The 106,109-nt window shown below is 38.8% G+C and overlaps 1 protein-coding gene across 1 annotated transcript; it reads left to right on the forward strand.

The window, feature by feature from the left end:
- The first annotated feature begins 12,515 nt into the window (after positions 1-12,515).
- Positions 12,516-87,117, forward strand: DPY19L3 (dpy-19 like C-mannosyltransferase 3). Its single transcript, XM_029204933.1, is given in 22 exon segments — positions 12,516-12,669; positions 14,438-14,579; positions 16,826-16,959; positions 37,469-37,559; positions 41,649-41,710; positions 41,712-41,738; positions 42,664-42,691; positions 43,985-44,106; positions 44,860-45,005; positions 46,458-46,581; positions 47,133-47,267; positions 56,938-57,069; positions 58,441-58,542; positions 60,994-61,067; positions 61,231-61,389; positions 65,060-65,182; positions 65,777-65,888; positions 66,511-66,567; positions 70,512-70,594; positions 77,886-78,018; positions 80,387-80,545; positions 82,033-87,117. Coding segments are annotated over 21 exon segments (2,268 nt in total). The 5' UTR covers positions 12,516-12,669; positions 14,438-14,476; the 3' UTR covers positions 82,195-87,117.
- The last annotated feature ends 18,992 nt before the right edge of the window (positions 87,118-106,109 follow it).

Here is a 106,109-nt window from a genome sequence, read left to right on the forward strand (position 1 = left end):
TTGAGGCAAGCCTTAAGTTAACCCTCCCCACTAAGAACAATTGAATATGATGAAGACTAAATATGCAATTTTAATTATAGAATAGATATTAAAATAATCAGCAGGAATTCCCTTTATAGGAATAACATTTACTGGTACTAGATCTTTTGCCATGTAAAGCTCAGTATTTGTTTTCCCCTCTGAACACTTACAATTCTAAGATTTGACAGTGAAAATAGTTTTTAAAACACTTACTGGATAAGGCAAAGGTGGGGAGGGGGAAGATGATGCATTCTGATCATTATAAATAATACTTTTTCAGGGCTCTATCATTTTCTCTCTTTCTCTAATAATCCAGAATATGGTTGGTATCCCCAGTATTCTAACAGTACCATGCCTATATTCCACTTGACCTGTAGACTTCAAGTTCTGTGTCCAGCCAGTGCAGTGTAGTGACACTGACTGAAGCCTTTATTCTAGATCTTTCATCTATTTGAGGTAGCTATCAGTGGCTTTGTTATTATTTTCTTTGTCTTTTCTCACAAAGCAAATGGTGGGCACCTATGTTTACATTGTATCTTCCTGCAGTGTACTTGGCTTGACAAAGACAAGCAGGCTTCTCTTTTGAGACGACTTATATTTTTAGTTTTCATAGACACTTATTTAATCTTTTTTTATTGTACAGCAAGGTGCTCTAAGTAATATTCTATAAAATATATTTAATAGAGATTTGAGTTTGATATTCATGGACATGAATACATGTATTTTTTTAAGAAATAAGTATTGTGTAACACTATGGCATTGCTTCTATAGCCAAAGTCTAAAAATTTCTGGAACACTGACATGTAAAGACTACAGTTAATTCTGACACTGTATCTTATTAAAATAGGATGATTTGCATTTTGTAAAATTATCCTGCACATCAAGCTGCATGCCTTAACGCCTAAAACTCTAGGATTATTTTCATGGTAGAACAGTTTATCTGTTCAACAAACAGTGAAGCAAGGTCTTAGCGCTACTTTAACTACCTTTGGAAATACTGTACAATGTTAGAATAATTTATTTTGCTTTACAGAAGTTTGTCATGTATTGACTTTAATATTGTATTTTGGTAATAAATTTTTTGTTAAAAACACTTGCCTCTAAGTTTTATTAACAAAAAGCTATATCCATTCTTATTTTGGAAATGTTGATTTAATCACTTAGAAATTTGGATTTAAATAATGAAGAACTTCCCCAGGCTTAAACTAAGGCTTATGATTACCCTTTGGTAACATGTTAAACTATTGATGACTAGCATTAAACTGTGTTACACAAAGGTAATTGAAAAAGCATTTAGATCGTTTTAATCTTTTAAAAAATTCAATCTAGGAACTCTCCTGGTGGCGCAGTGGTTACAAATCCACCTGCCAATGCAGGGGACATGGGTTCAACCCCTGGTCCGGGAAGATCCCACGTGCCTCAAAGCAACTAAGCCCACGTGCCACAACTACTGAACCTGCACTCTAGAGCCAACGAGCCACAACTACTGAGCCCGCGCCTAGAGCCTGTGCTCCACAGCAAGAGAAGCCACTGCAATGAGAAGCCCACAAACCACAACGAAGAGTAGCCCCCGCTCACTGCAACTGGAGAAAGCCCACGCACAGCAATGAAGACCCAATGCAGTCAAAAATGAATAAAAATTTTTTTTAAAAAATTCAATCTAATTTTGTAGTTTTTCTCCTTGCTACACAGTTCTTCACTTTATCTTCCAAATCACATCCTTATACGCTTTAAATTCTGATGTATTCAAACTGCTAAAGTAGCTCTCTTAACGGCAGTTAGCATTTTGCACTTGCATTGATCCGTTGCATTGGCAAGTGAAGCTAACATCATCTGACTGTATCATTGGTCTAGTTACACATCTGTGCCCTAGAATCCTGGGCTACCTTGGCTGCAAGTGTCTGAGGCCAAATATTTCTCCCCAAAAGCTTTAATCCCTTGTCCTGTCTCCCCAGGGGCAACATAATTATGTCCTATCTTTCAAGAGCCAAATCCCAACACCGTCACTAACCTCTGGACAGTTGTAGAAATCTCGGCATGAAAGATCCAGAACATGTGCAGTTTGGTAGCCACCAGCCACATGCGGCTGTTTAGCACTTGCAATACGACTAGGATGCTAAGTGTATAATATACAACAGTTCTGAAGACATCATTTTTTTTAAAAAGTATCGCATTAATGTTTTTTATATTGGTTACTTGTTGAAATGATATTTGAGATATTTTGGGTTAAATAATATTAAAATTAATTTCACCTGTTTTTCTATGTAGCTACTATAAAATTTTAAATTGCATATGTGGCTCACATCGTATTTCTGTTGGACAGTGGTGGTATAGAAGAAGGATTAGTAAACTGACAGCCCTTGTTTCAAATCTGGCCTGCCATCCATTTTTGTAAATAGTTTTATTGGAACACAGCCACACCCAGTCATTTACATACTGTATATGGCTATTTTTGAGGTACAACAGCAGCACTGAGAAGTTGTTACAAAGACTGTACGCACCACAAAGCCCAAATTATTTACTATCTGTTTAATAGTAAATCGTTTGATAGAGTTTGCTGACCTGTGACCTAGAACAATGGTATGATCTGTGCTTTAAAGCTCCCAGGAAAAAAAAGCTTCTTATAAAGAAAGCCTTATATGGCATTATTTTATAAATATATTATTTCGTCTCCTGTTCTTCTACAGCCCTACCCATAATTTATGATTTAACCTATTTCATCATCTCCACTAAAGCCAAACACAATTTGTTTAAAATAACAACATAATAAATAATGCCGCTTTTAAAAAGTATTGTTTTCCTCCTGACAACCTTATGGTGCTGATGGTACCCTCTCTGCTTCACCCTTTCTGTGATGTGGTCATGCCACCGGCATATCTAACTGCGGTTGGGAGGTAACCGTGGCAGCTAATCCACTCAACTGTGGTGACCATTGACTTGCATAAACCAGGATATAAAGGAAAGTCTTAGACACACCTCTTTATAATGAATAACTTGTCTGAGTCTAAAATCAGATTCTGGGGTTGGGTGGCGGTTGTAGTTGGCTTTGATGTAGAACTGTTGACTAAATTGGCAGATTAAGAAAAAGTCACAGTATTCGCCTACATAGATTCTTCTGAATCAAGCAGCAAAGATGTAAAATGAACATTTTTGGCCCTATAAATTCTCAGAGGAGTTTCTGTTTTTAATTGGTGCCATACAATAGATAGTATGTTTTGGTTTATATCTTAGAATTCAAATGACTGTAAGATGCTTAAACCATTAACAGAGTCCTAGATGTGCAGCAAAATCTGGTTTGTGTGTTGTGTTGGGGGACTGTAGACCTCATTTTTCTGGTGGTACATTAATATACTGCATCCAGTTTTCTCATTTAGACCATAAAGTGTAAGATTATGACATACTTGGTTTTTATCGATTTTTTTCCCCAGTATGAGTAATTCCTGTTTAAATTGTTTGCCTTACGAAAGTTGATTCTAGTAGATCTTCCTTTGAATTAAAAGTTTAATTTCAGGCATCTAATATAAATTCTTACCATTATAGAACAAAATCATAAGATGTTGGTGGTGTTTTGTTTCCTAACTCAACCACGTTTACACCAGTTGTGTCACTTAATCCAGAGAGTAAAGGCACCATTCAGGAACAGTTTGCAAAACTGAATGTAAGACAGATACTTCCATGATAATGCTGACGTAGATGGGGCCTTGGTTTGAAAAGGACATGATGTGTTAGGTGGACGGAGTTATATTTACACAAATCAGAAAATAATGAATCCTTGACCATGAGCTGATAAAATAGACCCAACTATTTTATCTTTCTGATTTCTCAGCTTTATCCTCTGTTAAAAGGAAAAATTAAGAATAATTGTCCATGTCATTGCCACTGGTATCAGTAATTGTAAAATGTTGAGTTATTAATAAGAGTTATTAATAAAGTATGTCATCTTAAATATGTACACAATAGAAAATTATGACCTGAAGAGACCCTCAACAAAATAAAACAAGTTATTCATTTTTCAGGTCTTTTATTAGTACCTAATGTTATTTAAAGGCTTAGTGCACATCTCCAGATTTCTGGGTTTTTTCTACTTGTCATTTTATTAATTTTAGTATCCATACTTCAGCAATAATGTGGCTGCATTTTACTGAAATAGACACATCAATCTACTTCTTGCTCTTTTTTGTTTACATCTGCAATCCCATTTAAACTTAGTATTTCCAACCACAAAAGGTGTTAGAAAATTCTATTTCAGGCTAGTGAGAAAAAGTACAGCAGGATACAGTTCAGATCATAAGCTGTATTTATTTCTGATCCTCTACAGCTCACATTCTACAAAAAATAGTCATGCTGAAATAATTAAATAATTGCAGGAAACCAGCAGTTTCCAAGTTATCTTCATTTTCCAAGCCCTTCTCCATATGAAGCATGAGAATACAGCTGGTGAGGTCGTGCCTTTCCATAATGCTAAGATTGGAATCCACGCAGGGTATCACCCTGTAGGTTAAAAAACTCTAAAATGAGGCTCTTCAGAATCTGTGCCCAGCTGGAGCACCCCTGTGCTCCGTGTGCAAATGCTGATAAAGAGGCTCCAGTGTACTATGTGACACTTTTTAAAACTCACTTTGTAATCACAGGAAAAAAGTGTGGATCTTCCTAACGGGAAAGCGGTCACTGTGTCCCATCTGAAGCAAGGGGAGGACATGGGTGGTGGACGGCCTGCCAGCTGCACACTGAGTGGGTATTTTGCTACCTCAGCTGGTTTGAAATATAGTTTGGCTTTACCTTTTTGAACCTCTTGTAAGTTCAGTTATGTCTTCTATTTTCTGAAATGTGAAATTGATTTTATAATACCAACCTCAGAGAGTTATGTGGACTAAATGAGAAGATCGTCTATAAGATACCTAGTTGAGTTCTGACAGTTCTGGATGGTGTTGGTTCGAAGCCATGTGACCTTGAGTAAGGCATTCAACCTTTTTTTGAGCCTCAGTTTCTTCATCAGTAAAACAGATGGTAATACTTAAACCTTGTAGGGTTGTTGTGAAGATCAGCAACCATGTGTATAAAAGGCCTGGCCATCTGTGAGCTCAAACAGTGGTTCCTGTCATGGTTTGAGCACTCACTGTGTGTGCTGGGGGCAGGGACGCATTAAACGCCCTTATAAATCATGGTATCAAAGCTACCTGTTACAGCCTTGGAAAGGACTCTAAGAGCCATACTGCTTTGTGTTTTGAGGAAGGATACTCGCAACAAAATATCGTATCTCTTAAAATATACCCAAAAAAGACAAACCTGGTACCTAGAATATTGTATACAATTCATGTCACATCTAAAAAGACAACAGCCTGGGAGAAAGTGTCAGCACATTACCCTGTTACCATCACATTAAGTTCATACAATCATTCTCTCACACCTATAAACCGCCATTAAGGACTATGTGAAAATGGCCCTTTCCCTAAATCAGCTGATGAGCGGGCAGCATTGGCAAAACTTAGGCCCAAGGAGAGAGAATGGTATTTCAAATTGTATACGCTCTGTATAATCAGCCACTAACTATACAGGATTGAGAGCCACGCAATGGACCATTAGGGAAAGGTAACAGTTCTTGGAAACGGTGAGAAATGGCCCGGCTCAGACCATGCAAAGCTCTCACACGGAACTCAGTCTTCTAACCATCGCACAAGGACTGTTTCACCTGCAGGACTCGGGTGCAGAGCAATCCTAATTCTGAAGCATACCTGCAGTCCAGCCCTAAAGCCAGCCTCTTCATATGGGGTGCTGTCCTGTGGGCCTGGGATGTAGCTCTCCTAGTTTCACAAAGGAGACTTATGACCAGGTAGGAAAACGGCAGAACGGGCAAAGATAAAATCCAAACCAGCATTTGCGTTTAACCACTATCCACTGATGTAACTTAACATTATTTCCAGTCTCCCCCCACGCCCCCAACACACAAACACATACACTTATGCATAGTGAAAATACAAGAGAAAAGTTGAACTCTAGAATTTTGCCGGTGTTCCAACCACCAAAACTTAACCTGTATCAGCGTTTCAACCTTTTTTTCATTACCACGTCCCTAAGGAATTTTTTTTTAGACTTTTCCTGACCACCCCCCTCCATGAAATTTGAATACCTAAGATATACTGTATATCTGCACTTTATACATTAAAAGAATAAGGTTTTTTTCAACCCCCAAGAGCCAATTTTCTCCCTGTTGGGGGCGGAGGGGGTAATGTAATATCACCACGGAGAACGTATGCTCATATAAATGAACTGGTTGGTGACAGTTGTGAGAGGAAACAAACTTTGTTTCCTGGTACCTTGACTGAAAAAAATTTAAAGCCATCAAGAGACTGTGATTAAAAACCTCTCAGAGGTAGCTGTATTCGTTCCTCCATCATGTGGGGAGCACAAAAGGACAGAGCCTACCTACTCCAATCTCCACACAACTCTTGGGGTCGTTTGAGTCCTAGCAGCTTTCAGGCCTGGTGAGATGCAATCAAGCCTCTGAATCCCTAAGCATAAGTCCTTCAGGCTAGTTTATCGACATCCATGGGTGGACTCAGGAAGATCTGGGGACAGCACGTGGTTAAGTGTTAGTGAAAATCCAACCCAGTGCTAGATTAGCCATAATTTAAGGCATGATAAAATATCTGAATTTGAGGGTATTAGAAACACATACATTTCTGGCTGAAAGTCCTACTTCGTCCTACCAAAAAAAAAAAAAATCCCAAGCCAGACTGTACACCTTGGCATCTGTTAGTAGGAAATGTCTATTTCTAGGGTTTTTAGACACCTGTTGTATATACCTGTGTTGTATATACCTGTTTTGCAGGGAATGACATTAGAGCCGTCCAAGGGAACAAACTGGAAAGACCAGCCAAGGCTGGTTTGTGGACTAGAAGAGCCAACATCTGGGAATCATCACACTTCACCAAAAGCTTATTATGTGATAAAGCACCCTCGTCTGCTTTAATTGCATAACCTGACTATTCGTGTCCTTATTCAAAAACATGCAATAGTTATTCTAACCATGGAAATGGAAAAGGAAGGCGTAGGTGGAAACAGCGGACAAGTAGAGGGAAGAAGAGTACCAGGTGTTGAAGAAAATGAACCAACCTTGACAATGTTTAAATATTTTGTTAACTTTATTAAAGAGTCCTTGGATAATTATACACCTATGCTAATCTGCCTATAAATTTCATTCTTCTAAACCATTACAAATCTAGTTAATACGAAGTTGATCAAAGGAAGAGAGAAAAAGTAACTAACAATATTACACAGAGAGAAAAAGTAGCTAACAATATTACATACCTTTTCTTAAGAATCTCCCAGGGAAGCAGGCAAGTATTTTAAAGGCGGGGGGGGGGGGGGTAGGGGGAAGGACTCAGGTGTAATGTTGATTTCTGTGCAACTCTGGAATGATCTGTGAGCACTGAGAAAGGTGATCTCCAGGACTCAGCATGGGTTGCCTAAGACCCAGAGTGCCAAACTAGGCTCGGAAGAATGCCGTAGACACGGCTGATCTCTGAGGTCTCTGACATGGGTCATACGCAAGGAGTGTATAAAACAACCCATGGGATGTAGGAAGAGCATATTAGGATTTCCATATATTGCAATACATAATGTGTATATATATGTATACACACACATATACGTGCACACGTTCACACACAGAGAGGACAAACATTTTTGACTGATGAAGTTGTGAGATCAAAAAGTTTGGAGACCACTGCTCTGACTTTTATTAAGACACTTGAAAAACCAACCCTGTGGACGAGGTGGCAAAATAAGATTGCATGAAGCTACTGTTGCAAAAATATGTGTAAGTGGGCCAAACTGTCTTCAACTGAATATGTGTTTCTGTAAAAGAATACTCAGTATTGTAAAGATCTCATTTCTCTCAAAGACTTCTTTACCTTTTATACAATTCCAGTAAAACAACCTCCATGGATTCTTTTTTGGAAACTGGTAAAAGATTATAAAGTTTATATGAGCAAGAAAATATGCAAAACTTGCCAGAACACGTGTTTAAAAGAAATACAGTATGTAGAACTGTTGCAAACTAGTTCTTTTTAAAAATCATTTAAACACAATAAATGAGTTTACAAATATGCCATATACGTACTGGAATTAGTATGTGATACAGATAATTCAAATCAGTAAGGTAAGAATGATGGTGAAACAACTGATTCTCCAATTAGAAAAAAAATTGTCAGATCTCTCTCTTCATATTAAAAAGGTGCAATATTTTTTAAAACTAGGAAAAAGTATTTTTAAAATTTTACAATCTTGGGATGGTAAAGGTTTTCCTAAGTATGTTGGAAAAACCCAGAAGCTTTTATAAAGGGAAGATGATAGATTTGATAACATAAAATGGAAAACCAATGCAAAGCGAAACACACTATATGAAGTACACAACACTGAGAAAATACCTGCAAGGTATACAACAGAAAATTAATATCCAGGGACTTCCCTGGTGGTCCAATGGTTAAGACTCCGCATTTCCATTGCAAGGAGCGCGGGTTCGATCACTGGTCAGGGAACTAAGATCCCACATGCCACGTGGTGCGGCCAAAAAAAAATGTTAAAATCCATAATTTATAACTAATCCCTTTATATAAAGATTAAATCGACGACTGGCCAAAGAACATGAAAACATAAATCACAGAAAAAGAAATACAAACAGCCAATAATGTCCTGATATTATCTCCACCTCACTAATACATTTAAAATGATATATCATTTGTCGCCTAAGATTGGCAAAGATTAAAAATATCCATTGTTGACAAGGACACTGAAATAAGCCCCGTAATGCACATTGGTGGAGGTGTAAAGTAATACAATTTTTAACCTTTTGTAATGTAGTTTGCCAATGTTTATCCTAATTTAAATTCTAGCAATTCTATTTCCAGAAATATATCCTAAAGAATTACATAAATATAAGGATATTCTCTATGCACTGCATGTAACAGGGTAAAGCTGGAAACAATCTAAATGTCCAATTAGAGGGGAATATTAAATAAATGATGATACATCCATACAGAGGATGACTACTATATTGAATACCCATCATTGTATAACAAAATTACCCCTAAACTTAGTGGCTTTAAAACAAACATAAACATTTATTATTCTTACCGTATCTGTGCATGAGATATTTGGGAGTGGCATGGATGACATGGAGCTGGCAGATCTTCCTCCTAGGTGGCTCACTCACATGGCAGGCTGGTTGTTGGCCAGAGGCCAGGTGCCGCCCATGTGGCCTTCTCTACACGATGTTTGAGTGTCCTCACAACATGGTGGCTGGCATCCCCCATAAGTGCGCAATCCAAGAGAGGATAAGGCTAAAACTAGGATGTCTTTATGACCTGGCCTCAGAAGTCCCACACTGTCACTTCCACCGTATTCTATGCATCACACAGAAAAGCTATGATTCAGTGAGAGGGGAGTATATAAATATCAAGCAGCAAGGATCATTTAAGCTGAAATTTAAAGGCTGAATAGCAGTTAAGTCAGGCACTTATAAAAACTTGGAAATTTATGAATAGGAAGTAGGGATGAGGCTGGAGAGGTAAATGGAGCCTGACTCACAGCAGTACTTTCAAGCTTGTTAAGGAGCTTTTTACATAAAGCCAGTAAGCCACCAAAAGACTTATATCTTAGTAAGATCAGTATGTTTTTTATATGGAGGGTGGACTGAGTGGACAAGGCCAAAGGGCAGGAATGGAGGTAAGGCAATCGGTTAGCAGACTATTGAAATGATCCAGACAAAAAATTGTGCCTTGGATTACAGTAGTGGCAATGGAGATGGGGAAAAGTTGGGCAAGTTCTGAGATATTTAGGAATAAACCCAATGGGACTCAGTGTTTGACTGGATATATGGGCTACACAATAGGGAGGAATCAAGTTTGGCTCCTAAGTTATTGACAGCAATTAGGAAAAGGGGGCACATGGGATGAAAAGTAGGTTTGGGGATTAGAAAAAGTTTAATTTTTAACGAGTTGAGTGCTCTGCACACATGGAAATTTCCAATAGGCACTACATGTATGGGACCTGGCTGTCAGGAGCTATGCCTGGACATAAACACTTATGAGTGATCAGAATATCACTGGAAATTGGAGCCATGAGCCAGAGAGGAAGAGTTTACATGAGACTGAAAAGGAATGCCAGAAAGGTAGAGAGGAGGAATACTGGGAGAGTCTATTGCCACAGAAGGGAGGAGTGATCCAGAGTGTTCATACTACTAAGCCAAGCTATTGAAAACTGAACAAACATCGTACATCAGACAGGAAAAAGCCAATGGAGAAGGAGAGCTCTCTCCCTTTGTCCAACGCAAGATGCTTTTATGGGAAGGATATGACTTCTAGTGCAGTGCTTCTCAAAGTGTGACGTACATACAAATAACCTGGAGATTATATTAAAATGCAGATTCTGATTCAGCAGGCCTTGGGGAGAGCCGGAGAGCCGACATTTCTAAGGTCCTAGGTGATGCCAACACAGCTGGTCCACAGACAATATTTTGAGTAGCAAGGTCCTGCTATGGCTCTCAAACTTTGCTGAACACAGACCCACATGGAGAACGTCTTAAAACCAATTATTTGTCCCTGACCCCTACAGATTATGATTTGGTAGGTATGACTAGAACCTGGTAATTTCCAACAAGCTCCCTTATGATGTTGATAGTGATGCCACAGGTTTCCAGGCCATACTTTTGAGCTGAACTGTTCCAGCACAACTTAACTATTGCTGGCCCCAACAGAGGAAAAGCCAGATCCCACTGGGTTTCAAAACACAATGCAAACAAGTATTCCTGTAGACCTCTGCAGTCACAGCCCATGACCAGAGGTCAATAGGGGCAAAGGTCTACCGCTCATTACCCATCACCCCCATGGTTGCTGTATCAGAATGAATTCATTCTTAATTAACTTATTTATTACCAAGACTTACCCTCAGCAGTGGATGTCTATTTCTCTCAAAGCATTATTTTGCTTAGTAAAGCCATTTCATATGAAAACAAGCAGCTTCTAACAAGTACTATTTCCTTTACTCAAGGGATGCATGTTTCACAACAGACATTTTTTTCCCCAGTGCACAAGACAGTTTAAGAAAAAACCCTACATAATAAGGTGGGGAGGAGAGGGGGAATTCTACTTAAGGAGGAATCAATTCACATATGTATTTATTAAACACACAAATGTATTTTATGTAAGGCATCTTAAGGTGAAAGAGAAAGATTATAAATATACAGTCCCTGTTCTCAAGTCCATAACATGAAAAAAAGACACCAACAATCATGTTAAACATGACAAATGCCACCTGAAAAAACAGCTGACATTTATTTTTATTAAAACCACCAGCAGATACCTCAACCCATTGGCACAGAATGTGTGTCTGTTATTAACAGCAACAGACACACAAAGGAGGAGGAAAATATCAAACAGGGGAAACAAGGAAAGGCACCTGGCTGAAGTAATTCCTGAAATTAGACAGATGAGCAGTCCTCTTCACAGGTGGAAGACCCAGAGGACCATTCCTTAATAAAAATCAATTAACATGTGCTCTGAGAATCTGCTAACAAAAGGCTTTACCTACTGTTCATCAAAGTGTGATTAAGAAAGATATGCACGTATACAACACAGCAACTGCCCTCCGAAAAGGCTTACACTCTAGTTTGGAGACGGAGTAACGCAGGAGCCTAAGAAGACAGAGGAACGTATTCTACACAAAATTTGGAAGAAGACAGCGCGCCCTGCCCCCCCTCGCCAAAAAGAGGCGTGTCTTTGGAGATGCGAAAGTACCTCACTGGCAGTCGGTAAAAGACTTCCAAACACAGATCACCGGCAGTTGGGGCCTGGGGGTGTTGCCAAGACCCGAGAAGGGGGCGCGCCAGGCCTTGGCAACGCGGTTAGCTAGGAGATGTCCGAGTGGTCGGACTGCTTCCGTCCACCGGGCCCTTACTGACCCCTCCACATCCACCAGCACAGGAGACAGGAGGGCACCGGCGCAAGAAAGAGTTTTTCGCGGCCCCCGGCCCGTCTCACCCTCCCCACCCGGGGTCCGAAGTGGTGCCACCACCACGCGGTTCGACTTGAGGCTACCCTTACTCGCATCCCGGCCCTCTTCCCCCGAGCAGCGCCGCTCGCTCTGGCCTGGGGGTGGCGGGAGTCTGCGTAGGCGAAGATGGCCTCGGGCTCCTCGGTCGGTGACGGGGGTCCAGTGCTCTTCGAGGGGTGCCAGGAGCCGCGGGACACAGCGGAACGGAGCAGAACTCAGCCGACACTACAGCCCGGCGGCCGGAAGTGCGCTGCTTCCTTCCGGCCGGCGCCGCACGAGACGGGGCGGGGCGCCCCGAGAGGGGGAGGTGGCCCGTGCTGACGGACGGCTCCCGGGACCTATAGGCGCGGCCTCAGTGGCCCGGCCTCAGTGGCCCAGCCTCCCCGGCGCGCCCCCTCCCCGGGGCGGTGACTCCCCCAGCCCCCCATTTCCAAGGTGCAGCAGAAAGCTCCGCGGCTGCTGGGTTTTAGCTTTCCCCGCGGCGCGTTGCTGGCCGTAGTGCGGCCCCGCCCCCGCGGCCCTCTGCGCCCCCGGCCGGCCGGCCGGCTGCCCCCGTTCCCGGTCCGGAGCCGCGCGCGAGGACGGCTGAGGCCGCAGGTCTGTGGCTGCGTGTCGGGCCGCGGGCAGCGCGAGGGGACGCACGGGCGCGAGGCTCCGTCGGCGGCCCCGGACTGTCCGGCGGGCGGGTGGCGCTCCGCCCTTGCGTGGCGGCGTTCGGCTGAATCTGCCGCGAAGACCGAAAGCCCGCGGGCCGCCCCGCTGCGTCGCTCAGGGTGGGGGCGCGAATCCGGCCCTCGCGGCGTCTTCGGAGACCCGGTGTGGGACTGGGCGCCCCCTTGTCCTCCCGACGTGCGGGGCTGGGGGCGGCAGCTTGGGAGTGAGCAAGTTTGCCGAGGGCGGGGCGCCTTCTCGGGCAACTTCTTGCTTTGGCCACGCGGGCGGAGGGAGGGGCTGGGTGGTCTCCGGCCTCGGCGGCCACGCCACTTCCAAGGTGAGCCGGAGCGAGTTACTGAACTTATCCGGCCCCTCAGCGTCTGGCGGGGACTCCGGTGGTGTAGATTGGGGTGCGGAGGTGAGCTGAATAATGTGCCCTGCAGCGCCCCGGGATGCCCAGTACGTGCTGGTTCTTCTAAGCAATGGAGAAAAAAACCACCCGCTCTCATTTACCTTTTCAAACATTTAAGATGGCATTCCTTGTAATTTGATGGGGAAACTTTTGTTTCTTGGGTTCATGCAGTTATCACACGTAGTTGGCACTTAAACATTTGTTGCCCTTCTGTCCTAATGTGTTACGTTGTATCAGTTGTGGGATTTTTACAACTCCGCTTGGGGCCCTTAGAAAGGTCATGATTCTAGGATGAGGTAATTTGGGGGTAAGCTCATCTCTAGAGGTACGACTTTGCCCACACTCCTTTTCTCCCTCGTTGCTCCAGAGTCTCCATTTTCGGTGCTTGCACCTTTTTCCTCTCAGATTTTTTTTTTTTTGTATGAATGAATGAATGGTATAACGTTGATTGGTGTGTTCTTTTCAGTAGAGCAACTTGTTTACCTTTAGGAATTAATAAACTGCCCCGACAGTCGTGTCCGGCAACCGGTCATAGTTAATAAATGGTTAAACGCTGTTCATTCGTCGGAGGAGTGACGCCAGTTGTTCCGGGGGACTGTAGCCAGCTTACTCACTGCCACCACTCCCCTGCCTCCCACTTACTGCTTCCAAACCAGGCCCCTGCTCCCTGCCGTCACTCCCACTGTTGCTGCCTGGTGTAGCAGCTGCCCTGATTGGCACACCCCCGCTGCCATCACCACTGAGGCATATTCCTAAAGCTTCCGGTGTGAATTGTTTGAAGGAGCACCAGTATCAAAATCCAGATACCGGAGACAAAACAGTGTTTCAGTTCTTCAAAATCAGACCATCAACAATCAACAAATTTACTACTTAATACCTTTTCCATGGTTGGTACCATAGAAAATAATATAAAACTACCTAATTATGTGACAAAATGCATGGTAACTGCTATGACTCGGGAAGGGGAGAGATCAGTAGGGGTTGGTGCATCCCAAGAAAGAAGGCTTCCTGGAAGAAGGGCAGGGGCTTGTCTGTGATGCTCACCTGTGCTCCTAACTCTTGGCAGTGCCTGCCACAGGACAGGCGCTTCATAAATGTGGTTGTGTTAAAGAAATATTTGTGTTGTGTCTTAAGAGTAGCTTTGAAAGCCGGTTAAGGTTTGGATGGGAAAATGGGAGGGCGTGCTAAGCAAGGGAAAATGGCTCAGGTAAAGTCTCCAAAACACAGATGAGCACAGGCTGTATTTGGCAGAGAGGGTACGGACATATGGATGGTGGCTTAATTCTGTGTTGTTTGTAGGAGTGGTTGGAAGAACAATGCATGTGAGTCTTTGACACCATGATATCCATCAGGCAAAGAAAAGGAATACAAACCACAGAAGTTTCAGAGGATTACGTGGCACAAGAAGAAAATGTGAAGTTGGAAAATAAATTGCCATCTAGTAGGTGATTTAAATTAAAGCAGCATTTGGGATTGCTTTTTTGTCTGCATATTGAAATAATCAATCTCCAATAGGATAAAAATTTGGTGAGACCTAATAGGTGAAGAAACTTATTCTATTACCCTGATATTTTAGTTTTACAGATGATTTGATCGCAATGTGATAATATTTGTTTTACAGTTATGATTAGATAAAAGACCTCTGATTAGAGCCCTTTGCTTCTTAGCTGCCTGTTCAGTATAGTTATGCCAATCTGATCCTTTGACTTTGAGAGTAATACTTTTTCCCACTGTTCAGATTTTAGTCTACTTCTAATTTTTCTGGTTTGTGTATGCTGTTCACAACTAGACAGCCTTACCTTGGGTGAGTTTCTCATTTCATTAAAGTATTGAAAGATGAATCAAACTTTCTTTTATTCTTTATTTTCAGTTAAATTCCTGAAATTTTCTAATTTGCTTTTTTTTTTGGTGGGAAAAGTGGTCAGAATTTGGTAAATTGTTTAAAGAATGTTGAAGACTCTTGCTAAGCCATACATCAAATGGCATTAATTACCAAATTCCTGCTACCCGAGTTGCTTTCTTAGGCTAAGCATGGTCAGGATTTTTTAAAGTAAGCATGAAAAATTCCATGTCTATCAGCCATTTTGGATATCTGACAGAGTTTACATCAGCTGCAGCTAGAGCTAGTAAAGTAATTTGGGGTAACAGTTTTATTTTTTATTTATTTATTTTTTTGGTGGGGGGGGTGACAGTTTTATAAAATAAAAGTAATCTATATTGAGCAGTCATGCCACCCAACTCAACTATTAGCAATTTGGGACAAGACAGAGTATTTTCTGAAAATCTTATATAAAAACAAATACAGGTTCAAGTTTGTCCTTTTAAATTAAAACATAACTTTGAGGACTGTTCATTTTACCAAAGCAGTATTTATTCATGTCAGAAAAAAAAAAAGAAAACTAAAGAGAAGCAAAAATGAAGGAAAAAATACTCCCGCAAGCCCACTCATCCTGAGATTACCACCTATGACACTTTATCTTGCTGTCTAAATGTTGTTCTCTGTACATGTACACCTACAAGCATTCAGATGTGTTTTTTCTCAAAATTGAGATCCTACTCGCTGTTGTGTAACTTGCTATCTTTCTCTTGTTGTGTTATGAACATACGTCAGTCAGTGTATTTTTAAAATTTTGTCAGTGTGTAGTCACTGTGTGACTGTAGCATAATTTATTTAATTTCTTATTGAATATTTAGATGATTTTTAACCTTTTACCTATACAACCTGAACCACAGTGGCCAAATGTTTGTTTAAAACTTTATTTCTTTGGGGTGTATGCCTAGATTTGCGATTATTGGTCAAATAGGGTGCTCATTTTGGTGGCTTTTACTTCCTGTTGCCATGTCACATTCCAGAGAGGTATCCATTTATTCTAACACCAGCAGTGTTTAAAAAATGTCTATTTAAAAAAAAAAAAAAGGCGATATTTTTGTATCCTTACCAAAACAGAGTACTAAGCATTTTTAAGCTATCAAATTGGCCACTATTGTAAAAGTTATAGCTCTTTGTTTTGGTTTGCATTTCATTAATACTAACTTATTTTTTCTGTTAAGTTTATTGGCCATTTTTTCTTCTGTGCATTGCCTATTCATGTCCTTAATCAGTTTCCTACTGAAATATTCATTTTTTATTATTATCCTGAAAGTATTTATCCTATATTAAGGATATTTAACCTTTCTTATATGTACTATAAATATGTTTCTTAGTTTATATTCCTTTAACTTGTGTGATGGGGTTTAAAATTTTAAGTAATCAAGTTTGGGAGTAGCTTTTAATGAATAAACCACAAATTGTAAGTAGATCATCTAAAAGACTGTTTATATTTTAGATCTGTAACCCATTTATTCCTCTATTTAAGAAACTTAGTAGTTAAACTAGGTCAAGCACAGGTCCTAGGTGTTAAGATGAATAAGATAATATGCTGGTCCTCAAGATGCTTACATTCTAGTTGGCAAAATGGACAAATGAACAGTTAGATACAGTGGGGGAAAAAACTATAATAAAAGTATGAAAAGTATAAAAAGGTCTGTGGAATCACAAAACGGAACCCCTGACTGTCTGCTGGAGACACGGAAAGCTTCACCACTAACAGGCAGCTGGAACTTGGCACGTTTGACAGTCTGAAATAGAACTATTAACTGCTAAATCCTTTACTGACTTGGTTTTTCATCTGTTCATTTTTCTAAAAGGTTGTACCAATAGAAGATTATGGACGATTCTTTCATTTACAGTTGGTGGAACTGTTGCCCTTTGCACTGGACTTCTTACATCTGTCTACCTGGCCACTTTACATGAGAATGATTTGTGGTTTTCTAATATTAAGGTATGAACATTGTATGATTTACCCATCAGTGTCTCCAGTAGTTAGTTAGCCATTTAGATGAATGACCAAGACAGTTCCCTTTTGCCATAAAGAATCCAGTCTCTTGAAAAGTTTGGCTGTAGAGTAAAATGACTTTTTCTTTGTTAGTTTAAAATAACATCAGAATTTTTATAGTCAAGTGAGTTTTCCATTTTCGTTAGTTTATTCATATTATGCATCAGTTACTCTAAACCAGTATTTTTCAAGCTGTAGATGGTGAAATTGGTGTAGTAGGTCATAAGTAGCATTTTTCATAATGAAATCAAATATAAGAGAATACTGTCACATGGTAAGGTTGATAATTATTTGTGAAACTTTTATTTTAATTATATGTATGTATGTACAAACTGGGTCACAGTATAAATTTTTTTTTCTGTTGGGTACAGTAAAAAAAAAAAAAAATGAAAGAAAGAAAAAGAAAGCGAAAGCTACTGTTCTAAACCAGGGAATTTTAATCTGGCTCCATAGATGAGCTTGATGTGGTGTACCGTTCTAATAATATATGCAGAAGATTGAGAGGAAGCCGTAACTGTCATCAGATTTTCAAGAGAGTGTATGACTCTTTAAATACCAGTTTCCTTGTTGTCTTTCCCCTCCCTCCCTCCCTCTCTCTCTCTCTTTCTCTCTCTCTCTCTCCCCTCCGACATCCTTTAATTTGGCTTTGGTTCAGAGCAAGTATATCACTTAAAACTTACACATTGCCAGTGGTTTTCATCCAAATATACCTTTCTTTTCATCAGAAATGTCATGATCTTTGACCTTATTTCCCACCATGGCTTTTAATGATTAGTTGCTTACAAAGGTAAAATTGAGTTTCACAGGGCAAAGATTTATCATCTATGAGAATATTCAAAAGTATCTATGCAGAATGTGAAGACAGTTCCCAAAGAGAATTTTCCAAAATATTTTGAGCTTTGGTTCCGTTATTGGAATGCGTCTCCAAAGGAGACTGCTTTGAATGACAAATTTTATTTTTATGAGTAATTTCTAGTATGTTTATTTTTAAAACCTGTCATATTACTTTATAGGTACAGCATGGATATATCTTTATACAAATAATCATGGTACCAAAAAATAATAATTCTTACCCTTCAGTGACAGTTGGTAGTTTTTCTTGTCAAGAAACATTTTACTCACCTGTCTCTTTAAAATTGAGTACCTATAAACAGATTCCCTGGAATTGAGAAATTTAAAACTTATTTATTAATACAAGTATTCTGAATAAAGCCTGGAATTTCCCCTTTGTGGGCATAAAGTCAAAATTAAATGCTAGTAACTCTATAGTAAGGAGACATGGTGAAAGAGATCACATAATTTTAAACTGTAAGTTTAGCTCTTTAATTTAAAGCTTATACGTGGCCCTACTAGCACCCTTAAATAGATATAGCCCATCATCAAGAAACCTGAAGAAAAGGCCAGGTCATGTATGGCTTTGTAGACTGGGCAGGAGTTGGAAGGATGTACTGATTCATCGTTTGTGTGGAGTGCAGTTGAGGAGGAAGAATTATCAGCGATGACCTTCTTTCTCCCGTTAGCAGAAGGATAGATGGGTAGATCTTCATTCGCTATGATCGTGAACCCTGTGGGAGGAGCAGATCTGAAGGGTACAGTGACTTCCGACCAACTACCCGGAGTTAAGCCACACTTTATAGGTTGAAGGCACAGTCCTCCCCAAAACTGACCCTTACTTCAGAAGCCAGTCAAAACTTTGGGGGACCCCAGGCTACTCTCACTTCTGACCAACTGGCTATCCATTCACTAAAATGACACAGAACTCAGGAAAGCTCTGTACTTAAATTACAATTTTATTATAGAAATAGGATACAAATCAGAACCAGCCAAAGGGAGAGGCACAGTGGGAAAAGTCTGGGAGAGTCCCAGACTCCAAGTTTCCATTGTCCTCTTCCTATAGAGTCAGGATGCATTACCCTCCTGGCACATCAGTGTGCGACAACGTGTAGAGTATTGCCAGCCAGGGAAGCTTACCTGAGCTCTGGTGTTGAGAGTTTTTACTGGTGTTCCGTTATGTATGCATGATTAATTAAATCATGGGCCACAAGGTGGAACTCAATCTCCAGCTGCTCTCCACTTGCCAGAGGTCGGGCTGATATCTGTTGGCTCAGAGCGCCAACCCTCTAAGCATACGGTTGGTCTTTCTGGCTTGGCCAGCTCCCATCCTGAGTCATCTCCTTAGCAAAAACCATCTAGGGGCCCACCCTGAGTCACCTGTTAGCACAAGCTTTCAGATGTGGGCCAAGGAGCCTACCATGAATAACAAAGATACTCTTGTCACAGGGAAATTCAAGGGTTTATTGGCTACCTCTCAGGAACTGGAGACAAAGGCCAACCACATTCTTTTTTATGCAGGAGGCAGCGAGGCAAGAAATGATGAGCTCAGGTTTGGATACATTGTGAGTCACTTTCAAAACAATCCAAGTAAAGATATGGAGTAAGGGGAGCTGGATTTACGGATCTGAAGGCAGGAGTTCCATGTGTGTTGGAAACGGACCTTTTCATGTTACCAGCTTATAGCTGTGTGGGCAGGATTGTTTGAGGAGTATGTAGCGTGAGAAGAAAGAGACCGGAGGCCAGATTCTGTCTCTGCCTCAGACACAGGCTGGGAGAAGCTGTGAGACAGGCGCACCCTCTCACAGGCCTCCCCACACCACCTGCAACCCTTACACTTAAAGCTGAGCTCAGAGTCTTGGTGCGTTTTTCCCTCTCTATTCAAGCTCTCTGGTTTTTTTCACCCCTGTGTCACAAGAGGAATCCTCAGATGTTGTAATCATTTCTCAAACCAGATGATAGGCTGGCTTATTTTTCATCTTAGAATTATCTAGACCCAGTGGTCTCCAACAGAACTCTCTGTACTGAAGGAAATGATCTAAATCTACACTGTCCAGTACAGTAGCTGCCAGCCAGATGTAGTGATTGAACACTGGAAATGTGGCTAGTGCATCAGAGGAACTAAATTTTAAATTTTATTTAAATTGAACTTTAATTTTAAAGTGCTTATACATTTTCTGTGAATAAACCAGTGAAATCAGCCATTACTGATCAACGGTATTACTTAGCCAAAGGGAAAGCTCATTTTCAGAGTTTATACGCCTTCCTAAATTTACTCCTTTACATCATTTTCATCTTGGGGGATGATGGGAATATTTGAGAAGTGTAAATCTATTTCCCTTTTTTATTTGAGTTATAACTTATCAAAATTGCCAGGCTAGTTTTTTATGTAAATACTTTGATCTTTTGAATACTTTGAATTAGTTGTAATTATTCAGAGAGTAAAAATATTGCTAATAAAATAGACTAATCATACATTCAGTTTATGCATTCAAAGTAATTTTTTTAAATGTTCATAGCAGTGTTAGTATTTCATATGTGGGAACCCTGGGACAGAGAAACTTGGAGCCAAAAAGAAGAAGATGTTGGTTTAAATGGTCACAGAAAATGTGTATGTAGTATCCTTTCCCAGCATATTTTTTAAATTAAAAGGTTAGTTTCCTGTTGTCTTAACCATTGTGTTATATTGCCCTTGCTGCGAAATTTAAAGTATAAGAGATTTTTTAAAATATCCTTGATTGAATGTCTGCTATGTCCTTGGCACTGTTATAGGTGCATTTTACATTTATTTTATTTAATCTGGTTGTTTCCAAAGCCCAAACATTTTAACTCTAACTTGTCCTTTAAATGCAACCTGCTTTTTTTTTGCTGCTCTTTATTATAAACAAAACAAACTAAAGGGTTTAAAGCCCATACTCTTACTTGCTGTGCTCCCCTTACAGTGCCTGGCACATCGTCAGTGCTGAGTAGACAGTGGTCTGTTGGAGTAGAGTTAATCTCTAGTGGGGACGGAGTGGTGTAGGCAGGGGAGGCAGGGAGACACCTGGCTGCTGTAAAGAACCTGGGTTGGAATTGGAACAAAAGGATGCAACTTTGGAGCTTGCCTCCAGGGATAGGACATAGTTAGTACTGGCAAGTGGGGAGCCAGTCATTGCATTTTTAATGATTTGTGTTTCGTAGGTGCTGGAGTAAATCTCTGTATGGTCTTGATTGTTTTTCTTTTTGGAACATTGTGTTTTTTATTGCACAGACTATACTGTGACAACAACAAAAACTTTTTTTAATGAAAAACATTACTTACTATTCATTACCCTTAACAAAAAACAATTTTCATTTTTCCCTTCCATTCTTCATCCTGTACATGTATATATTTTACTTATTTATGACCCCAATATAGATAGTTTTTACAATCATCGTATGCTTTTTCCATATGCAATTATATATTTTCACAAACACTTACAGTTATTATATAAATGAATAGCTATATACTTTAATATTTTTGACATTTTTATACTCTTGGTCATTTCACTATTTCCATGCTCCCGACTTGGGGTAGATTGTTTCTAACTGTGTGGTTAGACCCCTAAAATTGCTTACTTAGCTTCTCATTTTAAAGCAGTAGGATAAAGATGTCAGTTCCTTCTTTTGTTTAGAATTACCTCAGAGCAATGAAAGAAAATGTAAAACAGATTCCTTCTTTGATGAAACTAAGAGAGGTCTGTAATCTGGAACCACAATATATGAGGAAGGGCTGCCAAATCCAGTGAAACTCCAAGGAGTGTAGAAAGATGCTGAGAGAGAACTCCTAAAGCTGCAGATTTTAGGTAAAGCTGCTGAAGTTTAGTCCTCCAAAGTCACTGGCATATTCTGAGGGATAAACCAGTGGTCCCCTGTGTGAGACCATGGGACTAGATGTGAGGAGTAATGACAGAAGCTTTCCTGTGTACACTTTGGTGTGAAAGAGAAACAAGGTAGACAGGCTGAAAGGAGTAATCACAGAGACAAACCATTTTTGTAAAAGTAGAGTTGAAGCAGACCAGGATAAAGAGAGAAAACTTGCATTTTCAACAGCCCTGAAGCTGCAGATCTCTGAAGACTAAAATGAGGAAAAGACTAAACAGCTCACTCTTGTAATCCACTCTGTATCAGCAGAAAAATTCTTGCTGGCCTGAGTTATGTCCCAGCCCTCTCCCCTACATGTAGCTGATTTGGTAAGAACTTGCCACATTTAGAAATGACTAGTAATCAGAAAGGAACTAGCACAGGATCTGTACAATAATACTGCAAGAAAAAGGGAAGAGAAAAACAAGAACAAACGATACATGAAGAACCAGAAAACTTTTACAGCAGAGACGTGAAGATTGTGGCCAAACATGTCACATTAAAAAACAAACAATAAAGCATTTGCCACTGTAGAAGGTGAATTCAAAGCAGGAATGTAAGAATGTATATACCATCTTCAAAGAGATTTGTAGGAAGATAAAAGGAAATGAAACATGAGCTGGCAGAACTTAGTCAAGAAATAGAATATTTAAAGATATAATAGAAATCATGACTATGTAAGAAGCAACACACAGGAGACCAGAATCTGCAAAAAGCACAGAAGAGAAAAGTTGGACAGGACTGATGAAAGTAAACAAAATGAAATAGAATTAGTAAAGTTAAAATATTAGAAGTGACAGCTAAGGAAGACAACAGAAAGATTGCATTATTTGTGTCCCAAAGGAAGCAAAACCATGAAACGGGGAAAAAAATGTTTAAATCTGTAATTCAAGAAAACTTTCCAAAAATAAAGGAAAACTTGAATCTACAAACTGAATGGACACGATGGGTCCCAGGAACATTTGGCCTAGAAAAATCATTAGCAGGATATAGCTACGAAATTCCTGTATCTAAATAGTAAGAAACCTTTGGACATCCAGACAAAAGATCAAGTTACCTATATGAGGAAACAAAGGTCAATCTGGCTTCCAAGTTTTCCAAGTAACATATAGTTACTCAAAGACCTTGAATGATGTCTACAAAGGACTCACATAAAAGAAAGTGATTTATGTATTTTAACCCAGTTATTCCATCATATATAAAGCACGATTCAAATGTTTTTGACTCTGAGAAATATGTATTTTTAGGAACACCTGGAGAAATTGGCAGAGGAAAAACTTTATCCAGTCAAGAGATAAAAGGCAAAACAATGTTAGAAAGATTGTCAAATTTATTTAACTGTAGAACTAAGACTAAATAGTTACAGAACAAAATATATATGATATGAATAGTATAATAACATAATGTTATTATGTAATAGTAACACAATAGCAGTGTAATAATTACATAACACAAGTTAGAAGAGGAAGGAAAAGAAAAGGTAAAAAAGTGGTGGAAAGGGCTTCCCTGGTGGCACAGTGGTTGAGAGTCCACCTGCCGATGCAGGGGACATGGGTTCATGCCCCGGTCTGGGAGGATCCCACATGCCGCAGAGCGGCTAGGCCTGTGAGCCATGGCCGCTGAGCCTGTGCGTCCGGAGCCTGTGCTCCGCAGCGGGAGAGGCCACAATAGTGAGAGGCCTGCATACCGCAAAAAAAAAAAGATGGTGGAAGTATCCTGATGTATCTTTTATAGCTAAAAGTCAAAAAGTTACAACTAAAAGTGATGTCAAGAAACAGACAGACAGTATCTATAAAGAAAATTCCCAGAAAAATAATATCAAGTAAAATTGGGCAGGGGAGAAGTATAAATTTCATAAGATTGTCATAACTTGTTATAGGAAGTCAGTAGATACTAGCCATAGAAACAAAGAATTAAGTTATTCTCTGAAGTTATAAAGAAAGGTAACCCCTAGAACAAAAACATCAACCTTCCAAATTAAAGACATGTACACACACATACACACATATTGAAACAAGCTGACACAGATCACGTAGTGAAGGATTTGTTCTAAAGAGCAGTAAAAAGCATGATACAATATGTATTAACACAAGTATGTCTAATTATTTTTGATTAAATAAGTATCAATGGGTTTTACTCACCTAATAAAAACTCTGGATCACAAAGCAAAATCCAAATCACATCATATATGCACAAGATCCTCCCAGAACAGTAAGAATCCTCCTTAGACAGATTAGGCCACAGGTGTGGATAGGGACTTAATAAATGCAGAAAGGGGAAAGAAAGTATCAGACAGAAAGTATTAAATGAGGCAAAGAAGGGCAATATTTCAGTGATAAAGATACAAACTATGACTATCCATGCATCAGATAATCGCAATATTTACAAAGCAGAAACCACAGGAAATGTAAGAAGAGTATAGAAATACATTAGTATTGAGTTTTAATTCTTTCCCAGTTCATATAAAAGCAAGTGGACGAAAATAAGTAAGGATATAGAAGACCTAGTGAAAATATTGAATATGATAGATCTAATCTGTAAATATCTAAAGATACATTCATTTCCAGTATCCACAGAACATTCACTAAAACATTGATAAATTAAGCCATAAGGGAAAATCTCAGATCCAAAACTACAGAAATTATATGGACAATATTCTCTAATCACAGTGTGATAGCGCATAGTCTTGGCCTGTTCCTGACTTTGGGCATAAAGGTCACAGTATCCTCTTTTGTTAATTTATTCATTCACTTAAATAAAAATTGCAGATAACTAATTAAAAAGAAAAATTGCTTACTATCTAGAAATTTTAAAATATTTAAAAAGTAACTTTTGGGCCACAGGTAATTAAAACTGAATTTATAGAAATTATAAATGAAATCTAGAAAATGATGAAAACCATATTTCAGGATTATGGAATATACCTAAGAGAGTACTCAGAAGAAAATTTGTAGCTGTAAATACTATATTATGAAATAATTAATATATTGTGCAATAAATGAATTATTCCTCTTATGAAATCTCACAACAGAAGGAGCAATAAAGGTAAAAGAAATTGATCACCTAGAAAGTAGGAAAACAGTTCATAAATCAGTGGTTATTTGGGGGGGTGAAAACTAAAGAAACGAAAGAAAGATAAAGATGGGGTAGGAAATGAAAATATCCAAAATAAGAAATAACACAGAAATAATTATGGAGATGGAACTTCCTTGGAGGTCCATTGGTTAAGACGCCGTGCTTCCACTGCAGGGGGCACAGGTTCGATCCCTGGCAGGGAAACTAAGATCGCACATGCCGTGCAGCATGGCCAAAAAAAAGAAGAAATAATTACAGAGGTCATGAAATATGGTAACAGAGAAATAACCATAGAGACCATGAAATAAGAAAGAGCCACATGAGACTATTTTGTTTGATTTTATGCAAATTAGATGAATAGATGAAATGGGTGATTTCCTATAAGAATATATTTTTTAAATATTTATTTTATTTATTTATTCTTATGTTTTGGTTGTGCTGGGTCTTAGTGGTGGCACGCACGGGATCTTCGTTGCAGCATGCAGGATCTTTAGTTGTGGCATGCGGACTTCTTAGTTGCAGCATGGGAACTCTTGGTTGTGGCATGCATGCGGGATCTAGTTCCCTGACCAGAGATCAAACCCGGGCCCCCTGCATTGGGAGTGCAGAGTTTTACCCACTGGAACACCAGGGAAGTCCCTAGAAGAACATTAATTACCAAAACGGCCCCAGTAAACACAGTTATTTCTGTAGATGTGATAGAGAACACTTGAGAAATATTATACCTACCTACCCCCCAACCCCAAAATACCAGACCCTGTTGATTTTATGGAGGAATTCTACCAAACTTTTAAAGAACCAAAATATTCCAATGCTATTTGAGCCATCCTAGAACACTAAAGAGGAAGAAAACTTCCAAATTATTGCTATAAATCAGGTATTACACACCAAAACTGAGAATCAGACTATAACTACAGTCAGTAAAGTCACTGAGAATAGTGAATTAGCGAATACTGAACCGTGACTCCTGGGGAAATATGTACATATGTATAGACACACTCATATCACACATAGGTTACAATCTTAAATCCTAAGAACTCCTCCTGGTAGATTCTATTTTCTTTTTTTTCACAAAAGAGAAAGTGAGTTTCAGAAATGTTAAGCGAGTTGCCTGAGGCCATCCACTAACTGGTGTCAGAGCTGGGATTCAAACCCTCTGCGACTGGCCCCAGAGCTAGGGCTCCTCGCGCTGTGCTGCACTGCTGCCCCTTACTGTCTTTATCCTCTGATCATTTCTGTGTGAGAGCTGGAGCAAGAGGCAGACCACAGCTGGGAACTGTGCACATCAGGCAACTCACATGTCTACAAATGACTGCAAAATACAGCAAGTATTGATTTTTGTCATTTTTGTTGTTACAAATAAATTTTAGCTAGTAGGCAAATTTGCAAATAGGAAATCCATGAATAATGAGGATCAACTGCATATAATCCAGATAATATTAAAAAAACGAAACTCAGAGACTAATCCCACTATCTATATTGGACCCAAAATCCTAATTAATGCTAGTAAAGAGAGTCCAGTAGCACATTAAAGCATGCCACACCATGAAAAAGTCATTTTTCTGCCAGGAATGCAAAGGAGATTGTTGGGAAATATATACTTTTTTTTTTTTTTTTTTGCCATATGAGTACCTCAAGAGACGTAAAAAAAGGTATTTGAAAAAAATTCAACATCAGTTCTTTGTAATGTACATAACTCAAAATAGGAATGGACTAGGTGAGCCCATCACATCAGTAGAATACACAAATAAAAACCATGTGATTATCTCAAAAAACACAGGAAAAGCATTTAACAAAGTTTGACAACCTTTATGATAAAAATGCTCAACTATCTAGAAATAGAAGAGAACTTTAGCCTCATAAAGGGCATTTGTCAAAAACCCACAGTTAAGAGCATACTTAATGATGAAAGACTGAGAGCTTTCTCCCTGAGATCAGGAACAAGACAAGGATTTCTGCTGTAGCCACTTGTATTCAACATTGTACTAGACAGTTTGTCAGGGAAATAACGGCAAGGAAATGAAATGAAAGGCATGAAGTAAAACTGTCTCTCTTTGTAGATGACACGTATATAGAATCCACTAAAAAAAACTATTAGAACTAATGAGTTTATCAGGGTTGCAGGATAACAAGATCAATATGCAGAAATTAATTGTATTCCTATACAGTAGCAATGAGCAATCCAAAAGTGAAATTAAGAAAACAGTTCCAGCGCTTCCCTGGTGGCGCAGTGGTTAAGAATCCACCTGCCAATGCAGAGGAAATGGGTTTGAGCCCTGGCCCAGGAAGATCCTATATGCTGTGGAGCAACTAAGCCCTTGTGCCACAACTGTTGAAGCCCGCACACCTAGAGCCTGTGCTCCACAACAAGAGGAGCCACTGCAATGAGAAGCCTACACACCGCAACGAAGAGTAGCCCCTGCTCACCACAGCTAGAGAAAGCCCATGCGTGGCAACGAAGACCCAGCACAGCCAAAAATAAATTTATTAAAAAAAAAAAAAAGAAAGAAAGCAATTCCACTTACACATCAACAAAAAGTAAAATACTTAGGAATAAATTTAACCAAAAAGTATAAAACTTAAACCATGTCCATGCATTGAAGACAATATTGTTAAGATGGCAATACTCCCCAAGTTCAACATGATCCCTCTCAGAATCCCAGGTGGATTTTTTGCAGAAATTGACAAACTGATCCTAAAATTTATGTGGAATAAGAGACCCAGAATAGCCAAAACAGAACAAAGTTGGGAGACTCACACTTCCTGATTTCAAAACCTGCAATATCAAGGCTACAATAATGAAGAGAGTGTAGTGCTGGCTTAAGAATGGACGTAGAGATCAATGGAATGGAATTGAGAGTACCTTACGTTTATGGTCAATTGATTTTCAACAGAGATACCAAGACAATTAAATGGAGAAAGAATAGTCTTTTTAACAAATGGTCTGGAGACCACTGGGTATTTACATGCAAAAGAATGAATGTGGGCCCTTTTCTCATACTACATGCAAAAATTAACACAAAATGGATCATAGACCCAAATGTAAGGGTTAAAACTATGAAACTTTTAGAAGAAAACATGAGTAAATTTTCATGGCCTTGGGTTGGCTAAGCTTTCTTAGATACAACACCAAAAGCACAAGTGACTAAAGGAAAAACAGTTAAATTGGACTTCATCAAAGTTAGAAACTTTTGTGCTCCAAAGTACACCATTAAGAAAGTGAAAAGACAACACTCAAGAGTGGGAGAAAATATTTACAAATCATGTCTGGTAAGGGATTTGTATCTAGAAAATATAAATAACTACTATAACTTAATGATAAAAAGACAACCTAATTTTTAAAATGAGCAAAGGACTTAATAGACATTTCTCCAAAGATGATTTACATATGGCCAACAAGCACATGAAAAGATGCTCAGCCCCATTAACTACCAGGGAAATTAAAATCAAAACCACAATGAGATAACACTTCACACCTACTAGCAGGGTTATTATAAAAAGACATAATAACAACTGTTGACAAGGATGTGGAGCAGTTGGAACCCATCTACCACTTTGGAAAAAGTCCAGCAGGTCCTCAATCAGACACAGAGTTATCACGTGATCTTAGCAATTCTACTCCTAAGGGTACACCCAAGAAAAATAAAAACATATCCACAAAAAAATTGTAAACAAATGTACATAACAGCATTTTTCATAATAGCCAAAAAGAGGAAACAACTCTAATGTCATCAGTAGATGAATGGGTAAAGAAAAGGTGGTATATCCATACGATGGAATATTATTCAGCAGTTTTGAAATGAATTACTGATACATGCTACAGCATAGATGAACCTTGAAAACATGCTAATTGAAAGAAGCCAGGCGCAAAGGACATATTCTGTGATTCCAGGAGAGGCCAATCTAAAGAGACAGAAAGTAGATTGGTGGTTGCTTAGGGTTAGAGGGCGTGTGGAATTTGCAGGGTGACAGCCCAGGAGTGTGGGTAATGAAAATGTTCCAAAATTGATTGTACTGATGGATTCATGACTCTGTGAATATAGTAAAAGCCACTGACTTGTACACTTTAAAAGGGTAAATTGTATGTGAATTCTATCTCAGTGAAACTTAAAAGACTAGATGCATACTTTTTGTTTAAATATAGCATGCATATGTCTAAGACCAAATGTTAAGACCTTACTGATTAGGGAAACACTAGAAAAATGGTGTTCAAAAGAAATTTCTGTTGGCTGAAGAGTTCTTTATCTGTGCTGTGGTAATACTATAGCCATTATCCAGATATGCTCAGGAACTGAGAAAATGAACTTTTAATTGTTTTTTTAAATAAATTGATGTATGTATGTATTTATTTGCAGCGTTGGGTCTTCGTTGCTCTGTGCGGGCTTTCTCTAGTTGCGTCAAGTGGGGGCTACTCTTCGTTGTGGTGCAAGAGCTTCTCATTGCGGTGGCTTCTCTTGTTGCGGAGCATGGGCTCTAGGTGCGCGGGCTTCAGTAGTTGCGGCATTTGGGCTCCACAAAAGCCCAGGACCAGATGGCTTCACAGGCAAATTTTACCAAACGTTTAGAGAAGAGCTAACACTGAGCCCTCTCAAACTCTTCCAAAAAATTGCAGAGGGAGGAACACTCCCAAATTCATTCTATGAAGCCACCATCACCCTGATACCAAACCCAGAAAAAGATATCACAAAAAAAGAAAATTATAGACCAATATCACTGATTAACATAGATGCAAAAATCCTGAACAAAATACTTGCAAACAGAATCCAACAACATACAAAAAGGATCATACACCATGACCAAGTGGGATTTATCCCAGGGATGCAAGGATTCTTCAATATATGCAAATTAATCAATGTGATACACCGTATTAACAAATAAAGGAATAAAAACCATAGGATCATCTCAATAGATGCAGAAAAAGCTTTTGACAAAATTCAACACCAATTTATAATAAACTCTCTAGGAAGTGGGCATAGAGGGAACCTACCTCAACATAATAAAGGCCATATATGACAGACCCACAACAAACATCATACTCAATGGTGAAGAACTGAAAGCATTACCATCAAGATCAGGAATGAGACAAGGATGTCCACTCTCGCCACTATTATTCAATGGTGAAGTCCTAGCCACGGCAATCAGAGAAGAAAAAGAAATGAAAGGAATACAAATTGGAAAAGAAGAAGTAAAACTGTCACTGTTTACGGATGACATGATACTATACATAGAAAATCCTAAAGATGCCACCAGAAAACTACTAGAACTAATCAGTGAATTTGGTAAGGTTGCAGGATACAAAATTAATGCACAGAAATCTCTGGCATTCCTATACACTAACAACGAAAAATCAGAAAGAGAAATTAAGGAAACAATCCCATTTACCATCGCAACAAAAAGAATAAAATACCTAGGAATAAACCTACCTAAGGAGGCAAAAGACTTGTACTCCAAAAACTATAAAACACTGATGAATGAAATCAAAGATGACATAAACAGATGGAGAAATATACCATGTTCTTGGATTGGAAGAATCAATATTGTGAAAATGACTATACTACCCAAAGCAATCTACAGATTCAGTGCAATCCCTATCAAACTACCAATGGCATTCTTCACAGAATTAGAACAAAAAATTTTACAATTCATATGGAAACACAAAAGATCACAAATACAAAAGCAGTCTTGAAAAAGAGAAATGGAGCTGGAGGAATCAGTCTCCCCAACTTGATACTATACTACAAAGCTGCAGTAATCAAGACAGTATGGTACTGGCACAAAAACAGAAATATAAATCAATGGTACAGGATAGAAAGCCCAGAGATAGACCCATGCACGTATGGTCACCTAATTTACAGCAAAGGAGGCAAGAGCATACAATGGAGAAAAGACAGCCTCTTCAATAAGTGGTGCTGGGAAAACTGGACAGCTACATGTAAAAGAATGAAATTAGAACACTACCTAACACCATACACAAAAATTAACTCCAAATGGATTAAAGACCTAAATGTAAGACCAGAACTATAAAACTCTTAGAGGAAAACATAGGAAAAACACTCTTTGACATAAGCCACAGCAAGATCTTTTTTGACCCACCTCCTAGAGTGATGAAAATAAAAACAAAAATAAACAAATGGGACCTAAATAAACTTAAAATCTATTGCACAGCAAAGGAAACCATAAACAAGACGAAAAGACCACTCTCAGAATGGGAGAAAATGTTTGCAAATGAAATGATGGACAAAGGGTTAATCTCCAAAATATACAAACAGCTCATGGTGCTCAATATCAGCAAAAAAAACAAAAAACAATCCAATTAAAAAATGGGCAGAAGACCTAAACAGACATTTCACCAAAGAAGACATACAGATGGCCAAGACGCCCATGAAAAGCTGCTCAACATCACTAATTATTAGAGAAATGCAAATCAGAACTACAATGAGGTATCACCTCACACCAATCAGAATGGCCATCATCAAAAATCTACAAACAGTAAATGCTGGAAAGGGTGTGGTGAAAAGGGAACCCTCCTGCACTGTTGGTGGGAATGTAAATTGATACAGCCACTATGGAGAACAGTATGGAGGTTCCTTAGAAAACTAAAAATAGAGCTGCCATATGACCCAGCAATCCCACTACTGGCATATACCCTGAGAAAACCGTAATTCAAAAAGAGTCATGTACCACAATGTTCACTGCAGCTCTATTTACAATAGTCAGGACATGGAAGCAACCTAAGTGTCCATCAACAGATGAATGGATAAAGAAGATGTGGCACATATATACAATGTAATATTACTCAGCCATAAAGAGAAACGAAATTGAGTTATTTGTAGTGAGGTGGATGTACCTAGAGTCTGTCATACAGAGTGAAGTAAGTCAGAAAGAGAAAAACAAATACCGTATACTAACGCATATACATGGAATCTAAAAAAAAAAAAAAAATGGTACTGATAAACGTACTGGCAGGGCAGGAATAAAGATGTAGACATAGAGAATGGACTTGAGGACACGGGGTGGGGGGAAGCTGGGGCGAGGTGTGAGTAGCAGCAACATACATATACTAGCAAATGTAAATGGTTAGCTAGTGGGAAGCTGCTGCATAGCACAGGGAGACAGCTCAGTGCTTTGTGACAACCGAGGGGGGTGGGATAGGGAGGGTGCGAGGGAGGCTCAAGAGGGAGGGGATATGGGGATATATGTATACATATGGCTGATTCAGTTTGTTGTACAACAGAAACTAACACAGTATGGTGAAGCAATTATACTCCAATAAAGATCAATTAAAAAAAAATTTTCTGTTTGCTGAAAAGTTCTTTATCTTTGCTGTGGTAATACTATAGCCATTATCCAAATATGCTCAGGAACTGAGGAACTGAATTTTTAATTTTTTTAAAATATACATTTATTTATTTATTTTTTGGCTGCGTTGGGTCTCCCTTGACTGAGTGCGGGCTTTGTCTAGTTGTGGTGAGTGGGGGTTACTCTTTGTTGCAGTGCGCAGGCTTCTCATGGTGGTGGCTTCTCTTGTTGTGGAGCACAGGCTCTAGGCACGTGGGTTTCAGTAGTTGTGGCACAGGGGCTCAATAGTTGTGGCTTGCGGGCTCTAGAGTGCAGGCTCAGTAGTTGTGGCACACAGGCTTAGTTGTTCCGCAGCATGTGGGATCTTCCCAGACCAGGGCTTGAACCCATGTCCCCTGCATTGGCAGGCGGATTCTTAACCACTGTGCCACCAGGGAAGCCCCTGAATTTTTAATTGTAATTAAATTAAGTAGGCACATGTGGCCCACATTAAATCCTTCAGGAAATCCCAATCAGTTTTCTTTTGACAGTGTCTAGAATCCGATCACCTCTCACTTCAGCAGCCCCCTTCCTGGTTTCCCGGCTTTGCCCTTGTCCCGTAGAATCTATTCTGAACACAGCAGCCAGTGCGATTCTTTTAAATATATAGCAGTGTATGTCTCTGCTCAAAACCCTTCACATTCAAACTCAACATGTCTAAAACCAAACTCCTGACCTCCCCACCTCCTGCACACACACCTTGTAGCTCAGAGTATGAGCCCAGAGTCCTTGTGTCTCCCAGACTGAGTGGTCCAGCCCCTAACCCCACATTACATCTCAGATTCTACTTCTGCCCCTACAGCCCCCCGACCTTATTACTGCCCCTTCCTTGTTCCCTCCACTCCAGCCACACTGTCTTCCTCGCTGATCTCCAGGGTGCGTGTGGGCTGTTTTGCCTGACTGATGGGCTCTCCCCTCAGACATCCACATGGCTCACTACCTCACCTCTTCCGCTCTCTAGTCAGTGTCACTTCATCAGCGAGGCCTTCCCTGTCCACCTCCAGGATCATGGCACCACCCCCTTCCCTCCCTATACCACTTCTCTGCTTTCCTTTGTATATTTTACTTGCTTATTTGTTCCCTTCTCCTTCTGCTCTAGATTATAAATTCCATGAAGGCAGAGATCTGTGTCTCTTTTCTTCCCTGCTAAATCTCCCAGCAAAAGAATGCTTGTCAATTGTTGGTGGTCAGTAGGTATTTGTTGAATGAATAAATGAGTGGATGGATGGATGAATGAATGAGTGAATGACGAAGATCGATTGGAGGAAGAAGGTAACAATTAGAAGCACAGAATCCAGTGGGGAGGCTAGTTTAATAGGCAAAGAATTGTCATTCCTTCTAATTGATACCTGTCTTTCCTTGAACAGTCATTTTCCTTTTTAAAAAATGCATTGTTCTTTCTCATTGAAACTTAAACTCCTTGGAATCAAGGACTGAATTCTTATACCTTTTTGTTTCCTCAGAAAATAAACGTTCAGTTATAAGGAAAGGTAATTCTCATTTGGCCAAAAGTACTCAAGTCACTCAATTTTTTTAAGTCTTTTTTCTTTATGCTAACATTTTTTCTTATTTATTTGATTTTATAGAATTTGCACATCTTCCCATTGAATACTCCTGCAAAGCAAGGAGTCTTTAGACCAAATAGGGTTAATCCGCACAGTGGTAACTATGGTAGAACCACAACTGATAATTGCTTCAGCCGAGCCCAGTGGAAATACTGTCACTTCAACAATAGTCTAACCTAGTCACAAACACTGCTTGGCAGCTGTCATATGTCATGGCTTTTAATCAACTCTAGGGCAAGAATCATTCCATTCTAACAGATGGACATGAATTTAACCAGACAATAAGCCATGTATGTGCCATAAATATGTTTGCTGAGGGCATGATTCCCTGTACAGAACTTTAAGAACAGCTGTCTTATCACGAGCTACTGTTGCTTAGCGAGATGATTTGTTAACTTAATTCTGAAAGATTACATTTGTCTTTAATGTAATCTTTAATGTGAATTTTACCTTTAATGTTAATCTTTCAATGGCTTCCCCACTACCAGTTGCCTAGTTGTTTTGGGGGGGACAATTTTTATAAACAAAGTTATTTACATGAGATTTTTTAAAACTAATGATATGGTTCCTTTGCAAATTTGGTGTCATTTGTCTAAAAGGGCTTATTACCTTTTGTGTGTTGCCAGGGCATGCAAAACATTAGTTGCATGCCCTGGCAACATTAATTAGTCATTTTCTTTTCTTCATGCTTATTTCCTTTTAGTACTTCTGTTAAATTACTATATTAACTACTACTTAAATGGCTTTAGCTGTACAATTTCTTAAAAATACAATTATTTTGTCTTTCTGCTTTTCTCTGTCATCTTCAGAGACAATGTTTTTTATCCTCTCAACAGTGCTTCCCCTGTGGAACTTGTGCAATTTAAAATATGAAGTATTTGTTCGTTTTGTGTTCTTCACAGGGTAACTTCTATTGATGTACCTTTTCATTGACACTATCCACCAGGCAAAGTATAAATTGCTGTATAAAAACTGGAAAAGTGTTTTGAGTAGAGCAGATGTTCTCTTAGCATGAAGCAGATGTAAAACTTGCAAGTGTCTGTCTAATAAAGTATAGCATTTGGTTCTATACAGCTGGTGCCAAGATTACCAATTAATCATGTTGAAAGGCATTTTTACTAATCAGGATCCCCTCTGTTCTTTACGCATTCTGGGTATGTTAAAAGAGAGAGATGGGGCACAAAAGTGGCTTTCTACTTTTAGTACTTTGAGCGGTTTTTTTTCTCTTTCTGCATCTTCATGAAGTCAGTCTCCTTTTAGAACCATGTCCGATAGGGAGCCCCCTACATGTGAATGACTGTTTTCGTTCTCCAGTTTGGTTTGGGCATGAGTGTTTGATGTTAGAATATTCCATTGAAGGCAGCCACACTTTGAGCACTTTAAGGCAGCTGGAGAGAAGGAAAGGAATGTAATATACTTAATGTGGTTTTTTTTCTTATTTGCATGGGCAGAAGCTAGTATTTGCTTAGTTAATGTCAATTCATAGTTTCTATGGTTACCTGACCACGGAGGAGGTTGAACATTCTGGAAACAATTAATACCAATTTACTTTTATGTTATCAAAAGCAGTGGAGCAGTTTTTCCCAAAGATTAAAGGTGAATGGATTAATGTGACTGCCAAAAGATAAAACTTTACAGGTATGAAAGACACAACACAAATCAGTAGCAAATGTAAAAGCTAAAAGAGCTACATCATTTTCTGTTGTCCTTTTTGTAAAGCAAGTGTGCTAATGAAATTAAATTTCAAAACCCGATGAGCCTTTTTTTTCTTATGTTTGATTTCCCAAGGATAAATTTGTTTTCTGGGCTCCCCTGGTTGCGCAGTGGTTGAGAGTCCGCCTGCCGATGCAGGGGACACGGGTTTGCACCCCGGTCCGGGAAGATCCCACATGCCGCGGAGCGGCTGGGCCCGTGAGCCATGGCCGCTGAGCCTGCGCGTCCAGAGCCTGTGCTCCGCAACGGGAGAGGCCGCAACAGTGAGAGGCCCGCGTACCGCAAAAAAAAAATTGTTTTCTGTGAAAGGAAGCTCATTATATAAGAAGGTTTGCTACCCTGTGCCTTCTGCTTTTTTGAAAAAGAGTTAATGATGAAACATAATTGTTTTAATATCAGTAAGTGGATGTTTATACTCTTTGATAGTTGAGCATTCAATGCTCTATTTGTGAATTAATTTATAATACTTTTTTAAAGGGTAGGAGAAATATTTCTTTAAATATCTTTTTTTTATTATTATTATTTTTATTTTTGGCTGTGTCAGGTCTTAGTTGCAGGCGCACGGGCTCTTCGTCGGCCCATGGCATGTGGGATCTTCGTTCCCCCACCAGGGATCGAACCTTCATCCCCTGCATTGGAAGGCAGATTCTTAACCACTGGACCACCAGGGAAGTCCCTCTTTAAATATCTTAAGGGGCAGATCTGAAGATAAATAGCATGACTGGTTCTTTTAATGAAATGTTTATTACTATTTGAAAAATAATTGGAGGTAGGGGAAAACAAAGATGTGCTAAAAGAAGTTTATCCACTAGAAAGTAAGATATTCAGTGTTTATCATCCTCCACCAGTAAAGTTGGGTTTGTGGAATATGGATCCGCTGTATAGGAAAAAACATAGATGGTATTACATTTTAGACAGTGTGTTGCAGAACCTGGTTTTTTCAACACTGGTGTAAAAGAATCTATAATGACATAGGTTATATATATATATATATTTTTTTTTTTTTTTTTTTTTTGCGGTACGTGGGCCTCTCACTTTTGTGGCCTCTCGCGCCGTGGAGCACAGGCTCTGGACGCACAGGCCCAGCAGCCGGCTCACGGGCCCAGCCGCTCCGCGGCATGTGGGATCCTCCTGGACCGGGGCACGAACCCCCGTCCCCTGCATCGGCAGGCGGACCCCCAACCACTGCGCCACCAGGGAAGCCCCAGTTATAATTTTTTGTTCATTTATACTGTTATATATATATGAAATGTAGGATCTAAGAGTATTAATAGGATTATTCCAGAAAGTCTTCCCCATTCTTGTTACCAGTTGCCTCCATATTTTATATTACTGATTTAAATCTTAAATTTCATAAAAGCACCTTACAACCAAATTGATTAATAGCTACTACTTTAAATTTTCAGTTCTACTAAAATTGAATATTTATATAAAAGCAGTTTAATATTTCTTGTATCCATTTTCCTACATGAACATCTTTCCACCAAGTTTACACTTGTCAAAGTAAAATTCACATGTAAAAGGTCTGCCCCATTTTACTAAGAATACCTTGTATTCTTAGAATAAAAAGAAAATTATTAATCTTATATAATATTGTTAGCTTTTAGGCAGGTGTCTAATGCAGTTATAGTTCTTTTTATTTGAGAGACTTTTTTCTACTGTCCCTATTTTGTTTTTCACTAATATTACATAAGAATGGTGGTACTTTTTTAAGGTTTTAATTTGTGTGAAATTAAAAACGTTAACTCTGAAACATTAACTTAAATGGAACTAGTTTTCTCCATTGTTAAAAATGGTTTGTTATAGGAAATTTTAAACATCCACAAAAATAGCGAGAATAGTGAAATAAACCCCTATAATATACACCCAGCTTCAATAATTATCAGCCTTTTATTGTTTTTATTTGCCAAGATTTCTTAAGACTGTTGTCAGAGGTTTTTGTTTTTGTGTTTTTCTTTTAAGTTGTAGTTCTATATCCTGTTTCTACAGTGACAATAGATATTTAAACAAAACTAGGTCATGTAAACCCAGTAGACCTAACTTTATTTCAGGAAGTGGAGCGAGAAATCTCATTCAGAACAGAATGTGGACTGTATTACTCCTACTACAAGCAGATGCTGCAGGCTCCAACCCTCATGCAAGGTAATCACAACTAATAGTTTTATTGGGGTCTACTGCATTCTTTTCAATATTTCTGCTAAAATATACTTTTGCACTAAGGCATTCTAAATGCTTTATAGATCTTGTGTAGTTTTTCCTTGAACTTGTATAGTTTTTTTCCTTGTTAACATAATCAATCCATGAAAATGTTTTGCTTTGGAAGAAGTTACGTAATATTTTATGTAGTTCTCCTCTCCTTGCTTCTCAGCTCTACTCCATCCCTAATTATCTGTTCACAGTTTCTTGGTTTTGCTGTTAATTGTTTTCATGGTCATTTTGGAAAAGGTCTTTGTATGTGAAAGGAGTATTGTCTGAAAACAGGAGACGTTTTGGTAGTACAAATGAGAATTACAGTTGTCTTTTTTGTCCCCAGTGTCCCCATTCATTCCTTTATTTTGCAGTTACCATTTTCCCATGTTTTCTGTGTTTCTAAGTGGTTTAGAGCACATACTCTTTACCTTTACTCCATTTAATGGAACCCTCCAAAAGGGTCTCTCCTACTCAATATATGCGTTATATGCTTCATATGGGTGCATATAACAGAGAATTGCCTTTTTCTAGGCTTTGTTTGGAATCAGATATATTTTTGGCAAGAATTCTTCATGGGCGATGTTTTGTACTGCTAATTTTATCACGATAGGAGACATGAAATTTTGGTTGCCTTTCTTTTAGTGCCATAAAAGTTAATCAGTTGATTCCTGTGTGGATAGTTGCATTCACACATAATAAGGTTAATTACTCACCAGCCTTGCACTTAATGGTTTTAGCAGCCATTGATGACTATTGCGTCTGTCCATTATTTCAGTAGAGTTACAGAAGTGACTCTCATTCCTCCTGCGTTTATTAGCTGGAACTCTGTTAGATAGAAAACCTTTTTCTCATCAGCTATTTGATTACCCCGAGCTACAGTTTATCAAAAAAGGCAGGATAAGTGTTGATTTTTCCCCCATACAGTTGATCCTCATTATTCATGGATTCTATATTTGCAAACTCACCTACTCTCTGCAACTTATTTGTAACCCCAGAATCAATAGTCCTGGTGCTTTCACAGTCATTCACGGGCATGTGCACAGCAGTGAAAATTTTTAGTTGCTTCATTTGTGTGTTCCCAGCTGAGGTCAAATAAGGTGATGCAGTGCTTTCGTGTTTCAGCTCAGACTACAGAGTCCTTTTCACAATCTGTTTAGTGCCATGTTTTTTTTGCATTTTTGTGGTTTTCGTTGGTGATTTTCCTGTTTAAAGTGGCCCACAAGCGTAGTGCTGCAGTGCTGTCTAGTTTTCCTAAGTGCGAGAAGGCTATGGTGAAGGCATACAGAGAAAATAACGTGTGTTAGATGAGCTTTGTTCAGGTGTGAGTTAGAGTGCTGTCGGCCATGAGTTAAATGTTAATGAAACAACAATATATACTAAAGGTGTCTTTAGACAAAAACTCATATAAATCAAGGTCATGTGTTGATCAGTTGATGAAAATGCATGACCAGAAGCTTGTAGGAAAGTAACCCTGTATTTCCTCCTCCTTCAGTATTGCTAATACAGTTTTCATTGCAATTTTATAGAACATAACTGTGGTGAGTAATGAGAATCAGCTGTACTTACAAGTTCTCAAAATTATGAGTTGCTTCTCTAGCATTCCCCAAAGCAGGGGTTCTTACTGAAGGGCAGTTGTGTCCCTGGGGGACATCTGGAATGTCCAGAGATGGTTTTGATTGTTACACTTTACGGGGGAGAGGGTGAGTGTGCTACTGGAATTTAGTGAGTAGAGGGCAGAGATGCTGCTAAACATCCTGTAGTGCTCAGGACAGTCCCCCCAACAAAGAAGTATCGGGACCAAAATGTCAAAATACTGGTAGTGTTGAAGTTGAAAACCTCTGCTCTAAAGGTGAATAATGAGTATTTTCTTTCGAAGTATCACTATGAACTCAGTGGTTGATCTGTTTCAATTCATTTAGTTATTTGTTAAGATTATTCTTTTAGAAACTTTCAAACATATAAAAAGGTAGAGAAAATCCTCTAATGGATTTGCACTCAAGTATCACTCAGTTACAGTGGTTACCAGTTTATGAACAATCTTGTTTCCTCTCTACCCCCATCCTCAACCTGGATAATTTTGGAGTAGCTCCAAGACATCATATTGCTTCATCTATAAATATATCAGTATAATTTTCTAAAGAATGGCAATTCCCTTTTTTTTTTTTTTTTTTGCGGTACACGGGCCTCTCACTGCTGTGGCCTCCCCCGCTGCGGAGCACAGGCTCCGGACGCGCAGGCTCAGCGGCCATGGCTCACGGGCCCAGCCGCTCCGCAGCATGCGGGATCCTCCCGGACTGGGGCACGAACCCGTGTCCCCTGCATCGGCAGGCGGACTCCCAACCACTGCGCCACCAGGGAAGCCCATCCCTTTTATAAACATAACCAAGTTGTCATTATCACAATTAAGAAATTACTTAATATCAAATATCTATTCAATATTCTCATTTTCCTCTTACAGATTTTTAATGTAGTTTTGAAATCCAAATAAAGCTCATACATTGCAGTCTTTCGCTATCTTTGTTTCTTTTAAGCTATGGATTTCTCACCATCTTTTTTTTCTTGTAATTCTTCACTGGAAACACTGATTGCTTTGTCTGAGTTTTCCACTTTCTGGATTTTGGTGGAGCCCCAATGGTGCCATTCAGTGTTTCTCTGTTGTCTGAATTTCCTCTTAATTGGCAGTTAGATCTAGAGGCTTGCTCAGATTTAGGTTCTGCTTTTTAGCAAGAATACTTCCTAGATGGTGTTGTACACTTCCACATCAGGGGGTACATAATGTGCAGCTCATTCTTTTGGAGTTTAGACTGGGCCATCCATTATTAAGTTTTTAGTTAGCCTTTCACCTAGGTTTATCACCATTGATGATCATTACTTAAATCTGTTCATTACATAAGGACTATAGCATGGTGATATTCTGATTCTGTAATTCCTTCCATCATTATCAGATGGACTTCCTCTCTAAATAAAAACGTTTTCTCATCAACTTGGCAACCCAGAATGTCAGTTCCTAAAGGAAAGGTGGGATAAGTATTGATCCTTTCCCTTTGTTTTAGAATGAGTTACCTCTCTAGCATCCCCTAAAGGTTTGCTTTTTAAATATTATCATAAACACATGGATTTCTAACATATTTCATGCATTTCAATCTTTTGCATTATTCTTCTTATAACAAGTTGTCCAGTCTTTGGCCAGTGGGATGCCCTTCAAATCAGCTGCTGTCTTTTTTTTTTTTTTTTTTTTTTTTTTTTGGCTGCATTGGGTTTTTCGTTGCTGTGCGGGCTTTCTCTAGTTGTGGCAAGCTGGGGCTACTCTTCATTGTGGTGCACAGGCTTCTCATTGTGGTGGCTTGTCTCGTTGCGGAGCACAGGTTCTAGGCATGCAGGCTTCAGTAGTTGTGGCACATAGGCTCAGTAGTTGTGGCTTGTGGGCTCTAGAGCACAGGCTCAGTAGTTGTGGCACCTGGGCTTAATTGCTCTGCGGCATGTGGGATCTTCCCGGACCAGGGCTTGAAACCTTCTCCTCTGCATTGGCAGGTGGATTCTTAACCACCAACTGCTGTCTTTTTGACATGACTCCAGTAGCCTTTGAAAACTCCTTTGGCATGACAAGATGTTTCAAGCCCATTTTGTGTATTTCCTACCCGTGACCTAGAATCAGCTGTTTCTCCAAGGAGCCCCAGTTCTCTTTAGTGGCTATTTAGAGACCACAGTCTGGGTACTAGAGGCACTTATTGCTACTAGTTTGGTCCTTATTTCCAGACCTTTAGTGAGCAGAGTAGGAAATATGATTTTTTTTTCCTAAAAGAAAATATGAATAGAGCTATTTTTAGTTCAAAATTAGGATAACAAGGTTTTTACTTTTTTGACTTTATATTTGTATCTTGTTTTCTTTAAGTTGAAAATTTTGGCTTCTGTGACATTATCACTTATTTGTTTTATGCTGCTATGTAGAATACTTTCAGTGTAGCAATGATAATATTGCTACTAACAGTATGATTGCCTGAAAACAGTTCAAGCTGTCTTTCTAATTCTTTTTGTCCTTAGGATGTAGCCTACTAGGAATTTACAGTCATATTCCTCTATTCCCAAGAACACTGGAAAGAGTTCTTTTTATGTGACCAAGCTACCAACTCAGTAGGTTTCTTTGTTTTATCTTGCTTTTGGTTTTCAGTGATTGCTTTGTTTAAAAATTTTATATATTTTTTATACTTATTAAAAAAATGTTTACATGGTTCCAAAGTCAAAACTATAAAACAGGGAGCATTCAGGGAAGTCCACCTCCATCCCTGTCACCTCCACCCTGTTTCTTTCCTCACTCTTTAGGTAACTATTTGTATTAGTTTTTGGTTTATTCTTCTACCGTTAGTATTTTCAATATAAGCAAATACTTTATATATTCATATTTTCCCTTTTATTACAGAAAAAACCCTGCTTACTGTATACACTGTCCTCTATTTTGCTTTTTTCACTTGACTGAAATCTTGATCACTCTATAGTAGAGTATCATGATATTCCTTATTTATTTACTTACTTATTTTCTTGCAGTTGCATAGTACTCCTTGGTGTGGGTAACCAAAACTTTATTCAAGTAGCCTTCTTGTCTTTGTCTACTCAGGCTGCCATAACAAACTAACATTGACTGGGTGGCTTAAAAAAACAGAAATTTATTTTCTCACAGTTCCAAAGGCTGGAAGTCTAAGATCAGAGTACCAGCACAGTTGGGTTCTGGTGAGGACTCTCTTGGCTTGTTGCTGGCCACCTCTCTTTGCATCCTCACATGGAAGACAGAGACAGAGAGCAAGCTCTCCAGTGTCTCTTCTGATAAGAGCACTAATCCCATTATGAGGGTCCCCCTCTTATAACCTTTGTCTCTACCTAATTACCTCCCAAAGGCTCATCTTCAATACCATCACATTGGAGGGGGGCGGCCTTAGGGCTTCAAAGTAGGGGGCCATATAAAGTCTCAGTCCATAACACTCCTGTATTAGTCTAGTAGGACTGCCGTAACAAAATAACACAGAGTGGGTAGCTTAAACAGTACAAATTTATTTTCTTTCAGTTCTGGAGGCCAGAAGTCTACGATCAAGGTACTGTCGGGGTTGGTTTCTGGTGAAGCCTCTTTCTGGCTTGTAGATGGCCACCTTCTTGCCATGTCCTTACAAGGCCTTTCCGCTGTGTGTGTGCATAGAGGGAGGGAGAGAGCCCTCTCTTGTTGGTTCCTCTTCTTATAAGGACACCAAGTCCTATCTGATTAAGGCCCCACCCTATGACCTCACTTAACCTTTTTACCTCCTTGTAGACCCTATCCAAATACAGACACATTGGGGTTAGGGCTTCAACATAGGAATTTGGGGGGACACATTTCATTCCAAAACACCTCCTGTTGATGCACTTTGGCATTGTTTCTGATCTTTTGCTTTTACAGATGGCACTGCAGGAATGACCTTGTACCTATGTCATTTTGTCTTTTTGCCAGTCTGTCTTTGGAATCTGTTCCTAGACATGGGCTTCCTGGATCAAAGAGTAAATGCACATGTAATTTTGCTAGGTGTTGCCAAATTGTCTTCCATAGGGATTATACCATTTTGCATTCCCAACTACAGTGTATGAAAGAGGCTTACAGCCTCACTAACAGAGTATATTGTCAAACTTCTTGATTTTTTCCAAGCTGCTAGGTGAGAAACGATATCTTAGTGTAGTTTTAATTTGCTATTCTAGTTGGAGTGAGGTTGAGCATCTTTTCAGATGTGTAAGGACTGTGTGCATGTTTTCTTCTGTGAACTGTTCGTAACTTCTGTTAATTAGTTGGCTTGGTTACAGTAGCAAATGACCTCAATATAACAATGGAATTCTATAACAACAGATTTCTCACTCTCATTATCCAGCCCCTATGTGGAACATACTGTTACTACTGCAGAGGGAAAGAGCAAGATTGCTGGTGGAAGCATGCATTGTCTCTTAAAGATTCTGCTCAGATGTGACCTGTGTCACATCCACTCACCTGCCATTGGTCAGAGCAAGTCAAATGGCCAAACCCACCCCTGGGGGTGGGAGGGAGGCTTCATATACTCTCCCAAAGGAGGTACTACAGGTCTCATGGCAGGAAGGCAGAGCAGGGAAATATAAAATCCTCTTGCCCAAATTTCTGTAGAAGAATCATACGGTTCTTCTGTTACATCACAGAAGTTATAATTTACCTATGTTTGTGTAAACATTTAAATAATGTCCATCTAATATATGGTATGCTTTTCATGGATAGGACTATTATATCCGCAACACCTAGCACATTCTCTGGCGTATACTAAAGAATCTGTGAATAGTTTTGAATGAATAATTTAATTATAATTATCTTTTACTGAATTTTCAAATATCAATCTTAGGTTTTCATGGCTTAATATATGATAACAAAACCGAATCTATGAGGACAATTAACCTCCTTCAACGAATGAATATTTACCAAGAGGTTTTTCTCAGTATTTTATATAGAGTTCTACCCATACAGGTATGTTGTGTTCTGTGACATTGAATTTAATATTAGATGAAAGTCAAAGTCTGACATTTTAAGTTGAATGTTTCACATATGTTTTTCTGATCTTCAACTGGCTTGGTATAAAAACAGTAGTATCCTAATTTTCTCCATACATATTGTGAATTTTGCTTTTTATTTATATTTTATAAGATATTTTTACATATAGATGCTTCCAGGCTTAAAGTATGCAGTCTAGAAGCTGATAAATATTTTCATTTGGAAACATGTGATCACTCCTCATTTATCTTTGAAATAAAAAAACAACAACCTGGAGAGTTAGCAAATCACAGTGACCACTTCTCATGTGAATAAGGTAATACTGGATAAAGTTAGCTGTAAAACTCGTCTAAAGAATGAAACTGGGGACTTCCCTGGTGGTCCAGTGGTGAGGACTCCGCACTCCCAATGCAGGGGGCCTGGGTTTGATCCCTGGTCAGGGTACTAGATCCCACGTGCCGCAACTAAGACCCAGGGCAGCCAAATAAATAAATAAATACTTTAAAAAAACAAAAAATGAAGCCAGAATCCGCAAGGACTTCCTTTTCTGCTTTTGTATTGAGAAGAAAGGCTGCTAGCACACTTTTACACAGGAAGGAGTGATGTACGCTTATTTCTTGGAATTAATACCAAGCTTCTGAATATTAAATTTCCACTGTCATATTTTGTAAATGGCAATGAGAAGGAGTAGGGCTTCTTTAACAGACGTTTTTTATCATTCCCTTACAGAAATATATAGAGCCAGTTTATTTTTATATTTACACCTTATTTGGACTCCAAGCAATGTATGTCACAGCTCTTTACATAACCAGCTGGCTCCTGAGTGGTACGTGGCTGTCAGGACTCTTAGCAGCTTTCTGGTATGTCACAAATAGGTGAGTTGGAATCAGTATTCCCTTCTCCCTTTTTAAGGTATAAGTTAAAATGAAGTTACTTCATTTCCAGTTTAAAGAAGGTTGTTCTGCCACATTTTGTGTGGAGTATTTTCTCTTTGGGTTACCTAGTGGAGGGTTTCTTATTTAGTAAGGTAGAAAGTCCTACTTTTATATGTATATCTACAGCTGAGGAACAAAACACTGAATTGTAAGTCAAGAGAATCATCTATAATAATCCCAATTCTATTACCAACTTGCTGTGTGATCAGTATTTCTCCAGCCACAAATCTCATCTCTTAAAAGGTTTATTAATATCTTTATTATCAACCTCAGTAAGATTGTATGCAGCTCATAATTAGCAAAGTATAAAGCACTGTACAAGTGTAAGGAAGTTCTTACATTATTTAATTAATATCTATTAATTTCCAAACCCTGGAGCATTATGAAATAGCATTTTTAAAAAACATATTCGAGATAAATCGAATTATTGCCTGACCTATTAAAAGCAACACCAATAGTCAGTAGCAGTCTTAAAACTTGAACATGAATTCTGATGTTGATTTTATGTTGTAATCCTCAACAAATTACTTTTTATTATAACTTTACTGAGTGCTTACTATATGCCAAGCACTTTACATCATACTTTATGATTTTAACAACCCTGTAGAGTGGGTACTATTATTATTACTATTTTATTTTATTTTATTTTGTGTGTGTGTGTGTGGTATGCGGGCCTCTCACTGTTGTGGCCTCTCCCGTTGCGGAGCACAGGCTCTGGACGCGCAGGCGCAGCGGCCATGGCTCACGGGCCCAGCCGCTCCGCGGCATGTGGGATCTTCCCAGACCGGGGCACGAACCCACGTCCGCTGCATCGGCAGGCAGACCCTCAACCACTGTGCCACTAGGGAAGTCCGCTCTTAACATTTTAATCTAACATATTATTCCTGCTAAGAGTAAATTAAAGTCTGTAATTCAACTATACTTCAACAAAAAATAAATTTAAAAAAAGAATAAATTAAAGTCAAATTTATTGTTTCTATTAAAAGTAAATAAAGACATTTATTGGATTCCTAGTATGTATAGGGATCGTTCTTGGTACTAGGTGTACAAAGTTGAAAACTTAACTACACTTGCCCTCTGGGGGTTCACATTTTAGGGGAGTCAAGGAGCTTTTAAAAGTTATTAATCAATGACAAAATTAAGACTCAAGTATAAAGCACTACCAGTTCTACCCCAGTTCTACCACTGCATACCTGTGGACAGGTTAGTTAAATTTTCTCAATGCCAGTTTTATGTTGCAGGCGTTATGATGATGATGATAAAGGCAAATTATTGAGAACCAAGAACCAAAATCTAAATATACTTAACATAATATGTCTTTCACTTTAGGAAATCTTTGAGGTAATGATAGTAAAAATTACTACTTTGGTCCTTTGTGTTTTCCTTGTGCAGAATAGATACCACAAGGGTTGAGTTTACCATCCCACTGAGAGAGAATTGGGCGCTGCCATTCTTTGCAATTCAGATAGCAGCAATTACATATTTCCTGAGACCAAACTTACAGCCCCTTTCTCAAGTAAGTTTTTATAATACTTTGTATATATTTTTAGTTCTCCAATTTTATCTTAGAAGCTTCAGAAAATGTGATGTTCATAGTGTCCAAGTGCATGTTAATAGTTCTTATTCCATGACCAATTTTTTAACTTGAGTTAAATTAAGTTTTCTTTTTCTAAACCTGTTCCTACTTTGCAAAGAAAATGTTTTCATTTTTGATGTTAAAAATGTACTCTACATTATCTGCCCTTAAACAATTACGGCAAACCCACACAAAATTTCTGCAGAACTGTCAGAATTTTTAAGCCATTGCTCTTGAGATGATTGAGGTGATTTGGTGCATTATCGCCTCCATGATAATATGGAGTACACATACCATATGTGAATATTTATATGCAGAGTGTCACGTCAGGCTATTGAGAACTTAAATAACAAATGCAAGAGTTTTCAGAGCAACAGTTCATAGTTTTTCTGTTTGGTTTATAGAGATATTGGCTGCTCTTGAGAACACTTGTCTGAGAGGCTTTTTATTACTAGAGACATGTAAATTATACAAAGATTTTCTTTTTACAGAGGCTGACACTTCTTGCCATTTTCATATCAACTTTTCTCTTTAGTCTAACATGGCAATTTAATCAATTTATGATGCTGATGCAAGCATTAGTGCTGTTCATACTGGACTCCTTGGACATGCTGCCAGCAGTGAAGGTAAGGTTTGCTCTCTTTTCTCAGTTGAGATGGTTGTTGTTTAATGTTTTATATGATAGAATGAGCTCAAAATATGCACATGCTTAATGATAAAGTTGAAGCTGCTTCTTAGCTATAATGTAAATATGCTGTAGTCAGTTGAAGCTGAATAATTTATGCAGCCTAGTTTGACCATCTTAATTTTTATTCTGCTTATTTTACATTAAAAGATGGATTTATTTCGGGACTTCCCTGGCAGGCCAGTGGTTAAGACTCCACACTTCCACTGCGGGGGGCACAGGTTCGATCCCTGGTCGGGGAACAAAGATCCCACATGTGGCGTGGCCTTAAAAAAAAGATGGATTTATTTGGAGCACAAATGTCTAAATCAGTCGTCCTTTATAGCGTTGACTTAAATTTTAAAATATAAGATAGCTATTTTAAAATGTATTACTGTGTACTGTCCCACCTTTTTTTCCCCAAGGAAATCAATGGGTGTATAACAGCTTTTCTGTGGTACTTTGTAAAATTTTCATAGTAACATTTACCAGTACGGGATGTGAATCCCTATTGATTGGTCAGAGGTCACATATGAAATAAGGAAATTATAAAGGAAACCATTGTTTGTCTCCCAGTGTGTGCTGCTGTCATTTAACTGTATGGTTTTTGTCATGTGCAGAAATATGTTTTAATGTGTTGTATATGTTTTTAAGTTGCTCATAGTTACTATTCCAAAGTAACAGTAACTTAAATATTTTCCAAGTATAATAAAATATTATCACCAGATCTAAGGCAGCAATATAATCTAATAGAGAAGAGTTGTACTCACATATTCCATGTCAAAAGAGATGCAACAATCTTTGGAAACTGACTGAATCTGAATTAGGAAACATTAAAGTCAACCAACACACATATATTATCTATCTACCGAGTCATAATAATAGGATAGGCGCTATAGAAAATTCCAACCTGTATAAGACATTGTCCCATCCACAGGGAGTTTGCCATCTGGCTTGGGAAATAAAGATGTCTATACAATTAGAGGGATGTCTGTATATCTATAGATGTCAATTTGTAGTAACAGTAAGTGCCAGAAGTCTAGAAGAGGAGACTTCTTTTTCGGCTAGAAAGATTTCACAGAAAAGAGATGCTAGAGGTGGACCAAAAATGAGGAGACTAGAATTTGGATGGAGTTTGAGAGGGGAAGATATGAAGGTAAAATACAGTAAAGAAAGCATTCTTTGCAATTCAGATAGCAGCAATTACATATTTCCTGAGACCAAACTCACAGCCCCTTTCTCAAGTAAGTTTTTATAATAAATGGATAAATGGGAAAAGTATGTGAAAAAGAATGGATACTTCTATGGGTATAACTGAATCACTTTTCTGTATACCTGTAACACATCATTTATCAGCTATACTCCAATATAAAATAAAAATTAAAAAATTAAAGCTATTTTTAATTAAAAAAAGAAAGCAGGTGGATAATCCAAAGTTAAAATGTGTATATATGTGTGTGGGTGTATAATATATGTATGTGTATATATATATGGTATTAGATAATGATAATAGAGCCCACATGCCTCTAAAAGCTGCATGTACAAATGAAGCTGAGTCTGTTGCTGTCTGTTTTTATTTGCTTTCCTGTTTTGTAAACTCTTTATGCTTTGTTCATGGAGACTTGCAAGCTAAGGGGAAGAGGTGCCTAGATACCTTTGTATTTCTTCTTGTCATACACTCTTAGGCCAGTTAGTCTCTTCATATGTGATATCACTTTTCCCCTTTCTAACAAGTATGTTCAAAAGAACATTGTACATTTTAACATAAAAATAAATTAATTAATAAATGAAAGAAGAAATAAAAATAAATAAATAATATTAAGCCATTTTGAAAATACATATATAAAATTTTTTTCCTAGTGTATAATTTTTCTGTATTTTCACAGTAGGTATCAAAAGCCTAAGAAAACATGTATGTCTTTTCACCAAATTTTGACCTCTTGAAATTTATCCTAAGGAAATAATCAAACATGTTCATTTTAGCTGGACTGTAATAAGAAAAGTCTGGAAATGACCTAAGTCAATAGCAATAGGGTATTGTTAAACAAACACGTCTTAACTATGTAACACAGTGTTAGTTATATATAACCATTAGTTTTCCTTCTCCCTTTTTTAAAAATAAAACATATGTATAGAGAGAGGAAAGTTTCCAGAAATATATGCATTAAAGTATTAGCAGTCAGCTATGTGATTGATGCTCTTATTTTCTTTTTGTTCTTTACATCTCTTGAATGTTTCTGTAATGAACATGTTTCTTTTTCTTTTTTAAAAAATTGGAAAACAGAATAAAAGGTACTATTTTGGCACACACAAAAAACTAAAGAATAATACAGCTAATTTATTTCATATTCAGTTCTAAGCTTTGTTGAACTTTTATATTTGAAACTCTGTTGGCGTTAGAAGTAGTTATAACTATCAGAATTAAAGGAGGAACAGTATTATAATGAAAGGATCCTGGGTTATAATACCAAGTTGCTACTATCAACTCTGAAAATAACTAGCTCTTTAAACTTTGTCAAGTGATATAACTTCTTGGAGCCTTAGTTTCTTCATAAATTGGAATCACTGATCTCTAATCATATTGAATGGGAAAGAGTCAGTATAATTGATGTAGAAAAAAGTAATACAAATTCAGAGCCTGATGTGGTGACAAGAAGCAATATCTTTTTCAGTACACGTCATCTTCTCTTCATGGATGATGGAAAATCTCTTACCATCAAAAGATCAAGTTTTCAGTGAGAAATGTGTACAGGGTTTTAAAATATAAAACAGAACAGTAAATGTTATTACTAAGCATATAATTCTGTTCGATTAAAGACTAAGAATGTGGAGACTACCTGTTGTGAAAACAAAACACATTAGTGATCAGTGCCTAAGAGGCAATTTTAAAGTACTCCGTATGGTTCCAGACAAAATGAAGGAAACGCCCTTCTTATTCTTCCTACTAAGTACAATGAAAAGCCCTAGACAATATGTAAAAAACAAATATAAGAAAATTTTGAGAGGTGGAGAAAAGAAAGTAGACTACACCTAGAGACCTCGAAACCAGAGGAAGAATATGGCAGTGAGTTCACTGGGTTTTCTTTTTGCTGCATATATCTCAGACTAGGTACTGGGAAAGTCAGCAATCAGGAGAAACCAATGGACTCAAACCAAAAAAGCCCCAAGAAAAGCCAAAAGGACAAGAAAGGGTGAAGCATGAATGCCACGTGGAGAACCTTCAACTTCAACCTATTGGTAATGAGACAGCCCTCCCCATCCCTGCCAGGATGGTGTCAGCAGAGAGCCTAAACTTTCATCTTCACCCAGCAGTAATGAGACACCTCTTTCTTCTGCCCCTCAAAAGTCAGTGGAGGTCAAATGTCCAGGTCACCCTGGACATCCAAACCCATCTGGAAATAATGAGGCAGTGTCCTTCTTTCCTCAGTGGCATGACGCTGGCATGGTGTCAGAGGAGGTCTGCTGACGCAGAAGATTTACATAAGATTCAGAGTTCCATAACATAATACAATACAACTGAAGATCATTTGTTAAACTAAGAACAGGAAAATCTCTTGAATGAACAGAGACCATCAGCAGGTGCCAAAACCAAGGCACACAAAAGTTGAATTACCTGACAAGGAATTTCAAGCAGCTATCATAAAAAAATTCTCATTGAGCAATTACAAACACACTTGAAACAAATGAAAAATAGGAACTCTTAACAGAGATTTAGAAGATAAAAAGAAGAAGCAAATGGAAATTTTAGAACTGAAAAATTCCAATAATGAAAATAAAAACCTCAAAAGATGGGCTTCCCTGGTGGCACAGTGGTTAAGAATCTACCTGCCAATGCAGGGGACATGGGTTCAATCCCTGGTCCAGGAAGATCCCACATGCTGCGGAGCAACTAAGCCTGTGCGCCACAACTACTGAGCCTGCACTCTAGAGCCCACGAGCCATGACTACTGAAGCCCACATGCCTAGAGCCCGTGCTCCACAAGAAAAGCCATTGCAGTGGAAGCCCACAGACTGCAGTGAAGAGTAGCCCCCGCTTGCCTCAATTAGAGAAAGCCCGCACACAGCAACGAAGACCCAATTCAGCCAAAAAAAATAAACAAATTAATTAAAATAAATAAATTTTTTAAAACCCAAAAACTCAGTAGATGGACTCAACAGTAGACTGGAATGGTCAGAGGAAAGAATCAGTGAACTTGAAGACAGGACAATTTAGAAATGAACTAATTTGAACAAGAAAATAGACTGGAAAAAAATGAACAGAGCTACAGAGACCTATGGGACCGTAACAAGAAGTCTAATTCATATAATCAGAACCCCAAAAGGAGAGAAAGAGAGTGAGGCTGGAAAAAGTATTTGAAAAAAATACTTTTTGAAGGAATGTCAAAAACTTCCCAAATTTGTCAAAACCTACAGAATCAAGAAGCTGAGCTAATGTCAAATAGGGTAAACCCAAATAAACCAATGCCAAGATACATCATAATCAAACTTCTGGAGAATAAAGATAAAGAAAAAAATCTTGAAAGCAGTCAGAGAAAAATGATACCTATAGGGGAAAGCCAGTTTGAACGACAGTGGGTTTCTCATCAGAAACCATGGTGCTGAAAGAATAGAATGGTCAACCCAGAATTCTATAGCCAGCAAAAATATCTTTCAGGAAAGAAAGGGAAAGCAAAACATTCTCAGATGAAGGAAAACTAACAGAATTTGTTACCTATGGACCTACTGTTAAAAAAAAAAAGGCTAAATGAAGTTCTTGAAATAGAAGGAAATGATAAAAGAAGAAATGTTGGGACATCAGGAAGAGAGAAAAGGCAATTAAAAGTAAAAATATGAATAAATATAATAAACTTCCTCTCTCATCTTGAGTGTTCTAAATTATGTTTGATAGCCGAAGCAAAAATAGTAATATGGTCTTATGGTTCTCAATGTATGTAGAGGAAATATTTATGACAGTTGTAAATGGGAAAAGTAAAGGGAATTAAATTGAGGTAAAATTTCTACACTTGATTCAAACTGGTAAAATGTCCACACTAGTAGACTGTAGTAAGTTATGAATGTATAATGTAATAACCCAGAACAACCACTAAAAATCTGTACACAGAGATACATTCAAAACTACTATAAATAAGTGAAAATGGAATTCTAAGAATATTCAGGTTACCCACAGGAAGGCAGAAAAGAAAACAGAAATGGAAAACGGAGTGAACAAACAGCAAATGATAAAATGGCAGATTTAAGACCTATCATATCAATAATAACACATATATACAATAGAATATTACTCAGCCATAAAAAGAAACGAAATTGAGTTATTTGTAATGAGGTGGATGGACCTAAAGTCTGTCATACAGAGTGAAGTCAGAAAGAGAAAAACAAATACCATATGCTAACACATATATATGGAATCTAAAAAAAAAAAATGGTTCTCAAGAACCTAGGGGCAGGACAGGAATAAAGACGCAGACATAGAGAATGGACTTGAGGACACGGGGTGGGGGAAGGGTAAGCTGGGACGAAGTAAGAGAGTGGCACTGACATATATACATTACCAAATGTAAAATAGATAGCTAGTGGGAAGCAGCTGCATGGCACAGGGAGATCAGCTCAGTGCTTTGTGACCACCTAGAGGAGTGGGATAAGGAGGGTGGGAGGGAGATGCAAGAAAGAGGGAGGGGATATGTGGATATATGTATGCACATAGCTGATTCACTTTGTTATACAGCAGAAACTAACACAACGCTGTAAAGCAATTATACTCCAATAAAGACGTTAAAAAAATTACATTAAAGGTAAATGATCTAAATACAACTATTTAAAGACAGAGATGGGTTAGAATAGATTAAAAAAGCACAACCCAATTGTTTTCTACAAGGAACTCCCTTCAAACAAACAGTATAGGTAGATTGAAAATAAAAGGGTAGGAAAAGATACACCATGCAAATATTAATCAAAAGAAAGTAGGAGTGGCTATATTAATATCAGGTAATGTAGGCATGAGAGCAAAGAAAATTACCAGAATAGTATATACTAATAAAAGTATTAATCCACCAAGAAGACATAGCAATCCTAAATGTACATGTACTAACCAACAGTGCCACAGTATATGTGAAGCAAAAACTGTGACAGAACAGAAAGGAGAAACAGACAAACCCAAAAAGAGTTGAGGACTTCAGCACCCCTCTCTCTCAACAATTGAGAACCAGACAGAAATCGTTAAGGATATAGAACTCAACAACACCATCAACTAACAGGATCTAACCAACATTTATAGAACATTCCACCCAACAACAGCAGAATACCCAATGGATTGAATCAATGGATTCAAACTAGAAATCAACAAAAAGATAAGGAAATTTCCAATATTTGGAAACTAAGCAGCACACTTCTAAATAATCTATGGGTCAAAGAGGAAGCCTTGAGGAAACAGTGAACTCAGTGGCAACAAAAATGCAACATATCAAACCTTGTGTGGTGCAGCTAAAGCAGCACTAAGAGGGAAATGTGTACCACTACACACATTATAAAAGAGGAAAAATCTAAACCATAACCAAGCTCCCACCTTATGAAACTAGGAAAGGAAGAGCACAATAACCCCAACTCAAGCAGAAGGAAGAAAACAATAAAGAAAAGAACAAAAATCAATGAAATTGAAAACATAAAAACAATAGAGAAAATTAGTGAAATAAAAAGCTAGTTCTTTCAAAAGATCAGTAAAACTACAGACCTTCATAATTCCCTTGGAGCATTAAACATTCAATGTTAGCACACTTTGATACCAAAGTTCTGATTCTCTGTGGCAGTACTTATGTTCTAGCCAGTTAAGAACATAGACTCTAGAACCAACTGCCTCGATTTGAATGAGTTGATATAAGTGAGTCATTTATCATACTCCCTGATATTTTATGAATGTTAAAAAATGTTAACCATGTTTAATTATGAATGATAATGAAGAGCATGAGCATGCCAATGAAGAAAATTTTGATTATTCTGTATAGGAAGAAAGTATTATTGCTGCCTTGTTTCTAAACTCTGAACTAATAGAACCTGAGAAGGAACATCAAAAGTACCACTGAAAAAAAAAAAAAAAAAGTACCACTGATAATCCACAACTTTCTAGTATACAGTACTGCTCAGTATTACATTTCTGGCTGATCACCCACAGTGTTTCTCTTGAACCTAGGATATCATTACAGTTGACCCTTAAACAACATGAGTATCACTGCGTGGGTCCACTTATATGCAGATTTTTTCAATAAATATATACAGTCCTCTGCAGTTGGTTGAATTCATGGATGCAGAAGGCTGACCATGGGACTTGAACATCCAAGGATTTTGTTAATCCACTGTGGGTCCTGAAACCAGTCCCCCACAGATACCAATGGATGACTGACTGTACATTTATAAAACTGTGCAATCTTGTAACACAGACTGCTCTTTTTTCTCTAAATATTCCTACTTGGTGTAAAAAAAGACTGCCAGCATCAAAAAACATCGTAATCCAAATAAAGACAAAAAAAGTTTTATTTTAAAAAAATGTATTCCTGAATGAGTCATTATGCTTAAAATTTTCCTACAGATTTAATGAGGAAAATATTTACACCCCTATGGAAAAGGGAGCAAAAGATACAAATACTTCGTAGAAGGAAAAGCATCAAAAGGAATAAAATATGTAGGTATAAATTGAACAAAAGAAGTGCAGACTTATACCCAGAAAACTACAGAACACTGTTGAAAGTTTTAAAGACCTGCATAAATTGGAAAGATTTCCCATGTTCATGGATTGGAAGACTTTCTATTGTTAAGCTGGCAATACTCCCCAAATGGATCTACAAATTGAACATGGTTCCTCTCAGAATCCCAGTTGCAGAAATCGACAAATTCATAAATTCATAAAATTCATATGGCAACTCAAGGGACCCAGAATAGCGAAAAAGATCATGAAAAAGAACAAAGTTGGAAGACTCACACTTTTCAATTTCACAACTTAACTTCCAAGGTACAGTAATCAAGACAGTGTGATACAAGCAGAAGAATAGACATAAATCAATGGAATAGAATTGAGAGACCAGAAATAAACAGTCAACTGATTTTCAGCAAGGATGCCAAGATAATCATGGAGAAAGAGTAATCTTTTCAATAAATGGTGCTGTGATGGGACTTCCCTGGTGGCACAGTGATTAAGAATCTGCCTGCCAATGCAGGGGACAGGGGTTCAAGCCCTGCTTCAGGAGGATCCCACATACTGTGGAGCAGCTGAGCCCGTGCACCACAACTACTGAGCCTGCGCTCTAGAGCCCACGAGCCACAACTACTGAGCCCACATGCCACAACTACTGAAGCCCCCATGCCTAGAGCCTGTGCTCTGCAACGAGAAGCCACCGCAATGAGAAACCCACGCACCACAACAAAGAGTAGCCCCCGCTCACCGCAACTAGAGAAAGCCCGCACTCAGCAGCGAAGACCCAATGCGACCAAAAATAAATAAAAATTAAATTAAATTAAATTTTTTTTTAAAAAAATGGAAAACCCCATTTTAAAAAATGGTGCTGTGATAACTGGATATCTGTATGCAAAAGAATGAAGTTGGACCCCTTCTTCTTACCATACACAATCATGAGCTCAAACTAGATCATAGACCTGATTTTAAGAACTAAAACTATGAAATGTTTAGAGGAAAAGATAGGAATAAATATTTATGACCTTGGAGTAGCCCAAGCCTTCTTTGATGTAACACCCAAAGCACAAGTGACTAAAGAAAAAATTAGATGAATTGGACTTCATCAAAGTTAAAAACTTTTGTACCTGGAAGGATACCATCAAGAAAGTGAAAAGATGGGCTTCCCTGATGGCGCAGTGGTTGAGAGTCCACCTGCCGATGCAGGGGACACGGGTTCATGCCCCGGTGTGGGAGGATCCCACATGCTGCGGAGCAGCTGGGCCTGTGAGCCGTGGCCGCTGAGCCTGCGTGTCCGGAGCCTGTGCTCCGCAACGGGAGAGCCCACAACAGTGAGAGGCCCACGTACAGCAAAAAAAAAATATAATAAAGTGAAGAGACAACTCGCAAAATATGAGACAATATGTGCAAATCATATATCTGAATAAGGATTTCCAGAATATATAAAGAATTCTTACAACTCTTTCAACGTTGAAATATGGACAAAAGATTAGATAGATATTTCTCCAAAGAAGATATATAAATGTTCAATAAGGACCTGAAAAGATGCTCAACATCATTAGTCATTAGGGAAGATTGGGAAATAATGGAGTACGGTAAAAATACTGATTGTTGGAATACAATAAAATACTATAGGCCATAACTGTAAAGGAATTTAGAAGAAAATTAAAGACTACAAACAGCATTTGCCTATTCCTAGAATATATTTATACCATTGTTTGCTTCCTCTACTTCATATATCCCTGTTCTTCTTAATGTTATAAAGTTTAAAATGTTCTGTAATTAAAAGGTAAATAAAGAGTTACTATCTTCCTTTCTTAGATTGTATTACTTGACGCTAGGTGTGTTTTCTGCATTATTTATAACTTGAGATGTATCCAACTAGTGACCAACCTGTCAGCATGTGGGAGTCTCTTGATAAAAATCTGTTTAACCATCTAATCCTTGGTTGTTGCAGGTGACATGGCTGTATGGTATACAGCTAACAGGTTTATTCCTTGTCTGCATTCTTCAGTTTTTTAATTCCATGATTCTCGGATCATTGCTTATCAGTTTTAACCTTTCGGTGTTAATTGCAAGAAAACTTCAGGTAGGACTTTTTTTTGTCCTTAATCAAAGTAAATTTTTTTTTTAATTGTGTGGTTGTTTAGACCTTGTTTTCATATAGTATACAAAGGAAAATTTATAACCAAATTTCCACTAAAAAGCAGTAGGGCCATTATTTGCTTTTTTTGAAGTGCATGGTATAGCATTTGTTTTCAGGCTTTCTGATCTGCCATTCCTTTGTTTTGACATTTATTATTTCTTAGAAAATTGGAATCTTAATTAAATTCAGGATTAGCCAGAGATACTTGTTTGACTGCCATTGGTTTAAAGTTGGAATAAAAGAGAAAAAAATGTTGACTTTTTTCATGTGTGAACTCAAGAGTCAGAAGAACATATTGCTTTGTGGAAATGTGTTTGTCACAGTCTTTAAAGTTGGGGGACACCTTGTTATTTGAAGTAGTAACACCACTCTTTACCCCATCCTTCCATATCATATTATTGATTTTTAAGTGAGTTAAAATTAACTCTGTTTTGAGAATTTTGAGATTCCAAATAAATACCTTTAGAAAAAAATGGGACATTTCCTAGAATAACATGTTTTGACATTGGCCTCATCTTTTGACTTTATTATATAATTAAAATCTCTTAAATTTACATAAAATTTAAGAGTTAGTTGTTTTTCCTTAATAATGTTGCAAAGCCTGTTTTCTGTCTTATAAGCATATGAGAAACATTTCTCATAAGCACTTTTATATCAAGAAGCTGTTTTGTTTTCCATTTTGGGAAGAATAAATACATTTTGTTATTAGTCTTTTGAATGAGAGCTGCTATGGACAAATCTTCACAAAATTTTAAAAAACAGGCTTTTAGTTGACTATTAAAAACTGTATTTCTCATTTATCCTTTTAACCTTAATTATAAATAAACATCACTTATATTTGCACTGTTTAGATATTATTATATTTGATAATCCATAAAGTTATTTGAGGGTTATAAGAAAACTATTATGTATCAAAGAGCACAATTTACTTTTTTGATATAGGTCTTTTATTTAATGGGTTATAGTCTGTGATATATGAATCAGTGGATAAAAAGATGAATCAGTGGATCAAGTTCAGTCAGTATATGCTGAGTACCTTCTAAGTGGCCGACTCCATACTCTGGTTGAAGAGGTCTTTAAAAAAAAAAAAGGACTAGGACACATTTCCTCATCATATGGAGCTTATTATTAAGTGATTCATTTACTATTAGAAAAAGACAAATTTTAAGACAATGTAACCTCATGAAAATTAGGTTATATTTTCCCTATATGTTGTGTGACCCAATGTTTTAAATTCTTAAGTAATCTCATCTTAAATGTTTATGAAGTTATATTAAAATTAAAAAATTGAAACTCAACTCTTTTCATTTCTAGAAAAACCTGAAAACTGGAAGCTTCCTTAATAGGCTTGGGAAACTATTGTTACATTTATTTGTGGTTTTATGTTTGACACTTTTTCTCAACAACATTATTAAGGTAGGTTAATAAAATGACATATTTAATTTAGCATTACTAAAGAGTTACCAGTTTTACTTTAAACAGACTCAGTTTTACCTTTGTTTCAGTAACAGGATTATTTTCTTGATTTTAGTCCTTGATTTCTATTTGCTCTTAACATGTTCTACTTTGAACCCACCTTTTGCGTTATTAAACTTTTTAAAAACTCAGCTTTAAAAGCATTAAACAAGTATTTCTCTAAATTTAAAGCTTCTACTTTTTAGAGCGTTTTCTGTACTATGGTACTAAAAAAAAAAAATGACATGATTTTTATTGGGGTAAGTTCATAAATAAACTGGGTTTACTGTCGGAACCACATTGATTAATTGAGATGATTTTGCCCCTCTGGGAAGGCTGGTCTCAGGACAGAAGACAGCTGCATGTACATGACAGACTCCTCTTCTGTAAGAGAATGGCAGTCTCTCTCCCTGTCTGTTGACTGTCCAAGAAAAAACAGACCCTTCACTCAGTCAGCCACATTAAACACCTCCACTCCAGGTCCTTGTCACTATTTTCTTAAACTCTATATAGTTCACTACTTATCAAAAACTTATTTGAGGGACTTCCCTGGTGGCTCAGTGGTTAAGAATCCACCTGCCAATGCAGGGGACATGGGTTCGAGCCCTGATCCGGGAAGATCCCACACGCCGCGGAGGAACTAAGCTCGTGCGCCACAACTACTGAGCTTGCGCTCTAGAGCCTACGAGCCACAACTACTGAGCCCGCGTGCTGCAACTACTGAAGTCCACATGCTTAGAGCCCATGCTCCACAACAAGAGAAGCCACCGCAATGAGAAGCCTGCACACCGCAACAAAGAGTAGCCCCCACTCACTGCAACTAGAGAAAGCCCACGTGCAGCAACAAAGACCCAATGCAGCCATAAATAAATAAAATTTATTAAAATAAAAAAACATTTGAGCAGAATAATCAGCATTTCTGAAAGACTGGCTGAAAGATATGCAGTCCATCCATTTCACCACTCTACATGTTCAGTTATCTGTGCCTGGATTAAGCCAGGAGAGAGCTACTTGTCTGGACCACTGTTTTTTGACTCCCCAAAGAATAATGCGTACTGAATTGCTCATAATGTTCTGCCAGCTACCTACAATTAGAAGAATTTTAAAAAATAGTCTGAGACTGTTTGCTGTTTTTACTCTACCCATGGGGAAAATTTCTCTTGAGTCTCAGTTTTAGGATTATAAGGATGTCTCTTGAGCAACTGGTTTGTTTTAATCTTATGACCCTGTGCGTAGCATAAATGCTTTTATTTCCCTCTTTGTATTTGCTACTAGAATGCATGAGCCCGGATTTGTGGCTCATATCTACTGAATATATTTTGTGTACTAACCTCAGTTCTGGATTAATCTTATTTTCTTTTCTATCGTCATTTTTCTTCTGATACAATTTCTTCACCCATTTATGTTATATGAATTTTTGTCAGCCATAAATTAAAAATAAAATAATGTGAATTAAAATTATACTCACTAATGATAAACACTGGCATTTGTCTCTTCACCCCTTGAGGGTTATTGCTGTGTCTTGAATTGTCTTTGAAAGAATGAGTCTTATATCAGTTGTATCTGCAGACAGAAAAACCCAAAGCAAAATAGGCTTTGTGGGCTATGTTCCTATTTGGGGTTTCAGATCATGATATTATCGGTTTTCTGATTTTAAAAGTTGTACTCACTGGGCTTCAGCTGTCTCCCTCTCCCTGAAACCAAAGAACCTCATCTTTTATCTATTTTGCACGTTGAACTTATGCCGAGATTTTGTTTGCAAAAACGATTCTGCTAAAAAAAAAAAATAGGAATGGAGGGTGTTTGAAAATCCCTGCTTTTGAATGAAATAATGCCATTTGCAGCAACATAGATGGATCTAGAGATTATCATACCAAGTGAAGTAAGTCAGAACAAGGAAGACAAACACCATATGATATCACTTATATGTGGAATCTAAAATATAATGCAAATGAACTTATTTACAAAACAGACACAGACATAGAAAACAAATTTAGGATTACCAAAGGGGAACGGGGTTGGAGGAGGGATAAACTAGGAGTTTGGGATTAGCAGATACGTACTACTATATATAAAATAGATAAACAACAGGTTCCTACTGTAAAGTACAGTGTACTGTATTCAATATAAACCATAATAGAAAAAATATGTATAACTGAATCACTTTACTGTACACCAGAAAGTAACACAACATTGTAAATCAACTATACTTAAATAATTTTTTTAATGAAAAAATCCCTGCCTTAGAATTTCTCAGTTCTAAGACCTATTGTAAACATTTACTAATTTTACACATACACATACATACAGTCCTATGAAATGGAGTGCTGAAGATGTGTATTCAATGGGAAATTATCAGAAAACCATGCATAAAAAACTGATAGCAATTTTTATTTTCTCCCTCCCCGATAGAAAATTCTTAACCTCAAGTCAGACGAACACATATTTAAATTTCTGAAGGCAAAATTTGGATTTGGAGCAACAAGGTATGACTGAATTTAAAGTCTGTGTTTGCTTTTTATATTAAATCAGCAGGGTCTTTAAAATGTAAGTTATCAGTTCTTAATTTCAGGCTTATTTTGAGGAAGAGTTGGAGGTTTACTTATCTTGTACTTGAATTTAATACTTTGCTTTCCCTTTGTTTCCTAGAGATTTTGATGCAAACCTGTATCTGTGTGAAGAAGCATTTGGCCTTCTGCCTTTTAATACATTTGAAAGGCTTTCAGATACTCTGCTTTTTTATGCTTATATATTTGTTCTGTCCATCACAGTGATTGCAGCATTAGCTGTTGCCTTCCATAATCTCAGGTATGGCGTATTTCAGAAATCTAATTCTGTGCTTTAATGAACTTGTTCTGTGTTGCAGAAAAATTGCTAAATTGAAAATCAAAACATCAGATACAGAACAGAGTACAGTCATCTTAAAGGGGGAACGTACCCAAGTTAGCGTGGACTGTACTCTCAGTTGGTAAGGGTGGAGTAGTTAAGAGACAGTAAAAAGTAGTAGATGCCATGCACACAGTCTGGGTTGAGGTCCTGGCTCGCATACTTGGGAACAATGTGATCTTTGAGCCAGTTACATAACCCTTCATTATTTCCATTTCCATTTCTGTAGAATGAGAGCACTAAGAGTACTTACTCTACAGGGTTTTGTGAGAAATAAATAAATGAAAATTACATAAAGTACTTAAAGCAGTGCCTCATGCGTAGAGTATATTGTGTAGATTTCAGCTATCATTAGCAAGTGTTATTGACTTGTAGTCTCTCTGTTTTGTTCCCATTATTAATTTCCTGTGTTTTTCTACCTTTCTTTCTCCAGCTACCTTTTTTATTTCTCATGAACTGTCAAGAGTTAACCATTGTTTATTTGTTTTGTTGCATCTTGTTTAAGGGCTTATAAAGTTGGAATGGACCATAATTATTAGCATCTACTAAAAGTCTTAAGTATTAGTTGACAGTGTGTTAAAACTTAGGATGTCTGCTAATCTACTTAAAAGAGAAAGTCAGGGAGTATGAAGAACACCTACATATCAAGCTGATGGAGGTTTTTGCATTTACTATCCATGTTAAATTGAAACAAGATTAAGTGTAAGAAGTTGAAGCTACTGTCGTTTGTGGAAAAGTAATGAAGCCCAGAAGAAGCCCTTTTCCTGTGTAGTTACCTTGCCAATTAAGGTGCTGGTGAGCTGTGATTCGCAGCCACTGGAGAGCTGTGCTGGGAGAAAGTCATTACAATGAGCCCAGATCAGTTGAGGTGTTTTATGATTATTAAGAATGAAGCAACATTGAACCATGAAGCTATTTCACTGACTATACACTATTTTAGTATCTTTCAGAAGTGTTCTTTTTATACCGAGTCCAAGATAAAAATTTAGCCCCATGAAAATAGATGGAAATTATTCTAGACAGTGTAACTTAATGTTATTCCAGACACACCAGGTGTCGACAGGACTCTAGACAGCATGCAAAGCAGGAAGTTCAGTTGGCCTGCAGTGTTGTGTGAAAATGTCTGCCATGCTCAGCGTGAACCTATGGGCCGTCCTTGGAAGCTTATTTGGTATATGATTATAGATAAAGATTTTACCAGGTAGGGATATTAGGACTTCATTAGAGGAAAGCACTACATTAATTAAAGTCATTTAAGAATTATAGTGTCTCAATGTGAATTAACGTCTAAGTAATTTGAAGGATATATTATCAATGCCAAGTATTTAAAGTATTTCTACCTTCTAGTACTAGGAAGGATGGTACCATTACGTTTATACACCACATCTACATTAGTGTGTAGTATATAACTGAAAAGGATACCCTGTTCTATACTCATGGGATTAATAGAGCTTTCCAGCTCAGTTGTGGGCACCGGGAGAGGTGTTGCAGAATTCTCCCAGGTATCAAGGGAGGATGAGAGGGTATGTTCTTGTCTGGAGTAATCTTTTAGTATCAATGGAAGCCAGAGTTTGGGTTGTGATATATAACGTTTAAGTAAAGATTATCACCAGTGGTGAAAATTACCATAGAGTATCATTTTAATTTTCTTATGTATCTAGGGTGGTGAAAAAGAGGATTTCCAGGAAATAACAGGTCTATAGTTACATAGAAGCATTGTACCTATCCAAGTCTATTGGATTTGTGTGAAGGATAAGTGGGGCCTTTATAGAAGTATTATTTTTATCCTAAGCTGGCAGCCCTTACTGTTGTTTCCTTTTCCCCTTGACAACAAATTGTGCAAATCTGAACCCACTCATCCATCTCAACATCATTCAAGTGGGGACAACCAGACAGTACGTTCTTCCCAGTGTGATGCAATATGGAATACATCATATCCCCATGAAGTGTACTTGCCAAAATAAATGAACTTGACTCTAATAATTAACCTCTAGATCTAATTACAAGTTTATAAGAAACATGGGAATAGAGAAATAATATAAAATGGCACCACGAGGAGACAATCGGCCAATTCCAGAAGGTAGGAACAGTTATAGGACAAATTGTGCATTTTCTTCAACGAGTAAATGCCCTTAAAAGTGCGGAGGGGGGAGTACTTATATTGATTGAAAGATAATTTAAAGAGACATTGATGAAATGCAGTATGAAAGCTTTGGATCCTCATTCAAAGAAACCACCTGAAAAAAGCTATTGCAATAAATAGAAAATAGAACGTGAACTGGGTGTTAGATGATGTTGAAGGGTTATTGTTAATTTTATGGGTGCAGTCATCTTAATGTAGCCATATTTCATTTTTTAAATCACGTTAGGGTACTTGCCTGGTGACGCAGTGGTTAAGAATCTGCCTGCCGATGCAGGGGACATGGTTCGAGCCCTGACCTGGGAAGAACCCACATGCCGCGGAGCAACTAAGCCCATGCGCCACAACTACTGCGCCTGCGCTCTAGAGCCCACAAGCCACAATTACTGAGCCCGCATGCCACAACTACTGAAGCCCATGTGCCTAGAGCCTGTGCTCCGCAACAAGAGAAGCCACCGCAATGAGAAGCCTGCACACCGCAACAAAGAGTGGCCCCCACTCACCGCAACTAGAGAAAGCCCGCGCGCAGCAACAAAAACCCAGTGCAGCCAAAATTAAATTAATTTTTTAAAAAGTCATGTTATATGTAATGAGGTATTGTGGTAGGTTAAAAATGTAATCATTGGTTCGTAAAGGAACTGAATTCCAAGTTCATGGACACATTTTTACTTATTTGTAAAAACTAGAAAGATACGAGTAACTACTATGACATCTCTAAAGATCTCTTGTAGTTTCAGTGATTCCAAAATAATATTTTTTTGCTATCTCTTATAATTTAAAGGATTGAAGGACTTTAAGGTTTTGCTTAAATTAAAATGAAATTTGTTCAGTTTTAGTTACTCTAATTATTAATGCATTTATATTATGACACTTTTAGCCTCATAAACAAATTCAAAATTGATCAGAGCTGATTCAGTTTATCTTAGGGAAATAAAACATTTCTAAATATATGAAGGCATAGGTTTCTTCTTTTTTTTTTTAGTTATTATTTTTGGCTGCGTTGGGTCTTCGTTGCTGTGCGCAGGCTTTCTGTAGTTGTGGCAAGCGGGGGCTACTCTTCATTGCGGTGTGTGGGCTTCTCATTGCTGTGGCTTCTCTGTGGAGAATGGGCTCTAGGCACGTGGGCTTCAGTAGTTGCTGCACGTGGACTCAGTAGTTGTAGCATGCGGGCCCTAGAGCGCACAGGCTTCAGTAGTTGCAGGGCATGGGCTCAGTAGCTGTGGCGCGCGGGCTCTAGAGCGCAGGCTCAATAGTTGTGGCGCATGGGCTTAGCTGCTCTGCAGCATGTGGGATCTTCCCAGACCAGGGCTGGAACATGTGTCCCCTGCATTGGCAGGCGAATTCTTAACCACTGCGCCACCAGGGAAGTCCTTCTATCTTCTTCTTTAAGAAAGATTTAACTAAAAATTAGTTACCCAGCTTTAATTTTTGTATATGTACTATTTTATGCAGTGATTCTACAAATCAGCAATCCATGTATAAAACGGGAGAGTACAGAATCGGCCTGAAACCAGAAACTGCCTACAATTTAATACATACGATTCTGTTTGGATTCTTGGCACTGAGTACAATGAGGTATTTTTGTTTTATCTGTTTATTTTTTATTTGACCACTCTTTACCTGACATAGGTTAGCAATGTAATTTGGGAACTGATGATCATCTTCATTAATGATTATGGTTCCCATAAAAATGTCCTTGTTGGGGCTTCCCTGGTGGCGCAGTGATTGAGAGTCCGCCTGCCGATGCAGGGGACGCGGGTTCGTGCCCCGGTCCGGGAGGCTCCCACATGCCGCGGAGCGGCTGGGCCTGTGAGCCATGGCCGCTGAGCCTGCGCGTCCGGAGCCTGTGCTCCGTAACAGGAGAGGCAGCAGCAGTGGGAGGCCCACGTACCGCAAAAAAAAAAAAAAGTCCTTGTTTACTATCTTCTCCCAGTACAAAATAGTATTTATAACCAGTTTTTTCCTAATTGCCAATATTCCTCTACTTTAACTTATATGATGGTTCTCAAAAGGCAATGGAATTAATAAGTAACCCCTTGGCAACGGTTTCTGCATAGTTTTAGTAAGGTTTTACTATCACAAATAATACAGCTGTTTTTACAGCTGTCTCAGACTCCAGGTTTCTACACAGCTAGCACTGTTGACCTTTGCCTGCTTCTCTTCTTACAGAATGAAGTACCTCTGGACATCACATATGTGTGTGTTTGCATCATTTGGCTTATGCAGCCCTGAAATATGGGAGTTACTTCTGAAGTTGATCCATCTTTATAACCCAAAGAGGGTCAGTGCTATCTCTTTTTCCATTTCATTTTTATGACTTCTAGTATTTCTTTAATTATCAATTCTGTTGGGTTTTTTTTTTCAGTTGTCCATACATCAATTTGATAAAATGGATACTAAAATTTAAAGCTACAAATAATTGATACATTATGATTTTATAAGGAATTATTTTAAAATAATTTTGTTTAATTTTAGCTTTATTTTCTAAATCATTTTTTTCCAGACCATAAGTTAGATATGTTCATTATACAGAATTTGGAAATACTGAAAAGCACAAAAAGGAAAATTAAAAATCACCAATAATCCCATTATCCAGAGTTATCGCTATTATTATTATTGTTAATTATTATAATATAAACATAATTACTACTAAGTGTACAGTAATGATTAATGGCCCATAAGTGCAGTTCTGGGTTGTTCTGCCCTATAAATTCACTAGGTGGCAATATGGTAGGAGCTACAAATAGCTTATGAATGATTGACTCAGTTGTCTTGCATATCGGAGACTCATGCTCTGTTAAATTATATTTTTGTTGTTTAAAAAACATGTATTTACAAACCAAAAATGTAAAAGCAAAAATATTCCAAACACTTGTAATCTAAATAATGTCTTTCTTATATAGATATGTATAATGCGATATTCAGTACCGATATTAATACTGCTGTATCTGTGCTATAAGGTAAGGTTGATTGTCCTCATTCCTGTCTTTAATCTATTTAGCAGAATAATTGCTTTGACTCAGTGTACTTTGTGTGTCATTGGCAAGTAGAGTGCTTTGCAGAACTTACAAATATCTATTTAGCTGCTTCTTATGGCAGTTGACATCGATAGGAAGACTGATGTTCTTCCCAAAATGGGATTTAACAGGTAAAAACATTATAACAAAAAATACTACAATTTAATTATTCTAATTAATTTTGGTTTTGACTTACTAGTCAGCTGATGCAAATTCTGAAAATAAAGATGTTTTCAGACCTATTTTGAGGTGAATAAAGGAGAAAAATTAGTTTTCCCTGTTACCTGCTTTTTATAGAGTAAGATCCTAAAATGCATCTTATGTTAACCTACATATTTTATTAGATGCTTAAAATCATCTTTGTAAGAGGGCTGGGCACATATAAATACAGTCTAAGTTTAGCCTTCTTATGTCCTTCAGTTTCAGTAGGAAATAAAGAAATTCTTCATATTCTCAGTTGACTGATTTCTGAAACAGCATTAACTGTGTTTCAGTTCTGAGACTCCTCCATATGAGACAGTGAGTCTTTCATCACGCCTCTGAGATTTAGAGGCTTGAATTGTTACCTGGGCAGGTAGCTTGGATTGTTTTATCCAATTGAGCTCTTATGCTCTCTTTTAAAAAAAAAATCTTACATATTTTTTAAGTTTAGATTTTTTTCTTCAAACTTTATTTTAAGGTAGAACAATGGATTTCAAACTCTACTGTGTACAGTTCCTGATTTGGGAGGGCAGCTAAAGGGAGTGGGGAGGCGGGTGGGACTCTCCTACAGAAAGGATCAGCTATGGCAGCTCAGCTTCTGGGTTTATTTGCTTATATTTTCATGTAAGATTTTATTTGAAGCAAAGGTTTTAGGCTAAAAGAAATGTTTGATAATCACTGTTAGACAATTCTCTTGTAAATATTTCAAAAAATTATGTTCTATCGTGTTCCTATCTATCAAAACATTTGCTTTTATGGGTGGACCACTGTGCCAACTCCCAGATACTAGAAAACACAGAAATAGGTCATTTCTGCCACCATGCCTCTGGGAATTTTATTGCTCTACGGTAAATAAATGAAACTTCTTAGAAACATCTGGAAAGCAACAGTTAAGGATTAGGCAGAGTATATGTTTAATGATGAATGAGGTAGCTTTATTACACATTGATTCTGAGGGATAAAGCACCCTCCTCACAGAAAAGATGCAGCTCATCATCATTCCTGTCTCACCACTAAAGACATACACACAGTCCTTTCCCACTGTCCTTTCCCACTGTCTCTGTGTGTAGGTTGAGTTCCTTTATGTCTCAAATATTTATTTGAAAATTTGTTGATTTTTTAATAGCTACTTGAGGACTTAAGTCTCTTGTTCTTGATAACATTGAGGAAGGACATTATAGAAGAAATAAACAAGCAGCATCAGCATCACCTGGGAACTTGTTAGAAATACAGATGTTTGGGTCCTACTCCAGACCGACTGAATCAGGAGCTCTGGGAGTGGGATCCAGTGATCCAGGTTTTAACCAGCCCTGCAGGTGGTGCTAATGCACCATCAAACTTGAGAACCCCCTGCAGAGAACAGGGATTCTCAGCAGCGGCACTGTTGACATTTTGTCTAGATAATTCTTTGTCTTAGTAGCTGTCCTGTGCATTATAGGACACTTAGCAGCATCCATACCTTCTACCCACTACATGCCAATAGCACCAACTTCCAGTTGTGACAATCAAAAATGTTTCTAGACATTGCAGAATGTCCCCTTGTGGGTGTGGCAGAATCCCTCCCCCAACCCCTCTTGAGAACCGGTGCTATGGAAGAACCAATGATAGCACTGAAAAGGCCATCATTTCCTCAGGGAATCTTTGTAGATGTACCCTGAGTAAGAGAGTTAGTAGTCATTCTGAAGAATCCTTCCGAAGACAGATGGCCTCGCCTCTCTCAGTATTGGACTTCAGGAGAAATCTTAACGCATCCAGCTTTCACTGTATAAAACAGTTTACGTATTTCAGCTTCTCAAAACTGTATTTGTGTTTTAATACAAAATCACAAAGAAAATAAAGATCTTATGTATGAAACTGAATATGTTTTCTAACTATTGAACAGATTTATCTGTAAGAAATACGAACTAATATTTCAAAGCCTGATTTAAGTTTTACATAGCACTTATAATGAGGATTTCAAATTTTCTTGTTCATAATACTTATTTTGCTATATGTCTGCTTAGGATAATCCTGTTTAAAAGGGAAAAGTATGTGCTAGTCTCCACTCTAAAATCAAGAGTTTAATAACATTATTGCTCTCATGTTAATTAACTTATTTGGATACCTAAAATCTCATATAAACAGTGCTGATCATTTAGGAACAGCATTTAGTTAATTCAACATTTGTTTTCACGTTGTTTAAGAAGTTTATCATAAGACTGTGTTACCAGATATTAACATTTTCAGAATTAACAGCAAATTTCAAACTAGAAAAATATCTAATAACCACTGAATTCACAGATTTCAAAATATGTTTTATACGAAAATAATTAAAACATCATTTAAAAGTTGGTATTCTATTGTTATCAAAATTAATAGGGATAATGGATAATTGGAATTTTATAGAGGTATCATTTAATCAGTAATTTTTATTACATCTCTTCTGAAACCTAGGACTAGTAGTGCTGACACCTGATTTTCTGTCACCAGCACCAGCAATTTTCCTGATTTACCCACCCAGGAGACAAGATATGAATGAGTAGTAAAAATGGCCAAAGATGAAATGACAAGATAAGAAAGTGATAGGGATAAAAAAACATCCATAGACCAGTCAGGTGCCACTTTGCTTCCAGTTAGTGGTTCTTAAATAAAAAAGATTATACTTGCAACTTTAATGAAATGTAGATACATTATCACTGGGCTTCTATTCCAATGTAGGAAATGAGTTCTGCAGTTCACCTTAGCATGTATTTAGATGATCAAGTCTTTTTAGCCAACTGCCATTTGATAAAACTGAACATTTAATTAGTTGTTGAATTACACAGACAAGTTATATTAGAAAAGCAGTGGATTCAGAGTGTATTTTTACATTATATCTGCATAGCTTAAGTTACTCAAGTTGAGTAGGAGGCACCAGTGGCATAAATATAATACTCAGATGTACCAGATTTTCCTGGACCGTCCTACTTTCAAATATTCTTCTCTCCCTTTGTACCTGTAATTATGTTAATATTCATCAAACCATTTGTCCAGATTTCTAGTTTAAACAATATAATCACCATATCACACAATGAAAAGTTTCCAGTTGTGACTCTGCCACTGTGATCTGAGCAACTCAGGTTATCTCTCTCTCTGAGCTGAGGTCTCCAGACTAGTAAAATGAAAAATAAATAGCCATGGTGATGATGCCTTCTGCGTCATCTGTCTCCCTGAGGAGTTGTGAGGAAAAAATGAGATTCTGTATTCCAAAGCATTTTTGCAGCTCTAAAATGGTGCTGTCTTCTACAGGGTACATTCTACATTTAAAGATAAATTACATGAAGTTAGTTAGTCACATTTATCTCATATCCTGTGAACTTTCTCATGGTTGCTATTCCTGTCATATCCAAATTAATGTTTTACTAGATATTAACACCACATACAATAGCATTTTTATTAGTGTAAAATAAAAGCTCATTTTTTAAAGTTGGCAACACCTCTACTTCTAATTAGCTCCAGCTCACAATAATTTTGGAAACTTTTCTCAGACTTCATCTCACTTACACTAGAAGGGTTGACTGCAGAAGTGAAGTAGTTCTAATATTCCAGTTACCACGTTTATTTAGTTCACAAGTTATGTGCAGTTTCTCCTTTTTCACTTTAATCTAGTGATAGTTGTGGGTCTGGGGGTGGATTTTGGTTTTGTTTAGTTTTGTTTTTAATTTCAGTTCTGGCCAGGAATGATGGATGAGCTCTCCGAGTTGAGAGAATTCTATGATCCAGATACAGTGGAGCTGATGAACTGGATTAAGTAAGAGGATTTTTTTTTTTTAACTTTTAAATTTAAAGTGCCTTTTAAGAGTCACTGTAGACCTCATTTGGTTTTTGGTTTTTTGGTTTTTTTCTGAATCTAATTATGAAGATACATTCATTCTCAAGTTTTTCTTTAAAACTCTATATTTGCAAATAATTTCTTTCCATTCAAAAAATATTCTCTCTAACCACAATCCTGTGAAGAAGGGAAAGTACCAATACGGAGAGGGAAACAGAATCAGAGGATGCATTTCAAACCAGTGACAGCAATGGAAATAAAGTTTTATATTCTCAGCCAATTTTATCTTTTATCATTTCTTTCATTTTAATACCATTCAAATTTTCTATTAATACTGACACATAAAATATTCTTTCCTTGTTAATCACTTAAAATTATACTGTAAACTACAGTTAATTAGAGTCATACTAGCTCAGTGCAGATTTCATTTTAACTGATCATATTGCCCAAGATTAGGCCTAGAGAAAATTTAAAATTCAAAAGCTAGAGCTTTTCCTTTCTTGAACATCATAATGCTTTCCTGTTATATTGGTTTTTATTTTTGCCTGCACGATTGCTTTGCCTCAGCATTCAGCATCAGAATGAGACTTGTGTTTTTCAAAGTTTTGTTAATGAAACCTGCCTCCCACCAGCAAAAATAAACTTTACCCAGAGCAGCATTCCTGTGCCCTGTAATATTGTATTTCCCTATTTTATAACCAAAAAGCAGCAGTGTAATTATTCACACTTAAACAGGTGTCGCAAATCTTATGTGACATATTCTGAAAGCATCGGCTGTATTGTCTCCATCACTTAGAATTTTAGTAGCCGTATTGGCACTTGCTGGTGACTAATGTTTACTAACCAGTACAGTTGAGCACTGCTTGTGTATTAAGAGATGGTAAATGTTTGATAGCTTAGGTCTCTTGAGTACAATACATGGATTTTATAGAGATTTGTATCTAAAATATATATGTGGCTTTGGTCCCAATGTTGGACTGGGTTGACTAGATGCAGTGAGTATAATTTTTCATATCTTTTCAGTGCTGAGGGTACGAAGTGGTGCTTTGTCTTTATGTATTTAACTTTAAATCGTGGCAGACAATTATAGAGTAAGTAATTCCTTCAGTATTTATTGTGTAAGGGAAAAGAGGGTTACTCATATAAGGAAAAGCTAATTACTTTTGCATTAGCTATAGTCAACTGGAAATTTATGACATGTGTGTCTGAAGGTGAGGCTGATATTTTCTATTTTTCAAATTGCACCATTGATAGGAATGGTGTAGGGTACCCAGTCTGGTAGAATCCTGAAGGTGGCAGATCTTCTGGATCTACTTGGATTGGCATTTTAAAACATCTCACCTCTACTCCCCAGCCTTTTAGGAATTAATTGTAGTGTCATTAAAATTTTATCCTAGCAGAGTCGTCTTTGGCTGTGTCAGACAGGATATACTTTTTGTAACGCCTTTATTTTCATGCTTTTGCTCACAGAAAATGATTTAAAATAACATTTCTGGTTCTGAAAAATTATGGATGAGAGCTTATTCCATGTGTAAAGAAGATAATCTTTCACTCTGCATTTGGGGAAGTGGTCTTTGTTCTTACATTCTCCTTTTACTAACAGTTCTTCTCCCTGTATGTAGACTTACTCTTTTCACTTTTTAAAAATTCTCAGCAACTGAAGGATTTGTATTGTTCCAAAAAATTGGTTCTATTGTGATCTAATCTTGCCTGTTTTCCCTTCAAAGTCTTCAAATCTAAATTATTGTTTTTGCAAAATAGCTGCTAGGCATGTTTGTGAAATAAGCTTAAGTGATGATGAATGTATGCCAAAATAGGGTCTGTTTAGACACAAAGTGTATTTGTTTAAATCAACATTTAAATCAGCTCTGGTCTGTAGACTTCAATTCCAAACACAAGTGCATGCATTTATTATTCTTTTAACCTGCCCTGATTTCTTCTGTTTTTAAAACATAAAGTATGACCTTCTACTTTCACTCCATTACCTTGATTAGTCACACAGTGTCTGTGGTATTAGTAGGTCTGAGCTGTGCTAGAGAAAAGGCTGTGGGTTAAGGATACAGAGTGTATCTAAAAATCTGTTTGAAATTGTCTAAAGGCAGCAGCCAGACCTCTGGTCCCCACCCAGCACTGTTAGCGAGGAACACCTCCTCCCCATCCTGTCTGCTTCTGTTCTCAAATAACCAAAGTGATACACTCACATCTGTCCTTCGTCAGGGCGGTTGTGACAGCATCTATTGGGGTGTGAGCGCAGCTTCCCTTACAGGATGGCTGCCTGCCCTCCGGGATGAGTGAGAACAAGGAACAGTGACCTGCAGAAACTCGAGGGGACACAAATGACCCTCCACTTTGGCACAGGGCAACTCTTGCGTAAAGTGTTGAGAAGAAGCTACCGCCATCTCCCAGTCTGCCTCGTGTACTTGATGCTGGGGCTTCATGGTTGATGCTTCGGGATTAAATTCTCTTTAATCAGCAAGGATCTTTTGTTGCAGTCAGGCCCCCAGAGTCTTCCCTATGAGAAGTAGGGCGACATCCGCATGCCTTCCACAACCTCGGCCTGTGTGTTCACCGGGCTGGTTGCCTGCCTTCCACGTTATACTAAGGTGCTGCGCGCCCTGTTTCCCAGCAGATTTAAATGCGTGTGTTCACATTAACCCCTTTTTACTGATGATGTTTCCTGAATACAAAGATTAAAAACCTGGTTTTTTGTTTTTGTTTTCTTACTTTCTGGTGTCTCTTTCAGCAAAACCCAGGTGGTACTTTTATAGGTTTTATGTGTGATTAGAAAGCACGTTTACCTCATCAAGGCCAAATGTCACAGCAATTGGTAGTTCATACCTCGTTCCTTAGAGTGTTTCATTTTTGGCTCCTGAAACATTTCTTTGAATTGTGCAATTAAGATAGACTGTAGATTTGACTTTTGAAGTGTGACATTTTACCTACTTGGCTTTAGGAGATTTTCACTAGAAATAGTTTCTTTCCAGTGATGAAGCCTGCATGTGCAATATTTTCTCAATGGGCCTGAGAAAATGGACCAAACTTCCTTCACATTTAATCAAAGCAGAGAGAATTACTGTATATTTTAAACATGATGTACGTTAAGTTCAGACCTTAAATGCCTGTAAGCCTCTTTTATACTTAATGAATCATTTTGTGGCATTTGCATAATTCTATAAATTTTGAAGTGTAGATAAAACAAATGTTCACACATTATATTATAATGCTTAGTTTCCCCATTAGTTCAACAGTAATTAACTTGTTGAAGCTTAGAGCTTCAAAAATAAATGAGATGATTTGTTCAAAATGCCATCAGGTCTTCCTGGAATGACATTTAAATTATATAATGTAAATCCATTTGACCTGTGAGTCCTTGTCATTATTTAGTGACATTTCTTACAGAATAAATTGTTTGCAGGTTGGGCAGCCTGCTATGGAGCTTGGCAGAGAACGATAAAAACAAATTATTCTTTCATTTTATACATCATTTGTTCAAACATTGGTAAAAATTGCTTTGTTTTTCTATAATAGAGAAGTGTCATTCAGTGGCTAAAAGCACATTAGCTATTTTAGACACAGACCACAGACTGTGTCAGCAAAAGTATCTGTGAAGGAAGAATACCCATCATTACATCTGTCATACTGCATATTTTAAGTTAAAGACAAAGAATCCCTTCTCCCTTTGCCTACTGAGTTTACCACAGAGAATGTAAAATACTGCAAATCTAGGTTTTTAAAGTCTAGAAAATGTGATTTTTTTTCATTTTGTTTCACTTTGCTTGTTTTACTTTTTGCATTTGCTTTATGGATAAACTTAAATATTTAAGAGAGCAGTTAAATATCCCAGATTTACCATAGGGCTAGCATATACAACCAAATTAGACAATCAAGTGAATAAACATCATCTCTAGTATGCTTGGAAGTCAGTCGTTTTCAAAGAAATGTATCTAATCCATTAGGGTACTTGTATTTTGCTATTTAAAATAAAACCAAGGACCTTTAGTGAAAGACTGTTAAAAATCCAGAGGATTGTAGCACCGGCAGTTGAGACGGACTGCGTTTCTTTTAAACTTCCTGACTCTTTACTAATGAGGCCAAACGTTAAAACTTGTCACAATCGAATGAACTTTGTTCCATTTTTTCCTCAACTCCTCTAAGCAGTCATGTGACATGACTTGCTCACCTGGTGATGGCTGCTGTTGCCTTGGGGACCGTACCCACTGGGGCGGCAGGGAGCAGCAAGTGCTCTTAGAGCCTACAGAGGAGAGACGCTGTATTTACCGTGTCTGATGTGTTCCATTTCCAGCATGGCTGCAGGCCCACAGAAAGCAGTCGTCAGTATGTGGTGGAGTAACTATGGGCTTGTTTTGAAGTGTTTGCCTGTAATGAGAGCTGAGTCTATTAGCCAGTAAGCTTCTTGAAGACCGGGTATCACCAGCCCTGCACATAGCAGGCCCTCAGTAATAACTTCTGGCTGGATAAAGAATAACCTTAAACTCCCCAGCAAGCAGTTTAGGGTTTTTGACATTTTAAGCCTTTGTGAACTGTATAACTCATCAAAGCATTGTGATGATGGCCCAGGAAGGGGGGGGGGGTGTGAGAAACCTTTGTCATTAGCCATGAATAGATCCCAGGCCAGTCATCTATCTCTGCCACAGCTAGAAACAGCTCTGTGCCTCTCCCTGATGCTGAATTCTGTTATATATTCAAAATGATGATGCTGAGACAGCCTAAAGATTTGAATGGATACCATCAGCTCAGCTGCTGGATTTGTTGTTTGTGAAGAGAGACAAGTTTGGCACTCTTAGGCAGTAAGACTGTACAGACCAGGATGGTTCTCTCTCTGTTAGCTCTCCCCTCTACCTCATGCTTTGCCAGACATGGAGACCAGACTCATCTTCTCCCTGCATTCTAAATCTCTTTGGTTCAGAGGACCCAAAGGCAGCCACTTTGTGGCATTAATTTTATAATTTATTGCAGTAGAATGGTTTGTGCCAGTTAAGAGTATACGGAAGGAAAGAAGACTCGTTTGGAAAAATAGTGATACATTTTCTTTAATTTTATTTGTTCATATTTATTGTATTTAGCAATTACGGTCCACTATAAATGAGGGCAGCATTGTATATATGGCACAGACTAAGCGTTTAGTAAGTATTCATTGAATAAAATGGAATTTTTATATAAACCTTTCACTGAGGAACTCAGTGCACCTCTTTTCATTTAAACCCTCCTATTTCCCTGACCACATGGGACACATGTCAAGAACTCCTTATAAATTGCTGGTTCAGGGGGACAGAGCAGACATCTATTTATGCCTGTGTTCCTGGGTCTGGTTGTCAGAATGATGACATCCTATGAAGCACAGCCAAGTTCACATAAAAGTTTTTCTCTTGTAATCCATTCTGGGGTCTGACAGGAATAAAGGAGGGTGAAGATTGTGTCATTCCCTGTGTGCTCCTTGTAATTCTATCCACTTTTTTTCATCACTTAAGAAAGCTTATTGGAATTTGAGTGAACGAGAGTGTCATTGTTAGAAAATCTTGCATTTTCCAAAAGTAAATTACTTGTAACTGTTTCAGCTTGAGCTGTAGGATGCCTTGCTTGTAGACATCCAGAGGCCTTTGTTGGGTGGCATTCGTGCTGTAGTCTTAGCATTAAAATGGAGTAAGTAGAACATCCTCATGGAATATGTGAATATGATGAGGCTTCTCTTAGAAACTTGAACACTAGAGCAAGTTTCATGCCGTAATGTCCAGAAACATTGAGGAGAACGGCCTGCTGTGGCTTTTTCTGTAAAGTATGTTGAGTTTTAATGATTTCAGTTAGACTCCTTCTCAAAAAAACTATGTCCATCATTTTAACTCACCCTAGCAGCCACACACTCCTTGTTGTTAACACAGGAAGGGTGAGTATACCTTGCAGTATTACTACTGGGCCTGTATCGGAGATGGTGCATCGAGCAGAGTCCATGGAACAGCTGTATGTTCTTCACAATAAAACGACACCTCGTTGATTTGCAGGTGGCTCCCAGGTTTTAAAAAAAAATGGAAGGGAATTAAATGAACTACTAAGATTCTTTTTTTCCGGGGGAAAAGGAAAAATGCTTTCACAGAAATCAGGAAGTCTTTCCTTGGCCCTCCATCACTGTCCCTCACATCCCATGGAGAGGCAGAGAATCACAGCTTGGTGATAACTGGAAAGTGAGATCTTAATTTAATACCAGAATACCCTGTGTTCCTTAAGATGCATGCGGTCTTTCATAATCAGGACTAAAGGAAAGGAATACATAAAATACTTCTGCTTCTGCCTCAGAAGTATTGTACATCTTCATACTGAGTATAAGATGAGAAGATACCTGCTAGTTCAGAATCTTCTTTCCGTGTTTTTTTGTTTTTACTAATTCTTTTGTTCTAAAAAGTAATTTATAGTAATATCTGTGATCTTTTTTTCTTGTTTTAACCAAAAACCCTTGGAATTGACTCACGGCAACTGCAGTTTCTGGCTTTATAGTTTGTTTTACTCTAGGCAGCCCTTTGAGTTAAGTTTAATACAAAAAGCACTGGCAGTCTTCTAAGGCCTCGTGTTAGAATCTGCCTCTTTGGAACAAGAGCAGGAGAGGGTTGTGGGTTTTAGCCTAGAAGACTCAGGAGATACCCACATCCTAAGACAACTCATTATAAGAGTAAACCCATCAAAACAGTAAATGAGAAGCTTCCCAATCACTGTCAAAAACAGACACGAAAAATTTCATAAAACAGTTTGAGTGCAAATCAGAATCTCGAGCAGCCTCCTGTGTTCTTCCCGACTCATAGCCCTTCCTAACATAGCTGGGTGATCCTGAGTGTGTGGTGCTCTCTTCGTGGAAGCCTTAGCAGTGAGGTTAATTTAGACTCTAAAATCTTTTTTTTTTTAAACATCTTTATTGGAGTATAATTGCTTTACCATGGTGTGTTGGTTTCTGCTTTATAACAAAGTGAATCAGCTATACATATACATATATCCCCATATCCCCTCCCTCTTGCGTCTCCCTCCCACCCTCCCTATCCCACCCCTCTAGGTGGTCACAAAGCACCGAGCTGATCTCCCTGTGCTATGCGGCTGCTTCCCACTAGCTATCGATTTTACATTTGATAGTGTATATATGTCCATGCCACTCTCTCACCTTGTCCCAGCTTATCCTTCCCCCTCCCCATATCCTCAAGCCCATTCTCTAGTAGGTCTGTGTCTGTATTCCTGTCTTGCCCCTAGGTTCTTCATGACCTTTTTCTTTTAGCTCGAAAACTCCGAGGAAGGCTGTGTTTGCTGGAAGCATGCAGTTACTGGCCGGCGTCAAGCTGTGCACGGGAAGGACCTTAACCAACCACCCACACTACGAGGACAACAGCCTGAGAGAGCGAACCAAAGCGGTGAGTGCCTCTCCCGGCTGGCTCGTGTCCGGTAAAGCTGGGGCTCCTGCTGCCTGCAGGTTATGAGGGGAAGGCAGAGCTGAAGTGCCTGTCAGGACTTGCGTCTCCAGAGTCTGGACCTTGGCCTGCCCCGTCTGTTAAAGGCACGCTGTTTCGGCCTTCTGTTCCTCTCGGGTAGAAGAGTAAACTGAGGAGAATACCTTGAGATGTACAGAGCAGAGTGTTTGAGGACAGAGTCCTCAGAGCTTTGAACTGGAGAAGGAAAAGGGGGAGAGACATACTGGTCACATTTTTTAATGGGCTGTTTCTCGTGTGTGTGTGTGTGTGTGTGTGTGTGTGTGTGTGTGAGAGAGAGAGAGAGAGAGAGGGAGAGAGAGAATAGGCAACATAGCCACACAGTTAAAAAAGCTCAGAGCATGCAAAAGAGAACATAGTGAAAAGTCTCCATCCCACCCCTGTCTTCCAGCTACTGGTTCCCCTCCCAGGAGGCAAATAACATTACCGGTAATTTTATGTATATACAAATGTGTGTGTGTGGATATATACATGAATTCATATTATTTTCCCCCCTTTTTACAAAAGAACTAATTACATCTTGCTTTTTTTGGCACTTCATGTATTTTGGAGATCACTCCACATCAGCATATCGACAGCTTCCTTGCCATTTTTAAAGCTGAATAATATTTTGTTACGTGGATATGGCAAATTTTATTTGACCATTTAGGTTGTTTCCCTGTCTTCTGCAATTGTACAGCAATTTCCCAAATGATACGCCTGTATAAGCATCGCTCTGCACAGGCACAAAGTGTCTATCCACACGTGAGGTTCTTAGAAGTGAAGTTGCTGGGTCACAGGATGTGGGCATTTGTAATCGAGATGGAATTACCAAGTCTGTACGAATTCTGCCAATTTACACTCCAGTCAGTGCTACAGAAGTGTACCTGTCCTAGTCCTCGCCAGCAGTGGTTTCAAACTTTTTAATGTTTTATATCAGTCACTTCTTAATCTTGGTGGCTGAAAATTTGTTGAAAAGTCTTCTTTGGGGGGTGAGATTTAACTAGCCTAAAAGTAAATGATTTTTACTAAATACTCCATTTTTAAGAGAATCGTCTTAACATAGATTCCTGCTAAAATGGGAATTTTTCAACTAGCCCAAGTGTTCCAGATGGGAGTTAGCTAGAGGAAGATCGGAGGGTACCTGGATCACCAGAACCCAAAGTTCAGCTGGGAGGTGGCCACCACTTTGACTTGAGAGAGATGCAGATAGAGACATGTCAGAGGCACAGGGAGTCCAGTGTTCCATCCTCTCCAAGATCCAGTCCCTGCCTAGGTGCTGAGTTTTCTGCCCTAAAAACTGATAACCTTGAAGGTCCTAGTGCCCTTCTTCAGTCATGACCTTCAAATCCTTGGAATGCCTTAGCCTGAGGCTGGTGCTGGACTGTAGGGAGGATGACCTCACAGTGTTAGCAAAAGAAGCAGATAACCCCCCACCATTTCAGCATATCCGTTAAGACATGCTGACCTAGGCTCTCAGAACCCAGTCTCTTAAGTCAGAGACATATTAGAAATCAGTGGACGACAGAGGAAGCAGCACCTCTCTTCATTACCCCTCCGCCAACACACACACCCCATTCTACCTTTCCCAGCGCCAAGTCCCAGGACATAGGCCACTCACCATCTACGTGTATTTACTTAACGTGTGTGAAGCTGGTGGTGACTGGGAAGGCGTGCCTCCTGTTGAACTGCCACTGGGCGCTGCAAGTTGCTCTTCCTCCAGGAAGGACGAGAGAAAGAGAGATGATAAGTGTAGGGTCTCCTGGTCAAGCTGAGTGCAGCAGGACAGCAGTAGAGCGAGGGTGCTGCCCCTGCCTGGGACCAGGGGCCCTATGGGGGTCCTGTTCCCCAACTGCTACTATCAGAAGCTGGGTCTCCTTACAAGTATCTGTGCCTCCAGACTGCACCACCACCCCTAATGGACCCTTTTAGTCTAAAGGTCCCCTCTTTAAAGGGAGAGACTGTGTTTTATTTACTTAATCACATTATTTACCTTGGTGAAGCATTCTTAGAATCAGCATCTACTGGTGAATATATTCATAACTCAGTACATCCTGAATCTCTGGTGTCTAAATCCAAATGTATTCAGCATGGCTCACTCTCCCCCATCCCAACAACTTTTTTTTTTTGGAAATTTCTCACATACACTCCAGGACTACAGGTGAATGAGCAACCTGCACAGGAAGAGGTGAGGGGAGCAGGGTGTCTGCGATTAGACTCAACCCCTGTGGGAGGTTGCAATAGATAGTCCTTGAGGAACTTCCCAGCAGTTAAGTGGTATTTTGCCCTATTCCATTTTTATCTTGTTTTGAAGGTCTATCAGATATATGCAAAGAGGGCCCCAGAGGAAGTGCACGCCCTGCTAAGGTCCTTTGGCACCGACTACGTGATCCTGGAAGACAGCATCTGCTATGAGCGCAGGCACCGCCGGGGCTGCCGGCTGCGGGACCTGCTGGACATCGCCAACGGACACGTAAGCATGCCTTCCGCCCCGTGCGGGGCGTCCCCTGGGGAGGAGAGGGTCCAGTGTGAGCCCTAAGGAGTGTAACTACCTTTATACCTTGTAGAATTGCACAATGGATCAAGCATTCACCTCCGTTGCGTTCTGCAGAACCCCTACCTTGGCACGTTAGTGACTTGCCACGGGGGCTGGAGGGGCGGGAGAGATGGGAGGGGAGCTCTTGTCCCCACTGTCACACCAAATAGAGCAACTCTGTCTTCAGCTGGTCTGTGTCATGAGGCTCTGCGTAGAATTTATTTTTTAAGGTTTTGCTACTAAAGTGAAAAAACCTCAACCTTTAAAACCTCTGCTCCAAAGCATCATTTTGGCTGATACGAGTGTCCATGAGGGCGGTGCGCCAACCCAGCACCCCCACAGCCTGTGTGGTAGAATCTCACTCCTCTCCCTGCTCTCTTGTTGGGTGTCCCTTTTCGTCCACTGGCACACTTCCACAAAGATGGCTTTCTATGGCCAAGCTTACACTCCTGAGCAGGAAAACAAGCTACTTCTCTTTTCTTCTTTCTGAGGAAAATGTTTTCGGAGATATGCCAGGTCTCAGTTAGAGAAAACATAAGATTTTCACCCTTTAGAGGTGGTGTGTGGTGTAATTATTGGTATAAAAGCTGACAGATATTTCTAAAATGGGTGGGGGAAAGTGATCAACCTAGCCTACATCTGAAAAAACAAATAAATAAAACCTTGACTGTACAGAATTTGAGATTCAGAACACTTAGGATCTACTCTCTTAGCACGTTTCAAGGGCAGAGTACAGTGTTATTAACCCTAGTCACCATGCTATACATTAGGTCACCAGAGACTCACTCATTTCATAACGGCAAGTTTATACCCTTTGACCAACATGAATGTATTGGTTAACTTGATCGTAGTAATCATTTCACCATGTATATTATATCAAATCATCAGATTGTATACCTTAAATATATACAATTTTATATGTCAGTTATGCTTCAATAAAGCTGAGGCAAAGAAAATGAGATTTGATTTTTGCTCAAGGAAAAATAACTGTCCTTAACTATCTTGAATTCAGAGGAGGTGCAGACCAAATACATTTAAATTTTGCTTTGTGTGTAACTTTTTCTAACTAGGCCATCTGATGAGTTGCAGAACTTTCTCTGGTCATAGTAATTCTTCTCTGTGTTTCATTTTTTGAGAGGGAATGGTGAGTATGTTCCTCAGGACAAGGAGATCCAAGTTCTGCTTCTAGCTTTGCCATTAAAGGTGAACACTGTTTGACACCGAACTCTGCTCTTCAGCCTTGCTTCACACTTCCAAAGGGGAAAGGCATGGACCGGATGGTCTCCAAGCAGCCATTGACATTCGTTCAGTTTAAGTTCACTAGCATGTCATTCTTAAAGAAACCCAATCCCTATTCCTATTTCTGTCTGTCTTTTGTAAATACAATTTTTTTCCAAATCGTATTGGTTTTGTTTTGGCTTTAGATGATGGATGGCCCAGGAAAGAATGATCCAGATTTGAAACTTGCAGGCCACCCTCGCTTTTGCGAAGAGATAAAAAGAAACCTGCCCCCCTACACAGCATACTTCACTAGAGTGTTTCAGAACAAAACATTCCACGTTTACAAGCTATCCAGAAACAAGTAACAGAGCTTTCTATTTAATCTCTATTTTTGATATGTGAAACTCCATCATAAGGAAACTCAATAGATAACGTTTCAAATGTAATTAGGTAACCGGTACCTTAAAGCTGTGATATGATTAAGTCTACAAATGTTTACACAAGCGTTACCATCTTTGAAAGTATCTTATACATGCTTCAGTCTTTGTCTTGTTTCATTAATGTTCTTTAGCCTAAATGTTTTCAACTTTCTAAAAGTGATCTAGAATTCTGTTGTTGGGGAGAACAGTTAAGTGTTCCATAGGTAGCCTGAACAGCTGCGTATCATGTTGGAAATCTAGAGCCTGTTTCAAGATTTGAAATACTTCTAATTTTTAATTGACTTACAACAGCTATAGTTGAATTGAATTGAGGGGATACATAATTAAATTATTTAATATTTTTTCACTAGTGAAGACCAACTGGTGGCTTTTTAAAAAGCTCTCTATTGTCCTGTTTCACCTAAAAATTTTATAATGTTTTTAATTTGTCATGCTTTTAATATTTTTTAAAAAATCATGTTAAGTCTTCATATGTATCTAAAATTTTTTGTTGTGCTCCATCTGAAATGTAATGTGTAGCACTTCAGTAGTATGTGTCAGTGTGTATATGTGTGTACACGGGCATGTGCATGAATGTTTTAATGCTGGGCACAGAAAAGTGTTACAAGTTCCATATTGTAAGTCCTTAAAGCAGCAGAAATGTTATGTAGCTGAGTAGAATTTGTTACTGTATAGTGTTACTATTTTAAAACCTGTTGATACTATTTAATCTATCCTGCAAGTAAGAAAATTCTTCTTCATTTCTTACTCATTCAAATTTACTGGGTTTGCAAAATTTTGTAAACTCTTTGTTTTTAGCCTTTGTATTTTTTACAGCCTAGAACCTTGCAAAGTCTTACTATTTTTAAAATGTTGTATCTTAACTAACTCACTACTATGATATTTTTGGCAGAGAGCATTTTCATACCAAGTTTGATTTGTGGTCTCCAAACTTACTGTGAGGGCCCTTGATAGGTGGTTCTTTTTCTTACTCAAAGGTAACCAAGTGCCTCTAAGTCATGCTTATTTGTAAACAACGAAGAGGATTATGTGTACCTTGTACCTGCTCAAAAATTTTTTGATAATTGCTTTTGTAATTAATTTCTAATGATAGGGACATGTAAAAGTTACTGATAAAAGCATATTGTGTATTTAATTAAATCAAGATGGCTAATGAAATTAACTTTCACCTCTCATGCCAGTTGGAAATGATTTAAATATTTCTCCTTGCAATTGTGTTGAAGTAAATCACTGTAGACATGAAGATGGATATATCACATGTTCAAATGATTTTCTATTCAGCTACTACTTAAGCAGTATTCAGAAAGAAATTTTACACTATCATGTTGGGTTCAAGGAAGGATACTTGGCTTTTATCAAAACTTATTTAAATAAAAAATTGACAGTAGCTGGGTTATTAAATTATGCAACTAAAACTCCTGAATTATATCTTTCTTGTATCCCTTAATAAGGTTGGAGACCACTGCAGTTTAGGATAATACAATAATAAAACATTTTAATCAGTACTGAAACTTTAATTAAGCCAGTAATGATGCATGCCTGTTGCAGCTGACAGCATGGGTCAGTCCATCCTTCAGTGAGTGCCTTACTCTAATTGAAACCAAGCACATGTAAGGTACAACGTGTTAGACTATCTAGTTACGTTTTTAAAACCCTCTATTACCTTCTCAGAAATATTTCAATTTATTTTAAATATTCCTGTATTATTAATCTATGCATTTGGGTATTTGGAGTTTCAGTATACAAGAAACATGTACTTAAATTTTTATGCTTATCATCACCACATTGATCACATACAGTAATCCTTTTTTCACAGTTTAGGTGCCATTTGTTGCCAAAACACTTAGTGTTCAGTCTTTAGTGAAAAATATAAAGTGCCAAAAATTCTTGCAAGACAGAATCCATACATACACTCTTTCCAAAACACTGTGACCATGTATAGTTGACATTTTTATTTCCTGATGACCAAATCTCTTAATGAATCATGTGAAATATTTTTAGTGCTCCTCAGTCTTCTCTTTTCTGACCTTCTCATTGGAGTACATGGGAGGAAAGAGAGGAAAAGCGGCTGACCCTGGCTCTCTAAGCTCCCTGCCACACCATCTCAGTGGCTGTGCTAATGTTTGGTAATATCCTCAAATTACGGCTGTATTTTATGGGTAGAAAGACCACTTGATTTTGCTTCAGAGTTAGCATTCAAAAGAACCTCTAAGTACAGTAAGTGCTCTTAATTAACCTTTACTTACGTGACTCACCGGGTCCCTTCACAGTCTCCATCCCTCTTGTAAGCTGACTTCGGCCCAGCACCAGTGGGGGCTGCTCCCTGGCATTCTCAGGCCTCTGCTCTCTCCTTTGAGTTCTCTGCCTGCGCCAACCTCGTCTGCATGCTTTACTTCCCGCTGTAAATACACGATTCAACATAAACCCAGGAAATTTCGCTCTAAAATGGAAGGGTTATTTCTGCAAAAATTAGCTTGAATGCTTTGGTAAGATTTGATAAAGGTTGCCACTAATAAAAGTTACTTTTAAATTAATTGTGGTTGGGAAAATTATAAAATATTGGGATAACTTAAAATTCAAGAAAATTTCTGAGCTTAGATTGCTTCACAGATTTATTTATTTTAGTCCTCATTTCACCTTAAAAAAAATCTAGACTGATCAGAAGGTATTAAAAAGTACCCAAATCAGGGCTTCCCTGGTGGCACAGTGGTTGAGAGTCCGCCTGCCGATGCAGGGGACACGGGTTCGTGCCCTGGTCTGGGAAGATCCCACATGCCGCGGAGCGGCTGGGCCCGTGAGCCATGGCCGCTGAGCCTGCGCGTCCGGAGCCTGTGCTGCGCGATGGGAGAGGCCACGGCAGTGAGAGGCCCGTGTACCTAAATAAATAAATAAATAAATAAAAAGTACCCAAATCATATTATTGGTATGATTTATGCAAAAATAAAACTGTAATCATTGGACCCTTATGCAAAGGAAAGGCCTCGGCTTTACATCAGAAGATGAGCAAATGAATGTACAATTATACATTTGAAGTTATGATTCCCTACTTTAACCAACTTTAACTTCATTAAATGACCAACTACTGATACCGATCACAGTGGCTAATCTACTTCTACTAGAGTTGAAAGGTTCCAGTCACTTTATTACAGACTTAAAAAGTAGGAATTCATTTCAGATATATTAGCCAAGAGCATAATTAGGTGTTATCTAGGCCATTTGTTGTCCACTTAAAGGAGATTTTCTTGACCTTTGTGAGATCAACTAAATAAATGTGTGTGTGTGTGTGTGTGTGTGTGTGTGTGTGTGTGTGTTGGGTTGGTGCTGGTGTTGGCAAGGACATACGTAGATATTTCATCTGGTCTGCATCTTTACAATTAAGTTAAAAGGTTTATTCTGATTGCACATGAACCTGGTAACAATTGTAGCTCATCTTTGGCCAAAACGTACCTGAATTAACTAGAAATAGTCCATTTTTAAATTTTCATTTAAACTTTGGAATTAATAGAAAGACAGAATGTTCTCAGATCATATATCTTGGCCAATATGCTCCGAAATGCTTTATATATGGCAACCTTTTGGCATAGAAGAGAGTGCTTGTCTGTTCATGGAAAAAAACTTTTAAACTGAGAGAGTGGCTTACTTTCTTGTGGCAATTGATTTTCTGTACTTAATATCCTATGGGTAAAATCTTACAAAGAGCTTTTATAATTTGTTGTACTGAAATGTATGAAGATTGTGTACTAAATAAAGCTAAGTTACACAAGATGAGTGTCTTTCATTTCTTTGAAGGTCAAAAACGGAGGAACTGGCTTATTGAAGTGTATTAAACGTGCTAAATAGAGTATAATCACTACAGGATGGATGTGACAAGGTCTTACTTGTACTTGCTAATGTTGAAGGGGTTTCGTTTTTTCACAAAATTTGGTTTGATAGCTGCTTATTTGCTTTACTTGAACCTCAAGCTTATAGTTAAGACTTGTAAAGAGAAGGCTGCTGTCAGCTGAATTTATCCTCAAAGAGATAAATGCTGTTGTTTTGACCTTTGGAATTGTTTCTACTTCTTGACTAAACTCTCAATCTGTAGTAACTCAGGAAAATGGGTGGTGGTTCACATTTTTGGTAAGAGTGTATAGATAACAAATATGCTTGATGTTAGGTTGTTCAAAGCACATATTGAAATTCCAAGCAGAAATGGTCAGGGAGACGGATATACTTCCAAATAGAAGAAAACGGCAGTGGGATCTCCAATATTCGGTACTGACTCTTTAAAGTATACAATTCAGTGTACTTACACTAAAGCTATTAAGTACATGTTGCTAGAATGGTCTGGCAAATTAAGAATTACAAACAATATAGATAAGCGAGAGATTCGGGTTATGAATGAACTGAATGTGTAATGGTTTGACATGTGACACAGGCATGTGGCAGATGAAATGCTAGTTCTCTGCCCCTCATCTCAAACCTTTTCAGTTGTGTTTTTTTTTTTTTTTTTGCCATGCCACGCCACGCAGCACATGGGATCTTAGTTCCCCAACCAGGGATCAAACCCATGCCCCCTGCCGTGGAAGCACAGAGTCTTAACCACTGGACCTCCAGGGAAGTCCCCTTTGCAGTTAATTTGATATTTAGACATTTGCTTTGTAGGATTGTTCTTCGAAGTGCAGATAACAGAACTATAGTGTAATGTGAAATCAATTTAGTGGGCTGCAACCAACATTTAGTGGTTGGGGGGGGGGAAAGAGGGAGGAGGGGGAGAGAGAGGTTAAGGGAAGGGAGAGAGTGGACAGCCAATACGGTAAATATAAGTTGTTTTGTGAAATATTTGTTATACATGTCGTTATTTGTGCTCTGGGGTGCAATGTCAAATGTATTTCTTACTGTGAGTTTATAGTCAGTTTGAAAGCCATGCCTTTATAGCAGGGAGGATTCTGGGAAGATGGCAGTTTGAACTTGGCTCTGTCTTGTCCCCCAACTCCACTGTAGAAGAACCCTTTGAACAATGATGATATTAAAGAATTATAAATTTTAGGTGTGATATAGACATTGTTATTTTCTTAGGTCTTTATCTTTTAGAATATATACAGAAATATTTACAGGTGGAATTATATATGTATAGGGTTCATATCAAAGTCATTTTGTGAGGCATGTAGATGAAACAAGGTTGGCCATGAGTTGATATAAGCTAGTCTGGGATTTTTCATATAGAAAAAAAAGAAATTAAAACTAACAAATCAGGAAACTAGGAAGATTAAAATTTAAAAGGTAAGAACTGAAATCAATTATCTAGGGAAATAGTAGAATAAACAACCCCTCCCCACCAAAAAAGGCTGCATCTTTTAAAAAGATTAATGAAAAAAATACCTGGTAAACCTGATTAAGAAAAAGAGCAGAAGAAGACATAATCCACAGATAGGTTAAAAAGAAAACTACAGCCTGTCCAATACAGAGTATTTTGCAGCAACTGACAGGACTACCATCTTTTTTGTTTTGTTTTGTTTTTTTTGGCTGTGTTGGGTCTTCGTTGCTGTGCACGGGCTTTCTCTAGTGGCGGCGAGTGGGGGCTACTCTTTGTTGTGGTGCGCAGGCTTCTCATTGCAGTGGCTACTCTTGTTGCGGAGCATGGCCTCTAGGCACACGGGCTTCAGTAGTTGTGGCTTGTGGGCTCTAGAGCATAGGCTCAGTAGTTGTGGTGCACGGGCTTAGTTGCTCTGTGCATGTAGGATCTTCCCGGACCAGGGCTCGAACCTGTGTCCCCTGCATTGGCAGGCAGATTCTTTTTTTTTTTTAAATATCTTTATTGGAGTATAATTGCTTTACATTGGTGTGTTAGTTTCTGCTTTATAACAAAGTGAATCAGCTATACATATACATATATCCCCATATCTCCTCCCTCTTGCATCTTCCTCCCACCTTCCCTATCTCACCCCTCTAAGTGGACACAAAGCACCGAGCTGATCTCCCTGTGCTATGCAGGGCAGGTGGATTCTTAACCACTGTGCCACCAGGGAAATCCAGGACTACCATCTTTGAAAGAAGGGAAGCACACAAGGTGAGTCCCAGTCTTACCCTGGCTTTCTCCCCTTAAAGTCTTTCCCAAACCATGGCACAAGGAAGATGGAGCTCAAGCAGAGAATGACAGTCTTACTGCAAGGAAGAGATTGGAGTTCATGGATGCTCTGATGGCTGAGATTTGGTAGGAGTTGGAAGGGCAGGGTACCAGAGAGGAGGGAATTGCGAAAGAGAAAATCTGAGAAGTCCCTTTGGGTCCTTGGCCAATTCATAACCTGCACATGTATGGCTTAGCAGAGAACATCTAATAAGTAACAGAGCTGAACAGAGATTTCAGAGGTTATATAGTGCTGAGGAGATGCTGGAATTGGGGTCCGGCCAGCATGAAGAGGCCATGGTGAACCCCCCAATAATTTGAGACCCAAGAAAAGCTATACCTTTTCCTAGGAGTAGAGGCTATTATCCTATCTTTTCCTAGGAGTAGAGGCTATTATCCTATCTACCTGTCAAAAGCAAATATAAGTCTGCTCTGAAAGATGATAACCTTATCCATGGCCTCAAATTATCTCTACAATTCCTTATATACAAGGTCTAGCACTCAATCAGAAATAACTAGGAATAATAAAAAAGCAAGACTGAAACAGAAACTGAAATAGAAACAGAGCCACAGTCTAATTAGATATTGAAGTTTAAAGCATAGACTTTTGAAATAACTGCTTATTATATTCAAGAAATTAAATGACAAGATGGAAACTTTAGGTGAACTGAAAACTATAAAAAAGAACACAATGGAAATACTAGAATCGAAAAATGTAATAAGTACTCAGTGAAGGGTTAAATAGCAAATTAGACACAGCTGAAGAGAGAATTGATCAACTAGATGATAGGCTAGAAGAAAATATTCAGGCTAAAACATAAAGGAGAAAAGGATGAACAATGAAAGAGCATGAGACATATATTAGAACATTTCACTTTATCCTGTAAGTGTAACTGAAGCCCCACAAAGAGAAGAAAGAGTATGGGGCTGTATGACTTTGGACAAGCTATCTGTACTATTAGCTTCAGTTTCCTTTTTTGTAAAATAGAGGTTTGATAATTACCTACATGGTCATTGACTGGATTAAATGACATGACATTTAAACCACTAGGCCTAATACTTCGTACATGGTGAGTACAATAGGTGGAAGCTACCGGGTATCACCATCATCATCATCAAAATTAGATAATAGGGGCTTCCCCAGTGGCGCAGGGGTTGGGAGTCCGCCTGCCGATGCAGGGGACGCGGGTTCGTGCCCCGGTCCGGGAAGATCCCACATGCCGCGGAGCGGCTGGGCCTGTGAGCCATGGCCGCTGAGCCTGCGCGTCCGGAGCCTGTGCTCCGCAACGGGAGAGGCCACAAAAAAAAAAAAAAATTAGATAATAAAGACAGATGTTAAAGAGCCTTTGGTAATTTTATGTGAGATATTCTTATGTTGCTATAGAAAATATCTTTAAAAAACAAAAAATAAACAAAAACCTTTAGGGACTCAGAAGGAGGTTAACAAGAACAGCTTGTAAGGAAATGAGCTTCTTAGTAATTTCCGAGTTACATATTTACATCACAAAGAGAGGTGTGTTTGTATCTGTGTCTGGGTGTGTATGTGTATAGAAGAGAGGAAAAAAGAGCCATAGAAAAAGACTGAGAAGCTGATGGCCTGCATGTTTTTTGAAGCAACATCATCATTATTGAAGATAAATGTCAAAGCCCTGCCAAAAAGCACATATTCATAAAGAAAGCAGAAGTGTCTGATTGTGTATGAATCTACTTAAGAGAGGGAGGGGAGAGAAGGAATGTGATTTCAGGATTAGCAATTAGAACAGCAGTGTGCTAATTAAGGCTCATAAATTTAATGAAACTATTAGCATTTTCTCTTGTAGGAAAAGGTGGATCCCCCTTCCCCCAGGAAATGACACCTGTGAACAATTATCTCTCTTATCATTGCTATTAAGATTATTTACATAACTTGTGCTCATTCAGAATTCACTGCTGTTAATGCTTTTTTTTTTTTTTTTTACAATGCCTGATCTCATGCTAGATTCTCTCTCTGGCCAGGAAACTGTTTGGGAATTGTTGATAATTAACGGTGTAGTACAAATGGACAAAACCATTGTTAGGGGACCTACTGTACAGCTATTTTGCTCTGTCTTGGTGGGCAGCGTTTTTGTTTGTTTAATAGAAAATCTGAATCTCTGTAAGAGCTTGGTGGGTTATGAACATTATGAACACAACCTTCCCTATGCCACCATTCAGCTCAGGGATTCCTTCCATGAGAACTTAGCACCTACTCTATGACAGGGTGAGGCCTGAGGATAGGGAAGGTCCTATGATATAAACATGAATAAAAATATCCTCTTGTACTGAGTGAAAATGGTTATGATGATATGCTTTAGACAGTGCTATAAAAACTCCTCTAAGGGAAAACAAAGTTAGGAAGTTTCATGTTGAGAGTTAACAGAAAACCTAACTCTGGCTCAAACCATAAAAAGAATTTATTAGCACATTAGGCCTTTAGGTAAGACTTAATGTCCCAGTGATTAAATGGACTCAATTAATATTTATTGATACCCATAGGCACTGGGAACACATTAGTGTACAAGACAGACAAGGTCCATGGTTTCACTGAACTTATATTTTAGTGGAGGATACACACAATTGATAAGAAAAAATATAAGAAAATGCCAAATGTTTGAAAAGAATTAAAATAAGATGTTGTGACAGAATGTAATTAGGGGGTTACTTGCTTTTAAGTGCTCAGAAAGGCTTCTTTGAGGAGATGGCATTTAGGATTTGACTGACTAGAAGGAGGCAAGTAGGTGGGAGGAGGCTGGTGCTACTAAGGGTCAGAAATGAGAACACGGGGAAAGGAGAGAGTGGTAGAAGTATGCAGACATCAGACCACATATGCCACAGTAAAGAGGATGAATTTTACTCCAAATGTGATGGAAAAACATTGGAGGATTGAGCAGAGTAGTGACATTATCTAATTTTTGTTTCAAAAAAAAGTATCCATGCATGCTATATTCATTTTCTGTTGCTGCCATTATCAAATTACCAAGATATGCTTAAAACATTACAGTTATGTTTTCTCTCAGTTTTGTAGTCAGAAGTCTGCATGGCTCAGCTGTTTCCTCTGCTCAAAGTCTCACAAGGTTGAAATCGAGGTTCCCTTCTGAGGGTTCTAGGGATGAGTGCACTTCCAGCCTCATTCTGATTGTTGGCAGAATTCACTTCCATGCACGTGTAGAACTAAGGTTCTCGTTCCTTTGCTGGCTCTCAGCTGGGGACCACCCTTAGCTCCTAGTGCTCTCTCTGTGGTCCTTGCTATAGCCCCCTACACCTCAGGACCAGCAACGAGGTGTCGGAGCCCCACACTGCTGCATCACTTCTACCTCCTGTCTGCTGCATCTTTCTGATTTCAGCTGGGAAAGTTCTCCACTTTTAAGGGCTAGTGGCATTAGATTGGACCCGCCAGAAAATAGAGGATAATCTCCCTGTCTCAAGGTTTATAACCTTCAACACATCTGCAAAGACCGTTTTGCCAAGCAACATGACATATTCACAGGTTCTGGAGATTAGGAAGTGGAAATTGAGGGCAGGGGGCATTACTCAGCCTACCACAGATGCCGTGTGGAAATTAGACTTGGGTGGGCAGAGGGTAAGATTGGAAGCAGGATGACCAGTATAAGGGTATTTCAGTAGTCCAATTAAAAGGTTATGGTTTGGGCTTCCCTGGTGGCGCAGTGGTTTGGGAGTCCGCCTGCCGATTCAGGGGACATGGGTTCGTGCCCCGGTCCGGGAGGATCCCACATGCCGCGGAGCGGCTGGGCCCGTGAGCCATGGCCGCTGAGCCTGCGCATCCGGAGCCTGTGCTCCGCAATGGGAGAGGCCACAATGGTGAGAGGCCCGCGTACCGCAAAAAAAAAAAAAAAAGGTTATGGTTTGGGGAACAGAATGGTAGTGATGGAGAAGGAAGAGAAGTGGGGTTAATAGGAGGTGCTGATGGATTATACACTGGGAATAAGGGTAAAGTCAAGGGTAACACCTAGATTTTTTTTTTGACTTGGGTAACTGGGTATATGATGGTAGTGCCTTTTCTTGAGATGGAAAAGATTGGCATGATAGTCATTATTGGTGTTCAACAAATATCTCTGGTTCTCCCCTCCCCCTGCCTCCCTTTCGGTTGGATGCAGTCCTATGACTAGTTCTGGCCAATGAGATGTGTCACTTCTGTGTCAGAGCATTTACCTGCCAGTACAAAATCCTCAAGAACTCTCTCGCAGTTGGTGGCTGCAGCAGCCTGGGTCCTGAGAAAGGATGGTGTAGAACAAAGCTTCCTACCAACTTGCATTCAACATGTAGGGTAAGAAATAAACGTTTGTTGTTTTAAGTCACCTTGATTTAGGGTTGTTTGTTATTGCACCTCAGTCTCGCCTATCCTGACCTGACATACTGGGGAAGGAACAGCCCTTCTGCAGGAGCAAGAATAAAGAGTTATGAAGTGGCCGTGTTAAGTCTGAGATGCTTAATCAATGCTGTGTCCAGGAAGTGCACCTCTCTGTCCACTTTGCTGCTCTCCGTCAATTAGTATTAACATATTATCTCCATCCTCATAGACCTCTTCCTGCTTCTAGACTAGCTGTCAGTTGCTCTCAAGATCTATATGCTGGCATAGTTCAGGTTCAGAGGGGAGACAGTATACTTCCGAGATAGCTCAAAGGTCAAAGAATGGAATTTTTCTGGTTCATGTGTCCATCTTAGAACCAATCGCTGAGACCATGGGGATGGGTTATGTTGACAATTTAGGATAGTCCGTTTCTCCCTCTGGAGTTGAATGTGAGACAAATTGCATGTAAATCACATAGCTAGGAACCCAGAGTATCACTGGGAAGGACAATGTGGAGAATGCATGTCCAGTACCAGAGAAGAACACATTTTCAAGTTCCTATTGTAGGTCTGGCACGGTGCTTGCTAGGTACTTGGCTTGTGTCATCTTATCGGTAATGCCATCCTTCATGGAACCCATTATAAGCACTAATTAATCTCAGCTAAAATTGTCGCAGATATCATGTATGTAACTTTTTTCCACCCACAGATTTCTTTTGACATTTTTTTTCCATGGAAGCTATGAAAACAGTAAGTAACATTTGTTTCCAGTGCCACAACTATGGTAACTGGCCATGTAGAGAGATGTCTGAAAAACCTATGGTCTGCCCATCTGTAGCAGCTGTGTTACCTGCATTGCCACATCTGCTTCTCAGAGAGTTTGGCCCCTCAGCCTCTTTAACAGGCAGGAGACCACATTCATGATCCCTCACCACAGCTGTCTTACCCTAAGTCGGTTATCTTCCCTAAGTGTGATTGGAAATATGACTTCAGGACGCGACTCAGCCTCCACTGGCAATTTGAATTGTGAAATCATAGGGCTGGAGCAGCTATGTGCATGCCAAAGCAGACAAAGCCAGCCTCCAGAAGGTGAAGCAGGCACAGAAAGTAGCCATAAGAGGCTGTGTGACCACCCAGTGGAGCAGGGGGAGAAATACTAGGTTGTGGAAGACAAGTGCCTACTTGTAGTCCCCGAGGCTGGCCTCATGCATTGTTCTTGGGTTCCATGAAGTACCCCTGTTACCTTTCCAATAAATTAGTTCTTTGATTTGAGCTAGTTTGCGTGTCTGTTTCTAATAACCAAATGACCCCTGATGAAGATACTCTGTGAAGGCAAAGAGTTCTCCTGAGTCTGACTTTCTTAAGGCAGACATCTCTTTTTGATGTTCTTTACTTTCATAAGACCATGTCCATACAGTTAACACAGTACTTGTCATCCTGAATTATGTAAGTTTCTACGCTTCTCACTGTGCTGTGAATTTCCTGAGGGCAGGGACTATTTCTTTCTCATCTTCAAATTCCCAATGGACACTCAGAGTGAGCATATTGTAAGGGTTTATTGCATTGGATTCTGCAGTTAAGATCAGGTTCATATAGCCAAATAATACTCAGTGAGCTATAGTCAGTCAGTTCCTCCCAGGGAGAGGAAGGGAATGAAATCATGGCGCCTAGCAAGCTAAGTTTCCCTTCCTACTACCTATCGAAGAAACTGATTCACGTACATTCTAAAAGGAATGTATGAAAATGAAATCTCCACTCAAAAATAACCAGGCATTCAATAGTCCAAAATAAAAAAAGGGGCGGGGGGGACTTTCCTTGTGGCACAGTGGTTAAGAATCCGCCTGCCAATGCAGGGGACATGGGTTTGAGCCCTGGTCCGGGAAGATCCCACATGCTGCAGAGCAACTAAGCCTGTGCACCACAACTACTGAGCCTGCGCTCTAGAGCCCACAAGCCACAACTACTGAGCCCGCTCACCACAACTACTGAAGCCCACACACCCTAGAGCCCTCAAGCCAGAGCTACTGAGCCCAAATTCTGCAACTACTGAAGCCCAGGCGCCTAGAGCCCGTGCTCGGCCACGAACAGTAGCCCCCGCTCTCCACAACTAGAGAAAGCCTGCGCATAGCAACGAAGACCCAACGCAGCCGAAAAGAAATAAAATTTAAAAAAAAAACAAAACCGGTGACACAAAATATATACACATTAAAGGATATCTCTTATGTTATTATTGGATACGGTGCTCTAATATTTATTAGGCCAAATTTAAGTTTGTTATGCTGATATTCAATATATATAATTCCTTATTTCTTTGCTGCTTCTTGTCAGTTGTTGAGAAAGGTGTTAGAATCTCCCACTGTGCCTGTTGCATTTGCCTATTTCTCAGTTTACTCCTGTTAATTTGCTTTATATGTCTAGCATTAAGATTTAGAATCGCTGTGCCTTCCTGGTGGACGAGTCTCTTAAACATCATGAAATGCCCCACTTAATTTCTAAATGGTGCTTATTGCCTTAGCTTACTTTGTCTGATATTAGCAGAGTCGCAGCAATGCTCTTTGCAATATTTCCACCCTTCTTCTTGGAAACTTTCTGTATTCCTATATTTATGATGTCTCTTATAAACTTATAGTTGGGTTTTTTCCTCCATTCTGAAAATGTTTTCCTTTCAATAGGAGTGTCTAGTCTGTTTAGATTTTAGTGTAGTCACTGATAAATACATTGAGAGACTGATACTAAACAAGTGATTTTGTGTCCTTCTCAGGGCATCACATCTGAAGACACATGATACCATTTTTCTTTTTTCAATGATATTAATTTTGATCACTTAGTTAAAGGTGTTGTCCAATTACCCATTGTATAGTTATTAATTATGAAATGATAAAGAGTAAGTGATGTGTGAGGAGATATTTTGAGACCAAAAACCCTGTTCTTCATCAATTCCAACTCCTCCCACTAGATTTACAACCCATCCCTGATCTTATTATTTCAATGTTCACATTCTTCTAGATTTGAACAGCTGAAGTCCTTCAAGCTAGATCTTGTATTTTTTACACACCTTATTATTTATCTTAACCTTTCCTCTCTTTCCGGTACAATAAGACATTCAGTGCTCATTGTATGTGATTCCTTCCTGGGCCCTATAACCAAACATTTCTCTAAGGGGCTCTGGCCCCTTTGATAGGAAATGGTAAATATTTAGAAACCAAACACTAGATGCTAGGTGTGCTCATTGCTATTGAGCACTATGGCTTCTAGGCTTTCTCAGTGGACTATGTGAAGAAATATAGAATCACACACACACACACACACACACACACACACACACACACACACACACATGCACATATATGCAAGCACAAGAAAATTTAAATACATATATGTATGTGCATAAATATATACATACACATGACTTTGTGCCAGTACAGCCATTTCCAATTCAACTCCACAGTGTCCTTCCTTGCTTTCCCTAAAGTTAAACAAAAACAAACAAAAAAATCAATATTTATGTCTCTTCTTTTGCAGTGAGAACCCCAGTTCCCAATATTATCAATCCAAAACCACATAAAATAGTTTCAGAATTGCTATGCCTGTAAGTCACTATGAAAATCAAGCCAACTCAGAAAAGTTCAGTATTTATTTGCAGGTTTTTTTGTTTGTTTGGTTGGTTGTTTTTTAGGCTGAGGGTATATAGTCAAAGTATTGCATTCAAATGTTACTCGAATTAAGCACTTCCCCCTTTATTGTGGTTGTTATTCTTATGAAACACAGCTGGATTCAGGGATTTATGTTTGCATTTAGTTTTAGGTTTCCCCCCTCCTCATCCATGCTGTTCTGTTTGTTTGTTTTAGTATTTAGAACATTAATATGATTACAAAAGTCAAAAAAATCAAAAATAGGGCTTCCCTGGTGGCGCAGTGGTTGAGAGTCCACCTGCCGATGCAGGGGACACGGGTTCGTACCCCGGTCCGGGAAGATCCCACATGCCGCGGAGCGGCTAGGCCTGTGAGCCATGGCCGCTGAGCCTGCGCGTCCGGAGCCTGTGCTCCGCAACAGGAGAGGCCACAACAGTGAGAGGCCCGTGTACCGCAAAAAAAGAATCAAAAATATATTCTCAGAGAACTGTCACTTTCTCCATTAATCTTCCCACCCGACTTTGCTCCCGTACACAATCCATTTTACTAGCTTCCAATGTTTATTCTTTCTTTGTTTCTTTTTGCAAAAATAAGCAGATGTGTGTATGTTTTCTTATTTTCTGTTTTTCCTTACACAAAATGAATATATTCTTTTGCACTTTGCTATTTTTGCTTAACAATATATCCTAGAAATCATTCCATATCTTTTCATAGAGATTTTACTCATTTGTTTAATAGCTGTTAAGCCCATTAACATTTTTTAAAATATGTATTTATTTATTTATTTTGGTTGCACCAGGTCTTAGTAACGGCAGGTGGGCTCCTTAGTTGCGGGTTGTGGGCTCCTTAGTTGTGGCATGCGAACTCTTAGTTGTGGCATGCATGTGGTTCTAGTTCCCTGACCAGGGATCGAACCTGGGCCCCCTGCATTGGGAGCGTGGAGTCTTATCCACTGCACCACCAGGGGAGTCCCAAGGCCATTAACATTTATTGATATGATTGATATGTTTGGTCTTAATGCCCTCATATTGTTTTAATTATTGTGTATATTATATTTACTGTGTTTCTTTATATGCTATGTCAACTTCTTTCTAAAATTATTTTTTATATTTAGGAAAGCTTGTATTTTGTTTCACTGGTTACCTTTGTATTTAAACCTTTAATGCTCTTCATTAGGCATAAATGAGAAAAACTCACTTAACTTTTACTATCTGGTGTCTCAGTTGTCTGTTTATTCTCACCTGTTATCTATTCAACAATCAATGACCATATTCTACTTTTCCTTTTTTCCCTTCTCCTCCAAATTTTAGTCATAGTTTTTAGTTGAATTCTTTACACTTAGCCAGAATATATTCTGTTTACTGTTACTTCTCCACCCTTGTCCCCACCTGTTGTAAGGTTCTTACATTTTACCCAAAGTGATATAGTATTATTTGAAGGTATTCTGTAATGAAGGTGCATACCGTAAACCTTAAAGCAATCTCCCCACCTCTCTCTCCCTTGCTTTCTCTCTCTTAATTTATCCGTAGCTATTTAGACCACATTGGAGAGTTAATGTCTTAATAAAACTGACTTTATCAAAAACCTTTCCAAGGAGTTCCACTTCCATACTGGTAGCATGAGGAATTCTGAGGTCCTGCTCCCCAGTGAAATAAGCATAAACTGGAAAATAATTTTTTAAATCCAACCATTTAAAGTCTCTGGAAATTTTCTTAAGGGCATACGGCAAACAAACAAACAAAAAACATTTATTCAAGAAAACTTGTTAAAACTTGGTAAAAACAGTACAAGTCTGTGGCGTTTGAACACAGCCTGTCCCCTCGTGTTCCCCCGCAACTGAGCATGACAGAAAGGCAGGTGCAGACGAGGACACAGGGCTCCCTCCCCAAGCTCCCCGCTGGTGGCTGCGGTATCTTCACAGGAGGCACAGGTCACCAGCGTTTCTTACCCCTCAACCCCAGCTGCATGTTGCAACGAACAGATTACAGGCAAGTGTGGTCAAGGGCATGGGGCTCCATTCTTCCACCTAGGTCCCCACGGTTGGAGGCTCTAGCTCAGGGATGACACACTGAAAACAGCAGGCCCTATTCATAGGGCTGAGGGTCAATGCCAGGAAGAGCAGGTTGGGAAGACCAAAAGCTACCACCCTCCCCCACTGTCCTCCTCCAAAAGCAAGGGTGTCACTCAGAAGAGGGCTACTCCCTCCGCCACCAAGTCCATATGACCCAGCAATCACACTACCTAAATGCGTTGAAAATTTATATCCATTTGTATAGCAACTTTATTCATAATCGCCAACACTTGGGAACAACCAAGATGTCCTTCAGCTGGTGAATGGATAAACTGCAGTACATCCAGCAGACAATGGAATGTGACTCAGCACTGAAAAGAAATGAGCTATCGAGCCATGAGGAGACATAGAGGATCCTTAAACGTGTATTACTAAGTGGAAGAAGCCAGTCTGAAAAGGCTACATGCTGTATGATTCCAATTATATGGCATTCTGGAAAAAGCAGAACTATGGAGACAGTAAAAGGTCAGTGACTTCCAAGGGTTGGTGAAGAGGAAAGGCTGAATAGGCAGAATACAGAGGATTTTTAGGGAAGTGCATCCTCCCTAAATATACGTTGGATGCTTGTCATTATACATTTGCCAAAGTCCCTACAATGTACACCACCAAGGGTGAATCCTAATGGAAACTGCGGATGTGGGGTGATTAGGATGTGTCGGTGTAGGTTGATCAGTTGTAACGTTGCACTCCTCTGGTGGGGGATGCTGATGGTGGAGGAAGGTGTCTGGGGGTAGGGGGAGCAGGGAGTATATGGGAAATCTCTGTACTCTCTGCTCAATTTTGCTGTGAACCTGAAACTGCTCTAAAAAATAAAATCTATTTTTAAGTTAATTAAGTGAAAATCAGTCATAACACGAGCTCAAAACTAACAAAGAAAAAAGAAAAAGCAGACTATTTGAGCCTGCCATGTAACGGCAAGATTATAAAACATGAAGAATGACTACTATCCATGATCAGTTTGGGCTTTTCCAGAAGGACAGTATTAAAAGATTCGGCATATTAGCAGCTGAGATTTCAACATAAATCGTTAGCCCATTAACATTTCTGTGATATTTTATGATAATATACAAGCTCCGTGAGTGATATTTTAAGAATTCTTACCCAAACAACTAGTGAGCCGTCTGTAAAATCTAAGCTGCTTTCTATCTGACTACCAAAATCTAACGGTACTTGTTACATTACGATATTTGAAATTAATTCTCCTTCACATATATAATCCACTCCATTAAACTTAAATTATAATGCATATTATTTGCTAATTTTTTCTAATATCCTTCCAAGAGGTTTGGAGGAAGGTGGCACAAGGGCTAAAAGTTCTGCCCCAGCGGCATCACTTGACAGCAGCATGACCTTGGACAAGAAACACATAAACACAGAAACTGTGTCTCAGTTTCCTGAACTGTAAAAAGATTAAATCAATAGTCTCATCCCATAAGGCCTGAAAGGATTAAATTAGTTAATAATTTAAAGCTCTCCAACAGTGTCAAGCATGGAGTAAGCACCTAATAAATATCTACTGCTGTTATTAACACAATCTTGACACTTCCTAAAAGGGAGTTTGGCTTGTGTAATTATTCTTCTTACCCAATGAAATAAAATGTTTACCCCTGGTGTGACGAGATCATCTATTAATAGACACTTCCACCCTTTTTTTTTTTTTAACTCCATGACCATTTTGAAACACTTCGTGCCATCAGCAAAAAGTAACTCTAACTTCCCAGAGCACTGGCCACGATTGGACCATTCCAAGCATGGTCCCATCAGAGAGCATTTCTAGGTGCCATCCTCTAGTCCTGCGGTTCTCTTCCCTCTTGTTTCCATTTCCACAAGACTCCCTCCCTCCCTCCATTCAACTCTCTGCTCGGATATTACCTTCTACAAGAGGCGTGCCCTACTCCCTCTAATGCTGCTTCCTACCAGCCATCAGTGCCTACAATTATACTTCTGCTTGTTCTATTTTCTATTTCCCCCACGAGAATGTAAGTTTCAGGAGGGCAAAGACTTTATCTTGTTCACTGCTCTAGCCTCTGCTTCCAGAAGCCCCTGCATGCAATCAAGCTGCCTTGGCCCCCTACATAAAAGAGCCCCCTTCACCCCATCCCTTCCACCTTCCTTTCCTTTAGAGTTTGCATCACCATTCTGTTTACTTATTTTCCATGCCCCCTACTAGAACAGTGTCTAGAACACCTGCCACCAATAAGACACCCAGTAAATATCTGTTAACGGATAAAGAGTGTCTGGCACATAATAAATCCTCAGCAAACGTGCTGAATGAGTCCATGTCCCTGAAGGTGTCATGGAAAGACTAAAGGAGGGCTAGATTCCCATGGTCCATCAAAGCATCATAAAAATTTCCAATCAAAAAAAAAGAATAATAACCTCATTATATCTGACAGAAGGCACACTGGTTCTACCATAAAGCCATGATTGCTAAGCTCATTTGGGCTCTCAGCTTGGCCCAGAAATCCTATTGTGTTGCTGGTCGACGTACATCCTTTCTCACTTTCCACAACAACCATTTCAAATCTTCTCCCCTCTTCAAACGTCTAGTCCCCTTCCCATCCTACATTCTCAGTACATAAAACCATGTATTAGCTATCTATTGCTGTGTAAAAAATTACCCTAAAATTTAGTGGCTTAAAACGTAAAAAGCATTTGTTATCCATGGTTTCTGTTGTTCAGGAGTCCAGGGCGGGGATTAGCTGGATGCCTCTGGCTCAGGTTCTCACTGGGCTTCAGCCAAGTTGTCAACGGGGTCTGCGTCTCCCCTGAAGACTCAAATGGGACAGGATCCTTTTCCAAGCTCATTCCCATGGTTGTTGGCAGTGTTTGGTTCCTTGCAGGTTGTTGGTTAGAAGGCCCCCTCAGTTCCTCACCTGCTGAGCCTTTCCATGGGGCAGCTCACAACATGGCAGCTGGCTTTTCTCAAGAGCACTTGCCTGCAAGAGCGCTCGAGACAGAAGCCACCGCCTTTCAGGTTATCTCATATTTGAAGTGGCTTCCCATGACTCTGCCATATTGTATTCGGTGGGAGCAAGTCAGTAAGTCCAGCCCACACTCAAGGGAGGGATTACACAAGGGCATCAGCACCAGCAGGTGCCACTGGGGGCCGTCTCCAATTTTACAGAGAAAATAGAAGCCACGGCACAAGAACTTTCTCATCTCCTACTTCTTCATCAGCACGGTCCTATTATCGCAACAGAGAAGCTGCCCTACCACCTGTGGTTTTGTTCCCATTTTGATCCTTCTCAAGATGCTTGCAGAACGGATTATCCCTCCTTTGTTACACAGTCAACCTCTCAATGCAACTGGCTCTTTCTCATCAGCTTGTCAGTGTACTCACGACTCTTCTGACAGAAACAAACCAATAAAAGCACAAACCAAATCCATCTAAACCCTCACATCCTCGCCTTCCAACATATCTCTCTATTTCTCTCCGTTGCTGAATAGTCCAAATGCCCTTCTCTTTCCCCCGCCAAAAGCTGCGTATAGTCACTTTTCAACCCATCCCAAGGTAGATTTGGCAGGATGACTTGACTAGCAGAGCTCTTGCTAGTCTCCCCAATGATGCCATGAGATCTGGTGAACCTTTTTAGTCCTTGTGCTCTCTTAGTTTTAAACACTGGCAATTTACAATAGCCAAGACATGGAAGCAACCTGAATGTCCATCGACAGATGAATGGATAAAGGAGATGTGATGTGTATATATATATATATATATATATATATATATACATATATATACCATGGAATATTATCAGCCATAGGAAAGAATGAAATAATGCCATATGCGGCAACATGGATGGACCTCATACTAAGTGAAGTAAGCCAGACAGAGAAAGACAAATATATCACTTATATATAAAAAATTATACAAATGAACTTATTTACAAAATAGAAACAGACTCACAGACGTAGAAAACAAACTTATGGTTACCAAAGGGGAAAGGGGGTGGGGGAGGGATAAATTAGGAGTTTGGGATTAACATATACACACTACTATATACAAAACAGATAACCAGCAAGGACCTACTGTATAGCACAGGAAACTATATTTAATATCTTGTAATAACCTATAATGGAAAAGAATCTGGAAAAGAATATATATATATATCCAAATTTATCCAAACTGAGATATATATACATATATGTATATATATACATATATATATAACTGAATCACTTTGCTGCACACCTGAAACTAACACAGCATTGTAAATTAATTATATTTCAATAAAAAATAAAAATAAATACTGGTGACCACTCCATCCTTTCTGAAATACCCACTTCCCTTATTTTCTAAGACAGTGCTCTCCTGATTCATTCTTATTTCCCCGGCCTGCCCTTCTCTATCTCTTGTGCAGGCATATCTTCTACTACTTAACCCTTTGGATGTTAGAGTCCCTCAGGGCTTGGTCCCAGGACTTCCCTTCTCCCCTGTATTTCCTCTCCTAGTGACTTACCATGTCCCCACTTCCAGGACCACCTAAATGCATATGACTCACAAACGGTTCTCCAGCCCAGACAAGTACGTACTGGCCTATTCAACATCTCTTCCTTGCTGTATCAAAGGCAGTTCAAGTTCAGCATGTCCAAACAATCTCATTATTTCTTCCTCCAAACCTGTTATTTTTCAGTATTCTCTAGTGTATTTGTTTCTGGGGCTGTTATAACAAATTACTACAAACTTGGTGGCTTAAAACAACAAACTTATGCTCTCACAGTTCTGGAGTCCAAGAGTCTGAAATCAAACATCCCTCGGAAGGCTAGACCTAAGGGAGAATCCTCCCTTGCTTCTTCCAGCTGTTGGTGGTCCAGGTGTCCTTGGCTTGTGGCTGCATCACTTTAGTCTCTGGCTTCACCTTCACGTGACCCTCTCTTCTCCTTGTATGTCTCAAATCTCCCTCTGCCTTTCTCTTAGAAGGACCTGGAAAAATCCAAGATGATTTCATCTCAAGATCCTAACTTATAAATACCTCTGCAAAGACCTTTTATTCAAATAAGGTCACGTTCACAGGTTCTGGGACGTCGACATCTGGAACCACCATTCAACCCACTCCATCTACCTCAGTGAACAGTACCTTCATCCATCCTGCTGTTCAAGCCAGAAACCTGACTATCCTTGCGCCATCTTTTCACTCGCTCCGTACCTAACGCATCCAGAAGTCATTCTACTTCTTCTACATGTATCTGTCACTTCCCCCTCTTTACACAACCTAATCCAAACTAGCATCACCTCTCTTCTAGAGTCCTGCAGCAGCCGTCTGTCTGTGTACACCTAGCCCTGTGCCCAAAGATCTGTTCTCCATATACTGCGGAGGAGGTGTTTCAAAACGCAAGTCTGAGCGTGCTGCCCCGCCCACTTCATCCCGCATCTTTTCTCTGCTCTTATGAAATGAACTAATAGCAGTAACATAGTCCATATTTAAAATGAAAATGAATTAAGAGGATAAACTTTAAACTGTGAAGTCTTTAAAAAGGTGATACATAGCAGGCAAAGAAATGTTTTGTAAAGCAATTAAGAGGGGTCACTACAAAAATGAATGATTTTGCACACACCCCTATGTTCATAGCAGCACTATTCACAATAGCCAAGACATGGAAACAACTTAAACAACCTAACAATCGACAGATGAATGCATAAAGAAGATGTGGTACCTATATACAATGGAATACTACTCAGCCATAAAAAAGAATGAAATAATGCCATTTGCAGCAACATGGATGCAACTAGAGATTATAATACTAAGTGAAGTCAGAAAGAGAAAGACAAATACCACATGAAAGCACTTATACGTGGAATCTAAAATATGACACAAATGAACCTATCTATGAAACAGAAACAGACTCACAGATATAGAGAACAGACTTGTGGTTGCCAAGGGGGACAGGGGTGGGGGAGGGATGGACTCGGAGCTTGGGGTTAGTAGATACAAACTATTCCATGTAGAATGGATAAACAACAAGGTCCTACTGTATAGCACAGGGAGCTATATCCAATCTCCTCAGATAAACCATAATGGAAAAGAATATAAAAAAGAACTTATGTATGTGTATAGCTGAGTCACCTTGCTGTACAGCAGAAATTAACACAACATTATCAAATCAACTATACTTCAATAAAAAAGTAAATTAAACTGCAAATCTTTCTTAAAAAAAATGAATGATTTGGAACGCAGCCGGCTTGACACCCGACACTTTAATACACTGCAGCCTAACCAGGCCCCTTCTCTGGTCTATAAGAAAACAAAGTCTCTGGACACTGATGTGCTAAAGAGCATCTGCCTCCCTTCAACACTCATCATGCAGTAAATACTGAGATGGCTGGAATCCCCTCAGAGTATTTCTGGCAGCAGCACTTTCAACTCGTCTGCTTTTCCCACGCTCATCTTTCCTCATAACTCTCCAGCTGTAATACCTGAATATGAGCTGTCCAAATGGTTTCGAAATGAAGTGCCTCTAAGTTACCAACTTTCATACTCCTGTCACTACAGAGCAGTCTGCTCCAATTTATGTTCTAATAATAGCTCAGTGGAGACCTTACAGGTCCAATGGAAGCAAATTTCTAGCATGAAAAATATGACGTTCACCAATCAATCATAAACTACCTTCTGGGCAGCCACGGTGTATCAGCACTACGCTGGTTCTTCTCTGGCCTTAACATGGGTTTTGGCCCCAAACCAGTGAGATGGAGAGCAAGGTGATTTTATACAAGTGAAATGTTCCCTTCACATTTCTGTGTCTTCAGCATAGGCTTAATTCTGCTGCAAAGAGCCCTAAAATCTCAGTGACTTAAAGAGATGAAGGGTTATTTCCCACTGTTGCTACATATCCAGCAGGCTGACTGGGGCTTTCCATCATGCTGTCCTCCCTCCTAGACTGATTGATGAAGTAGCCCCTGTCCGGGATGTGCCTGGTCACTATGACAGAGGGAGAGATGGCTTTGTGGGGTCTTGCACCAGGAGTTAAAAGGTCTGGCCTGGACACTATAAAACTCTCAGAGTAAAACATAGGCAGAACACTCTATGACATAAATCACAGCAAGATCCTTTTTGACCCACCTCCTAGAGAAATGGAATTAAAAACAAAAATAAACAAATGGGACCTAATGAAACTTCAAAGCTTTTGCACAGCAAAGGAAACCATAAACAAGACAAAAAGGCAACCCTCAGAATGGGAGAAAATATTTGCAAACGAAGCAACTGACAAAGGATTAATCTCCAAAATATACAAGCAGCTCATGCAGCTCAATATCAAAAAAACAAACAACCCAATCCAAAAATGGGCAGAAGACCTAAATAGACATTTCTCCAAAGAAGACATACAGATTGCCAAAAAACACATGAAAGGATGCTCAACATCACTAATCATTAGAGAAATGCAAATCAAAACTACAATGAGATATCATCTCACACCAGTCAGAATGGCCATCATCAAAAAATCTACAAACAATAAATGCTGGAGAGGGTGTGGAGAAAAGGGAACACTCCTGCACTGCTGGTGGGAATGTGAATTGGTACAGCCACTATGGAGAACAGTATGGAGGTTCCTTAAAAAACTACAAATAGAACTACCATATGACCCAGCAATCCCACTACTGGGCCTATACCCTGAGAAAACCATAATTCAAAGAGTCATGTACCACAATGTTCATTGCAGCTCTATTTACAATAGCCAGGACATGGAAGCAACCTAAGTGTCCATC

This window comes from Monodon monoceros, unplaced genomic scaffold (assembly GCF_005190385.1).
Source record: "Monodon monoceros isolate NGI ecotype Baffin Bay Population unplaced genomic scaffold, NGI_Narwhal_1 Super_Scaffold_10, whole genome shotgun sequence".
NCBI lineage: Eukaryota > Metazoa > Chordata > Mammalia > Artiodactyla > Monodontidae > Monodon > Monodon monoceros.